Source organism: Oncorhynchus nerka, linkage group LG2 (genome assembly GCF_034236695.1).
Source record: "Oncorhynchus nerka isolate Pitt River linkage group LG2, Oner_Uvic_2.0, whole genome shotgun sequence".
Classification (NCBI taxonomy): domain Eukaryota; kingdom Metazoa; phylum Chordata; class Actinopteri; order Salmoniformes; family Salmonidae; genus Oncorhynchus; species Oncorhynchus nerka.
In genome coordinates, this window is record NC_088397.1 from 49,044,208 (window position 1) to 49,185,445 (window position 141,238).

The 141,238-nt window shown below is 42.6% G+C and overlaps 11 protein-coding genes and 1 pseudogene across 16 annotated transcripts in view; 7 read left to right on the forward strand and 5 right to left on the reverse strand.

The window, feature by feature from the left end:
• Positions 1-15,031, forward strand: part of LOC115136839 (ras association domain-containing protein 5-like) — a 53,390-nt gene extending 38,359 nt beyond the window's left edge. Inside the window, exons 3-6 of one of the 2 annotated variants that reach the window (XM_029672669.2) lie at positions 10,037-10,144; positions 10,348-10,672; positions 12,364-12,479; positions 12,623-15,031. In XM_029672669.2, the coding sequence (XP_029528529.1) occupies positions 10,037-10,144; positions 10,348-10,672; positions 12,364-12,479; positions 12,623-12,766 (693 nt within the window). In that variant the 3' untranslated portion in view covers positions 12,767-15,031. The remainder of the gene's footprint in view (positions 1-10,036; positions 10,145-10,347; positions 10,673-12,363; positions 12,480-12,622) is intronic. The other variant, XM_029672678.2, reaches the window with a different exon arrangement.
• An 11,048-nt stretch (positions 15,032-26,079) lies between these two features.
• LOC115136862 (serine/threonine-protein kinase Sgk2-like) lies at positions 26,080-30,562 on the forward strand. Of its 2 annotated transcripts, none has more exons than XM_029672727.2 (13): positions 26,080-26,335; positions 26,563-26,595; positions 26,780-26,832; positions 27,643-27,700; positions 27,828-27,911; positions 28,058-28,189; positions 28,308-28,402; positions 28,601-28,637; positions 28,736-28,822; positions 28,909-29,004; positions 29,157-29,312; positions 30,023-30,112; positions 30,225-30,562. In XM_029672727.2, the coding sequence occupies exons 2-13, from the start codon at positions 26,578-26,580 to the stop codon at positions 30,381-30,383; spliced, it is 1,065 nt and encodes a 354-aa protein (XP_029528587.1). In that variant the 5' UTR covers positions 26,080-26,335; positions 26,563-26,577; the 3' UTR covers positions 30,384-30,562. The 2 variants fall into 2 exon arrangements, with proteins under 2 accessions (XP_029528587.1, XP_029528577.1); XM_029672717.2 differs by having other exon boundaries at positions 26,081-26,335; positions 28,290-28,402.
• A 13,242-nt stretch (positions 30,563-43,804) lies between these two features.
• Positions 43,805-48,558, forward strand: LOC115145465 (intraflagellar transport 52 homolog (Chlamydomonas)). 2 transcript variants are annotated; one of them, XM_029687001.2, is made up of 14 exons: positions 43,805-43,882; positions 44,148-44,291; positions 44,432-44,519; positions 44,762-44,891; positions 45,006-45,081; positions 45,267-45,338; positions 45,614-45,740; positions 45,862-45,945; positions 46,336-46,404; positions 46,487-46,641; positions 47,383-47,470; positions 47,706-47,814; positions 47,928-48,073; positions 48,187-48,558. In XM_029687001.2, exons 2-14 carry the CDS (start codon positions 44,173-44,175, stop codon positions 48,226-48,228), a joined length of 1,305 nt encoding a protein of 434 aa, XP_029542861.1. In that variant the 5' UTR covers positions 43,805-43,882; positions 44,148-44,172; the 3' UTR covers positions 48,229-48,558. The 2 variants fall into 2 exon arrangements, with proteins under 2 accessions (XP_029542861.1, XP_029542867.1); XM_029687007.2 differs by lacking the exon at positions 43,805-43,882 and having other exon boundaries at positions 43,899-44,291.
• A 2,737-nt stretch (positions 48,559-51,295) lies between these two features.
• Positions 51,296-73,243, forward strand: LOC115145476 (myb-related protein B-like). Of its 2 annotated transcripts, none has more exons than XM_029687013.2 (15): positions 51,296-51,530; positions 52,075-52,171; positions 52,275-52,346; positions 52,515-52,607; positions 59,169-59,389; positions 62,377-62,521; positions 64,222-64,275; positions 64,500-64,724; positions 66,534-66,806; positions 69,842-70,014; positions 70,135-70,234; positions 70,342-70,449; positions 70,571-70,687; positions 70,767-70,898; positions 70,997-73,243. In XM_029687013.2, exons 1-15 carry the CDS (start codon positions 51,511-51,513, stop codon positions 71,123-71,125), a joined length of 1,959 nt encoding a protein of 652 aa, XP_029542873.1. In that variant the 5' UTR covers positions 51,296-51,510; the 3' UTR covers positions 71,126-73,243. The 2 variants fall into 2 exon arrangements, with proteins under 2 accessions (XP_029542873.1, XP_029542880.1); XM_029687020.2 differs by having other exon boundaries at positions 51,297-51,530; positions 64,518-64,724.
• A 106-nt stretch (positions 73,244-73,349) lies between these two features.
• On the forward strand, positions 73,350-83,409 carry rpn2 (ribophorin II). The gene is made up of 16 exons (XM_029672750.2): positions 73,350-73,455; positions 74,522-74,709; positions 74,910-75,005; positions 75,175-75,350; positions 75,592-75,667; positions 75,808-75,942; positions 76,158-76,334; positions 76,673-76,791; positions 76,933-77,038; positions 78,958-79,049; positions 79,238-79,352; positions 79,461-79,742; positions 80,063-80,158; positions 80,507-80,582; positions 80,696-80,825; positions 82,733-83,409. Exons 1-16 carry the CDS (start codon positions 73,443-73,445, stop codon positions 82,746-82,748), a joined length of 1,893 nt encoding a protein of 630 aa, XP_029528610.1. The 5' UTR covers positions 73,350-73,442; the 3' UTR covers positions 82,749-83,409.
• Positions 83,410-83,541: 132 nt separating this feature from the next.
• ghrh (growth hormone releasing hormone) lies at positions 83,542-87,731 on the reverse strand. Of its 2 annotated transcripts, none has more exons than XM_029672766.2 (6): positions 87,042-87,731; positions 86,462-86,552; positions 84,657-84,758; positions 84,422-84,526; positions 83,923-84,051; positions 83,542-83,757 (listed from the first exon to the last, which is right to left on the reverse strand). In XM_029672766.2, exons 2-6 carry the CDS (start codon positions 86,542-86,544, stop codon positions 83,685-83,687), a joined length of 492 nt encoding a protein of 163 aa, XP_029528626.1. In that variant the 5' UTR covers positions 86,545-86,552; positions 87,042-87,731; the 3' UTR covers positions 83,542-83,684. The 2 variants fall into 2 exon arrangements, with proteins under 2 accessions (XP_029528626.1, XP_029528622.1); XM_029672762.2 differs by having other exon boundaries at positions 87,031-87,731.
• A 66-nt stretch (positions 87,732-87,797) lies between these two features.
• cdk5rap1 (CDK5 regulatory subunit associated protein 1) lies at positions 87,798-92,601 on the forward strand. The gene is made up of 13 exons (XM_029672771.2): positions 87,798-88,380; positions 88,470-88,573; positions 88,676-88,710; positions 88,822-88,922; positions 89,044-89,254; positions 89,447-89,567; positions 89,682-89,912; positions 90,403-90,500; positions 90,617-90,672; positions 90,867-90,997; positions 91,228-91,377; positions 91,781-91,921; positions 92,196-92,601. The coding sequence occupies exons 1-13, from the start codon at positions 88,095-88,097 to the stop codon at positions 92,325-92,327; spliced, it is 1,797 nt and encodes a 598-aa protein (XP_029528631.2). The 5' UTR covers positions 87,798-88,094; the 3' UTR covers positions 92,328-92,601.
• On the reverse strand, positions 92,453-99,527 carry LOC115136896 (bactericidal permeability-increasing protein-like). Its single transcript, XM_029672787.2, has 16 exons — positions 99,421-99,527; positions 96,633-96,754; positions 96,424-96,538; positions 96,173-96,304; positions 95,664-95,819; positions 95,451-95,514; positions 95,231-95,291; positions 94,918-95,009; positions 94,643-94,819; positions 94,494-94,553; positions 94,152-94,319; positions 93,993-94,060; positions 93,859-93,901; positions 93,711-93,774; positions 92,842-92,918; positions 92,453-92,700 (listed from the first exon to the last, which is right to left on the reverse strand). The coding sequence occupies exons 1-16, from the start codon at positions 99,510-99,512 to the stop codon at positions 92,659-92,661; spliced, it is 1,533 nt and encodes a 510-aa protein (XP_029528647.1). The 5' UTR covers positions 99,513-99,527; the 3' UTR covers positions 92,453-92,658.
• A 6,194-nt stretch (positions 99,528-105,721) lies between these two features.
• LOC115145499 (transcription factor HES-5-like) lies at positions 105,722-106,415 on the reverse strand. The gene is made up of 2 exons (XM_029687036.2): positions 106,293-106,415; positions 105,722-106,174 (listed from the first exon to the last, which is right to left on the reverse strand). Exons 1-2 carry the CDS (start codon positions 106,413-106,415, stop codon positions 105,743-105,745), a joined length of 555 nt encoding a protein of 184 aa, XP_029542896.1. The 3' UTR covers positions 105,722-105,742.
• Positions 106,416-111,712: 5,297 nt separating this feature from the next.
• On the reverse strand, positions 111,713-112,134 carry LOC115145508 (transcription factor HES-5-like). Its single transcript, XM_029687041.2, has 2 exons — positions 112,012-112,134; positions 111,713-111,889 (listed from the first exon to the last, which is right to left on the reverse strand). Exons 1-2 carry the CDS (start codon positions 112,132-112,134, stop codon positions 111,713-111,715), a joined length of 300 nt encoding a protein of 99 aa, XP_029542901.1.
• Positions 112,135-114,904: 2,770 nt separating this feature from the next.
• LOC115145518 (transcription factor HES-5-like) lies at positions 114,905-116,751 on the reverse strand (annotated as a pseudogene).
• A 5,415-nt stretch (positions 116,752-122,166) lies between these two features.
• Positions 122,167-123,083, forward strand: LOC115145543 (transcription factor HES-5-like). Its single transcript, XM_029687059.2, has 2 exons — positions 122,167-122,400; positions 122,519-123,083. The coding sequence occupies exons 1-2, from the start codon at positions 122,278-122,280 to the stop codon at positions 122,948-122,950; spliced, it is 555 nt and encodes a 184-aa protein (XP_029542919.2). The 5' UTR covers positions 122,167-122,277; the 3' UTR covers positions 122,951-123,083.
• Positions 123,084-141,238: the final 18,155 nt, after the last annotated feature.

Below are 141,238 nucleotides of genomic sequence, written 5' to 3' on the forward strand. Positions count from 1 at the left end.
AATAATATGTACTACATATTTATGCAGAAAACACCCCCACACCACTCTCACACCTCCACTGGGAGATTGTTCTTAAGGCTTTTAACGGGCTACATGACCATCTCTCTCGCTCACACACACACACACACACACAAGGAGGTGTAGGAAGCAAACGTTTGCTGATTAGGACAGAGGGCATAGAGATGCTGTTTTACAAACACACTTACACAGACACACACACACACTTACACAGACACACACAGACACTTACACACAGGCCTTTGTCAGTGTGATCTCAATACCTGCAGTGCCTCTGCTCTCTGGTATGGAAAGAGCACCATCATTAAATAATTCAGCCCCAGCCCTGTGTCTGTCTGTTTGGAGTTTGGGTTGCCAGGGTGAAGACTGTTGTGTGTTGGGGACTTTGGAAGGCCAGAGTGGAGATTGTTCTGCCCCAAAAACAAAGGACCCAGTCTTAAACCACGACCCAAAGTTTTCAATTCCCCATAAACTGTAAGAACGATACCGTGCGGTAGCAACTGTCTCTCAGTACAGGAAAACCACCCTGTCACTCACTAACGTTTGAATATGAAAAACAGACATGCAAATATAGGAAAGCCACAGTTTGCCTGTACTCTCCGACACAATCTACTAGAGCGCGTGTCAGTTTACTCTTGTTGTTGTCTACAATGGCTCCAGCCACAGATCTGAAATCAGCTTAGAATCAGCTCTCCAAACCCTAACCCTGACCATAATGGGAGAAACCCTACCTCCGGGTCTAGGGGCTTTTTCTTCCTACTCCCCAGCCCGACTCCATCAACCTAATGGACATGGCAGTTTCACTGCTGCGGATTCCAGCTTTAATGACCTCTGAACTGGAAGCACTTTGCCTCCCACAGAAGAAACGCAGAAGGAATGGTGCCAATGCAAACCCAGCGAAACATTTACATGCATTTATAAACTCTCTCTCTCTCGAACGCTGTCTCACTCACCCTAGCTGAATGTTAAAGCTGGCTGATCTGGAGCAGTAGGCTCCTCTCTTGACATTAATTCACAAAGAATAGAGGACCTCTAATCTCCTCCCTCCCGTCCTGATGAGCATGTTCGCCAGTGTTATGCGTGTGTGTGTGTGTGTTACTGCTTGGGAGCACTCCCTTGCTCTAAAGGGAGCTTTGATGTCGTGGAAATGAATGAATTAGTAAAATCACCAGTGTTTATAATTAATGTCACAGACATACACGTATACACACACACATGTCTACATGTGCTTGTGTGTGTCTGTCTGTGTCTGCGCACACCGAGCTGTGAAATGGAATCAGTGCTTGGGTTGGATCGTGTGTTTCTTCCATTCGACACTTTGACCCACTAACAGAGCTCAGCTAAGGTGCGCAAGCAGGAGTGTGAGTGCGTATTCGTGTCTGTCTGGCGCTTGCTGATTACAAGAGAAGCGAACGTGATTGGGTGAGATACGACACTGAATGAAAGTATGAAACTAGTAGCACAGGGAAACGCACACACCTGGTCTACTGTCTATGCCGTCTGTGAAATGGGAAACGTGGGTTAGAGCTTCCATTACAGGATCTGTGCCTCTCTTTTCCCCTGCCTCCCTCACTCAGTCACTCCCTTATGTCACCTCCACCGCTCATTATCCTAGCGGCACTCTGCTATCGCAGCTGTCACAGCTCATCTACAGGAGTTAATTTGGCTATCAGAGACTTGGGGAGCTAAGTGTGGTCTCCTCTCCCGTGTGCCTCCTTTACTGGAGCAGTCTGCTCAGGGCTCAATGGTGTTGTAGACCGCCGTTATACCAGCCCGGATCCATTTCAGAGAGATCGTTTCATAGAGTTGTATAGAGTTGTTGTTTCATAGAGTGGGATATGAGTCCTCTACAGGCTCACTCTAGACCGTAATGGCCACAGCAGTGCGTGACACCAGGGGTGTTGTGTCACCTGATCACGTCCAACGACCATGTGCCACGACAGGAAGTGGTAACGGCGACGTGTAGAACTGAAGCATGGCGCCTCAAGTACAAAGACGTACTTTGCTTTTTATTTAAAAAATATATAAATATGTCTGCTCGGCCCACATGCCCACACTCTCTATGTATGTAATGTATACCATAACTATGTATTTATACTGTGATCCTCCCATTATATGGAATGCCCACCGCCTTCACATGTCATGTCTGCTAAAATGTTTTAATTGGTTCTTCAATGATAGACGGAATAGATAAGGTTAACTTTGATTCTACACAAGTAAAGACCAACAAATTCCAACTTATTACATGGAATGTGCACGCGCTCCATGATGAGTAAAATAACATATGTTTCTTGAACATTTAAAGAGATGTTGTCAGCAGATGTGGTTTTCTAGCTAGAGTTTTTAATAGAAATTGAACATTTAAAGAGGAGCTGGGTTGGAGAGGCCTATGCTGCCACCTACTGTAGTAATAGCAGAGGTGTAGGCATCCTGATAAATAAGAATACACCATTTTCCGTTATATGCCAGCAGATGGACCAAGAAGGCCATTTTCTAATGATGAATTGTACCTTACATGGTGAAAATTGCACATTGATTTCATTGTATATTCCACCAGCGACAAATCTGCTGATTTTAGATAGAAATCAAGCTATATTAGATTAAATCCAGACAGGAACTATTATTTTAGCAGGGGACCTAAATTATACATTCGATAAAATTAACAGACATATTAATTTTAAAAAGTCTAATTTAGGGAGCCTCCAAAGAGGCTGAACATGTTCATCTCTACACATATTTTACAGGACACCTGGGGATTTATTCCCAACTACAAAAGACTATTCCTTTTTTTCTCAAAGTAAAAAAACGATTCAAGAATTGACTACATTTTTTTTCTGAAATGCGCTCAACTATTTACTGGATTAAAAAAGTAATGATGTAGTCATATCGGATCATTACACCAATAGAAAATACATATAGCGACAGAATTTATAGAATGAACAGAGCACATGTATTATATACGTAAATGAAAAGTAATTTGGGATACCTTTTTAAGGCATACGTTAGGGGGATGATAATCTCATACTCAGTAAAAATTCAACTTGGTTTTGAAATTAAAATGAAAGAAAAATAAATCACCATCTTAGAAAAAGCGCATAAAAAATCTTGACAAGGGAAAGAAGAAAATAACATTTCGGAACTTAATCAGGAATACTGTCTTTTGCATTTGAGATCCAACAACTACAGGTTAAACTCAAATAAAGCATACTACATAATGGCAAATAAACCTGTTAAATATATTGCAGCTTTCACAAAATGAATACATGCTAAACCAGTTATAATTTTCAAGGCTTTTACTTGTGACATATAGTTAAATGCACTAAAGAGGAAAAATGGGTACATATTGATAATGCGCATACTCATTCCCAGAATCTTTTTAGGTGTCTGTTTTTAAACGATAAAGCTAAGCACATGAACAACTTCATAGTTAAGAATACTATAACAACATGGAAGAAAATGAAACGTATTCTACAAGAACCAATATCTCTTCCTAAAAACAATACTTGGTAGCTTTTCAGAATTCACCAATACATTTGTCCACATTGAAAACTAAAGGCATAGAAATGGTAAATGTCGTAGTTAAAGGAAATGCATTTATTTCCATGACAGAATTTTAAAAATCATTTTGGACTAACCAATAATACAGTATGTAGATAGTTTCAAATACATGCAGCTTTGACATCTTTTGGACATCAGAGCAACCTTGAGGGAAAAGGATGTTCATATTATAGGAAATATATACAAAACCTTGCAGAGAGCATATCCAACTGACAATCTCTTAGAAAAAAATATAAACTATTGGAACCAGGACTTAAAAAGTAGTGATGTTGGTGCAATATGTAGGGAAAGTTTGAGCATAACTAATAATGAAAATGTACACTTAATCCAGTGTAAACTAAATGTATAGAATTTATTATACGAGACAAAATTCTCAAATTCTACAGTACAACAGAGTCGTGTCTTAAGTGTAAAACTAATAAACACTCAATAATCCATGCTTTCTGGGAACGCTGTAAAGTCTGGAAGTTGGGGGAGGAGCTAGAAAGTTGGCTGTCAGAAGTATTACAATGTAAACTTACTTTGTAATCTGTCTGTCTGCATATTTCAAGACATGCATATGGAGGTGCAGTGGGATACCCGATGGGTGGGCTGATTCTCTTCTCAATCAATCATCTTGAAAATATGTATTCTAAAATAAATCAATCCACCTTCATTAACACGATGGTAAAATCAAGTCCGTGGGTTACAGAGAGAAACAAAATGGTTCAGTTTCAGGCTATGTGGTGGAAAGTGATTCGGGCACTGGAGATGGGGGTGTGTGTTAGTGGGTCTGGGCAGGTGTGATGTGGTTGATGTTTGTATGATGTTGTCATTTAGATGTGTATGTTGTCTACTGTTTTAGAAAATGTTTTATTTTAAAAAAAGTAAAAATAAAGACCTAACGTTCTGAGACAAAGTCTGAGATGAGGGTGCAGCTCAGGTCAGGGTTAGGGAATCCGGTATCAGGACGCCCACAGACATCACTTAAAGTTCTGTTTTGGAAAATGTTTATGACACTAAAGTGCTGGAACCTTCTGTAAGCTGGTATCTGAGAGTGAGCCACGGAGTACCCAGGCGAATATGAGTCATCACCATTTACCGTTGAGGGGAATGTTTTTAGTAAATGTTGAATGTTAAGCTGTTGTGTTTGTTGCCTGAATCTGTTTGTAATGTTTCTGGGGCAACACTGCAGCCTCAGATGACACTGGCCGTGTCCGAATACCCATACTAGCGTACTACATATTTAAACTGTATATTATGTACTTATTGCCACATACTATTTAGCATGTACCATTTAGTAAAAGGTATGCAGTATGCCATGGCCGCAACGCAGTGGCTGAGTAGGTGGGGTGGGGACGAGTGCGATGGATTTTTCAAAATTCAACAGACATGCTTCAGATTAACCAGCCTGATAATAGCTCATTTCCAATTCGATTAATCTTCTCTGAATAGGAATGGAGTTTTAGGCTGGTTATAGTCAGACTATTACATTCGACCTATACCCTAGCCCATATAGCCCATCTATCCTAATTAAAAAGGACTGAAGACAGAAACAGGTCATGTGGTTCCATTACAACATATTTATTCATGAAACCAAAGTGCTCTAACATACAGTATCAGTCATAAGTTTGGACACACCTACTCATTCAAGGGTTTTTCTTTATTTTGACTATTTTCTACATTGTAGAATAATAGTGAAGACATCAAAACCATGAAATAGCACATACATGTAGTAACCAAAAAAAGTGTTAAACAAATCCAAATATATTTTGTATTTGAGATTCTTCAAAGAATCCACCCTTTGTCATGATGACAGCTTTGCACACTTTTGATATTCTCTCAACCAGCTTCATGAGGTAGTCCCCTGGAATACATTTCAATTAACAGGTGTGCCATGTTAAAAGTTAATTCGTGGGATTTCTTTACTTCGTAATGCGTTTGAGCCAATCAGTTGTGTTGTGACAAGGTAGGGGAGGTATACAGAAGATAGCCCTTTTCGGTAAAAGACCACGTCCATATTATGTCAGGAACAGCTCAAATAAGCAAAGAGAAACGACAGTCCATCATTACTTTAAGACATGCAGGTCAGTCAATCTGGAAAATGTCAAAAACTTTTAACGTTTTTTCAAGTGCAGTCGCTAAAACCATCAAACACTATGATGAAACTAGCTCTCATGAGGACCGCCACAGGAAAGGAAGACACAGAGTTACCTCTGCTGCAGAAGATAAGTTCATTAGAGTTACCAGCCTCAGATATCGGAAATGAACTGCACCTCAGATTGCAGCCCAAATGAATGCTTCACAAAGTTTGATCCTGTCAAAGTGGGAGCAACATGTGCACTTTCCCTGGCTGTGGGTGTCTGGGAGCCCTGGGTCTGGCTTTGGGTATTCTGGTTTACTTTCCCTGGCTGTGGATGTCTGGGAGCCCTGGGTCTGGCTTTGGGTATTCTGGTTTACTTTCCCTGGCTGTGGGTGTCTGGGAGCCCTGGGTCTGGCTTTGGGTATTCTGGTTTACTTTCCCTGGCTGTGGATGTCTGGGAGCCCTGGGTCTGGCTTTGGGTATTCTGGTTTACTTTCCCTGGCTGTGGGTGTCTGGGAGCCCTGGGTCTGGCTTTGGGTATTGTGGTTTACTTTCCCTGGCTGTGGGTGTCTGGGAGCCCTGGGTCTGGCTTTGGTTATTGTGGTTTACTTTCCCTGGCTGTGGGTGTCTGGGAGCCCTGGGTCTGGCTTTGGGTATTCTGGTTTACTTTCCCTGGCTGTGGATGTCTGGAAGCCCTGGGTCTGGCTTTGGGTATTCTGGTTTACTTTCCCTGGCTGTGGATGTCTGGGAGCCCTGGGTCTGGCTTTGGGTATTCTGGTTTACTTTCCCTGGCTGTGGATGCCTGGGAGCCCTGGGTCTGAGTTGGGGTATTCTGGTTTACTTTCTCTGGCTGTGGATGTCTGGGAGCCCTGGATCTGAGTTGGGGTATTCTGGTTTACTTTCTCTGGCTGTGGATGTCTGGGAGCCCTGGGTCTGAGTTTGGATATTCTGGTTTACTTTCTCTTGGCCTGAGCTCTGTGTGGGTGTGGTCGGCCATGGACCCGGCAGGGGTGAATTGTCCTACTATTCTATTGTCCTCTGACCATACTCTCTCTCACTTCTAGAGGAATGCACAGAGGGGAGGGAGAGAACTATATTTAGCAGTTAGGAAACATCAAGCCACAAACACAGGAATTCCTGAGAGACTTGAGAGTTTTCAAGAACTAAGAACTAGTGAAGGAGGATTTTTCAACTCTGACCCTGGAATCTTGTGTCTCAGCCTCATGGCAAAATGTGTAGAATGGCAGGAAATTAGCTTTAAAACTGCAAAATGTTCTCTCATCTTCATGGCAAAATCAAATAATATTTTTACAATATTTTACAACTGGTGTAGATTTGACCGTGAATTGCTTACTTACGAGCCCTTTACCAACAATGCAGAGTTAAAAAGTAAGAAAAGATTAGCAAATAAGATTTTTTTATTTTTTTTTAAACAATATCGAGGCTATATACAAGGAGTACCGGTACCGAGTCAATTTGGGGAGTTTCCCCCATTCTTCTCTGCAGATCCTCTCTAGCTCTATCAGGTTGGTAGGGAAGCGTTGCTGCACAGCTATTTTCTGGTCTCTCCAGAGATGTTCGATCAGGTTCAAGTCCGGGCTCTGGCTGGGCCACTCAAGGACATTCAGAGACTTGTCCCGAAGCCACTCCTGCATTGTCTTGGCAGTGTGTTTAGGGTCGTTGTCCTGTTGGAAGGTCAACCTTCGCCCCAGTCTGAAGTTCTGAGCGTTCTGGAGCAGGTTTTCATCTAAGATCTGTACTTTTCTCCGTTAATTTTTGGCTCGATCCTGACTCGTCTTACAGTCCCTGCCGTCTGAATACTTTACGAAGGCACGATGCATATGCTTTATAATGATTTTGAATGACACTTCCGGTTTTGTCAGGAAATACCAGGTTACCCGGGAGAAAAGTCATTTATTTTCAGGATAGAACATTTGTAAAATACATAGAAAATATTCAACCCTAGTTTAGATCATGATCGAGCCTTAGTGATGTGGACACCAAGGAACTTGAAGCTCTCGACCCAATCCACTACAGCCCCATCAATGTGAATGGGGGCATGCTCGGTCCTGTTGTCCACGATCAGCTCCTTTGTCTTGCTGACGTTGAGGGAATGGTTGTTGTCCTGGCACTACACTGCCAGGTCTCTGCCCTCCTCCCTGTAGGTTGTCTCATCGTCGTTGGTGATCAGGCATACCACCGTTACGTCGTCTGCAAACATGATGACGGTGTTGGAGTCGTGCGTGGCCACACAGTCATGGGTGAACAGGGAGTACAGGAGGGGACTAAGCACGCACCCTTGAGGGGCCCCCCGTGTTGAGGGTCCCCCGTGTTGAGGGTGTTTTTGTCTACCCTGACCAACTTGTGGCGGCCCGTCAGGAAGTTCAGGATCCAGTTCCAGAGGGAGGTGTTTAATCCCAGGGTCATTGGAATATCTTAGTGAAGAATAGCATGAGATGAGCTATAAAACAGCAGGGGGGGGGGGTTGGGGAAGTGCCCCGGCGTCCCAAATGCCGTAGTGTGACCCTGCCTATGTGTGAGGCAGGTGTGTGTGTTCAAAATGTGTCTCTATGGCATATAGCAACCTAAATGTATATAAAAAATATATACAGTCTGCAGTGGAGTATTTTCCCCATCAGCAGACATTGAGTTGCACATAATACAGTAACGCTGTGCCAATCCTCTATCTTTGATGTTGCAGGAATGTTCATGCTGTTTCAAGGTCTTTAGTTTCGCGGTTGTTTAGAGATGGTCAGTTTGACATTTTATACCAGTTTGCCCAAAGCTCCCTCTGCGTTCTCACATCATTAACTCTTACTGCACTGGAACCTGCCAAGATACACACACACACACACACACACACACACACTAAGCTGTAAACGCACACTAAGCTGTAAACGCACAGCAAACGTAACTCTCCGCCTGAGCAGATTGTTCATGGAGGAGAGAAGTTAATGGGTCTGTCATGAGACAAGAGAGGAGTGAAGAAAGGGAAGACACCATGTCCTGTTCATACTGAACCTACTCCCCATCTCTGCTCAACGCAAGCCAAGATATACTGCACCCTCACCACACACACACACAGACACGCGTATACAAAGTGACTGTACTGAATGAAGCAGAATCTGTCCCCTCACACCCTGAGGACTCCCATACATAAAAGATTCCTGCCCTGCATTCTCTCTCTCTCTCTCTTCCCCTAGCTGTCTATCGCTCACACAACCGTGTCCCAGAAAAAGAGAGTGAAAAGGAGGAGAAAAAAAAGAAAACAGCATCCACATAAGAGGATGCATCTATAAATAACCCAGTCAAACTCTGTGTTGCTAAGGCTTGCTCAGCAACCATGCCTCCCCATGTTCTCTCCTCTTCTCGCCTCCTCTCCCCCGTTCTCATCATCCCTTCGCGCCTCATCATCCCCCATCTCTCCCTCACCCCCATAATGAGCGACCCTCATGATGAGCCCTTCACTCACACTGCATGGTGGGAGGGGGAGTTTTGTGCTTTTTCGTGGCCTTAGCAGGGGGAGAGATTGGAGCTGTCCGAGTGACTGCTTGATGTGTCTGTCAGTGGGGATGAAGAGCGAGAGAACGGGGGGAGAGAAAGAGCAACACAGAGGCATAGTGTCAGTAATTCTCTATGTCTTCTGCTCCATTCAGATTATTTTCTGCCTCCTGTTCAGTCTGTGGGGGCAACTGCAGTGTTGTGTCATGCTGGGGCTTGGGAGGATGGGAGGAGGAGGAAGGGAAAGGGAGACAAGAATGAGGAGTCACGCAACATTCTATAAATGTTAGAGCCCAATGGGCAATGTACAGAAGTGTGGGGGTGTGTGCGTGCGTGCGTGCGTGTGTGTGTGTGTGGACGTGTTTAACTATTCTTGTGGGGACCAAAAGTCCCCATAAGAATAGTAAAAATATAACAATTCGACCAACTGGGGACTTTGTCAGTCCCCACGAGGTCAAATGCTATTTATAGGGGGTTTAGGGTTAAGGTTAGAATTAGGGTTAGAATTATGTTAAGAGTTAGGGTTAGGAGCTAGGGGTTAAGGTTAGGTTTTTGGGTTAGGGTAAGAGTACAATTAGGGTTAGGGAAAATAGGATTTTGAATGGAACTGAATTGTGTGTCCCCACAAGGTTAGCTGTACAAGACTGAGTGTGTGTGCGCGCGCACAGTGCACCCTGGGTTCTTAGGCCTAAGTGTAAACTCCACTGTCCCTGTCTGAAAGACAGCGCGCCCTCTGTTGTTTGGAGTGATAGCAGCAGACTGAAAGAAACATCATATATAGTCCAGGTGTCCTCAGTTCTGAGTCATAATGACTGCTCTGTCTGTGTCAACTTCCCCCTGTACTGCAGTTCCTGTTTCTCACACAGCCTGCTGTCTGTCTCTCTCTCTGTGTTTCAGCAGAAAGAGGTCGAAGAGGAGAGAGGGCCCAAGGCTCTGTCAGAGGAAGAATTACGGGCCAAGATAGAGGACTACAACTCTACAGTCTCAGAGAATGGCATGAAACTGGTGGGTGCTACAACACTTAAATATACACATAGGTACATTCTTAGAAAAAACAGTGTTATCTAGAACCATAAAAGGGTACTCCTACTGGGACAGCCGAAGAACCATGTTGGAACCCTTTTTTCTAAGAGTGTACTAGTGTACTGAGTGGGAATTTACCAATACAGACACACATGAATCTCTCTCTCTTTCTCTCTATCCCCCAGGGTGCTGATGGTTTGTACACTGGCTTCATTAAGGTCCACCTCAGACTAAGTCGACCAGTCACGGTGCTTGCTGTGGAGGGGACGGGATTAGACGGCCAGGCGGAAAGACGGCCAATGACTGTGTCAGAGGGCCAGGAGGGGGCGGGAGCAGGGTTCAGTGAGAAGCGGACGTCGTTCTACCTGCCCAGTGACTGTGTGAAGCAGATCCACATCAGTAGTACTACCACAGTCAGGGAGGTCATACAGGGCCTGCTGAAGAAGTTTATGGTGCAGGATAACCCACGCAAGTTTGCTCTGTACAGACAGACACACCGCGATGGACAAGGTGAGTTACGCACACAGATTACGCGTATACAGTGGGGAGAACAAGTATTTGAAACACTGCCGATTTGGCAGGTTTTCCTACTTACAAAGCATGTAGAGGTCTGTCATTTTTATCATAGGTACACTTCTACTGTGAGAGGATGAATCTAAAACAAAAATCCAGAAAATCACATTGTATGATTTTTAAGTAATTCATTTGCATTTTATTGCTTAACATAAGTATTTGATACATCAGAAAAGCAGAACTTAATATTTGGTACAGAAACCTTTGATCATACGTTTCCTCTAGTTCTTGACCAGGTTTGCACACACTGCAGCAGGGAGTCGTGCTGTCGCTGGGCAATACGGACTTTCAGCTCCCTCCAAAGATTTTCTATTGGGTTCAGGTCTGGAGACTGGCTAGGCCACTCCAGGACCTTGAGATGCTTCTTACGGAGCCACTCCTTAGTTGCCCTGGCTGTGTTTCGGGTCGTTGTCATGCTGGAAGACCCAGCCACGATCCATCTTCAATGCTCTTACTGAGGGAAGGAGGTTGTTGGCCAAGATCTCACGATACATGGCCCCATCCATCCTCCCCTCAATATGGTGCAGTCATGCTGTCACCTTTGCAGAAAGGCATCCCCAAAGAATGATGTTGCCACCTCCATGCTTCACGGTTGGGATGGTGTTCTTGGGGTTGTACTCATCCTTCTTCTTCCTCCAAACACGGCGAGTGGAGTTTTGTCTCATCAGACCACATGACCTTCTCCCATTCCTCCTCTGGATCATCCAGATGGTCATTGGCAAACTTTAGACGGGCCTGGACATGCGCTGGCTTGAGCAGGGGGACCTTGCGTGCGCTGCAGGATTTTAATCCATGACGGCGTAGTGTGTTACTAATGGTTTTCTTTGAGACTGTGGTCCCAGCTCTCTTCAGGTCATTGACAAGGTCCTGCCCTGTAGTTCTGGGCTGATCCCTCACCTTCCTCATGATCATTGATGCCCCACGAGGTGAGATCTTGCATGGAGCCCCAGACCGAGGGTGATTGACCGTCATCTTAAACTTCTTCCATTTTCTAATAATTGCGCCAACAGTTGTTGCCTTCTCACCAAGCTGCTTGCCTATTGTCCTGTAGCCCATCCCAGCCTTGTGCAGGTCCACAATTTTATCCCTGATGTCCTTACACAGCTCTCTGGTCTTGACCATTGTGGAGAGGTTGGAGTCTGTTTGATTGAGTGTGTGGACAGGTGTCTTTTATACAGGTAAGGAGTTCAAACAGGTGCAGTTAATACAGGCAATGAGTGGAGAACAGGAGGGATTCTTAAAGAAAAACTAACAGGTCTGTGAGAGCTGGAATTCTTACTGGTTGGTAGGTGATCAAATACTTTTGTCATGCAATAAAATGCAAATTAATTACTTAAAAATCATACAATGTGATTTTCTGGATTTTTGTTTTAGATACAATGTGCTTTTCTGGATTTTCTCACAGTTGAACTGTACCTTTTGTAAAAATTACAGACCTCTTCATGCTTTGTAAGTAGGAAACACTGCCGATTTTGCAGGTTATCAAATACTTGTTCTCCCCACTGTATACATTCGCATATTTACACTCTGCCACCCGACTGAGAGTAGATTTTGAAGATTTCTGATAATATGCAAACGGCCTGGATGTGGAATCTAATGTGTCTTTCCTTTGTCGTGTGTCTGTGTAGATCTGTTCCAGAAGCTTCCTCTTGTGGAGTGTCCTCTCGCTTTGAGACTGGTGGTGGGTCCAGATCCTGAGCTGCTCAGCTTCGTCCTCAAGGAGAACGAGACTGGAGAGGTGGAGGTAAGACAAACACAGCACAACACACACACACACACACACACACACACATATACTGTGTGTCCTAAAATCATTCATTGCTTCATGAATGCCATCTCTAACATCACTAATACCGCTCTCGCTCCCTTTCGTTCTCTCCATCTCAGTGGCATGCGTTCTCAGTTCCTGAGCTGCAGAACTTCCTGGTGATTCTGGAGAAGGAGGAGGCAGAGCGTGTGCGATTGGTGGAGCAGAGATTCGCAGTCTACCGACAGAGCTTGCAGAAGGCATTACGGGAGGATCAACCCTGACCTCTCACCCTTCATCTCTCACTCTGACCTTTCAACCCTCACCCTCTTTTGACCCAGGGAGAGACGGGAGCCCACTGAGGCTTAGATTACTATTCTCCCCTCAGGACACGGGCAGCCCCTCCCTCACTCCTCACATCCCCTCTGGAGAAGGGAGGTGGGGTTGAGAAAGCACGGAAAGGGGAAAAGGGACTGTTTGAGGGATGAGTGGACAGGATGCTAGAACAAAAGAAGTCTGTGCATCCCTGTGAGTAAAAAGACACTGAACTGAAGGACCGACCGTCTGACTTCGTTGGGGCTCGGATATCTTGGTTTGATCTGACAAACTGACCTGATGGGTCTTCTAGTGTTACATTGAATCTCAGTTTGGTCTGAGAATGTTTTGAAGATTCTACTGCTGCTGCCGCTGCAAGTGTTGCTTACGCATGAGTCTCACCTTGCTCTATCTGCCCCGGTGCCCATGCATAAAGATTTAGGTGTGTGGACCATTTGAAATGTTCCGTTACATGATGTTTATTATATCAACTCTCATGTTGTCCCTGCATGCCTTGTGTCCAGGGCCGAGGGTAGGACAGGGGGGGTTGTCATGGTTGGATTGGGAAGCAGGGTTGGTATGGTGGAGTACATCTGTGTAGGGTTAGGGTGTGGAAAAAGGAACACCAGAATCCATTCTCATCTTCAGACTCCTCTCATATCAGTCCCAGGGATGTACAGCAGTGTTTCTCATGGAACCGCTCTATTAAGCCCAGAAGGCTACAGAATCGTAAGAAGACTTGAACATCTCTGTCCTAACTTCTTTATCCAGCACTGAAATGAACCCTCTATCTCAGGCGGCTAACTTGCACTTAACCCTGCATCTCCCTCTACCAGAGTAACCATGCTAGTGTGGGAGGTCTTGTGCAGACAGACGTGTATTTCATAGGTAGATGTTATTCCCATCTCTTCAGACAGCCATTTGTGTACCCTGACAGCAGTCACACATATATATATATATATATAGCAACATACAATAGGCCTTATATACCCAATAGATATCCACCCTGTTATTCATTAACCCATTCTACGTAAGCATACAGAACGTAAACAATCAGAACAAGTAAGCATTCCTTCACTGCTTGAACCGTCTGCTGGTGTTTTAATCATTTACAAACAGCTCAATGGGATGTTGATGTTCTGATTCTCCGTGAACTGTTCACCCTGTCATCAGTAACCCCCGACCCCTTATCTCCTAATCTGGAAATGGACATTTCGTCTGATGGGAGACGTGCTGTGCTGCTGTGTCTGTGTAGAGCGTATGCAGCTGTAGCTACTGTTGTTAGAGGCCTGTTAGAGCCAGCCACTCTGTGCTGCTGTGACAGGCCCATGAAGCCCTGCCACTGAGCCGACTGTTACAGGACTGAGTGAATGAGAGGAACTGATGCTTAAACACTGACTGGAGGTCAAGGGTCATACCGCGAGGAGGTACTCCTGGTCAGTTCATGTGGTCAGGAAAAACTCCTGTCCGTATTGTTCATTGAGAAACACCATTCTGTTGATCACACCCAAGAGGTAGTGGGATATCTGACTGGAAATAGGACTTATTGTAGAATAAACAAACTGATTCTGGCCACAGGTCTGTAGAGTATCCTAGAGAAGGGGCATGAAATTAGGCATGAAATTAGTGATTATTTTGTAGAAATTGAATTTGATCGTACCAATGATGTTTATCTGAGTGTGACGCATACAGTGCGTTCAGAAAGTATTCGTACCCCTTGACTTATTCCACATTTTGTTGTGTTACAGCCCGAATTCAAAATGGATTCAATATTTTCTCTCATCCATCTACACACAATGTCCCACAATGGCAAAGAGAAAACATGTTTCTAGAAATGTTTGCAAATGTATTGAAAATGAAATGCATAACTATCTCATTTACATAAATATTCACACCCCTGAGTCATACGTTGTAGAAGCAACTTTGGCAGTGACGACAGTCTTTTTGGGTAAGTCTCTAAGAGCTTCGCACACCTGTGGCCTCATTTATCAATCATGCAGATGCACAAATCTGTGTGTAAACCATACATGGAGTCGTTTCCACACAAAGTGTGAGATTTATGAATATGAACGCTTGCTTGAGTGTGCATAAATTTATGCACGACCATGACCATGCTTACGCACAGTGCCAAATGCTGGAATATGGGAACTGCTTGTTGAGTGTAGAATGGGGAAAATATACATTGAAAATGTGTGACATTATTTGAGTAATAATTAAATCATTTTTTAATTTCATTGTATTTCCATTGTGGATTTATGCAACATACCTTGACATGCGATATAATTTGACCGCATCAGTACACGTGTTTCGATAATAATCCATATAAAGTACAGTCGTTTGTTAAACTATTTCGAACATTGTTGAAATGCTATAAAAGCCTGAGCTAATGTGAAATGGAAAGAGTGTTGGCTGATCCTGCTCGGTTTGAAGATTAGGCACACGCTGTATTTTGTAGAGACGGGTGGGACCTTTTCTGCAGAAAGTACAGATTGGCTCATCAGATATCATTGAATTTTGAGAGGATTTAAGACCTACTTTAAAAAGGGTACTTTAAGGGTACCTGGCAACGGGTACTTTTCTGCGTGGGGGGCTTGCCGTTCGGCATCTCACAGCCCTTGATGAGCCAATGTTTTGGATGAAGTCATCAGCAAAACGTAGCTACACATACAAGTTCCATACACCATCGCACAACACATTGAAGTGGAGAGGGCTTTCTTTGCCATGATGCCAACACACGGGTTCCTGAATAGGAACGGAGCAATAGACGGCACTCACATTGCCATCAAATTACCATCCCAAAACGCTTTCAACTATGTGAACAGAAAAGATGTGCAAAAGACGCTGCTGAATGTGGTGGCAAGGTGGCGAGGAGGAACGCACGACTCGTTCATTCTGCAGAACAGCAATGTTGGCCTATACGCCTGCCCGAGGGAGCTGTGGAAGATGGATGGCTTATTGGTTAGTGTTACCTACTTATTTTAAGTATATTTGCCATTGCTAAAGCAACTTGAATTGTCATAATGGCCCTCTTTGTAGCCATGTTTTTTTGTTTTTTTGTTTACTGGTTAAAGCCACAACTGAGCGAGCCAAATAAAATATTTTGGTTGTACTCACTCTGACACTAGCACCTCTTTTTCAGTCTCAGAGATTTTTCTTCTTCTTTGCCTTTTTGGTTAGGCTGTTGTATTTCATGGTATGGGGTTTGTATATTCCCCGCGTGCTCTAACGTGATGCTTTTGAAATGTGGTTTGCATTTGAAAATGCCCCCTAATTAAACATTGTTTAATTATGTTTATTTAGGGGCATTTTGAAACGCAAACCACCAAAGTCGTGCAAGAGCACTGAGGCTGAGAACAATTGGTATTTATAAACGGTTTATCTCCTACCAGTGTGCATGTGATGCTCGTAGGATTGTTTGATGAATCACACCGTTTCTATGCATACACCATTCTAAATTCAGTTTGTAAATAGTATTTTAGTATAGTTTCTTCGCAATATTGATAAATGAGGCCCCTGGATTGTACAATATTTGCCCATTTATTATTATTTTTAATTATTCAATCTCTGTCAACTTGATCATTCATTACTAGACAGCCATTTTCAAGTCTTACCATAGAAAGCAGGTTTTCCTCTCGATTTTTCCTGTGCTCGTAGCTGTATTCCATTTTTTGTATTTTTTTGAAACTCCCTAGTCCAGGGTTTCCCAAACTCAGTCCTCGGGACCCCAAGGGGTGCACATTTTGGTTTTTACCCTTGCACTACACAGCTGATTCAAATAATCAACTAATCATCAAGCCGGAGGACAGAGTTTGGGAAACGCTGCCAGGCCTTGCCGATGACAAGCATACCCATAACATGATGCCGCCACCACCATGCTTGAAAATATGAAGAGTGATACTCAGTGATGTATTGGATTTACCCCAAACATAGCGCTTTGTATTCAGGACAAAAAGTTCATTTCTTTGCCACATTTTTTTAGTGCCTTGCTGCAAACAGGATGCATGCTTTGGAATATTTTTATTCTGTACCGGCTTTCTTCTTTTCACTCTGTCATTTAGGTTAGTATTGTGGAGTAACTACGTTGTTGTTGATCCATCCTCACTTTGATCATATCCCACCATTAAACTCGTAACTGTTTTAACGTCTCCATTGGCCTCATGGTGAAATCCCTGAGCAGTTTCATTCCTCTCCGGCAACTGGGTTAGGAAGGACGCCTATCTTTGTAGTAACTGGGTGTGTATTGATACACCATCCAAAGCCTAATTAACAGCTTCACCATGCTCAAAGGGATATTCAGCAATTGCTTTTTATTTTATATATACCCATCTACCAATAGATGCCCTTCTTTGCGAGGCATTGAAAAACATCCCTGGCCTTTGTGGTTGAATCTATGCTTGACATTCATTACTCGATTGAGGGACCCTACAGATAATTGTATGTGTGTGGTACAGAGATGAGGCAGTTATTCAGAAATCATTTGAACCACTATTGTTGAACACAGTCTATCCAACTTACTGTGCGATTCGTTAAGCACATTTTTACTCTTGCCACAATAAATTGAATACTTATTAACTTAAGACATGTCATCTTTTAATTTTGTATTCATTTCAAAAATGTTCTACAAACAGAATTATACGGTGTTGGTCAGTGACGCAAAATCTAAATGTAATATATTTTAAATTCAGGCTGTAACACAACAAAATGTGGGAAAAGTCAATACTTTCTGAAGGCTCTGGAAGTAAAACATTGGAGGATAAATGATTAACATTGGTTATAATGATTGTTATCATTGGTGTGTGAGTCAAGGGCTGGAGATGATCGTATAAAAAATGATATGAGAGTTAATACCGATGTATTCCAATCAGTCTCTATCATCGCCCAAAAGCACATGCCTTCCTGATGCAGAGAGCCCAAAAGAAATGTCCATCCCATCCCCTTACCTCCTCAACCCCTTATAACCCAACCCTAACCTTCTCAATGTTCAGGCTGTTCCTGCTGGCAGTGCCTTTTGTTCTATGTAGCCTTGTGTGTGTGTGTGTAACTGGGTTCTTTCTATATGTCGTATCTCTTTTCCTTACCAACTATTTCTGTCCTTTATCACCCCCCCTCCTATTCCTGCCCTCACAGGGCATATAGAGAGGCCATGCAAACAGATCTGAGACCAGACTACATGTCTGTGATGGAACCCATAAGAATGTGTGTCTGTCTGTTTGTGTCTGTTACATCTGCGTGTGTGTTATTTATTTTACGTTTCACCCCCTTCAGCATGGCGTTAAGTGTCAGAGGATGTGGACAATCGATGCTTTCCAGCAACCTCTTAGGTTGGTTTATCTGGAGAATTAGATGTGTATATAGTTATCTGTAAACCTGTAAAGAAAATGAAATTAAATTGTTATCCTTTAATGAGTCTCTCATGTCCTTTATGAGCTCATTCTCACTTTGTTTCCTGGTCAGGAAAGTTCTCTGGGTATACCCATTTCTCTGTGCTGCAGTCTTAATGACTTTCTGTACAGTAGCCAGGCCAGCTTCCTCTATGTCAGTGGCTGTTCCGCAATTACCCCGAGTTCAACCAGCTCTTTCTAAAAGGTCTCTAGCTCCTCATTTTGGAGCTTTGTCAAACTCTGAGGAGTTTCCCTTCCATTAGTTATGAGTCCCAAAATGGTTTCATGTGTCTGTGTGTTCCAGAAGTGTGCTCATCCAAGGGTTGAGTGGTAGGAGAGAGCCAGAGTAAACGTCATTCATTATGAATCAGTATAGTTTGTTTTACAAAGTTTAACAAAAACATGGAGAAACAGGTCCCATGGATAGTTATGGTAGCTTCAAATTATATATATATTTTTTTTAACGATTCCTGCTAATAGAAATCAAGTGCACATTAATATTTAGTGGATTTTTGTTTTCCCAACAAACAGTTTTCGATTTTTGATGGTCCAATCTCCGGAAATGAGTTGCGTTCAGCCATTCATTCAGCCGTTCCTATGGGGAACGAATAGGGTTTTTGGGCTGAATGCAAAAATAAGGTCTGAGGTTAACACAGGCTTAGTGGATATTATATGTTTGTTCTATGAGATAATATCACGTGTGCCAAACAAACAGTTAGAATTGTTGATGGCCAGATCTTTTGATGTGCACAAACTGCACATCAGTGTGGTTTGAACATAAATTACAGGCGAGGAAATGTCTGTACGCAATTTAGTGTACGCTCCAGAGCACAAACCACAGAGATAGAGGACTCATCTTAGTATCTGTTCCATTAAAGCGTCTGTGACACCATTAAAGCCATCTCCATTTTAAAGTAGCCTACTCAATTTTCTTCTTCACAATTGGGTGGGACTTCCAACTTCATTGGCTGATCCCTCTTGATGACCCTGTTGGTGCCATGTCCAACCGGGTCATCAGGAGGGATCAGCCAATGAATTTGGAAGTCCCACCCAGTTGACTACATTAAAATGATCGAAGCCCTCAATGGCGCTGCCCGTGCGTTCAATACAACTGGGAACTATGATATAAACGAGGTAAAATCATGACGTCGATGATCTTAAGGTCGGAAAGTCAGAGCTCTCGAAAGTGGCACAAGTTCCTGAATTGGAATTTCGAGTTGAATGACCATTCAAAATGAATTTTCCCAGTTGGAGATCGTTTTTTTTCCGTTGCCAGTTGTCTTGAACCCACTAAAGTCTGAAGTCTGATATTTCTTTGGACACTGTGTTAACAAACCCCCAAACGAGCTTCAATGCCATACAACACTCCTTCCGTGGCCTCCAACTGCTCTTAAATATTAGTAAAACTAAGTGCATGCTCTTCAACCGATTGCTGCCCGCACCCTCCCTCCTGACTAGCATCACTACTCTGGACGGTTCTGACTTAGAATACGTGGACAACTACAAATACCTAGGTGTCTGGTTAGACTGTAAACTCTCCTTCCAGACTCACATTAAGCATTTCCAATCCAAAATTAAGTCTAGAATCGGCTTCCTATTTCGCAACAAATCCTCCTTCACTCATGCTGCCAAACATACCCTCGTAAAACTGACTATCCTACCGATCCTAGACTTCGGCGATGTCATTTACAAAATATCCTCCAACACTCTACTCAGCAAATTGGATGCAGTCTATCACAGTGCCATCTGTTTTGTCACCAAAGCCCCATATACTACCCACCACTGTGACCTGTATGCTATCGTTGACTGGCCCTCACTACATATTCGTCGTCAAACCCACTGGCTCCTGGTCATCTATAAGTCTTTGCTAGGTAAAGTCCCACCTTATCTCAGCTCACTGGTCACCATAGCAACACCCAACTGCAGCACGCGCTCCAGCAGGTATATCTCACTGGTCATCCCCAAAGCCAACACCTCCTTTGGCCGCCTTTCCTTCCAGTTCTCTGCTGCCAATGACTGGAACGAATTGCAAAAATCACTGAAGCTGGAGTCTTATATCTCCCTCTCTAACTTTAAGCATCAGCTGTCAGAGCAGCTTACCGATCACTGTACCTGTACACAGCTAATCTGTAAATAGCACACCCAACTACCTCATCCCCATATTGTTGCTTATCCTCTTGCTCTTTTGCACCCCAGTATCTCTACTTGCACATCATCATCTGCTCATCTATCACTCAAGTGTTAATGCTAAATTGGCCTATTTATTGCCGTACCTCCCTACACTTCTACATTTGCACACACTGTACATAGATTTTCTATTGTGTTATTGACTGAATGTTTGATTGTGTAACTCTGTGTTGTTGTTTTTGTCGCACTGGTTTGCTTAATCTAATGAGGTGCGCAAATGGAGAGCCACGGGGTAGGGAGTGATTTGGGATTTATCCAGACAAAATGACAAGGTGTGTCCTGGGCCTCCATACTTATATAACAACAGTATTACAACTATTGGCCAAAATGCTGCGTCTCTAAGTCGGCAGATTGAGATACATGTTCGTGAGAAAGACATCCAAAGGTTTTTTTGCGGTTACGGGAAACTACTGGAGGTTGATCTGAAGGATGGATACCATTTGAATTCTTATGGCTTGAATCCCGCTAACGGGATCAATATGACAACAGCGAGTGAAAGTGCAGGGTGCCAAATTCAAAACAACACAATTAAAATTCCTCAAACATAGAAGTATTTTACACCATTTTAAAGATAAACTTGTTGTTAATCCCACCACATTGTCCAATTTCAAAAAGGCTTTACGACGAAAGCACACCAAACAATTATGTTAGGTCTGCACCTAGTCACAGAAAAACACAGTCATTTTTTCCAGCCAAAGAGAGGAGTCACAAAAAGCAGAAATAGAGATGAAAATTAATCACTAACTGATGATCTTCATCAGTTGACACTCATAGGACTTCATGTTACACAATACATGTATGTTTTGTTTGATGAAGTTCATATTTCTATACAAATATCTGAGTTTACATTGGCTCGTTATGTTTAGTAGTTTCAAAACATCCAGTGATTTTGCAGAGAGCCACATCAATTTACAGAAATACTCATAATAAACATTGATAAAAGATTCAACTATTATAATTGGAATTATAGATACACTTCTCCTTAATGCAACCGCTGTGTCAGATTTCAAAAAAGCTTTACCGAAAAAGCACACCATGCAATAATCTGAGTACAGCGCTCAGACAACAAATCAAGGCATACAGATATCCGCCATGTTGTGGAGTCAACAGAAGTCAGAAATAACATTATAAATATTCACTTACCTTTGATGATCTTCATCAGAATGCACTCCCAGGAATCACAGTTCAACAATAAAGGTTTGATTTGTTCAATAAAGTCCATCATTTATGTCCAAATACCTCCTTTTTGTTTGCGCGTTTAGCCCAGTAATCCAAATTCATGACACGCAGGCCAGACAAAAAGTCAAAAAGTTCCGTTACAGTCCATAGAAACATGGCAAACGAAGTATTGAATCAATCTTTAGGATATTATTAACAGTCTTCAATAATGTTCCAACTGGAGAATTCCTTTGTCTTTAGAAATGTAATGGAACACAGGTCGCTCTCACGTGAACGCGCGTGGTCAGTTCATGCCACTCTGACAGACCCATTCCCCCCTCCTTCACAGTAGAAGCATCAAACAAGGTTCTAAAGACTGTTGACATCTAGTGGAAGCCTTAGGAAGTGCAATTTGACCCCATAGACACTGTATATTCGATTGGGAAAGTTGAAAAACTACAAACCTCAGATTTTCCACCTCCTAGTTGGATTTTCTCTCAGGTTTTTGCCTGCCATATGAGTTCTGTTATACTCAGACATCATTCAAACAGTTTTAGAAACTTTAGAGTGTTGTCTATCCAAATATATTAATAATATGCATATATTAGCAACTGGGCCTGAGTAACAGGCAGTTTACTCTGGGCACCTTATTCATCCAAGCTACTCAATACTGCCCCCAGCCATAAGAAGTTTTAACTAGCTAACATTAGGACTACTAATGCAGTACAATGGTTAGCTGGTTAGTCAGCTGTTGTTGATTTAGCCAACACAGTAGACCTACTGTCAGCAATAATTGGTCCGTCTTCTCGCTCACGTGCACGATCGAATGTTGAACAGGACATACTTGTGCGGTGAACGACTTGTCATTGAGCACGCTCGTGGCCCGGCGGATGGACCGTGGTGTATACGGTGCTGGCGGAGGTGGACATAGTAAGTGTTCTCTGAGAAGTTGTATGTATAACTACAGCAAAATTACATGATTTACTTATTTTTTTAATCAGGTGTGATGATGGAGATTTCCAGCAGGGGGCAGTAAAGTCATGAACAACACTTAACATTAGCTACCTGTTCCTTGTCATTTGTAAGGGCCACTGAAATAGTACCTCCTCTCTGTAGCCTTATAATTGCAATTTTAATGAAGCACAAGATTGAATGTTAGAATAATGTTTGGATGTATGCAGTGTCTTGTTTGCCAAAATTCTTTTAAGCCATTGCGGATTTTAATTTTTTGGAGCAGTGTAGATTCATTACACCATCTTAACAAAGTCCTTGGATGTTTCAATTTGAAAGAGTCCATTGTGGGCTGAATCTGTTGACCTTTAGGCTAAGATGACTGATGATGACTGGCTATGATGACTGCCTGTCTGTCCCGTTTGGCCTTGGCTTTCACCTTAATGTCTGTGTGACCTTTGACGTATGACCTCTTGGCTGACCTTACCGGAAGCCATGACGACAGCAGCCTTTTGCCAATAGACCAGGGTGATGGTGAGGAATCCCATTTTTAGTTTTTCTGTTAAAAATAAATATCGCCAAAGGTTGAAGCCATGTTGGCGTCTGTGTTAGTTAACTGTTACACAAGAGAGCAGTTTGCATTCAGTTGGAAGTTAAATGGTATCTGTGGACTGGTACATTTCTGCCAGCTACTGTGGTATCAGTTGGTAGTCGTACATATTTTCTCCCCCATTTTAGTGTTGTGATGTATAACTTTTTTGTACAGCAGAATAAGTGTAAGCCTGAGGTCGATGAATAAGAGAAATGGGGAAAGAGCGGGAATGCTGTCCATTCCCTGTAACTGCCATGATGCTCAGATGTACATTGGCTGAATGTATGTGTTACTACCTCTGCCAGGGCAATGTTAGACCACATCACTTATTTGTGCAATCATGTTAAGGGGCTAGTGGCCTGGTCCACACAGGGATAAACGTCCAAGGATCAGTTCTAGTAGCCCCCCTTGAGTTTTCACCCCCAGTGTAGCCTCTGTAGACTCCCCCACTGTGCCATACTGTCTGTTCAGTGTTCTTTTAAAGATAGTAGTGGTTACAGCAGCCGAAGCCGCACTGGCCGGGACAAGTACGGGCCACCTGCACGCACAGAGTACCGCCTGATTGTGAAGAACCTCTCTAGTCGCTGCAGCTGGCAGGACCTAAAGGTGAGCGCTCAAGTCTCCATTTATATTTTATCCGTCCTTCTCTGAAAACTGGGTTCCGAACAACAGCACATGTTACAAGCACACCATTTGTTTTGGTTGACAGGACTTCATGCGCCAAGCTGGTGAGGGGACCTATGCCGACGCCCATAAGCAGTGGACCAATGAGGGGGTGATTGAGTTCCGATCACGCTCGGACATGACGAGGGCCCTGGACAAGCTGTACGGCACTTACATCAATGGGAGGAAGATCTGCCTGGTGGAGGACAAGCCTCGCCGCGGACGCTCCTCTTCTGGCAGCTGCTCTAAGTCTGGACTTACATCACCTCAGAAATGCAGGCATTGGATCCTTACTGCCCTAATGTGGAAGGTGTTGCAGGTTTCATTTGCTATCATTCTAGTACCAAAGCTGGTAATTTATCCAGGCTTACAATGTGTTTGATCTCCCAGGTCTCGTAACAGACGTCGCTCTCGCAGAAGGAGCTGCAGATGTTCTGGCAGCTACTCCAGGTCACTCTCACGGAAATAACACTGACCAAATTGCATCTGCCCTGCCCAAGAACTCCAATACTTCACGTGGCTGGGGTAGTTGCATAGATTAATACATAGTTCATCCCAGAGGGGAAATTTCAATGTAACACAGCAGCATACTGACAAGCACACATACTTTACAAGACAACTACACAAATACAAGACCTAGTTTAAATTCCTGTGTGTTTGTCCTCCACCGGTCACTCTCATGCTGTGAACAGCACTCTTGCACCAGATCCGACCACAAATCCTGTTCTCGATCCGTGAAGAAGTCCCACTCTAAGTCCCAGACCCGTTCCAATTCCCGCTCTAGCACCAGGAAGTCCCGTTCCAAGTCCCGTTCTCGCTCTGGCACGCAAGCCTCACAGCTGCTCGGCGAGCCACAAATCTCGCTCTCGCACAAGCAAGTTTCACTCTAAAGTGAAGTCTGAGCGGGGAACCAGAGGCTATTCCAAGGATGTCTGTCAGCGAGAATTCCCAGAGTCGTTCTCCACCAACCCACAGAGAATGGAGACGGAGAGAGGTCCAAGTCTCCCTTCCCACAAGAAGACCTTCACCAATCCAAGTCCCCCACCAAGCACTCAGCTTCTGGATCCGCCTCACGCTCTAAATCCTGGCCCCGATGGGCTTCCCGTGATTAAATGCACTTGTTTATGTAGGAAGTAGGAAAGATTGTTTAAAAATAAATCACGGCTCGAATGCAGCTACAAGTGTTTCAATTTGTCCCTCTCTGAGCACTTGGCTGTGATTCCAAGTGTTGAGAGCCAGGCTGAAAGATTGTAGATTACTATAGATCGCATAGTATTTTTTTTATTGAACCGTTAGGCAAGTCAATTAAGAACAAATTCTTATTTACAATGACTGCCTACTCCCGGCCAAGCCCGAACCCGGACGACGCTGGGCCAATTGTGCGCTGCCCTATGAGACTCCCAATCACGGCCAGTTGTGATACAGCCTGGAATCGAACCAGGGTCTGTAGTGATGCCTCTAGCACTGAAATGCAGTACCTTAGACCGCTGCGTCACTCCCGAGTTGTTCTCAGTTTCCTTATCTTTCTGAGATTGCTTATGCGTCATGTTAAAGATACTGGTTGATGTTGGTCTTTCAAGAGGAAATAAATTCTTACTTCTAATTTTAAATGTCAACACCGTCTGCGTTGCTTCATTGAATCTCTGGTATTCCATTATCAAATCGTGATTGCTATGGCATTAAAATAATACCTTGCCATCTACCTATCTTGACAAATCTAAAATAGAAGGAAATGAAGACCCAACAATCTTTTCCCATATAAATTGTTCTCCCTATGATTCAGTTACTTTCTCTGAAATGTTTTGATTAATTTAGCTAGTTTATACATTTGGCAGGTTTGTTGGTTTATTTATTGGTTTCTTTCCTATTGGTGTAGTTGATGCTGTCTGTATAGTCTAGACAGTTGTCCTTTGAGCATTTGAGTATTGCCTGACATACAGCATTACTATGGTGTATTGGCTATTTTCAAAGAAGACGTATGGGGAATCATGTCACTGTTTGCTCTGAGATATCTGATTTAGGGGTGGAAATAAGTCTTAAATAAAAAATGTGTTAAACACTCATGTTTATAAACAGTCTTGACATGTTTGGCTTTGACTGTCTTATTTGAAATGGTCACCATAATACGATGTACCTAATTAATTGCAATAAAATGTGTGCGGACACGCAGTGTGTCAAATAATATGTGCAGTTTGGTTTGTTTCAAAAGGAAATATGTTGAGACAACTAAGCTACAGTATTACATTCCTGGGCCCTCTTGGTGAATGCACCTTTGAATTAGTAGTTTGAGCGTATCAAACTACAAACCCATGTGGGTTTGCGTAGTACTTGTTTACAGTGATACAACCTGTTGTGTGCAAACGAGTTTGCGTCAGTGCTCTGGATGTCCAGCATCAATCCATTTCTTACACTTTTACATACCCGAGAATCTTCTCTGAATTTACGCTGTTTTCTCGTAGATTTTTGGACATAAGACTTGGCCAAAGATACATATTTATCTGAGACTTGAAAATAAGCTGTAGGTTATTCTAGATTCTTGCGAGGACAGAATACCAATAGCCTACCTGAGAACACCTGAGGAAAAAAAGTCCTCTACACACAAGAGGGTAAGATCCTTGACCAACTTAATGCTCATGTATTGTTTATTTTACAGTTACATTTTGTAAAAAAAAAATTGTATACTGCTGACTTTTATTGATTTCTAGCAATGAGTGTCTAGGTTTCAAGTCAGTATTTAAAAAAAATGTATAAGTTATTTTGAGCTCACTCATATTTGATGGTACAAATAAATAATCAATTTCTGTTCAAATGCCTTTGACTCCCACGCTGATAGGCACAGAAAAGAGACATGGATAATTGGAGTCAGGTATATTTGAATGTATATTTTCCAATCACTTTTATTTTCACAAAATGACATGGGTGTGTGATGGTTCCTCATTTGTATACCTATTATTTGTCCCCTCTACAATCAATCGAATCAGTGAACATGGCATATTGTTCACTTCAAACCATTTAGCACAATAATATTGTCTCCTCAAATTGCTTCACAGCTTCAATCAGCAAACTCCATTGACGTCAACCTTGGTCACTCACACAATCACCAGTGAGTAACCAGGCTTTATGATAATAAGCAATGTGGATGCACACACTCGGATCACTGTTGCAGTCCACACTTCAGGTCATGATTGTCTAATGCAAATATTTAAATACTGTCTGTAGATGTTGCAAATGGGTAAGAAGTGAACACTAAACACACATAATAATTAGTGATATATATTTTTTATACAAGTTAGTAATTAATTGTTATTTAACCCATTTTGTACCAGGTAAATTGACTGAGAAATCGTTCTCATTTACAGCAACGGGGGGTGAAAGAGCCAATTGGAAACTAAGTTGAGAGGTAAAGCAAGTTCAGGCAGGAACTAGTGTAAAGGAAGCGATTAAGGGCAGGCCGCTGACGCCAGAGGGAATTAGTAAACCCATGTCTCTCTCTAGCTATTTTCTGTAATCCACCACCTGCAGCATATAGCCAACACTCAGTGGATAGTCATTGACAGAGGAAACATCACAACAATGATGTTATTGTTATCAACACCAGCATGCGGTCTGATCGAGAGATGACCCTCCCAGGCTTTATCATGGTTCTCACCTCACAATATATATAGCAGATCCTCTGTTATTGACATGATTTAACTTGTTGACAGAACCCCGAGGATGTGTCACTATTTTGGCAACTACACTGTTATTGGTGATATCTGGGGGTGACATGGAAAGGCTTTCCACAGAACAAAGAGATACCAGCAACGCCTTGCCTATACATTTTAAAATCTAAAGACACACTGTATACTATTGTACAGTTTGCTACTAAAGCCATTTCCCTCTTTCTCCCACACCATTCCCTCTTACGTTTTAGTGCCAAGCCATCAGACTTTGAAATCCTGGCTATAATTGGGAAAGGAACATTTGGGAAGGTATGGTCATCTTTGGCAGTGCTCTCTAAATTGACAAAAAGAAAATGCTGTTGGTGTTTAACCAACAATTTATATACTTTACTTTGTGTTATTACCTTATTATTAATCAATGTTGTTGTGTCCCCAGGTTCTTCTTGCCAAACTGAAATCCGACAACAAGTTCTATGCTGTGAAAGTGCTGCAGAAAAAAATCATACTGAGGAAAAAAGAGGTTCCACGCAGAGTTTCACATAATTCCGAATATAACAGTAGATTTTCTTTTTGAAACATACTAAACATGCCGTCGATAGGAGTCGGTTTAACAATAATGATTCACAATTGCTGTATTTATTTGCCACTGGATTCTTCCATGTGAAGCAAAAGAACATCATGGCAGAGAGGAATGTGCTGCTCAAGAGTATGAAACATCCCTTCCTGGTGGGGCTCCACTACTCGTTCCAGACACCAGAGAAGCTCTACTTTGTCATGGATTACGTCAATGGAGGAGAGGTAATGTACGGAGTAAAGACATAGGCTCTTTAAAAAAAAAATTGTACAAGAGATAAAAAAAAATATTTAATTTCCTTCTACTTTTGATATTCTACTGTAGCTTTTCTATCACCTTCAGAGAGAGCACTGCTTCTCAGAGCCAAGGGCTCGCTTCTACACGGCTGAGTTGGCCAGTGCCATCGGCTACTTACACTCGCACAACATTGTTTACAGGTCAGTTACACCCTCTCAACAATGTTGACAACTAAGTCTCACCCACTTAACAGGATTCACAGGTCATTCACAGTAAACCCACATGTTCTCTGCTGGTTTCCTATGCTCCCTTTATGGAAGGTCATTCTGTCAGCAGTGCCTTTAGGCTGTACAGAAGGTTCTCTGTTTAAAAAAAAAACACAATTTTCTCTGTTGTAGAGACTTGAAGCCTGAAAATGTACTGTTAGACTCTGAGGTAAGTGTATGTATATCATGAATTCACGACTATCGTTATATTAGTTCTCCGTGGGTTGAACAAGGTCACCCTGATGTTTTGATTTGGACCTTCTCCAGGGCCATGTTGTGTTGACTGACTTTGGCTTGTGTAAAGAGGGGATAGACCCGGAGTCCACCACCTCCACTTTCTGTGGAACCCCAGAGGTAAGTTTTGATTTCTATTGTATATCCTACAGTCCCCCCATTTCCCTTAGTCACTGTATCCACTGACACCGCCTTTTGCTCTGTAGTATTTGGCTCCGGAGGTGTTGAAACAGCAGCCCTATGACCACACGGTAGACTGGTGGTGTCTGGGAACTGTACTTTATGAGATGATATATGGGCTGGTGAGCATACCCTCTGAAAGGCCTAGTCACGTGCACTTTGCTGTAATGAATTATGGTTCTGCGTACTATAGTAATGTATTTATCATTCTCCAAACCAAGTTGGCCACACCTCATTGTGGGTATCAACTCATTTTGTCCTCTGTTCCTTCCAGCCCCCCTTCTATAGCCAGGATATGTCTGAGATGTACGACAACATCCTCCACAGGCCCTTGAGTGTGCCAGGGGGGGCCAGCTCTGTGGCGTGTGACCTGCTGATGGGCCTCCTACAGAAAGACCAGCATCGCAGGCTGGGTGCTATCGCAGACTTCGTGAGTGAACTTGTCACAATACGCAGGATGAGGATGTCCTCACCGGACAGTCTACTTTCTCTCTCTTTCCTAGAGTTAACGCACGTGCAGACACATACACACAGACCCACTCTAGAATCACTAGAACCTCATTTATCATCGGATTTACTTAAAGGGATGCTCCAGAGCTTTTGTAGAAGTTCAGCCAGTAGTTTTGAAAGTAGTGCCAACGAGGCAAAACGGGTCCCCGAAACTTGGGCACAATTGTGTACAACATCATCCATTTCATATGATATGTTACATCCTACAAAAACAAATGTTTGTAAGCCCTTAAAATACAGGATTGCATCTTTAACAAAAGGCACATCTCAATAGGTGGTCCAGGTGTCCTCTGATAGTGATACGTGGGTTGACTCATAAACCACAGTCCACGTGCCTGGCAGGCAGTATGAGTTAATAGACGAATAACAAAGAGAGTTTCAAACCTCCCTGCCAATAACAGCTAGTTTTCAGGTTACATATCCTTCCAATTAGGCCCCTCCAACTAGGCCCCTCACTCAGACCACCCCCAGACAGTCCAAGCCAAATTGTTGCTTGAGAAATAGTTTTTTTTGCTAATTGAAAGGAAAACGATGACAGAAAGGTACTTAATTGTTACCCAGAAAATGATATGATATCAAGATAAAAATGGCTGCATTGAGCCTTAAAATCTTTTTGTCTTTCACATGCAGCTCGAAGTTAAAAACCATACTTTTTTCTCGCCGATAAACTGGGATGACCTTTACCATCGGAGAATCAAACCTCCGTACAACCCCAACGTGGTAAGTGTGTAAAACAAATTTGATTTCAGTATTGTTTTTCGTCTAATTTCGATCCATAACATATAACATTTATTCAGTGTTTTCTGCTGTGCTAAACCTTTTGTCCCAACAGAATGGCCCAGCAGACATGCAGCATATTGATCCAGAATTCACCAAAGAGATGGTGTCAGGCTCTGTGGGGGTTACCCCTGAATTCTCCAACTTATCAACCAACAGCCCAAATGCTTTCACTGGCTTCTCCTATGTCTCCAGTGATGACAACTTCCTCTAGGACATTCAGATTCTACATTTGCTGCCACCCAAAAGAACCAAACTTCTCCCGCCCACTTTGTTCAAATGCACCCCTAATGCATTGGCCCTTCGATTACTTTGTAATTGTATTTGTAAAGCTATTATTGTATCTCATGCAGAAATGAACAATGCAAATAAAGACAAAAAAAATGCAAATAGGCTAGGACTTTCAAGGCAATGATAGATAAATCATTCCCTGAAATATATGAATGGGGAGTTAATTGTTAACATGTGGCATCAGTTTGGATGTTATAATAAATATTTGGTTCTGTTATTTGTGGGTTTACCATGCATATCTCAAGAGAATCATTGCAAATCTGTATACTTCAATATGTATATGGTAGCCTCAGAAATAAACATAGATTGAGGTGACCAGATTTTTTAAATGAAAAAACCGGGACATTTTTGTCGCACAAAATATATATATAATACAATTTTTTAAAAGTAATTTAACTACATTTAGGCTAAACTGTTTGGACACTACAGACGACTTTGTGAGAAGACTGATTTTCAGGATGTTTCATGGTCTGACACCGTTCTAGCTCTGCCACCTTTCACCACAGATGCGGAATTGTTACATAGGCCGATGTGGTGGATTGAGATGCATCCAATGAAAAAAAGAAATGAATATCGCTTGCTTAAAACTGGCAGATTTTTATGGGGATTATTTTATTAGGCTATGCTGAACAAAAATATAAACGCAACATGCAACAAATTCTAAGATTTGACAGAGTTTCAGTTCATATAAGCAAATCAGTCAATTGAAAGAAATTCCTTAGGTGAAGGTGCAGGTGAAGAAGCTTGATATGGAGGTCCTGGGCTGGTGTGGTTACACAGGGTCTGTGGTTGTGAGACTGGTTGGATGTACTGCCAAATTCTCTAAAACAACATTGGAGGCGGCTTATGGTAGAGAAATTAACATTAAATTATCTGGCAACGGCTCTGGTGGACATTCTTGCAGTCAGCATGCCAATTGTACGCTCCCTCAAAACTTGAGACATTATTTTGTGTGACAAAACTGCACATTGTAAAGTGGCATTTTATTGTCCACAGCACATTACACCACCTGTGTAATGATCATGGTGTTTAATCAGTTTCTTGATATGCCACACCTGTCCGGTGGATGGATTATCTTGACAAAGGAGAGCTTCTCACTAACAGGGATGGAAACAAATTTGTGCACAACATTTGAAATAAATAAGCTTTTTGTGCATATGAAACATTTCTGGGATTTTTTTGTGTGTGCATGAAACATGGGACCAAAACTTTACATGTTGCATTTATATTTTTGTTGAGTGTAGATCTCTCGGTGAGAGCATATGCCATCTATAGAAAACACTCCCTTGAGTTCCCCTGTTATTTTGGACTTCGGCAGTTTACAGTCAAAAGATCGTGCAGCTGGTCGACTAAATTGTCAGTGTGAGGACGGAGACAACTAGAGGAGAGGAGGCTCTCCAGGCTCCGGATGCTACATCCTCCAGGCTGAGCACCATCCTCTCCATTAGCTCCAATACAGCCATTTCTGCAGTACTAAATCCCTCTGCATCTGACCAGGTTGCAAGGCTGTTTCTGTCACTTTCGGCCACTCTTTTCTCTGAAGAGACCTCCTTCCTGGTGGTGCAGACTCTGCAGTGGGGTTTCTGGGGTAGTGATAATGCTAGTACCCCTGTCACTTCCAGAAGTGCTCATAGTAGCGACAGTCTTCTGGGTCTCATCAATTGAGAAAGTGGTGCTAAAGAAGTTGTCCTGGAACAAGCCTTGGACAAGCCTTTATCAACACGTCCTTCCTGCGGCATGAACCCAACGTTGTAGAGCATTGCCCCAATGGTAGAGGATCGTCTGATTCTGACTGAAGGACTTCCCTGACCTCAGTGATCTCCCTAGAGGGTTCAGAAACTGTACTAGACCCAGCTTCCTCTGCTGACTCTTGCTATAAGATGGCAGTTCAACAAGTAGCCTGTGCTCTTGTTGTGCTCCCTTGTTACTCTGTTTAATCCCTTTGGAGATACTCCTCAGTTTCACTGACATGACACAAAGGAAAATGTTAGAACGACATTTGAATGGTCTACTTCCTTCCTCATTTCCACAGATGTCTGCTGAAGGGGTGATCAAAGGAACTCCATGGCCCTCAACAGCTGCCAACCCATCTTCGCTATGGTGCTTGGCAGATCCCACCATAGCAAGTAATTACGATCTAAGCAGGTTATTTGGAGGGCCCTAGACAGAGCTGCATTGATCTGCTGCACGACCGCTTTTACAATGGCTCTGGCAGAGACACTCTGGAGAAGCTCTTGCTCTAGTTGGCTAGCGGCTGGGTAGATGTCCTGCAGCACTTCAATCACTCTGTCCGGGACATCTGTGTATATCATATCGACTGGCACCTTGACCTCCACCTCATCACATGTATCCATCCTCAGGACCCCTTGGTACTGGAGCTGCTCAAAACACTCCCCTGAGTTGTTACCCGGTGTTTACCATAGATGTAAGGGGCACTAGAGTAAACACAGGAGATGAGATGTCTCACACTCGTCTTACACATTGGACATCATAGCGTTATCATAGTGATACAATAAAGTAATCAAGTAATGACTAGGCACTGGCACTGAGTCAAAGCTTGGCATAAATCCAAGTGAGCACCTAGCTGAGGACAGACCTCGGTTTCCCTGGAAGGAAGCATTCATATAACATTTGATTGCACATTGAGTTTGCGAAGTATTGTCGATGATGAAATTCATCAATACAATGAGTAAAAAAGCAAGAGCTAAAAGCGTTTGATGACAGTCCCATTGGCTTTAAAGACGGACCGACAGGTTATTTGTAAGAAATGCACCGATGGCAACAATAAATGATAGTTACATTTAGGGCTGACCCCATTTAGTCGACTGGTCTACTGTTTGGTCAATAGGCTGTTGGTCGACCAAGATGTTTTTTATCCAAGCAGTTGCAAATACACTACATGACCAAAAGTACGTGGACACCTGCTCGTCGAACATCTCATTCTAAAATTATAGGCATTAATATGGAGTTGGTCCCCCCTTTCCTGCTATAACAGTTTCCACCCTTCTTGGAAGGTTTTCTACTAGATGTTGGAACATTGCTGCGGGGACTTGCTTCCATTCAGATTTAATGAGGTTGGATGATTTTAATGTTGTGCGATTAGGCCTGACTTGCAGTTGGAGTTCTAATTCATCCCAAAGGTGTTCGATGGGGTTGAGGTCAGGGCTCTGTGCAGGCCAGTCACGTTTTTACACGCCAATCTCTACAAACCATTTCTGTATGGACTTCGCTTTGTGCACAAGGTCATTGTCATTCTGAAACAGGAAAGGGCCTTCCCCAAACTGCTGCCACAAAGTTGGAAGCACAGAATCATCTAGAATGTCATTGTATGCTGTAGCGTTAAGATTTCCCTTCACTGGATCTATTGGGCCTAGCCGGAACCATGAAAAACAGCCCCAGACTATTATTCCTCCTCCACCAAAGTTCGTCAGTCGACTTGCCAGATAGTGAAGCGGGATTCATTGCTCCAGGGAACGTGTTTCCACTGCTCCAGATTCCAATGGCGGAGAGCTTTACCACCACTCCAGCCAACGCTTGGCATTGCAAATGGTGTTCTTAGGCTTGTGTGTCGCTGCTCGGCCATGGAAAACCATTTCATGAAGCTCCCGGCAAACAGTTATTGTGTTGACGTTGCTTCCAGAGGCAGTTTGGAACTCGATAGTGAGTGTTGCAACCATTTCATGAAGCTCCCGGCAAACAGTTATTGTGTTGACGTTGCTTCCAGAGGCAGTTTGGAACTCGATAGTGAGTGTTGCGTTTTGTGAGCTTGTGTGGCCTCTAGTGCAGCAATAGCAGGATATACATCGGGTGTAATATTAGCAATTATTGGTACTATGATTGTCTTCGAAATGTGTATTTATTTACTCAAAGCTTGATCATGAAGATTGCCATTTCCCCCTCCACTATAATGGGGGATCCTGTTTTCTGTTTGCTCCCCTGACAATGAGTTGTTCTCCCCTGACATAAATGTACCTGGTGGATTAGGATACTGGTGCTTTCAAAGACAACTGGGAACTCAACTTATGACGTCAGTGATCTTCAGGTCAGTAAGTTCCCGAATTCCTGGGTTGGAATTTCGAGTTGGATGACCATCCAAATTCCCAGTTGTCTTGAACGCACTGAAGTCAGAGACTTCTGAGTTTCAAGTTGATTTGAACACGACATGAGCTGGCTTCCTTTCCTGGCTGATGTTACAGACTGACTGCTGACAGAGAGGAAGTGGTGTGGTTTTATACAAGACCACATGTTGTTCTTAGCCTGATCGAAGAAAAATAAACAGTGGTGTGAAGAAGGTAACGTAGAAACAATAGTGGATCAATATATTATTAATCAGTTTTATTCTTTTCTTGTAGATGGTTCAAATGATGCCATGTATGGGAAGACAAGAACAGGTGTGTTTATTCCTGAGTTCGATGTTAATCTATGCAAGACACTAACACATGACTTATCTGTATATTCAACAGAAATGGCTGCGATAATTGTTGGATTCCAATAGGTAGAGGAGGTACAACCAAGAAGAGTAGTAATATGTTGGGACTCTGCATCAGTTTTGTGTAGTTTACGATCTGGAAAGTCAGAACGTGAGGATTTATGGTTAGAAATAACGATGCTAGACTCCCGAGTGGTGCAGCAGTCTAAGGCACTGCATGAGGCGCCATTACAGACCCGGGTTCGATCCCAGGTTGTGTCACAACCAGCCGTGACCGGGAGTCCCATAGGGAAGCGTACAATTGGCCCAGCGTTGTCCGGGTTAGGGGAGGGTTTGGCCAGGGGCGGGGGCTTTAATGGGCTCATTGCACTCTAGCGACTTCTTGTGGTGGTCCAGGGCGCCTGCAGGCTGACTTCAATCGTCAGTTGAACAGTGTTTCCTCCTCCACATTGGTGCAGCTGGCTTCCGGGTTGAGTGGGCGGGTGTTAAGAACCGTAGTTTGGCGGGTCATGTTTTCAGAGGACACATGACTTGACCTTCGCCTCTCCCGAGCAAGGTTGGGGAGTTGCAGTGATGGGACAAGATCGTAAATGGATCGCAATTGGATAATCGTGAAATTGAGGAGAAAAAGGTGGTAATATACACTGCTCAAAAAAATAAAGGGAACATTAAAATAACACATCCTAGATCTGAATGAATGAAATATTCTTAATACATACCTTTTTCTTTACATAGTTGAATGTGCTGACAACAAAATCACACACAAATTATCAATGGAAATCAAATTTATCAACCCATGGAGGTCTGGATTTGGAGTCACACTCAAATTAAAGTGGAAAACCACACTACAGGCTGATCCAACTTTAATGTAATGTCCTTAAAACAAGTCAAAATGAGGCTCAGTAGTGTGTGTGGCCTCCACGTGCCTGTATGACCTCCCTACAACGCCTGGGCATGCTCCTGATGAGGTGGCGGATGGTCTTCTGAGGGATCTCCTCCCAGACCTGGATTAAAGCATCCGCCAACTCCTGGACAGTCTGTGGTGCAATGTGGCGTTGGTGGATGGAGTGAGACATGATGTCCCAGATGTGCTCAATTGGATTCAGGTCTGGGGAACGGGCGGGCCAGTCCATAGCATCAATGCCTTCCTCTTGCAGGAACTGCTGACACACTCCAGCCACATGAGGTCTAGCATTGTCTTGCATTAGGAGGAACCCAGGGCCAACCGCACCAGCATATTGTCTCACAAGGGGTCTGAGGATCTCATCTCGGTACCTAATGGCAGTCAGGCTACCTCTGGCGAGCAAATGGAGGGCTGTGCGGCCCCCCAAAGAAATGCCACCCCACACCATGACTGACCCACCGCCAAACCGGTCATGCTGGAGGATGTTGCAGGCAGCAGAACGTTCTCCACGGCGTCTCCAGACTCTGTCACGTCTGTCACATGTGCTCAGTGTGAACCTGCTTTCATCTGTGAAGAGCACAGGGCGCCAGTGGCGAATTTGCCACTCTTGGTGTTCTCTGGCAAATGCCAAACGTCCTGCACGGTGTTGGACTGTAAGCACAACCCCCACCTGTGGACGTCGGGCCCTCATACCACCCTCAAGGAGTCTGTTTCTGACCGTTTGAGCAGACACATGCACATTTGTGGCCTGCTGGAGGTCATTTTGCAGGGCTCTGGCAGTGCTCCTCCTACTCCTCCTTGCACAAAGGCGGAGGTAGCGGTCCTGCTGCTGGGTTGTTGCACTCCTACGGCCTCCTCCACGTCTCCTGATGTACTGGCCTGTCTCCTGGTAGCGCCTCCATGCTCTGGACACTACGATGACAGACACAGCAAACCTTCTTGCCACAGCTCGCATTGATGTGCCATCCTGGATGAGCTGCACTACCTGAGCCACTTGTGTGGGTTGTAGACTCCGTCTCATGCTACCACTAGAGTGAAAGCACCGCCAGCATTCAAAAGTGACCAAAACATCAGCCAGGAGAACCACTCCTTTATTGGGGGTGTCTTGCTAATTACCTATAATTTCCACCTGTTGTCTATTCCATTTGCACAACAGCATGTGAAATGTATTGTCAATCAGTGTTGCTTCCTAAGTGGACATTTTGATTTCACAGAAGTGTGATTGACTTGGAGTTACATTGTGTTGTTTAAGTGTTCCCTTTATTTTTTTGAGCAGTGTATATATATTGTAATGACCTGACTAGATCATAAATGAACAATTGTCCAGACAGAGGCTTGAGTTTGCGAATTGACGGTTTATTAAACCAACTTTACACAGGCTACTGTTTGGGCCGTAGCACACGCCAAAAAGATGACAGATAACCCACAAGCCAATCGTGACCTTCTCTTGTGAAGCCCAGACGTAAGAGAGAGAACAAAAGCTGAACCTGGTCTTAACTTCCAATGCTCCACCCCCCTGCCCAACCCCCCTCCACGCCACTCCGCCAACCACCAGGATGCCCGGCATCAGAACATTCCAGGCATTCCCGTGATTGGCAGATAGCAGGTTGATTGACATGTCGGACCCCGCGAACACCGGGTACTGGTCAGTACAACACAACCACCTCCTAGCCTAACACATAACACACAGCTGTCTGTGCGGGTCGCTACACAGCCCCCCCACCACAAAGTCCCTCGTCCCCGAGGAACAAACAAAGTCTCTGAAGCGACCCGGAGGTCTCCTTTGCCTGCGTGGCCGTGATGGTCGCAGAGTGCCCCTCTGGGAACCAGGGGATGAAGGCAGGGATATGGGGGACAAGGAAGCGGGAACGGGTAATACAGTCCGTGGCTCTGGGGAACCACACGGTGACACAGGGGGAGACAGGGGAGTGGGCTGTCTGGAGCCTTTTCTGTGGCACCTGAGGGTGGGTGCCTGGAGAATGTCATTGCCAGAGAGGGGAATTGTGGGGGTTCCTGGGGTTTGGGGAGAAGAGGCCCCTCTGTATGGGGCTAACCTGTCCCGGTGCAGTGCCACCTTTCTCCCCCTGGGAGGAAGCTGCACCCGGTACACAACCTCCCTACCCTCTCCAGGACACTGCAGGGTCCCACCCAGTGACTGTCCAACTTGGGGCATCTGCCTTTTTCCTTAGGGGGCTGTAGACCCAGACCAGCTCCCCAGCCACAAAGTGCCTTCCCCGGGTGTGCACGTCATAGTTCCTTTTCTGCCTCACACCTGCATTCACCAGCTGCTCTCTGGCGAAGGTGTGGGCTGTCTCCAGGCGGTCCTGGAGTCTCCGGGCATACTCCGGCCCCGGAGGAACATGAGGGCTATCCAGGGGCCGACCAAACGCCATCTCCGCAGGGGTGCGGATCTCTCTCCCCAGCATGAGGAGGGCAGGCGTGCAGGAGGTGGAGTCTTGGACGGAGCGGCATGCCATGAGGACCATAGGCAGGTGCTTGTCCCAGTCACGCTGGTGTTTGGAAGAGACGATGGCCAGCTGCTGTCCAAGCGTTTTGTTGAAGCGCTCCACAAGGCCATCACTTTGAGGATGGAGAGGAGTAGTGCGGGTCTTGTGCATACCCAGCCTCTCACACATGGTGGCGAACACACGGGACTCAAAGTTTCTGCCTTGGTCGCTGTGGATGGACTCTGCAGCTCCAAACCTGCTGAACATCCCCGCTGTCAGGGCGTCGACGATGGTCTCTGCCTCCTGGTCAGGCAGAGCATAGGCCTCGGGCCATTTTGTGAAATAGTCCATGGCCGTGAGCACCCAGCGGTTTCCACTGTCTGTGGTGGGGAACGGCCCAACTACATCCACTCCCACCCTCTCCATGGGAGCCCCCACTGGGAACTGTTGGAGCTGAGCACAAGAGCGGCCTGGGGGGCCCCTTCTCGCTGTGCAGTTGTCACAGCGGCGACAAAGTCCTCCACATCCCTCTTGTGCTGCCCCAGTAGAAGCCCTGACGGAGACGGCGCAGTGTTTTTGTGACCCCAAAGTGTCCAGTCCCCACCCCCCCATGAGTACTCTGAGCACAGCCTCCCGCAATGCTTTTGGGACCACCACCTGCCACCTCTCCTCTCCCGTAGCTGACTCCTTCCATGCCCGCTGTAGCACGCCATCAGCCAGCCGCAGTCTCTCAAACTTCGACCACAACCCTTTGGTCGCGAGTGAGAGCGCTGTCACCTCTTCCCATGGTGGCCTCACCTGCGCCTCTACCCACTGTAGCACTGGCTGTAGGTCTGTGTCCCGTCCCTGCTGCTGCCGCCATTCAGCCACGCCGACAGTCTGCAGCTCACAGCAGACAGGCCCGCTCGCCCGACACACTGTGGCACAGACACCCTCCTCTGCCCGCAGCTCTCTCTCCCGTCCCTCTCTCCGTTCACAGTGGCGGCAGCCGTCTGCAGTACAGGGCCGACGGGACATGGCGTCGGCGTTGGAGTGGCGTGCCCCTGCCCTGTGCACCACCGTGAAGTCATACGGCTGAAGCTCCTCCAACCAGCGTGCCACCTGCCCCTCTGGCTCTCTGAAAGACATGAGCCACTGGAGAGCAGAGTGGTCAGTCCTTACAGTAAAGGGCAGACCACCCAGGTAGTACTTGAAGTGTTTGACGGAAGCCACAACAGCCAAGAGCTCCCGCCGGGTGACACAGTAGCGGCGCTCATGTTTGTCAAATGTTTTGCTGAAGTACGCCACCACTCTCTCCCCCTCTGGCCCCACCTGGGCCAGCACCCCACCCATGCCCACATTGCTCGCGTCTGTGTCCAGGATAAAGGGCAAGGTGAGGTCAGGGGGGGTGAGCACGGGGGCCTCGATCAGTGCACGTTTGAGGGTGTTGAACGCCTCCTCACACCACTGTCCAAGTGAAAGCCTTGTCCTTCGGCAGCAGGCGGTTCAGTGGAGCAGCAACGCTTGAGAAGCCCCGTACAAACCTCCTGTAGTACGAGGCCAGGCCCAGGAAGCTCTTCAGCTGACGCTGGTCGGTGGGGGTGGGCCAGTCTCTGACAGCCCCGACCTTGTCCTCCATGGTGCTGATCCCCTCCTTCCCCACTCGGTGGCCCAAGAAGGACACCTCTCTCCTCATGAAGTGGCACTTCTCGGGGTGGAGCTTCAGACCTGCGGCAGCCACCCTCTCCAGCACACGCCGTAGCGCCCCCAGGGCTGACTGGAAGGAGCTGCCATGGGCCAGGATGTCATCGAGGTATAACAGACACTGCTGTCGGGGGATGCCATCCAGCACCCTGTCCATCAAACGCTCAAAAGTAGCTGGAGCGTTGTACAGGCCAAAGCACAGGACCTTGAACTGCCAGTGTCCTCTGTTAGTGGAGAACGCAGTTTTGGCTCTGGCCTCTGGGGAGAGGGTCACCTGCCAGTAGCCACTGCGGAGGTCTAGTGAGGAGAACCAGGAGGACCCCCTAACCAGGTCCAGCGACTCATCGATACGTGGTATGGGGTATGAGTCCTTCCTGGTTACCTCATTCAGCCGCCTGTAGTCCGCACAGAACCTCAGCTTGCCCCCCTTCTTCGGAACCATGACGACTGGCGCCGCCCAGGGGCTGTCTGAGGGCTCAATGAAGTCTGCCCGCTGCATCTCCAACACAGCCTTGTCTGCCGCCTCCTGGCGTGCCAGCGGGATACGGCGGGGACGCATCTTGATGGGTCGAGCATCACCTGTGTCGATCTCATGCTGCACCAGATGAGTCTGACCCACCTCTTCCTCACTCAACGCAAAGCTGTCTCTGAATTCAAACAGCAACTGCCACAACTGTTCCTGCTGCTCGGGGTCAAGACCAACACAGTTCCTCCCCCATATCTCCCTCACTGCAGACAGTGTCCTCTCCTCTCCCATCTGGGGTAGCTGGGCTGGAGGGGTGCGGCCCGGGCTCACAGAGGGCTGTGTCATGGAGGTAGCTGGGGGAATGTAACACACCGCCGTAGGTGACAGGGGGACTGGGGAAAAGTCACACACAGCTGTGGGGGAGGGGGCGCAGCCATGAGTCTCTGCTGCTTTAACTGTTGGAGTAAAGGGTTTGTTGGGTTGAGTGAATGTGACATTAGGGGGGGCCATGGTGACTTCCGTCCCTCCCTGGAAGCTCAGTGTGCCCCTATTTAGGTCTAACTGGCAGCCTGTGCTCCTAAGAAAGTCCAACCCCAGGATACAAGGGTCCTGCATAGCCGCCACCCACACAGGATGACGCACAGTCCTGCCCCCTACTGTCAGAGTCATTATTCCCTTCCCTTTCAAGGGTGCCAGCTCACCTGTGACTGTGCGGAGCTGCACAGTTGTAGGCTCACACTGAGTCCAACCTGGCACAATATCTGGCCTCACCAGGGTTACTGTGGACCCAGTGTCCACCAGGGCGGAGCAGGGCACCCCCTCCACAGTGACAGGGACATGACAAAAGTCCCCAACACAGGTCCGGCCCACCACAACAACAGGCTCCATCCGCTTGCCCTCGTCTGCTTCTGGGGGAAGTGGAGCCTTGCTTCCCCGTCTGTGCCGGTGGGCTCCTCCTGAAGATGATGGTGGTTGGGATAGAAAGCCAGGGGTCCGCACTACCCGGTCTATGCGGACCCGAGCCGTTTCCCTGAGCTCTGGGGGACATGGGGCAATCTCGGCGCAGATGGCCTGGCTGGCCACAACCCCAGCAGACCCTGGGACCAGGGCGTGTGTTTCGTTCCGCCTGTAGCGACACAGCACAAATGAGTTTTGTCATTTCGGCCACCCAAGCAGGCTTTTCCGGCTCCGGGCTGCTCTGCCCCCAGCTCGCACAGAGGGTGTGTCTCCCTGCACCCCCACCAAAGCCCCAGCTGAAGCCCCAGCCCACACCAGCTCCCTCTCCAAAGCCATCTCCAAGGCTGTCTGCAATGACTCAGGATGAGCCAGCTGGGTCTGTATGCGCAGCTCCGTAGGAGAGAGCGCCTGTATGAACTGGTCCCGTGCTAGCTCGCTCTGCACGGAGGGGGGCATGTGAGCATATGCCCGCCGAGAGAGGCTCTCAATGTCATTAGCTAGCACCCGTAGAGGCTCTCCAGGCTGCCTGCGTCTATTACTCAGTTCGGAGCGCAGTAGCCCGGGCTGTACACACTGTCCATAGCGCCTCCTCAGTGCTCCCACTAAAGCACCATAATCATGCCTGTCCTCGGGGCTAATCAATATCAAACAGGCCAGAGCTTCATCCGTGAGGCATAAAGCCAACTGCAGTGCCCTTTCTTCATCCGACCACCCCCTAAAATGAGCTAACAGTTCAAACTGAGCATGAAAAGCTTCCCAATCCGCCTTACCGGAATACTTCGGGGTCTTAACAGATACGGACGCAGCCGGGAACTGGGCGCCGCCATGTTTGTTTACATCCTGAGCCCCAGATTCCTCGTCACGCCGCGTCGACGTCACCACTTCGGCCCGCCCACCAGAATCTGCGCGAAATACAGTCGACGAAGCACTCATGCCCGCTTCATCCGCCATCGCTCTAACGTCCTCCCTCAAGCGGCCTCTGCGCTCCGACGCCCTGGCGATCTCCTCAGACAGAACCCCGACGTCCATTCACACGCACCTCCTTGGCCATAATCGTCCCCTACCTCCACCTTCACTTTCGGATTCCCTCGAAGCATTTTCAATCCCCGTTCTCACCTACGGTAGCTAGCCACATAAGTCAGCTAGCTAGCTGGCTAACTTGTATCAACGTTTTTACTTCTGACACCAATGTAATGACCTGACTAGATCATAAATGAACAATTGTCCAGACAGAGGCTTGAGTTTGCGAATTGACGGTTTATTAAACCAACTTTACACAGGCTACTGTTTGGGCCGTAGCACACGCCAAAAAGATGACAGATAACCCACAAGCCAATCGTGACCTTCTCTTGTGAAGCCCAGACGTAAGAGAGAGAACAAAAGCTGAACCTGGTCTTAACTTCCAATGCTCCACCCCCCTGCCCAACCCCCCTCCACGCCACTCCGCCAACCACCAGGATGCCCGGCATCAGAACATTCCAGGCATTCCTGTGATTGGCAGATAGCAGGTTGATTGACATGTCGGACCCCGCGAACACCGGGTACTGGTCAGTACAACACAACCACCTCCTAGCCTAACACATAACACACAGCTGTCTGTGCGGGTCGCTACAATATATATGATGCTGTTGTTGGGCTTACAAAGAAATGGTATTGAAATTCAGTTCTGTTGGATTCCGGCTCATACAGGAGTTTATGGAAATGATATAGTAGATATAATAGCAAAAAAGCTGTGAAAAATAATATTCTGGATATACAGGTGCAGTTTGGTAGAGGGGAAATTAAAACATTGATTCTGAAAAATGGGTTAGATTGCTGGCAGAGACCCTGGGATGAAAGTAGTAAAGGCAGACATTTTTATAGTACAAGGAAATCTGTACAGGATTTCGGCATGCCATAATGGAAGGAAGTTATGCTAGGGCATACAGGATTGAATAACTCTTTGAAATTGATAGGGAAACATGGTACTGGAAGGTGTAATGGCTGTATGGTAGAGGAAACAGTTGAACACATATTATTTTGTGGAATGTATGATGTTGAACGGGAGAGGTCGTTTGACACGTTCACAGAGTTTGGACGGGATAGGGGAGTGGGTGATATTTTGGGTGGTGGTGATGGGAGTAGCCAGGTTTGTAGGGAATTATTTTATTTGATTAGAAATTCAGGGTTAGTTAAGAGAATATAGTGATGTAGATAGGTCGTGACTGACCTCACACTCCAGGTGGATGTGTATGCACCTGTCAGTTGGTTGCGATTTGCCAATAAAAAGAAGAAGAGAGGCCCAACTCAGTGGAAAGATGCGACACAGCCGGTTAAATAAGACTTTAAATGTGATAGGAAAGCGTGATTATTGCCAGGAAAAAGAGACCGTGGAGCATGTATTGCTACAGTGTGGGCAGTATCCGCGGGGAAGAAAGAACCTGTGTCTGTGATCCCTTCTCTTGTTGCTATGCATGTAGCGCCCATGGTTACTCTTGTGGATCAGTTTTGTACCCACAATGCACCATTTTGAGCCACTGGAAGATGGTTTCTTGAGGTATTTAACTAGCCAGCTAACTTCACTTACGATTATTATCCTTTAAAAAAAAAATAGAAATCCGTTAATATTTTAAGATGCATTAGGGATTTAGCTACGTTGTTCAAATATAGAAAGAAACAGCAAATTATTGTTCCTTCAACACTTTGCTCCCTAGTGACGATTTGTGTAAATTAGCTAGCTAACTTAGCTGCTAGCTAGCTAACGTTGAGTAGATCATCATATAGCTACGCAATGCAATAATGTAACAACGTGTTTGTCACAGGTCTTTAAATAGAAGTTAACATACAATGGAGAAGGAGCAGCGCAGCAGTGTTGTTTTTAACGCATCCAAGAGAGAACTGTTCACTGCCAACAATGGTTACAAGTCCCTGCAGAAGAGACTCAGGGCACAATGGAAGATTCAGAGGTAAGTTAACGTTAGGAAGCTAGTTAGCTGACTATATTGTTTGCTGTAACTACATAAGAACAATGCATTGTAGTCACGTATTTGTCATCATAATAAGGTTACTTACTCATATATGTGGTTTTATGTTTGTTCCTGCACAGCATGAAAGAGGAGCTCTCCTTGGAGAAGTTGAATGGTGTGAAGTTGTGGATTACTGCTGGCCCCAGGGAAAAGTTCACTGCAGCTGAGGTGTGTTGCTGGTCAGTTGTAGGAGGTCAAATGACATGTCTTTGGATGGAGTTTTGGGCAGAGTAATCAGGATATTCAAAGAACAGATTTAAAAGTTTCATATCAAAGTTTGATGTGTCCCTGCATTGCAATTCTGCAGCAACACATTCCACTAATATAGAACATTTTTCTGCCAACCTAAACACTGTATGTTGGTTGCTTTATGTTTTGAGTCAGACATTGATTCGCCCTCTCTTGTTCAGTTGGAGGTCCTGAAGCAGTACCTGGATGGGGGAGGAGATGTCCTTGTGATGCTGGGTGAAGGAGGGGAGATGAAGTATGACACCAATATCAACTTCCTCCTTGAGGAGTTTGGGATAATGGTCAACAATGGTGAGGATCATATGAGAATAGACCTTGTGACTCCGATTGTTGTCATCCAGATATTTCACTGTCAGAGTTTTATTGATGATGAGTGTTTTGTCTTCATTCTCTGTTTTACTGTAGATGCTGTCGTGAGGAATGTTTACTACAAGTATTTCCATCCAAAAGAAGCACTTGTGTCCAATGGTGTTCTGAACAGGTTAGTTGATTAACCATTTAGACATTAGGTGTGTCCCAAAGTAATAGTGCTTTTATCATTGCTTTCTTGTCAATGCCAATTAAGTAAATGTAGCAGAAAAGGATAATGGGGTTGATACTTTCACAAGCTATGAGACACATGCATTGTCGCGCTACTGTACAAGCATCTCGCTTTTAATCCTTTAGAGAGATCAGTCGGGCTGCAGGCAAAGTGGTGACAGGGATCATCGAAGATGAAAGTGTCGGGAACAATGCACAGTAGGTCTTCTCGGTTTTCATGTCATCATTGCCAAGTGTATGTTTGTTTTCATGTTTATAACTGTCAACACTCACCAGACCATAGAAATATTATCCCAATTTCATGTTTAATCATATCATATGCCAAACATAAACAAACAGGCAGATTTGCCAAAAGCGGTTGGCCCTTGTTAAACAAGCAAACCAATGAGTGAAACAGTGATTGCAGTTTGGCTTGTCCAGTGCCCCCCTGGTAAAAAAAATTCTACCTGTATTCTTAATGTGTACTTGAACAGGGCCCTCACATTTGTGTACCCGTATGGAGCGACACTGAGCGTGATGAAGCCTGCTGTGGCTGTTCTCTCCACTGGGTCCGTCTGCTTCCCCCTCAACAGGCCTGTCCTCGCCTTCTATCAGGTCAAGGTGAGGAGCTCCCGTTGACCTCCTGCCAACACAATACAACATGATCATGCGTTGTTTTTCAAAGATACAGTATGTCAGTTATTTACTAGTTGTGTCAATTGTTTTTTTTTTTGTAATTTAGGAGGCAGGCAAACTGGCAGTCATGGGGTCCTGTCACATGTTCAGTGACCAGTACCTGGACAAAGAGGAGAACAGTAAAATAATGGTGAGTGGAGTGTCTGTCTATAAACACTCAGACTTGTCACGTTTGAGAGCCAGTAATGTAGGCTCTTTTACCCTTTTCACACGATCATGCAACTGCAATGTGTTGGTTTAGAGATTTTTGTCCTTTCCAGAATGGTTCCAGCAACTATGATGGGTGCATAAACAGGCCAGGGCAGTACAGCATGGCTGTGCATATCTTTGCTCAGTTGTGTGAAAAGGGTATTCGACGACTTCCTGATGGGAAGCTTGTTAACGTCTTCACAGTAACACAATAATAGTTGTGAGAGTGTGATCCATATAGCACTGCAATGGTAATGGTTGGTGATCCACTATTTGATCCCCTACTGACTCCATTCGGTTGTAATGTGCCCTTTCTCTTTTTGTTATACAGGATGTCGTTTTCCAGTGGCTCATGGGTGATAACATTATTCTGAACCAGATAGATGCAGAGGACCCCGAGGTGAGAAGCCAAGGCATGTTTTAGGATCTGCAGTTTTACCTTCGAGTCCTAGAAGTGACACTTCACGTTCTGTTTGGCTCAGATCACAGATTACACCATGCTGCCAGACACAGGCTGCCTGTCTGAGCGACTGCGAGTATGCTTGCAAGAGGGAGAGGAAAATCCAAGAGACTTTACCTCCCTGTTTGACATGTCTCTACTCAAACTATCAACAAACACGTTGCCCCAAGTCATCAGGTGGGAACACATACGGCTTTATAAACTGGAGACATCAGTTTTCACTACAGTAGGCCATAGTGGAAGTGGGTACAGGCTGTTTTGTCTTCCATGCCTGCATGTTTAAATCATAAATAAAATAAAATTGTATTGGTCGTGTACACATCATTTCCAGATGTTATCACAGGTGCAGCAAAATGCTAATGTTTGTAGCTCCAACTGTGCAGTAATACCTAATAATACACACACATCCCAAAATAAAATAAAGGAATTAAGAAATATCAGAACGAGCAATGTCAGAGTCCGGAATAGAAATGTATATGATGGTGTGTATAGACAGTAGATGAATAGAAAAGGTATGTACAGCAGTAGTTAAATACGATGAGCCTTGACTGGAATACAGTAGATACGTAAGAAGTGGGTGAAACAGTATGTAAACATTATTATAGTAACCAGTGTTCAATTACTATGTACATAGGGCAGTAGTCTTTAAGGTGCAGGGTTGAGTACCGGGTGGTAGCCGGCAAGTAACAGTAACTAAGTTTAGGGTAATGGGCGGAGGACGGCTAGTGGTGACTATTTAACAGTCTGATGTCCTGGAGATAGAAGCTGTTTTTCAGTGTCTCTGCCCCAACTTTGATTCACCTGTACTGTCTCTGCTTTCTAGATGGTAGCGGGGTGAACAGGTCGTGACTCGGGTGGCTGAGGTCCTTGATCTTACGGTATGTTTGTTGACAATGTGTTTGACTTGTCCTCCTGCAGTTCCTACAAGCAGATGAATGTCAAACACGAGCCTCTCCAGCTGATCACACCTCAGTTTGAGACTCCCCTTCCACAGCTGGAGCCTGCTGTAAGTTTCCCCTCAGCAACCCTCACTAGCTCTACACAATCTCCTCTAGCTCAACCATTGTGTGGGTTCTATACACTCAACTGAGAATGGCATGTCCATTAGTGATTGTATTCAAATCAAGCTTATTGACTGGGATTTAGTGATGTGACTATACACACTTGATCATTGTAGAAAATGACCAATTTGCCATCCCTCCAAGATCTGTCTGTTTGGTCCTATGGGTTGCTTTGAGCAGGTCTTCCCGCCTGCCTTCAGGGATCTGCCTCCCCCCATGCTTGACCTCTTTGACCTGGATGAAACCTTCTCTTCTGAGAAGGTGCGTTTGGCACAGCTCTCCAACAAATGTAAGTGTCGAACCGTCATACTACATCCTACTATTTTGTTAGCTGATCTCCGACAATGTCAGTGTTAACCCCAGGTCTTATTTGACTTAATGACATTGTTGTTCTTCCTGCAGGCACAGACGATGATCTAGAGTTCTACGTGAGGAAGTGTGGAGACATCTTGGGGGTGACGGGGAAGTTGGATAAAGATCAGAGGGATGCCAAACACATCCTGGAGCACATCTTTTTCCAGGTCGTGGAGTTCAAGAAGCTCAATCAGGTGAGCCATATGAACATCAGACCCTTTGATATATGCACACAAGGTTAGTTGATCTAGGCAATGATTGACATTAATTTGTAATTTATGTCATTAAAATGATCTCTCCCATACAGGAACATGATCTTGACACAGAGACCAGGTTTTCCCCATTCTGATGAATTGCAACCAATGAGGTTGCAAATTGATGTATTTTTCATGGGCTTGTATATACCTACATTCAATCTAGATGTATCCATATAGTTTTTCCAGTAACTACAAGAATGTAACTCCCTTGCCTTTAAACAGAATGTATATAGTTGATTAGATTAATGTACTAAATCTGACAAGTGAAATTAATATTGTATACGGCTTTCCATATCTGGATGACACATTTTGGCATTTACTGTGTAAAGTGTTCCATCATTTCCTCAATACATGGTTGATTTAATCAATAAAAAAAATGTATTTACTATAATATTGTAAAATATAAATTTTCTTCAGACTGGCATCTTCTTGTGTCCCTTTGTCTGTAAAAGTGAAATTAGAGAACATATCAATATACAAGCCATTAAACAACCACTGGAGTCTTAGTTACCCAGCCATAAAACAAATATATACACTTTTAATTAGGAAATAGCATGCCAAAGTGCGGTCCACTTTCACCAAAATGACTTTTTGCTGGCCAAGACACAGCAGCAGTTACTGAGCCTGAGAACCTTACCTCAATTGTTCAGTATAGCACTGTCACATGACCACTTTGGCTTGTTCAGTCTTAACAGCACTGGCTAGCTACTCGTCCATGTTTTTGGGTCAATTATTGAAGGGTTGCCTAATTATGCAGCTTGTATTTAATCTGATAGTTGATGAGCAACTTCACCAACAAGGCAGCAATGATGGGAGGGGGCAGTGGCGTGTATTCATGGTGCCAAGGGAAGTCAGGCTTCCCCCCAAAAATTCCCCAATAAAAAAATGATGTATCTTTCTTCTCTCTGTGTTTCATAATTTCCTTTCAATTCGCAAGAGGCTGAATGTATCTTACGGGAGAAAGCGAAACAACGCCCCTCTGACTCTACGTGTAGGCCATCTATCTGATGCTGTTTGGTCCAAACGAGTATGACATTGTTACCGCCCGTAGCATTGAATGGAGCATTTGGCCTACCTTGATAAAAGAAAGTGTTAAAAAAGCATACAAATTTGCCAATCAGCGTTGAGCTAAACTTGAACAAGCTCAACTGAATGGTCCTGGCCCACCAAAAAAAAGGAAGCCAGTTTGGATTTTGGCGTCACTCCTCTTTAATTAGCGACACATACCATTGTTTTGCACTATTGGTTAGAGTATTCGGCGCACGTGACAAATAAACTTTGATTTGATTATGTTGAAATTGTGCTGGAATAGTGGCGGCAGTTACTGTTTTCTTTGCGACTTGCGGCAACTCTGTGGTTCTAAATCAATAGTTGTGTGGTGATCCGAAACATCTGGAAACGTTTGACTAAACCTGACAGTTTTCCAGCCGGTTTTGTGATAAAACAATGGTGGTGTTGAATGTATTTTTCCGCTGTGTCTTCTTATTGTCTCGGCCTTTAGGCCTATATATCGCGGTAGCAAGGCAAATGAATCAACAGGTTATAGAGCAAACAACGCAATTATCACAACACAGGTTGTAATGTGGCTTTTTTCTGGCTTCCGGAGTGATTTTACCCACGCACCACCACAGGGGTGAATAATTTGTTAGAAAAGCGCGCATTTCTCTCTTATTGTATGTATGCATAGATATGATCAACAGTGTATTCTGTAGACTATAATTACACAGACACAACATTGTAAGAAGTCACTTTAGAATAAAAATCTTTCTGCCCCTTGACCTATTCATAGGATAGGATCACAATTCTGCGCGCACACCTCTGGTCACGTCACTCAGGGAAAGCTTTGAGAGTCTGCGAGAAAAGAATCGCTCGAGAGAGAGAAATGAATGATGCTGAGGAGACACGCAGCATCGGCTTGAAATGGCAGCGAGTAGTGTGGACGAAATGGAGAGAACGTTGGAGAAGCAACAGCTGTGCTGGAAGGCGACCAATATGGGTGACCGTTCTGATGATATGGAGCGGGAGGATGACTGTCAAGGATCTGAATGGTCTGTAGTGGAAAGACATAGGAAGAAGAGAGATCATGATACTGAAATCAGTGGTGCGTCTAGTGTGGAAAGCAAAAAGAGGGTCAAGGTAGGAAGCAAGAATAATAATGTGTCGGAGTTGAAAGTTGTGATGGTGCTTGATGAGACCATAGGGCCTCATTTACGCCTTATCCGACTGATGTCATAGAGAAAGAGAGGTGAAGTTAAACTAGCCGGGTTAATTGGAAATGGTAGATTGATAATACTTTGTGGTAGCCAGGCTCAGCAAGGGAAAATTCTGCAAATGGAAAAGGTTCACGGGAAGAAGATTAAAAGCCACGTCCCTGGTGCTTATGCTAGATTGAGGGGAGTCAACACTGGGGTCCGATATCTAATACCACAGATGACATTGAAGAAAATGTGAAGGGAGGCAGAGTGATTGAGGCCAAAAGTTTGATCAGTAGGATAGAGGCGCAAAGAAGTGAACGCTTATCAGTGATACTGAGGTTTGAGAATGTTTTGCTGGGAAAAGTACAGATATTGAATCTATGGAATCCTGTTAGAGAATTTGTTCTATATGCACTGTGGTGTTTTAAATGCCCGAAGAATGGGACTTGTAGCTGCTGAATGTAAAGGAAAGAAAAGTTGTGCCAAGTGTGGAGGGGAACATGATTACAGTGAATGTGGAAGCAATGTGAAGGTTAATTTGCTGTAATTGTGGGGGAGAACACAGTGCAGTATTTGGTGGATGCCAGGTGCATAGAGAGGCTTAGAGAAAATGGAACAGTCATGATGTATCATATTTTGAGGCTGTAAGACGATTTGATTTGATACAGCCTGTATTTGAATCAGGGTGTCTGTGGTGACGCTCCAAGCACTGATATGCAGTGCCTTTGACCACTGCGCCACTCAGGAGAGGTGAATTCCAGATTTCTAACGGTGCAGATTTATTTAGGCTCCCCATTGCTGATGGAAAGGCAACAACGTAGAAGTAAGTAGGGATTTATTTGGCTGAGATGATTGTTTTCACGGTAGTACAGAATTAGGCATATCATTATTGATCGTACATTCCAATACAGTAGGTGGCGGCATGCACTTCAAACGTTTGTTTGCGGACCGCCATGATATCAAAGAAGGAGAAGTAAAAAGAAGCGCGCGAGATAGAAACTGGAGCGCGGACTAACGTCAGCGTACCCAGCCCTCCGACAAACAGAGTTTCATGGACTATATACTACAAAAAACACAGATTTGCTCGTGGTATATAGTTTGGGAATCTATGCACGACGTGGTTGACAAAAATATACAATTGTATTTTAGCTAAGGGCTTTGGTGGTAAAACGAAGATAAATGTCCTGGTGGTTGCGCGGGTAAGTAATCTGATTCTAATTTTGTTAAGGTTACAGCAGCTGTTGGACAAATATCAATGTCGACTCCACTTCCTATGTTTTCAATAGGACAGGGGTCAATGCACCGTTTATCATTTCTGAGATTACTGGATGTCCTTGATTATTTTTGCGCGTTTACGTGATTTGAATGCGCTTTTGTAACCCTACCAGGGGTGATGTCAGCTGTTTTGAACGTTAGCTAGCCAAATGTCATGAAACAAATGTATCCAAGGAATTTTCTAAAACATACCGGTTTAATCGGAAAGCTCGAAATGTCGGCCACAAACGTTAGTTAACTGAATCTGGCTGTAATATCTATATATGTAGCTAGTGAATCAAAAATGTATTGTGTGACAATTTAAGTATGCGACCCACCCATGTCAGCTACTTTTCAGGGAATAGAATGCATGCATACTAGATTTGGGGGCTAGTCAGTTTCTGTTAAAGAAAGAATGCTCTAGATAATCTCTGCAATCTCTGCATTGATCTCTACCACACCCAGTTGACTGGTTGCTTGTCTTTTCAGAGTGGATGGGGAGGAGGCTATGTATCAGGACACCGACTCTGATGTGGCTGAACAGAGAGACTGTGGAAAGGTCAAAGTGAAATGGACACAAGAGGAGGTGAGTTAATTTATAGATCAGGGGGACATGGTTGGTTATTTGCAGTAAGTGAGGATGAGTTGGCTACTCTGCTCTTCATAAAATGTCTGTCCTTTATTCTCAGGATGACAATCTGAAAGCATTGGTCCAAAGCCTGGGACCAAATGACTGGAAACACATAGCCAGTTTTTTACTGGTGAGTTATATCGAGAGATTACAGTATATGTTCTGTAATATCCAGTTGACAATGCAAATAATACAACTGAAGCGTTTTAAAATAGAAAAGACTCCAATTTGCTGTCTGAAGGGTTGTGTGGTTTCTATTGCATGAAATCATTAACTGTATGGTAACCCTTCTGCACAGAATCGCTCAGAACACCAGTGCCAGCACCGCTGGTTGAAGGTTCTGGATCCAGATCTGGTTAAAGGGCCCTGGACCAAAGAAGAGGACGAGAAGGTAAGTGGTGTGATGGCGACCATTCTACAATCACAGGGTTCACACAAAGTACTTGAATTTGGCACTCTGAAATTCAAGTACAGGAATACTTTGAAAATCAGACATTTTCTCAAATTAAAATAAGAGAACAGATGTTTATGAAAAATATTAGAAAAATGGATTTGTCTTTATTTTTCAAGCAGACTACCCAGTTTTATTTCCTCATGTGTTTCGTGCTCTAGTTGCCAGGCTAGCTTGATCATTCCACCCACACTGCCACTCAGCCAGGCAGGTACAGAACTGACTGATTAGGCGCCACCAAAGGTCACATCGATAGCTAAAATGTCAGGAAAATGTAGATTCAAACCTGCCTTTTGTGCGTATGGAGAATTTCTGGGATCTTTTATTTCAGCTCATGAAACATGGGACCAAAACTTTACATGTTGTGTTTTATTTATTTAAAAAAATATATATATTTAACCTTTATTTAACCAGGTAGGTCAGTTGAGAACATGTTTTCATTTACAACTGCGACCTGGCCAAGATAAAGCAAAGCAGTACGACACAAATAACAACACAGAGTTACACATGGAAAAAACAAACATACAGTCAATAACACAATAGAAAAAATATATATACAGTGTGTGCGAATGAGGTAAGATTAGGGAGGTAAGGCAATAAATAGGCCATAGTGGCGAAGTAATTACAATTTAGCAATTAACACTGGAGTGATAGATGTGCAGAAGATGAATGTGCAAGTAGAGATACTGGGGTGCAAAGGAGAGAAAAAAACAATATGGGGATGAGGTAGTTGGATGGGCTATTTACAGATGGGTTATGTACAGGTGCAATGATCTGAGAGCTGCTCTGACAGCTAATGCTTAAAATTAGTGAGGGATATGAGTCTCCAGCTTCAGTGATTTTTGAAATTCGCTCCAGTCATTGGCAGCAGAGAACAGGAAGGAAAGACGGGGCAGTCATTTGAGAATTTATATTTTTGTTCATTATGGTTTACCCACTTTTTTTTACCACTACATCACTGGACCCAACCACCCCACATTGTGTAAGGTGCAAAAAATGCGTCCGACTTTGACATTGCAAGCGTGGGTGAATCGGCCCTGAAGAGCCACATGAAGGGACAACGCTGCATCCTGCGCTGGTGCCAGTTCTACATTGTGGCTTTTTCTCTGCAACAAACTCCAGAGCTTTGTTTACCAATCGCCTCATTCACAGGAGAGTCTGGCTGCTGCTTTATCAAGCGGCAGCCATGCTCCTGCTATTCCGGTGTCCGTTTTCCTCACACAGCCCACCCGGCCCTTCTCCCGACCAGCGACACTAAAGATGCCAGTCGGAAGGAAGCTAGTTGCTTTTTGATAGCTATTAAGTAGTAGAAACCCAAATACCCAATAAATACAATACAGTCATTAAGCTGGAATTGTGTAGTAATGCGAATAGGAAATGTGTGTTCACCAGTAGGCCCCAAAACTGTGCTGATCACTACTCAAATTACAACATCATCAGTACTGACTTACTGTTCATGTATGTAGTGAAATTATTGAGTAGATGATGTAATTAGATTATTTTTCATGTGGCTGTAATGATATACTGCCATCAGTTGGCGACAAGAAACAATTGCATTATAGGAACTATTACAACTTGATGGTCCTTGAAAATAAATATTTGTGCTTGAAAAGTACATGAAAGTTCTTGAATTTGACTTGGCACTGTCTGTACGAACCTTGCAATCAGTTCAGATCATAAGATGGCGCTGGAGAACAAGGCAGACGTTATTCCTAACCAATTGTGTTATTTTGTTTGTTTCTTTGTGTTTGTAACTTATTTTGTACATAATGTTGCTGCTACTGTCTCTTATGACCAAAAAGAACTGCTGGACATCAGAACTGCGTTGCTCACCATGTAATTGGTAGAATCCTTTATTTCCTTTAACGAGCCCGACGTGAATGATATACTGCTTTCCCGGGAACAGGCCCAGATCCCCGTCATTTGTGAGAAAAGAAGGCGGAGAAAAAGGGTCCGGAGGGCGGGCTACCTTCTGAGAATTCGTAGGCGATCGAATAAACCTCCACTTCCTTCCATTCTGCTAGCAAACGTGCAATCTTTGGAAAATCAAATCGATGACCTATGCGGAAGATTAAATTACCAACGGGACATTCAAAACTGTAATAGCTTATGCTTCATGGAGTTGTGGCTGAACGACATTATCAACATGCAGCCGTCTGGTTTATACGCTGTATCGGCAGGAAAGAACAGCGGCGTCTGGTAAGACCAGGGGTGACAGACTATGTATTTTTGTAAATAACAGCTAAGGAAGTCTCAAGGTTTTGCTTGCCTGAGGTAGAGTATCTCATGTTAAGCTGTAGAACACACTATCTACCTAGAGAGTTTTCATCTGTAGTTTTCGTAGCTGTTTACAAACCACAGACTGATGCTGGCGCTAAGACTGCACTGAATGAGCTCTATTCCTCCATAAGCAAACAGGAAAACGCTCACCCAGAGGCGGCACTCCTAGTTGCTGGGGACTTTAATGCAGGTAAACTTAAATCCGTTGTACAAAATTTCTATCAGCATGTTAAATGTGCAACCAAAGGGTGAAAAAAAACCTCTGGCCCACCTTTACTCCACACACAGAGACTCATACAAAGCTCTCGCTTGCCCTCCATTTGGCGAATCTGACCATATTTCTATCCTCCTGCTTACAAGCAAAAATTAAAGCAGGAAGCACCAGTGACTCGATCAATAAAAAAAGTGGTCAGGTGAAGCAGATGCTAAGCTTCAGGACTGTTTTGCTAGCACAGACTGGAATATGTTTCTGGATTCCTCCGATAGCATTGAGGAGTACACCACATCAGTCTTTGGATTCATCAGTAAGTGCATCGATGACGTCGTCCCCACAGTGACCCTCTGTACATACCCCAACCAGAAGCCATGGATTACAGGCAACATCCACACTGAGCTAAAGGGTAGAGCTGCCGATTTCAAGGAGCGGGACTCTAACCTGGAAGAAATCCCGCTATGCCCTCCGACAAACCAATACAGGACTAAGATCAAATCGTAACACACCAGCTCTGACGCTCGTCGGATGTGGCAGGGCTTGCAAACCATTACAGACTACAAAGGGAGCAGAGCCGAGAGCTGCCCAGTGACACGAGCCTACCAGACGAGCTCAACTACTTCTATGCTCGTTTCGAGGCAAATGACACTGAAACATGCATGAGAGCACCAGCTGTTCCGGAAGACTGTGCGATCACGCTCTCCACAGCTGATGTGAGAAAGACCTTTAAACAGGTCAACACTCTGAAGGCCGTTGGGCCAGACGGATTACCCGGATGTGTACTACGAGCATGCCCTGACCAACTGGCAAGTGTCTTCACTGACATTTTCAATCTCTCCCTTTCTGAGTCTGTAATACTAACATGTTTAAAACAGACCACCATAGTGCCTGTGCCCAAGAACACTAAGGTAACCTGCCTAAATGACTACCGACCCGTAGTACTCACGTCTGTAGCCATGAAGTGCTTTGAAAGGCTGGTCATGGCTCACATCAACACCATTATCCCAGAAACCCTAGACCTACTCCAATTTGCATACTGCCTTATCAGATCCATAGATGATGCAATCTCTATTGCACTTCACACTGTTCTTTCCCACCTGGACAAAAGGAACACCTATGTGAGAAGGCTATTCACTGACTACAGCTCAGCGTTCAACACCATAGTGCCCTCCAAAGCTCATCAATAAGCTAAGGATCCTGGGACTAAACATTTCCCTCTGCAACTGGATCTTGGACTTCCTGACGGGCTGCCCCCAGGTGGTAAGGGTAGTTAACAAAACATCCTCCATGCTGATCCTCAACACGGGGGCCCCTCAGGGGTGCGTGCTCAGTCCCCTCCTGTACTCCCTGTTCACGCATGACTGCATGACTCCAACACCATCGAGTTTGCCGATGACACAATAGTGGTAGGCCTGATCACCAACAACGACGAGACAGCCTATAGGGAGGAGGTAAGAGACCTGGCCGTGTGGTGCCAGGGCAACAACCTCTCCTTCAATGTGATTAGGACAAAGGAGGTGATTGTGGACTACAGGAGAAGAGGACCGAGCACGCCCTCATTCTCATCGACAGGGCTGTAGTGGAGCAGGTTAAGAGCTTCAAGTTCCTTGGTGTCCACATCACCAACTAACTAACATGGTCCAAGCATACCAAGACAGTTGTGAAGAGGGCACGACAAAACCTATTCCTCCTCAGGAGACTGAAAAGATTTGGCATGGGTCCTCAGATCCTCAGAAGGTTCTACAGCTGCACCATCGAGAGCATTCTGACCAGTTGCATCACTGCCTGGTTTGGCAACTGCGCGGCCTCTAACTTCAAGGCACTACAGAGTAGAGGTCGACCGATTTTATGATTTTTCAACGCCGATAGCGATACAGATTTATTGGAGGACCAAAAAAAGCCGATTCCGAATTAATCAGCTGATTTATTTATATATTTGTAATAAGGACAATTACAACAATACTTAATGAACACTTATTTTAACGTAATATAATAAATAAAATCAATTTAGTGTCAAATAAATAATGAAAGATGTTTAAATAATGCAAAAACACCGTGTTGGGGAAGAAAGTATGTGCCTTGTAAAAAAAGCAAACGTTTAAGTTCCTTGCTCAGAGTATGAGAACATATGAAAGCTGGTGGTTCATTTTAACGTGAGTTTTCAGTATTCCCAGTTAAGAAGTTTTAGGTTGTAGTTATTATAGGAATTATAGGACTATTTCTCTCTACCATTTGTATTTCATATACCTTTGACCATTGGCTGTTCTTATAGGCACAATAGTATTGCCAGCCTAATCTCGGGAGTTGATAGGCTTGAAGTCATATACGGCGCAATGCTTGAAGCACAGCGAAGAGCTGCTGGCAAAGGCAGGAAAGTGCTGTTTGAATGAATTCTTACGAGCCTGCTGCTGCCTACCACCGCTCAGTCAGACTTCTCTATCAATATCAAATCATAGACTTAATTATAATATAATAAACACACAGAAATACGAGACTTAGGTCATTAATATGGTCAAATCCGGAAACTATCATTTAGAAAACAAAACCTTTATTCTTTCAGTGAAATACAGAACCGTTCCGTATTTATATAACGGGTGGCATCCTTAGGTCTAAATGATGCTGTTACATTGCACAACCTTCAATGTTATGTCATAATTATGTAAAATTCTGGCAAATTAATTATGGTCTTTGTTAAAAAGAAATGGTCTTCACACAGTTCGCAACGAGCCAGGCGGCGCAAACTGCTGCATATACCCTGACTCTGCTTGCACAGAACACAAGAGAAGTGACACAATTTCCCTAGTTAAAATAAATTAATGTTAGCAGGCAATATTAACTAAATATGCAGGTAAAAAAATATATATATACTTGTGTATTGATTTTAAGAAAGGCTTTGATGTTTATGGTTAGGTACACATTGGTGCAACGACAGTGCTTTTTTCACGAATGCGCTTGTTAAATCATCACCCGTTTGAGGAAGTAGGCTGTGATTCGATGATAAATTGATTATATGCAACGCAGGACAAGCTAGATAAACTAGTAATATCATCAACCATGTGTAGTTAACTAGTGATTATGTTAAGATTGATTGTTTTTTACAAGATCAGTTTAATGCTAGCTAGAAACTTACATTGGCTCCTTGCTGCACTCACGTAACAGGTGGTCAGCCTGCACACAATCTCCTCGTGGAGTGCATTGTAATCGGCGTCCAAAAATTTAATCGGTCAACCTCTACTACAGAGGGTAGTGCGTACGGCCAAGTACATCACTGGGATCAAGCTTCCTGCCATCCAGGACCTCTATACCAGGCAGTGTCAGGGGAAGGCCCTAAAAATTGTCAAAGACTCCAGCCACCCTAGTCATAGATTGCTCTCTCTGCTACCGCATGGCAAGCGGTACCAGAGCGCCAAGTCTAGGTCCAAGAGGCTTCTAAACAGCTTCTACCCCCAAGCCATAAGACTCCTGAACATCTAGTCAAATGGCACCCAGACTATTTTCATTCATTAGTCTCCCCCCCATTTTACACCGCTGCTACTCTCTGTTGTTATCATCTATGCGTAGTCACTTTAATAACTGTACCTACATGTACATATTACCTCAACAAAACCAGTGCCCCCGCACATTGACTCTGTACCGGTACATCCCTGTATATAGTTTCGCTATTGTTATTTTACTGCTGCTCTTTAATTACTTGTTACTTTTATTTCTTATTCTTATTCATATTTTTTTTAAACCGCATTGTTGGTTATGTGCTCGTAAGTAAGCATTTCACTGTAAGGTCTACCTGTTGTATTCGGCGCGTGTGACTAATACAATTTGAGTTCTACTAGACTTCTTTGTGACAGCAAAGTTGAGTTCCATCAACAGTCGTCCAGTCAGATCTCAGAATCATGTCTGTTGTACAACAAGAGGGAAATATACCTTCCACTGGCTGCTTTGACTCCTGTCTTGTATTGCAGACATGGAGCCACATTTCCAGACAAACTTCAACCCTGCATTCCTCTCCACAGGTGATACAACTAGTGAAAAGGTATGGCAACAAGCAATGGGCCATAGTGGCTAAGCACCTGAAGGGCCGTGTGGGGAAGCAGTGCAGGGAACGCTGGCACAACCATCTCAACCCGGATGTGAAGAAGTCATCCTGGACAAAAGAGGAAGACCTCGTTATCTACAAGGCCCACTGCATGCTGGGAAACCGCTGGGCTGAGATTTCCAAGCTGCTCCCCGGAAGGTAGCTATCTTCACTGGTACTCCAGCGAAGACAATCCCTCTACCATGTCTGTGCTGAAATGTCAGGATCACTCGGAACATATTTTGTGATGAATTTTTTTTGTAGGCTAGTTAACCAGGTAGAACAAGTTCTCATTTACAACTGCGACCTGGCCAAGATAAAGCATAGCAGTGTGAACAGACAGCAACACAGAGTTACACATGGAGTAAACAATAAAAAAGTCAATAACACAGTAGAAAAAAAGAAAAAAAAGGAGTCTATATACAATGTGTGCAAAAGGCATGAGGAGGTAGGCGAATAATTACAATTTTAGCAGATTAACACTGGAGTGATAAATGATCAGATGGTCATGTGCAGGTAGAGATACTGGTGTGGAAAAGAGCAGAAAAGTAAATAAATAAAAACCGAATGGGGATGAGGTAGGTAAATTGGGTGGGCTATTTACAGATGGACTATGTACAGCTGCAGCGATCGGTTAGCTGGTCAGATAGCAGATGTTTAAAGTTGGTGAGGGAGATATTTTTGAAATTCGATTTTTGAAATTCGTTCCAGTCACAGGCAGCAGAGAACTGGAAGGAAAGGCGGCCAAATGAGGTGTTGGCTTTAGGGATGATCAGTGAGATACACCTGCTGGAGCGCGTGCTACGGGTGTGTGTTGCCATCGTGACCAGTGAACTGAGATAAGGTGGAGCTTTACCTAGCATGGACTTGTAGATGACCTGGAGCCAGTGGGTCTGGCGACGAATATGTAGCGAGGGCCAGCCGACTAGGGCATACAGGTCGCAGTGGTGGGTGGTATAAGGTGCTTTAGTAACAAAGTGGATGGCACTGTGATAAACTGCATCCAGTTTGCTGAGTAGAGTATTGGAAGCCATTTTGTAGATGACATCGCCGAAGTCGAGGATCGTTAGGATAGTCAGTTTTACTAGGGTAAGTTTGGCGGCGTGAGTGAAGGAGGCTTTGTTGCGAAATAGAAAGCCGATTCTATATTTGATTTTGGATTGGAGATGTTTGATATGAGTCTGGAAGGATAGTTTACAGTCTAGCCAGACACCTAGGTACTTATAGATGTCCACATATTCTAGGTCGGAACCATCCAGGGTGGTGATGCTAGTTGGGCGTGCGGGTGCAGGCAGCGAACGGTTGAAAAGCATGCATTTGGTTTTACTAGCGTTTAAGAGCAGTTGGAGGCCACGGAAGGAGTGTTGTATGGCGTTGAAGCTCGTTTGGAGGTTAGATAGCACAGTGTCCCAGGAACGGCCAGAAGTATAAAGAATAGTGTCGTCTGCATAGAGGTGTATCAGGGAATCGCCCGCAGCAAGAGCGACATCATTGACATATACAGAGAAAAGAGTCGGCCCGAGAATTGAACCCTGTGGCACCCCCATAGACTGCCAGAGGACTGGACAACATGCCCTCCGATTTGACACAATCTGCAAAGTAGTTGGTGAACCAGGCAAGGCAGTCATTAGAAAAACTGTGGCTACTGAGTCTGCCGATAAGAATATGGTGATTGACAGAGTCGAAAGCCTTGGCCAGGTCGATGAAGACGGCTGCACAGTACTGTCTTTTATCGATGGCGGTTATGATATCGTTTAGTACCTTGAGTGTGGCTGAGGTGCACCCGTGACCGGCTCGGAAACCAGATTGCACAGCGGAGAAGGTACGGTGGGATTCGAGATGGTCAGTGATCTGTTTGTTGACTTGGCTTTCGAAGACCTTCGATAGGCAGGGCAGGATGGATATAGGTCTGTAACAGTTTGGGTCCAGGGTGTCTCCCCCTTTGAAGAGGGGGATGACCACAGCAGCTTTCCAGTCCTTGGGGATCTCAGACAATATGAAAGAGAGGTTGAACAGGCTGGTAATAGGGGTTGCGACAATGGTGGCGGATAGTTTCAGAAATAGAGGGTCCAGATTGTCAAGCCCAGCTGATTTGTATGGGTCCAGGTTTTGCAGCTCTTTCAGAACATCTGCTGTCTGGATTTGGGTAAAGGAGAAGCTTGGGAGGCTTGGGCAAGTAGCTGCGGGGTGGGAGCTGTTGACCGAGGTTGGAGTAGCCAGGAGGAAGGCATGGCCAGCCGTTGAGAAATGCTTGTTGAAGTTTTCGATAATCATGGATTTATCGGTGGTGACCGTGTTACCTAGCCTCAGTGCAGTGGGCAGCTGGGAGGAGGTGCTCTTGTTCTTCATGGACTTTACAGTGTCCCAGAACTTTTTGGAGTTAGAGCTACAGGATGCAAGTTTCTGCTTGAAAAAGCTGGCCTTTGCTTTCCTGGCTGCGTGTATTGGTTCCTGACTTGAACAGTTGCATATTGTGGGCACTATTAGATGCTATTTGAATAGTCGATGCTATTCGATGCTATTGCATTTCGCCACAGAATGTTTTTGTGCTGGTCAAGGGCAGTCAGGTCTGGAGTGAACCAGGGGCTATATCTGTTCATAGTTCTGCATTTTTTGAACGGAGCATGCTTATCGAAGATGGTGAGGAAGTTACTTTTAAAGAATGACCAGGCATCCTCAACTGACGGGATGAGGTCAATATCATTCCAGGATACCCGGGCCATGTTGATTAGAAAGGCCTGCTCACAGAAGTGTTTTAGGGAGCGTTTGACAGTGATTAGGGGTGGTCGTTTGACTGCGGACCCGTAGCGGATACAGACAGCGGAGGTGTATTTGGAGGGCCAGTTGGTCAGGATAAGGTCTATGAGGGTGCCCTTGTTTACAGATTTAGGGTTGTACCTAGTGGGTTCCTTGATGATTTGTGTGAGATTGAGGGCATCTAGCTTAGATTGTAGGATTGCTGGGGTGTTAAGCATATCCCAGTTTAGGTCGCCTAACAGAACAAACTCTGAAGCTAGATGGGGGGGTGATCAATTTGAATGGATTGGTGACATTTAGGAACAGCATTTTGTTCCACATCATTAGTTCACCTTCGTACTCCACATCTTTTCATTACTACAACATTATGTTCAAATGTGCCCTTCCAGGACAGATAATGCTGTGAAGAACCGCTGGAACTCAACCATCAAGCGTAGGGTTGAGATGGGCTTTTTTAGTGGGGTGGATCCTACTCTGAAGCATCATCAGGTGGAAGCCGAGGAGGGCATGGCCCACCACAGTAAAGATCAGCAGGTACAGTTGAAGTCGGAAGTTTACATACACTTAGGTTGGAGTCATTAAAACTTGTTTTTCAACCACTCCACAAATTTCTTGTTAACAAACTATAGTTTTGGCAAGTCGGTTAGAACATCTACTTTGTGCATGACACAAGTAATTTTTACAACAATTGTTTACAGACAGATTATTTCACTTATAATTCACTGTGTTACAATTCCAGTGGGTCAGAAGTTTACGTACACTAAGTTTACTGTGCCTTTAAACAGTTGGAAAATTCCAGAAAAGATGTCATGGCTTTAAAAAGCTTCTGATAGGCTAATTGACATCATTTGAGTCAATTGGAGGTGTACCTGTGAATGTATTTCAAGGCCTACCTTCAAACTCGGTGCCTCTTTGCTTGACATCATGGGAAAATCAAAAGAAATCAGCCGAGACCTCAGAAAAAAGACCTCTACAAGTCTGGTTGATCCTTTGGAGCAATTTCAAAACGCCTGAAGGTACCACGTTCATCTGTACAAACAATAGTACACAAGTATAAACACCATCTGACCACGCAGCCGTCATACCACTCAGGAAGGCGACTCGTTCTGTCTCCTAGAGATGAACGCACTTTGGTGCAAAAAGTGCAAATCAATCCCAGAACAACAGCAAAGGACCTTGTGAAGATGCCGGAGGAAACGGGTACAAAAGTACCGTATCTATATCCACAGTAAAACAAGTACTATATCGACATAACCTGAAAGGCCTCTCAGCAAGGAAGAAGCCACTGCTCCAAAATTGTCATAAAAAGTCAGACTACGGTTTGCATCTGCACATGGGGACAAAGATCGTACTTTTTGGAGAAATGTCCTCTGGTCTGATGAAACAAAAATATAACTATTTGGCCATAATGACCATCGTTATGTTTGGAGGAAAAGGGGGGACGCTCGCAAGTTGAAGAACACCATCCCAACCGTGAAGCACGGGGGTGGCGGCAGCATGTTGTGGGGGTGGTTTGCTGCTGGAGGGTCTGGTGCACTTCACAAAATAGATGGCATCATGAGGGAGGAAAACTATGTGGATATATTGAAGCAATATTTTTCAAGGCATCAGTCAAGAAGTTAAAGCTTGGTCGCAAATGGGTCTTCCAAATGAACAATGACCCCACGCATACTTCCAAAGTTGTGGCAAATGGCTTAAGGACAACAAAGTCAAGGTATTGGAGTGGCCATCACAAAGCCCTGACCTCAATCATATAGAAAATGTGTAGGCAGAACTGAAAAAGCATGTGCGAGCAAAGAGGCCTACAAACCTGACTCAGTTACACCAGCTCTGTCAAGAGGAATGGGCCAAAATTTACCCAACATGTGGGAAGCTTGTGGAAGGCTACCCAAAATGTTTGACACAAGTTAAACAATTTATAGGCAATGCTACCAAATACTAATTGAGTGTATGTAAACTTCTGACTCACTAGGAATGTGATGAAATAAATAATAGCTGAAATAATTAATTCTCACATTCTTAAAATAGTGGTGATCCTAACTGACCTAAAACAGGGACGTTTTTGTACTAGGATTAAATGTCAGGAATTATGAAAAACTGAGTTTAAATACATTTAATCTTCTGACTTAAACTGTAGGTTCCGCTTGACATCAGTTTGACATCTGTGACATCTGTGCACTGTAATCGTTATTTGAATGTTGTGCTGTGAAATATGATTTGTTATGTTTCTACAGATGGACTATGATGGTTCAATGGAGAGGGATTCAGACCAAGACACTACACTGCTGGTAAGAATTCAAACACTGGATGCCGGCTATCTTCTGTGTGGGGGTAAAAGGCAGATAAACTGTAGTATTTTGTGTGACAAATATATAGTGTAGTAGATACAGAGCGTGTTAAAATATCACCAACCTATGCTGTTTTTCAAGGTAAAACACATTGTTCCGGTAGCTGTTAGTGTTCATTCATATTCAGTTCGTCGTTACTTCTCTCTCTCATGATGATTTTCAAGCTTATGTCGCCCGTACAGGAGAATACCATTACATCCACTGTGAGAGGCGAACCAAGGGAAGCAGGCTCCGACAAGACTGTCTCTCCTCAACAGTCAAAGACACCCAAAAGTGAGCCAGACACCCCAGGACGTGAGCTGAATACCAATAGCTGGGTGGTGGACAGCTCAGGCTTCCTCTCTCCCAACGGCTCAAGCTTAAAGGAGGTGATGGATATGGTGGATGGGGTAAGAGTTCTAGATGGGTTGTAATACCTCAGTCTTCTTAGTTTTACGACGTTAATCTTGTACTTTGCATAAATCACCAAAGAAGTCATATTTGTACAGATACAGTGGAGCAAAAAAGTATTTAGTCAGCCACCAATTGTGCAAGTTCTCCCACTTAAAAAGATGAGAGAGGCCTGTAATTTTCATCATAGGTACACTTCAACTATGACAGGCAAAATGAGAAAAAAAAATCCAGAAAATCACATTGTAGGATTTTTTAATGAATTTATTTGCAAATTATGGTGGAAAATAAATATTTGGTCACCTACAAACAAGCAAGATTTCTGGCTCTCACTGGCTCTGGCTCTGGCTCTCACAGAACTTCTTCTTTAAGAGGCTCTTCTGTCCTCCACTCGTTACCTGTATTAATGGCACCTGCTTGAACTTGTTATCAGTATAAAAGACACCTGTCCACAACCTCAAACAGTCACACTCCAAACTCCACTATGGCCAAGACCAAAGAGCTGTCAAAGGACACCAGAAACAAAATTGTAGACCTGCACCAGGCTGGGAAGACTGAATCTGCAATAGGTAAGCAGCTTGGTTTGAAGAAATCAACTGTGGGAGCAATTATTAGGAAATTGAAGACATACAAGACCACTGATAATCACCCTCGATTTGGGGCTCCACGCAAGATCTCACCCCGTGGGGTGAAAATGATCACAAGAACGGTGAGCAAAAATCCCAGAACCACAAGGGGGGACCTAGTGAATGACCTGCAGAGAGCTGGGACCAAAGTAACAAAGCCTACCATCAGTAACACACTATGCCGCCAGGGACTCAAATCCTGCAGTGCCAGATGTGTCCCCCTGCTTAAGCCAGTACATGTCCAGGCCCGTCTGAAGTTTGCCAGAGAGCATTTGGATGATCCAGAAGAAGATTGGGAGAATGTCATATGGTCAGATGAAACCAAAATATAATTTTTTGGTAAAAACTCAACTCGTTGTGTTTGGAGGACAAAGAATGCTGAGTTGCATCCAAAGAACACCATATCTACTGTGAAGCATGGGGGTGGAAACATCATGCTTTGGGGCTGTTTTTCTGCAAAGGGACCAGGACGACTGATCCGTGTAAAGGAAAGAATGAATGGGGCCATGTATCGTGAGATTTTGAATGAAAACCTCCTTCCATCAGCAAGGGCATTGAAGATGAAACGTGGCTGGGTCTTTCAGCATGACAATGATCCCAAACACACCACCCGGGCAACGAAGGAGTGGCTTCGTAAGAAGCATTTCAAGTTCCTGGAGTGGCCTAGCCAGTCTCCAGATCTCAACCCCATAGAAAATCTTTGGAGGGAGTTGAAAGTCTGTGTTGCCCAGCAACAGCCCCAAACCATCACTGCTCTAGAGGAGACCTGCATGGAAGAATGGGCCAAAATACCAGCAACCGTGTGTGAACCTTGTGAAGACTTACAGAAAACATTTGACCTCTGTCATTGCCAACAAAGGGTATATAACAAAGTATTGAGAAACTTTTGTTATTGACCAAATACTTATTTTCCACCATAATTTGCAAATAATTTCATAAAAAATCCTACAATGTGATTTTCTGGATTTTTTGTTCTCATTTTGTCTGTCATAGTTGAAGTGTACCTATGATGAAAATTACAGGCCTTTCATCTTTTTAAATGGGAGAACTTGCACAATTGGTGGCTGACTAAATACTTTTTTGCCCCACTGTATGTAAAACAAGATGTAGAGTATGCCTAGATTTGGGGCAGACCTAGCTTGGGAAATTATATTTCATTAACTGTTTCTTGCCCTCCACCAGGACCTAGATGGATGGTGCAACATGTCTGTCTTTGATCTGCCTGAGGAGAGCCAGAGCCCAGAGCGGACCCAGTTCCGTCTGGAGGGCAGCACCCTGCAGGAGCTGAGCAAGGGCAACCGGGGAGAGCTGATCCCCATCTCCCCTGGAGGAATCACTCCACCCTCCATACTGACCCGCCGCAGCCGCCGTCGCATCGCTCTGTCTCCTGACTCCAACTATTCCAGGACCCCCAAGAGCACCCCGGTCAAGGTCCTGCCCTTCTCTCCCTCACAGGTAATCGCTCGACCACCATGACCTAACACACAGTGAGATGACTCATCAGTGCCTTTTACTTTGTACAGAATTATGTGTGTATGTATATATATTTATCTCACACACACACTACCATTCAAAAGTTTGGGGTCACTTAGAAATGTCCTTGTTTTTGAAAGATAAGCTCATTTTTGTCCATTTAAAATAACATCAGATTGATCAGAAATACAGTGCTAATATTAATGACTATTGTAGCTGGAAACGGCTGATTTAAAAATAAATGTAAATGGAATATCTACATAGACGTATAGAGGCCCATTATCATCAACCATCACTCCTGTGTTCCAATGGTGCGTTGTTAGCTAATCCAAGTTTGTCATTTTAAAAGGCTAATTGGTTTAAAAAACCTTTTGCAATTGTTAGCACAGCTGAAAACTGTTTCTCTGATTTAAAGACGCAATAAAACTGGCCTTTAGACTAGTTGAGTATCTGGGGCATCAGCATTTGTGGGTTCGAAATGGCCGATTTCAAGTTTTCATAACAATTGGAAATGGGTATTAAAAAATATATAATAATAATAATAATAATAATTTAAAAAATGTATTATATATATATTTTTTTTTTACACCTTTATTTAACTAGGCAAGTCAGTTAAGAACATATTCTTATTTTCAATGACGGCCTAGGAACGGTGGGTTAACTCCCTTGTTCAGTGGCAGAACAACAGATTTTGACCTTGTCAGCTCGGGGATTCAATCTTGCAACCTTACAGTTAACTAGTCCAACGCTCTAACCACCTGCTTTACATTGCACTCCACGAGGAGCATGCCTGTTACGCGAATGCAGTAAGAAGCCAAGATAAGTTGCTAGCTAGCATTAAACTTATCTTATAAAAAACAATCAATCAATCATAATCACTAGTTAACTACACATGGTTGATGATATTACTAGTTTATCTAGCATGTACTGCGTTGCATATAATCGATGCGGTGCGCATTCATGAAACAGGACTGTCGTTGCTCCAACGTGTACCTAACTATAAACATCAATGCCTTTCTTAAAATCAATACACAGAAGTATATATTTAGTTAATATTGCCTGTTAACATGAATTTCTTTTAACTAGGAAAATTGTGTCACTTCTCTTGTGTTCTGTGCAAGCAGAGTCAGGGTATATGCAGCAGTTTGGGCCGCCTGGCTCGTTGCTAACTGTGTGAAGACCATTTCTTCCTAACAAAGACAGCCAACTTCGCCAAACGGGGGATGGTTTAACAAAAGCGCATTTGCGAAACAAGCACAATCGTTGCACGACTGTACCTAACCATAAACATCAATGCCTTTCTTAAAATCAATACACAGAAGTATATATTTTTAAACCTGCATATTTAGCTAAAAGAAATCCAGGTTAACAGGCAATATTAACCAGGTGAAATTGTGTCACTTCTCTTGCGTTCATTGCACGCAGAGTCAGGGTATATGCAACAGTTTGGGCCGCCTGGCTCATTGCGTACTAATTTGCCAGAATTTTACTTAATTGACATAACATTGAAGGTTGTGCAATGTAACAGGAATATTTAGACTTATGGATGCCACCTGTTAGATAAAATACGAACGGTTCTGTATTTCACTGAAAGAATAAACGTTTTGTTTTCGAGAGGATAGTTTCCGGATTCGACCATATTAATGACCTAAGGCTCGTATTTCTGTGTGTTATAATTAACTCTATGATTTGATAGGGCAGTCTGACTGAGCGATGGTAGGCACCAGCAGGCTCGTAAGCATTCATTCAAAATGTTTTATTTGGGCTGGTAACTTATCCTCTGCAGCAGAGGTAACTCTGGGTCATTCCTGTGGTGGTCCTCATAAGAGTCATGATGGTTTTTGCAACTGCACTTGAGGAAACTTTGAAAGTTCTTGACATTTTCCACATTGCCTGACCTTCATGTCTTAAAGTAATGATGCACTGTCGTTTCTCTTTGCTTATTTGAGCTGTTCTTGCCGTAATATGGACTTGGTCTTTTACCGAATAGGGCTATCTTCTGTATACCCCCCCTACCTTGTCACAACACAACTGATTGGCTCAACCGCATTAAGGAAAGACATTTCACAAGTTAAGAAGGCACATCTGTTAATTGCAATACATTCCAGGTGACTACCTCATGAAGCTGGGTGAGAGAATGCCAAGAGTGTGCAAAGCTGTCATCAAGGAGGCAAAGTGTGGCTATTTGAAGAATATCAAATACAAAATATATTTTGATTTAAGACTTTTTTGGTTACTACATGATTCCATATGTGTTACTTCATAGTTTTGATGTCTTCACTATTATTCTACAATGTAAAAATAAAGAAAAACCCTTTTGACCGGCTGTATACAGTACCAGTCAAAAGTTAAGACACACCTACTCATTCCAGTGTTTCTCTTTACTTTTTTCTACATTGTAGAATAATAGTGAAGACATCAACACTATGAAATAACACATGGAATCATGTAGTAACCAAATCAAAGTACCCTTTGTCTTGATGACAGCTTTGCACACTCTTGACACTTTTTTTGTTGTTACTACTTGATTTCATGTGCTATTTCATATTTCTGATGTCTTCACTATTATTCGACAATGTAGAACATAGTAAAAATAAAGAAAACCCCCTGAATGAGTAGGTGTCAACTTTTGACTGGTAGTGTACAGTGTATTTTCCCCTAACCCTACCACTCCCCCTAATTGGCGTAAACTAATTTGGCAACAACACTTAGGCTTCTACTTCCAGTTTATACATTCTATACACATTTTACGTACACACTATGTTTTACATTAGTTGTCTTATGTTGCTTTTAGTCCCGTCCTTCTGCTACCCCCAACCCCTCCCATCTATCTCTGAAGACCATCCAGTTTGGATTTCCAATTTGCCATATATTTTTCAACTGTCACCAATGATGTTGCCAAAAACACATTCTATCAATTGTTATATCCCTCACATTAAATGCCATAATTTTTATTTATATGGTATGATTGCAAATGGATGTCGGGGAGATCACATTTACTTTGAATATGTTTCCAGTTCCTCAACATGTGGACCAAACAGGACAACTTTGAACTGGAGAATCCATCCCTCACCTCTACCCCAGTCTGTAGTCAGAAGTCCACGGGTACCACACAACTACACCGCGATAAGACTCCACTCACACAGAAGGAAAACTCTGTGTTTGCGTCCAAGCTGTACTCAAACTCGGTGTATGTAATAAGTCGTTATTGACACACACATTTCTTGTATGTAATACGTGATTATTAGGATGCAATATGATGACTCTCTTGTGGCAAAATAATGTTATTTCATTTTTTATTTTTGTAAAGGTTCATCACACCCAACCATAAGTCAAATATTGACAACACCCCGCGGACTCCAACTCCATTCAAGAATGCCATGGAGAAGTATGGTCCTCTGCAGCCTCTGGTGAGTCCCTCATTCACTACAGATGTCAACGAAAGCAATTGAATTGTCTGTGTCTAGAATTTATTCGATATTACACGGAGAAAGCATGTTCTTTCTTTATGTCTTAGCCTCAGACTCCGAACGAGGAGGACTTGAAAGAAGTCCTCTTGAAAGAGACTGGGATTGAGCTGATCGTGACGGATGAGAGTCCACTTGAGCAAAGACGCAAGCAGGTGGTGAGTGATGAAAGATGGCAGGAGGAAGTTTACACCTAAGAACAACCATTTACTTCAACCAATGCTGCTTTTCAGTTTTATGGAATGGTCTGAATATGTGGTCCATTCCTTTTGGTTCCAGCATCGACCTACAATGAAGAAAGTGCGTAAATCTCTGGCCTTGGATGTCATGGACTGCAAAGAGACGGTCACCTCCAGGCATCAGTCCATTAAGTTTTTGCCCCAACCCTGTCCTAAGGTACATGGACAAAATGGTTATGCTGTAATTGTTTATAGTGTTTTCATTGATTTTGGATTTTGTCTTGTCTTTGTTACAGGCTGAGACGTCTCTCAACTCCTCGTCCTTTTGCATGAAGAGAGAATATAAAGAAGAGAATGTTCTGGATCAGGGCTTCTGTTTAGGACCCAGGGAGAGTTGTGCATATTCCAACCCAGTGCCACCAACCCCAGTGAGTATCATAATATTATGTCTTGTCATATTTTAGAATATGTATTTCCCTTGTTTGTTTGTATCTGAAGTTATTGATATGTGTTGTTGTGTCCTTAGATGTCCCAGGCATGGGAAGCAGTGGTATGTGGACAGACTAAGGACCAACTTATAATGACAGAGAAAGCAAGATGTTACCTCCGCTCACTAAAATCCCACGCTCCCAACCGGGCCCTCATCCTGTCCTGAGCCCTCCCTCACTACCAAGTTCTCATTTATGCCGTGTTCACTTGCTATCAGAGTTGGGGAAATTCCTATTTGTGTCTGGGAAGTTTCACTTAAACAACCCAATGCAGCATACCACCCTGCATCCCACAGCTGGCTTGTATCTGAAGCTAAGCAGGGTTAGTCCTGGTTGGTCCCTGTATGGGAGACCAGATGCTGCTGGAAGTGATGTTGGACGGCCAGTAGGAGGCACCCTTTTCCAATGCCCCAGGGCAGTGCCTGGGGACGTTGCCCTGTGTAGGGTGCCGTCTTTCGACTGGGAAGTTAAACGGGTGTCCTGACTCTGTGGTCACAAAAGATCCCATGGCACTTATCGTAAGAGTAGGGGTGTTAACCCCGGTGTCCTGGCTAAATTCCCAATCTGGCCTTCATACCATCATCCCCAGTTTACAATTGACTCATTCATCCCCCCTCTCCACTGTAACTATTCCCCAGGTCGTTGCTGTAAATGAGAATGTGTTCTCAGTGAATTTACTTGGTAGAATAAGGGTTAATAAAATAGTTGGATTACAAGTGTGAAAATGTTGTTGCAGAGTTGTGACATTTTACCAGTGCCCTTTTACCTTTTCAAACAAAAGATGACATCAGTTTTTGACAACTACAACCTCAACAATATGGAGAATGTAGCTAGTTTGACGATATTGTCAATGCTAAGCAAGCTAGCTGTTTATCAAGATTTGGTTGAAGAATGGTTCTGACCAAAAAGTACATGAAACAAATTCGTATTTCCGTCATCACAACTAAGAAATAGGAAGTTCTGACAAGCACGTGAATGTGGCATAACTCTCTGCTGTGCAGACATTTTCATTGTGTTAAACATGTTTAATGTAACTATTCCAAAGTTTGTGTTGGTATTCTTTCATGGCAAGGTTATATGTTTGTTATAGGTTTCGAAAAAATGTTGATGCCGTGCTATGTTGAGCAAGCTCAACTGAACTGAAGTAGTGGATATTTGTAAATATGGGGGAAAATGTTTATTGTAGGGCAACTTTATCATGTTATTTCAAGTTTTTCCAAATGTAATGTTTGAATCTACACACACCATTTCCTAGTAAGTTTTACCACAGCCCATCAACAATTAGATAATCCACACTTGCATCACGTTTGTCATACTCAAAAGTAATGTAAAGGTCTATCGTCTTCATGTTTTCATTTTGATATCTCAAGTATACATGTCATTTTGCACTGACATTATCAGTATTGCGTTTCGGTTGTAACTCTCATGCATTTGATTACCTGATCAATCAATAATGAATGGAAACAAATTGACACAAGTGAACAGAGACTTGTTGGGGTTGCTGAAATGTTCGTTTCCTATGATCTATTTTTACGTTATGTAGTCTACTAGCCAATCTAAGGTTTATTATAGGCTACTATTTTATTAAGAATAGAATGTGATGTGAATATGAATCATCATACATTCAGGTTGCCCTATTCCCATGTCCAAAGTTGTATAGATTTGATAAGATTATGGTGCTTTGAATTACAGAATGTTTCTGCTGAAAACGGATCATTTTCTGCTTGCAGATAAGATGTATAAGTAAATCTGCTGACCTCTGTAAAAAAAAAAGAAATATATATATATATAATACATTTTATGAACAATTTGTCAAATTGTCTGTGCATTTAAACAATGTGTGATTGAACAAGTAATAAATCTATGATGCCATCTTAGAAATGGCCTTTTATTGACCTAGTAGGTTGGTGAACTATTGATATTCTGATAAGTAATAGATTGGGACATTAGTATTTTGAGAGACTGGTTTGTTTCTTGTTGAGGACCAATGAAAAACGGACACAATGCCCCTTTTTGTTTTCAGGGGCGGACACGGGAGCCCGGTAACTTTTGAAAGGTACTGAAATAAAATGTGAATTTGTATGTAAATGTACAATATTTGCGGATAGTTTATTTTATATTTCAAAACGCAAATTATTCTCGCCCACATTTCAGATGGTCCAACGAACCTCTGGTTCTGATGTCCGAACAAGTTCATTCATTTGCAGGAGTTGGTTGTAACCAATTACACGAATAGGGGTAACAACTGTTAGATTGAGCATGGAATAAAACAAAGCAACTGAGGATATGCGATCTAAACATGTTATTTTATTGCAGTATAGTTGGACACAATACGTCATGTGAAAGGTGTGTGTGTAATAATAATAATACGTACCAAGACTGAAAATGCAATTACCACCCCTTGTCTTTGAAATGGTAGTGTCCAAGGCTTGGATCCCGGAAGCAATTCCGGCTCTTTGGTGACGCTGCATTAGAAGAAAAGAAATGGCCCAACCTCGTAAGTATTTTAGGGTTTTTGTTTGCCCTAAATACCACATAAGTACACTTCGTATTAATGGTTATTATAATTTAGTAATATAATCTAGCGGTGATTTGATATAAACAGAGTTTTCGTAGTCTATAAATAACGCGTGCAGGTATGTAATGAATTTGGAGTGACAGTGGAAGCGAACGTTAATAAGCTAGCTAACACGGTTGTCGTAGCTAGCAAGCGAGATCTTGCTAGACATGTATTTTACAGGTACATCATCATGAAGATCATTGGATTGAATACGAACTAGCGTTGTCTGTAGTATGTCTAGTGAGTTTGAAATTTCTCGCTCACGTTAGCTGGTTAGCTTAAATTAGTTAGGTAAGTTAACTACATTACATTTACATTTAAGTCATTTAGCAGACGCTCTTATCCAGAGCGACTTACAAATTGGTGCGTTCACCTTAAGACATCCAGTGGAACAGCCACTTTACAATAGTGCATCTAAATCTTTTAAGGGGGGTGAGAAGGATTACTTTATCCTATCCTAGGTATTCCTGAAAGAGGTGGGGTTTCAGGTGTCTCCGGAAGGTGGTGATTGACTCCGCTGTCCTGGCGTCGTGAGGGAGTTTGTTCCACCATTGGGGGGCCAGAGCAGCGAACAGTTTTGACTGGGCTGCGCGGGAACTGTACTTCCTCAGTGGTAGGGAGGCGAGCAGGCCAGAGGTGGATGAACGCAGTGCCCTTGTTTGGGTGTAGGGCCTGATCAGAGCCTGGAGGTACTGAGGTGCCGTTCCCCTCACAGCTCCGTAGGCAAGCACCATGGTCTTGTAGCGGATGCGAGCTTCAACTGGAAGCCAGTGGAGAGAGCGGAGGAGCGGGGTGACGTGAGAGAACTTGGGAAGGTTGAACACCAGACGGGCTGCGGCGATAACTAGATAACTAAGCTGGTTCCACTAGTTAAGGAATGGGATGTTATGCATGGGTTTCTGTGTAATGGCTGCATGATTGAGTCTACGAACTACTTCACTTTGACTTCACACGTTTAAAACGGTTGCAATATTTCCTGTAACCATCATGTCTGTGCCCACAGGTTTGTTCAGCTTGGTCCTCCTCACCGTGGCTCTCGGAGCCCAGGCTCTGACCCCATCCCATCACCTTTCCCTGTCAGACGTTGCGAGACTTCAAGCTCTCCTGAGCCAACCCTTCACAGACCTGGCATCAGCATACTACTCAATTGTTGGTCTAAGCAAGCTTGGAGCCTCAGTTGCTGATGAACATGTAAGAAAACGGGATACTAAGTATCAAGTAAATGGGCTTGGCTGGAGGACCCAAAACATGTAGCCTATGACATGTTTGCACTAGTGTTAAGTTTGCACCTTTGCTATTCACGTCCACAATGTTTTCCACTCCAGAAAAAATCCAAGGTAGACACTAGTACAGTTTGTTGCCTCATCAAATCCTTGTTTTTCCTTTTGCAGGATGCCTGTCATTTCTTGAAGGCCCAACTGGACCCCATGAGTGTCGACTCCCTCTTCTTTGCTGCTGAGGCCAGTCAGGCCATCTCAGACTGTGAGGTAGGTACTTGTATATGGTGCTTGATTCTATTTGACCAAAACATGTCATTTGCTCCTCCAGCAAGATGAACCGGCGAACAGCATTTGTGTTTGTGCTTTTGGATGCTCTGCCAGTGAATTCTTCACTAATAGCTTGGTTCTGTTGACTTCTTTATTCATCCTCTTTTAGATCCCGGTGTCCAATGAGACCCGTGACATCCTTCTGGCAGCAGTCAGCGAGGACTCCACAGTCACGCAGATCTTCAGAGCTGTTAGCGCCCTCAGTTCCCTAGGGCTTCCTCTGGCTTCACAGGAAGTCGTCGGTGCCCTGGTCGCCCGTATTGCTAAAGAGGACAACGTCTTGGCGTGAGTAATACCTGCTAGCCTGGCAGGTGGATCAGACTTGCTGCTGGATCATTTATTTGATCTTCTGTGAGATCGGCCTTGTTTAACTGCTAGAAATAAGCTTCTGAACTTAATTGTTACTTTGAATCGTTTCAAACAAACTCTGCTTTTGAACAGAAGATATTCCTATGGACATGGATCTAAAGCCATGACGTGTTTTGTCATTGTATTGTGACTGTTCTTTTCTTGTCTTTCTGTACAGGATCACCACAGCACTCCAGACTGCCACCCGTCTCTCCCAGCAGGCTGACTTTGGAGGAATCCTGGAGGAGATTGAGGTGAGTTTCACAAGTCCACCAGGTGGTGCTGTGCTGCAGGTTTAGTCGGGTAAATTACTTTACAAAGTTACTAATTACTCCCATGCAAACTGGTTTCTTAAGCAGATTTGTTGTATTTGAACCTTTCTCTCCCTCTTAAGGATCTTGCAGCACGATTGGATGACTTGGGTGGAGTGTACCTCCAGTTCGAAGAGGGACTTGAGGCAACTGCCCTGTTTGTGACAGCAGCCTACACACTCTCAGACCATGTGGATACAGAGCCTCCTCTCAAAGAGGTAAACTGCTCTCACAATTTATGTGGGTGGTAGATTGATGCAGGGGAGTTGAAGGAAAGCAGGCTGCATGAGTAGGGCCAGGGATTTTTCCTGAACATGTGTCATGTATTAGACCTCTGTATAATACTTCATAATATAAATCTAGAATAACAACACCACCCTACCTATTTTAAAATAACTGCATGTGGAACTAATGTGAGCTGTTCTCCTCACAGGACCAGGTGATCCAGCTGGTGAACTCTGTGTTCAGTAAGAAGTCCTGGCAATCCCTGTCTGAGGCATTCAGCGTAGCCTGTGCTGCTGCCGCCCTATCCAACAACCGCTTCCAGGTGCCAGTCATCGTCAGCGCCCAGGGGCCTGCCACCGTCTCCCACAACCAGCCAATCCTGCAGGTACACTCCACTATGACCGGTGTTTCTAAATCAGTGACTGACTACACTTCATTTTTTTTAATGTCCATTATTTGGTCGTCATCAATTTGAGACACGTTTGAAGGTTTTCGCATGGGCCCCGGGTGCATGTTTTCTTGTTTTTGCACTAGACAGCTGATTTCAAATAACCAACTCGTCATCAAGCTTTGAATGTGCAGTGCTTGGGCAAAAAAACTCCCAGGGGATGGCGGCCAAATTTGGGAAACCTTGCTCTAGTCAACCACTGAGCAATGGTCTTCTTTCTCACATGATGCTTTTCTTTTCACTGACATCTTTCTGCCTCCTTGTCTTTACCACAGCTTCTGGTGACTGATGTCCTCTCCAATCCTCTTGCCTCAGCCAGTGTGGTGGTGGAATCTGCTCAAGCTGTGGTCTCTAAGAACGTCATACTCACCCAGGCACCTTTCTCCCTCAGGGAGTAAGTTTGTTAGACAGAAAGATTAGAATTTGTCTGGGCACTAATGTTGCTAGTTGTGTTGCTTTTTAATATGGATTATTTGTGTATGTCTGCGTTGCAGTGTTTGTAGTGTGTAATAATTATTTCTACCTGTTTTGACAGTGGCATTTTTGAACTGAACTTCATGACTAGCCAGCCAGCCAGTGGATATTACCAGTTCTCTGTGGCTATCACCGGGGACACCCGATTGGTTGCCAGTCAGGTTGAGGTGAGCTGGCCATCTTTTCAAGAGAAAATGTATTGGGGATAATTTTGTACCCGCTTACAAGCAAGATAAACAATCTTGGATGTCATAAGGTGAATGCACCAATTTGTAAGTCGCTCTGGATAAGAGCGTCTGCTAAATGACTTAAATGTAAATGTTCTATATTATTTGAAAGTTTATGCCAGTTTACATTTTTCCAAAATGGGGGCATGGTTCACTCATCACCAAGTATAAAAGGTACAGTGCATTTGGAAACTATTCAGACCTCTTGACTTTTTCGACATTAAACCCTTGTTTAAAAGAAAAAGTCCCATCATAATGACAAAGCGAAAACAGCTTTTTAGAAATGTTGGTAAATCTATTACAAAGGAAAAAACGGATACCTTATTTACATAAGTATTCAGACACTTTGCTGTGAGACTCGAAATGTCGCTCAGGTGCATCCTGTTTCCATTGATCATCTTTGAGATGTTTCTACCACTTGATTGGAGTCCACCTGTGGTAAATGCAATAGAATGGACTTGATTTAGAACGGCACACACCTGTCTATATAAGGTCTGACCGTTGACAGTGCATGTCAGAGCAAAAACCAAGCCAGGAGGTCGAAGGAATTGTCAGTAGAGCTCCGAGACAGGACTGTGTTGAGGCACAGATCTGGGGAAGGGTACGGAAACATTTCTGTAGCATTGAAGGTTTCCAAGAACACTGGCCTCCATTCTTAAATGGAAGAAGTTTGGAACCACCAAGACTGTTCCTAGAGCTGGCCGCCCGGCCAAACTAAGAAATCGGTGGAGAAGGGCCTTGGTCAGGGAGGTGACCAAGAATCTGATGGTCAGTCGGACAGAGCTTCAGAGTTCTTCTGTGGAGATGGGAGAACCTACCAGAAAGACAACCATCTCTGCAGCATTCCACCAATTATGCCTTTATGGATGAGTGGCTAAACTGAAGCCACTCCTCAGTAAAAGGCACATGACAACCCACTTGAAGTTTTCCTAAAGGACTTTCAGACCATGAGAAACAAGATTCTCTGGTCTATTGAAACCAATATTAAACTCTGTGGCCTGAAAGCCAAGCCTCACATCTGGAGGGAACCTGGCACCATCCCTACAGTGAAGCATGGTGGCAGCATAATGCTTTTGGGATGTTTTTCAGCATCATGGACTGGGAGACTAGTCAGGATTGAGGGAAAGCTGAACAGAGCAAAGTACAGAGATCCATGATGAAAACCTGCTCCAGAGCGATCAGGACTTCAGACTGGGGTGAAGGTTCACCTTCCAACAGGACAACAACCCTAAGCACACAGCGAAGATGACGCAGGAGTGGCTTCGGGACAAGTCTCTGAATGTCCTTGAGTGGCCCAGCCAGAGCCTGCGCTTCAACAAAATACTGAGTAAAGGGTCTGAGTACTTACGTAAATGTAATTGGTGATGGGGGGGAAAACAATTGAATCCATTTTAGATTAAGGCTTACAGCCTTGATTTGGAAAAAGTCAAGTGGTCTGAATTCTTTCCGAATGCGCTGTATATAGTTTTGGATTTGTAATTGTGAGAAGTTACAGTTCTTGTAAGTTAAGTCAGTTGCCTTTCGCTTTTGCCAAAAGGTTAGCAGTTCAATGTGCTCGAAATGGAGGACTATTACTTAGTAGCCGCTTTCATTAGCTTACAAACCTTTATGTTACTTAACCATGTGTCAAAGCAATTAACCTCTAGCATTTACTTTTACTCTCTGACACGCATTCACCATAAATGTGACACTAATCACCCTGAAATTTGCATGTGAATTTCACCATATGAATTTCTCATTTTCCTCCGTCTCTCTCTCTCTCTCTCTCTCTCTCTCTCTCTCTCTCTCTCTCTCTCTCTCTCTCTCTCTCTCTCTCTCTCTCTCTCTCTCTCTCTCTCCTTCTCCCCACATGCCTTCAGCTAAAAGTGAAGGTGTCCACTGAGGTGGCCATCACTAATATGGACCTGTCCGTAGTGGATAAGGACCAGAGCATCGGCACCAAGACATCCAGGTTAGGGAGCCCAATCTCGTATATGAAGCCCTTTTTAATACTGCCTTTGTCAGACCCATAACTAAGACCGAGTTATTTCCTGCAGGTTGTATGGTCAGGAAAAGCTCATGGCCCTACCCATTAGCCACCCTATATATATATATATATATATATATATATAAATAAAATATAATTGTTTTCATTTCCAGGGTGGACTATCCCTTCAAGGCCAAGGGTTCTTTTACTGCAGACAGCCACCAGAACTTTGCCATGACATTCCAATTAGTGGATGTCAACACTGGAGTAGAGCTCACTCCCCATCAGGTAGAGATTTGGCTGTTCCTGTGGGTCTACATTTTTATGTTCATACTCTCATTCTGTCAACATTGTGCTATTATATCTCTTGAGTATTGTTATTGTCTTTCTCTCCAGACCTTTGTGAGGTTGCACAATCATAAAACTGGCCAGGAGGTTGTGTTTGTGGCCGAGCCTGACAGTAAGAACCTTTACAAGTTTGAGCTAGACATAGCCGAGAGGAAGTCTGAGTTTGACTCAATGTCCGGAACATATGCCCTCCACCTAATTGTGGGAGATGCCACCTTGGAGAACCCCATTCTGTGGAACGTGGCTGACGTTGTCTTGAAGTTCCTTGATGAGGAGGCCCCAGCAGCCATCCAATCTAAGACCCTTTACATGCCTAAGCAAGATATCCAGGTAAACAACAAGTCTTGCATATAAACACATTGGTTTGTTTCTCCAGTCTTCTGGTTGCTAGTCATAGCTTGAAATGAGCTATATAGCTAAGCTAACTCTGGTGCAATATCCATGTTGTGCGTGGTCCCTGACAAATAAATAGATGGATAGCTGGGGTGTATTCACTAGGAACAAAACTGGGTGGGAACTACCTGAATTTGTCCAATAAACTTGTTTTCCGTTTGCTACGGTTTTGGGTTAACGATTACGCCAATGTCCATGTTGTGCGTGGTCAGTGAAACAAATAGGTGGACTTGACCTGATGTTTTTGTCGTGTGTAGCACCTGTTCCGGGAGCCAGAGAAGAAGCCACCCACAGTGGTGTCCAACGCCTTCACAGCCCTCGTCCTCTCACCCTTCCTGCTGCTGCTTATTCTGGTGACACTCTTTACTTCTTCAAGTTTGGAATTGTATGAAGGTCCAAAGGTTTATTTTTAGAACATTTTCATATCTGCCTCTTCACTGTGTTTTCTGTTTAGCAAGGCCCTTTAGAATAAAACCTTGATACTTCCTGAACGAGCCTTGGTTTTTGGTTAACACTTGTTTTGATTTGAAATGACAATAGTGATGCTGTATGTCATTTCTGACACCGTTGTGTGGCGACATTGTCCATACTGCGAAAGGCTTGCATCAGTGCATTGTAAATTAATCCGTTTCCAGACCTTTTGTTGTACTGCCGTGTTCCATGAACAATATTCTCTTGTTCTCGCCCCCCTCTCTGTTCAGTGGTTCAAACTCGGGGCCAACATCTCGAACTTCAGCCTCTCCCCCAGCGCTGTCCTCTTCCATGTGGGCCACGCATGTGAGTACGGAGTTCTGAGTCGTGGATTACAATGGAAACTACTGGCATTGTCACTCCACCGATATCTCTTTTTCCTAGTTTATCACCTTTGACTGTTTATTGTGATGTTTCAGGCATGCTGGGACTGATGTATGTCTACTGGACTCACCTCAACATGTTCCAGACCCTCAAGTACCTGGCCATCATCGGCAGTCTCACCTTCCTGGCTGGAAACCGCATGTTGGCCCAGAAAGCAGTCAAGAGGTATGGCTTCTGTTAGCTTTCGCAAAAACACAGACTGACTGTCAGATTTCCTGCCTAGAGAGCTCTTGACCACAGGGAGAAAGTTTGACCTCTTCATATGAGAAGGACTCTGGGGCTTTGGGTCCTCTTGGTGCTTCTCTGAGATTGTGGCTGCCGGACGTTCACTCAAGGCCCTTGAGATCGTGTGTAAGGGCCTACTGTGACGCGTTGCCCCCTCAGTGTGTGTCCCCCAGGGGCCCTTTGCCCAGCCAGGCTAGCAGAAGAGTGGAGCCACCGCTGTAGAGCATATGTCTACTGGGAGCATGAGGGCCTGGCCAGATTGAACTGTGTGGGTGTTTTTTTCCCCCTCACGCCTTCCACATGTAGAGCTCTCCAAAGGCCATCGAGACACAGCGGTAATAAGTGTCACTGGCTGAAGGCTTCAAGCTCTAATTGCCTAGTATTACTGTGGAATTACTGCACCTTACTCCTGTCCTTTCTGACCCAGTCCTTTTTAACCATGAAACTTGACTAGCCTGACTTTCTTTAGCCACCGTCTCCTATAGTGTCCTCCTGTCTCCCTAACTCCTGTCTACTCCTTGCTACATCTCTCTCTTTCAGGATTGCCGCAGAGCAAAGTAGTAGGTTGGCAAAGTATAGGAGCCTGCGGTAAAGGCCTGTTTTCAAATAACAAAGGGCCAGTCTTCCAGGCTGAAGTAAGGGCATCTCTATGGACTGCATCCCAGTGCATCCCCATTGCCCTGTGTAATGCATGGCTGTGTGGTGCAGTGCTCACTCACCAACATCTTGCTCATCCCACCATAAAAATCATCTTTGCTCATTTTTTCCATCCTGTCCATGTCACCAGTTATTAATCTTAATATTGCCTGCAATTGTACATGGTTATTCTAAAGATGCAACGTGTGTGGCGCTTCCTCATTCCCGCATTATCCTATCATCCTCCGTTCATATTCTGTTGCGGCGAAATCCTGTACACTTCATCCTTATGCTGGAAAGAAATGCGTGAAGTTTCTCACATCGGATGTGATTTTAATGTACCCAGGACTTCTCATGCAGGCTTTACATTTTAAGATCTCATTTCAGTTTTAAATTTGTGCCCAATAGAAATGAATTGTAAAATAATATTGTCACTTTTTTTGTAAAAAATGTTTCTAAACACTTCTACGTTAATGTGGATGCTCCCATGATAACGGATAATGAAGCGTGCACAAATATCATACCCCCAAAGACATTACATTAACATGGGAGATTAGCATTTCAGCCTCCAACTTTCTCTCCTCATTATTCACGATTTTCATTCAGGATTATCCGTGATCATGGTACCATCCACAATGTAGATGTGGTGTTAGAAACATCTTTATTTACAGTAAGTGACACCAAAATGGCACTACATTCATTTACTATTCATTTCTATTGGGCACAAAATAATCTGGAACAAAACCAAAACGCATGGAAAATGCATCCAACAAGTTTGTAGAGTTATAAGCTTGATGCAATCATTGCGTTCTAGGATATGGGACTAAATACTGAACTTTACTACTTTATTCAAGTGAAATTGTCCCAATACTTTTAGTCCTCTGAAATTGAGGGGGGGGGGGGGGGGGGGAGAGAAAGAAGACTATGCACAAAAAGTGCTGTAATTTCTAAATGTTTGACCTGATTTTTATGGATGACAATACCATCAAATTAAAGCTGACAGTGTGTACTTTAACCTTCATAGTCATTGTATAATTTAAAATTCAAAGTGCTGGTGTACAGAGCCAAAACAACAGGTCTCTGTCCCAATACGTTTTGAGCTCACTAGATAAAAAAAAATATTTAAAAAATAAAATAAAATGTAAAGGTCTTTGTCTGATAATTAACATGTACAACAAACTGACTTATGTATCTATTTTCTTCTCTGGCAGAATTGCAAGTAAATGATGACCGAAGATTGGAGACTTAAGATGATTAGCTTAGTTTTTGGTTTTCAAGAAGTCATTTTAAGGACACATCAACCATCAGACTGTCATCAAAGACATGTTATTCCATGAATCCAATAGAAAATTTGAAATGCAGTTTGACTTCATTTGAAAGTAAATGTTAACTCTACCGAGACCTTTGATTTGATCGGACAGATGTTTACTGACACAGATGCTCCAGCTGACGTCTGCAACGCTAACCATCCTTGCACTTCAGTTTTGTTTGACCGTTTTGCAAATGCCCTTCTTATATTTGTTTTTATAATGGGCTTGGGGATATACTTTTGTGGTTTCATAATGAAATGTGGATGGATTTTTTTGTTTTTTTTTGTACATTCATGTTTCTCAGTGCCCATCTTACCACTGCTTTGTAAAAATTTGCATCAAGAAGGTAGCCATCAATTTTACAAGGCCTTTTGATAGAAGTTGATTGAGGTGGCTTCACTGACATGGTCATTGTAAGTCTAATTATTTGCTTGTCTCCTCACTGAATTACATGTGGAGGGTGTGAGCTATTCACTCATTACAATAAAGACCCCCCCCCCCCCCCCCCCCCAGAATAAAATGGGCAGTCCTAGAAAATCTGGTGTTTTTGTAATTAAAGAAATGGTGATTAATTTTCAGTATTACTGCTGTTTCTTATTGGTGCAATACACACTAATTCTATCATACTCAAGTACTTGAAATAATAGTGCCTATACAATGCATTTGTTTCAGTTGGTAGAAGGAAGTAAAATGAATGCACTAGACTCATATCAAATCTCTTTGCTTTATTGTGAAAACTGGTTACATATCCTTTAGTACAATTGTTTGCCAGAGTGTATGAACTGAGGGACATTGATTTTCTTGACTCAAAGCTTTGATAGTAAAATAGCTTAATTTTTTTATTTTGACATTTTCAGGTCATTAGGGTTGGAGATAAACACTTCTTGTCTTCACTTTGTCCTCGCTTACATTCACTACATAGAAGTCTGGAAGAGAACATTAAGTAGGAATGTCAGTTCAATCACAACTATGCATTTCCACGAGACACACTTCACAGATTACAATTTGGCAACGTGTATGCTCTGAAGGCTTACAGATAACTTGTCTGCAGTGAGATGATTTCAAAACCATGTACTGGGTGGGAACTGTACCTTGGCATCTTGAAATTGTTTTGCTGTCCTCTGTAACTCTGTTTTCTCTGAACAGATGTCAGGTCCTGTTTGTAGGTGCCCTCGTAAATGTCTGACTGGCATTTCACATTATAGCTCCGGCCTTCTTCTCTGGGTTTGAAAAAAAAGAATAGAATAAGTACAGTATGAATATTTTTAGTGCTTCTATACTTAATTATAAACTGGGTGGTTTGAGCCCTGATTGGCTGACAGCTGTTGTATACCACAGGTATGACAAAGCATTTATTTTTACTGCTCTAATTACGTTGGTAAGCAGTTTATAATCAATCACAAGGCACCTTGGGGTTTGTGATGTATGGCCAAAATACTGCAGCTAAGGACTGTGTCCAGGCACTCCGCGTTGTGTCGTGCAAAGAACAGCCTATAGCCTTGGTATATTGGCTTTATACCACACCTCTGGCCTTATTGCTTAACTATAGTATATCATTACTGACAGATTGCATAAACAGCCACTACTCACTGTAGACGTTTTCCCATGATGCTCTGTAGGAATTTCCTGGCTGAGATTTGACCTAGAACCTTCCTGTAGCTGTTGGTAAAGATAGCATCAGCATGTCTTCCTGATCTGAAAGATGGGAGGGAGCACATGATCATTTCATGGATAGATGTGTAGAATTTGAAAGTTCAGTCATTGCCTTGATACCTTTTTGTTGTATAACAACAAAAGCTATTTCAGATTTTGGGGTGGCACTGACCGCAGTTCGGCTTTTTGCGTCAAGGGAGTGCTGTTTTCTTCCAGCAGTTGCATGGGATGCTCTATAGAGGTCATCAGGATGGACGTGTCCCTCTGACCAAACCTGGGGGGAAAACAAGTCACATAAATATGGTATGATGTGTCCACCCACTGTGCAAAACTGTTTGAATCAAAGTTGTTTCCACATTTCAACCCTCAATCTATGTGATGAAGTTGAATCAACTGATTGAATTTGCAAAAAGTCATCAAGGTAAGGGCATTAGGTGTTTGTTTTTTTTACCCAACTTTTAACCTAAATCCAATTACACGGTGAAATGTTTGGTTGAATTCACATTAGTTGACAGCTCATCCAAATGTAAATCAAAACTAAACGTTGAACTGACGTCTGTGCCCAGTGGGCTTTAGTCACTTAGATTAAGTTCGGAATAACAATTTCATGAGTATAACATCGATAGACCTGCATCATTATACCGAGAGCATTGCCGTTTCTAAAAATACATATTTGGGTGTTTATGGAGGCTTTTTCATGTTTTATCTCTGCAACTGCAGGACAAGCATGAGGAAGTGTATTACCGGTGCGGTAACTTTCGCAAAACCAAGTGAAATCGCAACAACAAAAATGTCTGGGCAGCTCTAATCTTTATAGGGAATTATAAAGATAACATTCAAAATAAACTGTCTAAAAAAAAATGTTATCGTAAACAACAACCATACTTCAAATGCTATTACCTTAATTGTAGTTAGGTCAAGTGATCATTTTCAGTAGATGTGTTTTTCCGGATATGCAGAACAATAGTCTCATACTTTGCCCCCGAATGCTGTGATTAATGTGCTGTGCAAATGTTACACATTTTAGTGACTAATCCAGACATCTTGACCCTTGTTAGCATAACAAAAAGACAGGGCACACTATGACAGGCACACTGACCCCTGATAGATTTAAAGCATCATGTTCAGAGACAGACTGCTGGCTGCAGTTATTCTCTATTTCTTTCTGCTCTCTCTTGGCAGTCCAGTCTTTGTCTGTTACTGACCACACCTCATGTTCATTCCATTGTTAGATCGTCCATCAGTGGTATGAAGCATTACATCATTTTTCTCCCAGCAGCACAGGGTGAAAATTGAATTCTTGGAAAGGGAGCTAGCAGAGACTATTTGTGTATACCTGGCCCCTGGTCAAGGAGACTGGGGGCAGAGTAGGGGGGATAACTGCAGTTCAGGTGTGGATCATTCCACTCAACAAGCTCTGCGTCATTAGCCTGTTTAACAAGAGGGTTAGTAACATATTCTACTGAGGGGGTTTAGTTGCTGTTCCCCAGAGATTGGTATTAGAACACTTACACATTGGAGTGTTGTAAATGTCACTCAAAAGGCAATGCACACCACTACTGACATAGCTACTAGGGGTTTGTGAAAAGCTAATTAATTCAAAATGTAATTTAATCATATGACAAGTGACAGAACTATTTTGGATGCTCTAGCAGTAATCTACTAGAATCATAAATCACTCTTTCGTATTCAAGTTCATTATGGTTAGTGAGCTTTAACAGTTGCAATCATAATAATATTTAATTATTTAAACTCAAGTAGTATCAGCATGCTTTTCTTATATAGCAAACTTAAAATGTTTTATCAGAAACATTTTCGAAATAATAATTATATTGGACAATTGGTCATACAACCCATGTTAGATACAATATTTGTCAAATTAGCATGTTGGTTTATATTTTTGACATTTTAATGCTATTAACATGACTTTAAATGTTTAAACAAAATTGCTATCATGCAGATTGATTGGATTCTTACCTAATAGATGGGTAGAGTGGGGCAACTGATACAGACATCACTAGACAGCAGAAAATGAGCAGTACAGCTCGATCCATCATCATGACTAGTTCTGGAAAACAAGAAGAAATGGGTTAAAATTACATTAGAAAATACGCTGAAGCCAGTTGGCCCCTGATCTGATATCACTGCAGTAGACGTTCAGTTCTCTTGGAGAGGAAGCCTTGCTATATTGTTCTGATGATTACTTTTACAAAGATGAAGTATGGATTTTTCAGTGTAACTAAATTTAAGTAAATATTTGCTATAATGTGAAATGTCTTTATCCACTACATGGGTAACTTTACTCAGGTATTATATATTTTTGTTTGATGTTCCAGCCAATAAATAATTAAAGCACAAACGTGTAGTGATTGCATTTGATACCTAAATATCCATGTATGATTGATGTTAACAATATAAATGTTATATTTATTTTTAAGAAGTGATTGACATATAGTTAAAAAGGTTACAATATCAATGTATGTAATCATATCATCAAATGGTCTTCTTGACACACACTATCAAATCTGAAACATAAAGATAGTTACCTTAAAGTTACCTGGATTAAGTGTGAGTTTATTCTATTGGGTCCTTCTCCCGCAGTCCTTGATGTCAGTTCAGGTCATCATCTCAGAAGAAATGCTGGAACAGCTTTTTGTGGACATCACTCTCTGAATAAACCTTTTAAACCAAACCATCAAAGACACCAATGACATCACCTCTGATGTTAAATTCGCTCTAACCTCTCTGCCTGTCTGTGTGTCCCACTCCCCCCCTCTATCGCTCTCTTTATCTCTCTCTCTCTTCCTTTCACCGTACTGGTTGAGGTATGCTTTAGATTTCTCTCCCTTCTCTTTCATTGGTCATATATCTAATCAAATCTAATCAAATGTATTTATATAGCCCTTCGTACATCAGCTGATATCTCAAAGTGCTGGCTAGGAAAAACTCCCTAGAAAGGCCAAAACCTAGGAAGAAACCTAGAGAGGAACCAGGCTATGAGGGGTGGCCAGCCCTCTTCTGGCTGTGCCAGGTGGAGATTACAACAGAACATGGCCAAGATGATCAAATGTTCATAAATGACCAGCATGGTCAAATAATAGGTCTGGGACAGGTAGCACGTCCGTATAATATCTATATGTTTTATTTGTTTAAATACATCTGGAATATAATGTATATTAATGGAACAGTTTTAATGTAGTTAAGTACAGATTCCTTCAAGGTGCACAACGATGGCACTGTCACAGTGGAACCTTTTGTAAAATAGTTGGTTCAAGACGGACCGCAATATTGTACGTCCTTGAGGACGCGATTGAAAGACTGCAGTTGTTTACACAAGATCACGCTTGCGAATTGCTTTGTGTACCGAATGACAACTTGAGAATTAAAACGACTTCAATAGTGCAAATTTTGTATTCAACCGACAAGTTCATGTGCAGAAAGAAGAATTATGACATACGAAAGCTGCAGTACCTGCTGAGTACAATTCCGGAGGGCTCTTTTTCAGATGTCAAGCCACTAGCTGGCTAACATTAGCTATTTTGAACATTGTTTTCACATTTTCACCCATTGCAAAAAATGTCGCAGTAATTGACGTTATTATTTGACAAATATGAGAAACACCAACCGTTTAAGATCTATTTTTCTTACTTTTGAACAATGGTTACCTAGATGGAGCTTGCAACACAGATTGTGTTGTTCAAAGCCAGTCAGCGTTCATTCAAACGAGAGCAGGGCAGAAAAATTCAAGACTCAAATAGCCACAGGTCCAAGATTTCATGACTTTGTCAAGGGAGCTTCTATCAACAAACAGCAACCTGTTATCACTGATGATTTGATAGACACTGACAAGCATGCCTATCTTCCCGAGGACTCAGAAAGTGGGAATTCTAGGACAGGTTTGTGCACTGCACATTAACATCGCGGATAAAATAAAATAAATCTTCTTCCATTAATTAATGACCGTTGAAATAATGCATTTTTACAGTGTGTTTTGAAACCTATGGCTGTCAGATGAACGTCAACGACACAGAAATTGCCTGGTCAATATTGCAGAAGAAGGGATATCAACGCACAAGTGATGTCGCTGAGGTACACATGACGTTCACTTTTTAGGAGGATTAAAATGTGCATGACCAAATATTTATATTGACAGAAACCTTTGGTTTAAATATACATTTTTATCTCTTTCAGGCTGATGTTGTCCTCCTTGTTACATGCTCCATAAGGTGAAGTTCCAAGTCTTTTTGGGACAGAGGGAGGCATTTTTCCTTAAGTTTTGTTCACTGAACTTTCAACATACTCAAGCAAGCTTTTCCTGCTTTTTCTGCTTCGCACAGAGAAAAAGCCGAACAAACAATCTGGAACAGACTACGGCAACTCACAGCCATGAAGAAAAGACGCTTAAAGACCCGCGTACCCATGAAAATTGGAGTCTTAGGTGAATGACTTACAGTCTGACTTGTGACTATGATACATTTGATGTCTCTGTCTCAACCGACACTCTAGGATCAACACAGCATACGTGCTGGCTCTGATCCCCTGTATGTTTGTGGTCCCAGGTTGCATGGCCGAGAGGCTGAAGTCTGAGCTGCTGGAGCGGGAGAAGCTGTTGGATGTTCTGGCTGGTCCAGATGCATACCGGGACCTTCCTCGCCTCCTGTCTGTGGCCCATGGTGGTCAGCAGGCTAGCAACGTGCTGCTGTCTCTAGAGGAGACATATGCGGATGTCATGCCAGTTCACCACTCCGCCCAGGGTTACAGCGCTTTTGTGTGAGTGTCTCTCTGACTGTCTGTCACATCTTGTACAGCTAGGCAAGTGTTTATTCGTCAGGTTGAATGTACTCTGGTGCAGTTTACCATTTACAATCAGATGAGTTACACAGGACCCTAGAATTACATATAGAATCGAATACAGGAAATTGGCCTTGATCCTGCATCCTCATGTCCCTCTCTGCTTTGTAGGTCCATCATGCGAGGATGTGATAACATGTGCAGCTACTGCATTGTCCCGTTCACTCGAGGTCGAGAAAGGAGTCGACCAGTGTCCTCTATCCTTGAGGAAGTCCATATCCTGTCAGAGCAGGTAGGTGTTTTAAATGTCTCTCAGGTGTGCAGATACTTCTCTTGTTTGTGTCTTAATAGACTGTATGCAGGCTTAAGCTATTTTTAGCATTACTGTGGTTTTGTTCTGTACCAGGGCGTGAAGGAGGTGACCCTGTTGGGTCAGAATGTGAACAGCTACAGGGACACATCAGAGGAACAGTTCTGTAGTTCAGAGCCAGGCCAGCTGAGCCGGGGCTTTAGAACGGTGTACCGAGCCCGGCCCGGGGGCCTGCGCTTTGCTGACCTGCTGGACAGAGTGTCCCTCATAGACCCGGACATGAGAATCAGGTTCACCTCCCCTCATCCCAAGGACTTCCCTGATGAGGTACAAATGGAGTCCAAAAGGCAAACTGATGTTAATAGTATTGGGATTATATTGTTATTCTAATAGTCTAAGATTGTAAAGAATGCACTTTGTTGTTATTCTGTTCACTGCTACACACAGACACTAATCACAAGCAAAAAATGTAAGGTAAACATTTGACCATTGAAGGATATACTTAAGCAATAAGGCACGGGGGTGTGGTATATGGCCAATATACCACGGCTAAGGGCTGATCTTACGCAATGCGGAGTGCCTGCATACAGCCCTTAGCCGTGGTATATTGGCCGTATACCACAAACCCCAGAGGTGCCTTATTGCTATCATAAACTGCTTAACAATTTAATTAGAGCAGTTAAAAATACATGTTTTGTCATACCCGTGGTATATGGTCTGTCAGCCAATGAGCATTCATGGCTCGAACCACCCAGTTTATGAAGTAGATTGTTCTCAGCGTTGACGTGGACATTTTGACACTGGTGTTTGTGTGTAGGTGTTGCAGCTGATAAAAGAGAGGGCGAACATCTGTAAGCAGATCCACCTCCCGGCTCAGAGCGGCAGCAGCACAGTCCTACAGGCCATGCGGAGGGGGTAATACAGCTCCTCTGTTTCAGCTTGTACTCTGCTCTCAAATAGAAATGGAACTAGATCCATGGAAACCGAGTCAAATATGTTTGTCTTAATTGTGTCCATTTTGGAAATTTCAGTTATAGTAGAGAGGCTTACCTGGAGCTTGTGGATAACATCAAGAGAATAATCCCAGGTAGACCACCTCAACTTGTTTATACGTTTCTTTGTGATGAATAGTTGCTGTGAATTCAGGTAACCGCTGCAGACCGGTTTGGCTATGCACATTGGCTGCATGCCAATGGCATCTTGTGTAATGTGCTTTTCAAAGCACCGACTGTCTTATTGCCATTGGGTCAGTGACGGTTCAGTCCTGTGTGTCTGTCTCAGGGGTGAGCCTGAGCAGTGACTTCATCTCTGGGTTCTGTGGGGAGACAGAAGAGGACCACCTGCAGACCCTGTCTCTGATCAGGGAGGTGCACTACAACGTGGGCTTCCTCTTTGCCTACAGTATGCGGAAGGTCCGTTCAACTCAATTAACGTACTGGACATGATTCCACATGTTCTGTCAATACCATTGGTGTAGAGCATGGGTACACAACCGTATTTTTTTTTTCTCAGGGGCCCATAGAGTTTGTGTTACGAAATCCAGGCCCCTCTAAATTAGACAATATTTTCAAGAGTAAATTAAATGTCATTTATTGTGTTAATGCCGTATATCCTGTGAACACTGCTGTGTCCTCTTTCCCAGAAAACCCATGCGTTCCATCGTCTTCAGGACGACGTGCCAGCGGAGGTGAAGCAGCGGCGGCTCGAGGAGCTCATCTGCATGTTCAGGGAGGAGGCCACCAAGGTCAACTCTGCCCTCATCGGCAGAACACAGCTCGTCCTAGTGGAGGGAGTGAGTACCATTTTCTTCTGCTCTTGAAATAAAACACTCTCCTCATATCTTGGGCCCAATGCTTGGCCTTTCCACCTGACCTGATGGAGAGAAACTCCTATCCCTACTCATATGGTTACTATTAGCAATAATGTACATGTTTAAAATCAAATGAATTGAGCCGTGAGCCCCTGCTCCCCACACCTCAGACTTACCCTGCATGGGGAAACTAGCAATTTAGACCGGACCTATTCATATTTACCCGTGGCATGCAAACGTAGTATTATAGCAGGTCGAGCCAACGAGGATTCAAAATTCACCGGGCGATTCATGTAAAACCCACTCTAATTCACATATAGGTAATGGTACTTAATTGTCCCACATCGTTCCAATATCAATTGACCTTGTTTTCACGTCCCCCCAGGAGAGTAAGAGATCAGCTCAGGACCTGTGTGGGAGGAACGATGGGAACGTGAAGGTGATTTTCCCTCGGCAGGAAGTGGCTGGTCAGCCCACTGACACACACACTTCCCCCATCAACCCGGGAGACTATGTCCTGGTCAAGGTACACTTTCATTCTGCCGTAGCTGTTTCATACGACATTTTCTATCACACTGAGTCACAGCAAGACTTCTCTCTTTCAATTATACTGTATGTATGAACACATACTGTATGTATGAAAAGCTTTGCTTTGATGGATGTTTATTTAAATGCTTAGGTCCTTTATAAGGGCTTAAGTAGTTATTTTCAAGAAATAAGCCATTTTAAAGGTAATCGGGCACCATGCTTAGAACTGCGCTGTTCCTGCCCTGTGACTGACTGGCCTGTCTCCCATACAGATAGAATCAGCCAATTCCCAGAGCCTGAGAGGACACGCCCTCAGCCACACCTCTCTCAGTGACTCAGCCACACGTTTACCTGACCACCGCCATGACGGACAACTGGCTTCAGTCGCTAGATACGGCGTCTAGTCCTCTGTACCCTGAAAGTGAGTGTGAAGTGGACGTCTTCTGTGGCACCACGACGCAGATGTAACATCGACAAAGATCCAATCCAGAGACAACTGACTGAAGAAGACTTTTGTCAAGTTAAAATAAACATTTAAAAAAACTTTATTGTGATTTGTTTAATTATACAAATATATTAATTATAAATGGGACAAAAGTGGAATACTGCAATGATTGAAAGATATTTAAGAATGTGGTGTATTGCTATGTGTAATACATTTAGATTTTTAAATGTTAATTGCATGTCTCATTGGTTTGATTTGATTGTTGATTTGCGATGAGATTTACATGGCACTTATCCTGTGAACTGAACGTCTGTCCCAATCAGCATGTAGTCCTGAAGAGAGAAAAGCAACAGTAGTTGCTTATATAGGACACAATAGTTTGTCAAATATAGGACACAAACACACTGTTTATAGTATAGGAGATAGTGTAAATGATAGATGTTGGTAGCACTGAGCTCTTAGATATAATGTACCTTCAGGACCTGCAGCTGAGTGTTGACAAGGTTCATCTTTCCAATAGAGGGAAGGGGAAAACCCTTCTCTAGGCGAGCTATAGGATAAAAACACTGGTTAATCATTGCAGAAACAGTTTGTGTCCTTCCACCAGTACACTCCTCAAAAGGCCCTGAATCTTAATCAAAAAATACTTCAGATAAAAAAAATATGAGAAAAACGTGTTTTCCAACCTCGGGGTTACATTTTTTTAAATGAAGTAACAGGATTGATGACTTCATCTTAAATCATTCATAAATCCCCTGGTGACAGGGGGATTAGAAGCTTGTGTGCCACAGGGAGAGTAATTGAATGCAAGTTTCATAAGAAATAAAAATAAAACATTTCTAGCCTGTCTATGGGTAACGGGGTTGATGCTCGACCCACTCAGTTTTCCACCACAAAACACCAGAAAATGGCTGAAACGTGTATAACCTGCTCACCTGCTTTTACACTATGATTTGACTGTTAGATGTTCAATGTTTCTTTTAACATTTTTAAAAAGGAATATTTTCACCATATTAAAACGAGAGTTCAGGGTTGACCTTAAAATGAGGGACAGACGTAAATTAATCACTAATCACATTAAATAAATAATATTCAGAAATGACTTAGTCGAAGCAACAAAATAACTAGGGTTTTACAATGATGATTAAACTTGGAGAAATTGGGGAATTAAATGGGTTAAAATCTTCCAAGAAGTGATAGATTTATTGAATTCTCCACGTGGTTGATATTAATGAGCACTTTATTTAATATAACAGGCTTTTAAAATTCAATATTGGTGCACAATTTCCACCAAAATATGGAACGACTCAAATATAAATAATCAAGGAAGGAAAGCACTCACCATTGACCTTTGGTATCACAGCCACTTTCAGGACCATCAGGAAGATGTTGTCAAGAGATCGAACCTGTTTGTGTTTAGATTCAGTGTGTTTTAGTGTTTAAAAAGCAAGTTATATTCAAGTTACAAGCTCTGAATATGTCATTCTTACCTGAAACTGTCCCACATAACTCGTTTCCAGAGTCATCTCAATTCTGTGAAAAGCAGACCGCATTCAATTATTTTGGTCAGTTTCTGAAAAATAATTTCTTCCCCTTTTGCACCCGTGTAGACAATCACACTCACTTGTTCAGAGTGACAGCCCCGGCCAACTTCACCCCGGTCACGTACAGTCGAGCACTGACACTACCCTCCTGTAGTGAGAACAGAGAGCTTGTCGAGTCATGTACCACTCTGACAGTCTGACCTACGGCATTCTACCTCCTGATTGAGTGACTGACTGACCATGTTGAGGACGAAGAGGGGAGAGAGGGTGGTGTTGGGCTGGATGGCGTAGGCCGTCACGCTGCCACTGGCCTGGACAGTCACGTTGTTGGGCTCAAAGAAGATGGTGGGCTCTTTCACCGTCTTCACCAGCAGCTTCATCATCATGCTAGGGAAACGCTTGGCTATCTGAGCACAGAAGAACACCTTCACTCTTCTGACCTGAGAAGAACACTCATGGTATCCTTACTTAGATGTTTGAACAAAGGCATGTTTCCGTTTCTAGAGGGACAGTAATGTCATTCTGTACTATTCCGAACATTGTGAGGTAAAATGAAGACAATGGTGGGTTGTGTTTATCACCTCTGGAATGAAGGCCCCAAACGTTCTGGTGTTCAGCCGAATGGGAGAGCTTGGAGGGATCTGTCAGGGGAAAATAGAGAGGAGGACTCTGTATCACTCTGTAGATGAGTCTGGAGCAAATATGTTTGCAGTTGTGAAGGAATCCTCACCATATCATCGGTGATATAGAGGCTAAGTGCTCCAGCATTGTTGTACACGAAGCCTGCAGAGTTGGTGGTGAAGGCTGACATTCCGATGTAGAGCATGTTGTTGACCTGAGGAGGCAGGGAGAAGGGCGTGGGGGAGAACGGAGGCTCCTGGTGCTTCCCAATGTTGTAGAACTCACCCTGCAGAGAGAGAGATAGAGAGGTTTGACCTTTATGCCTCTTGCTTGTTTACACCTTTCAACGGATACAATTGTTGTGAGATAATCGGGAGTTCTCACCTTCAAACTGAAATCAATGGAGGTATTTGAAATGGTGGGTGATGTCACCATGGAATATTCAACTTCAGCATACTTGTCCACTTTGGCTAGAACTTCAAGATGGCAGAATATATATATATTTTTTAAATCAATTTAGTAGCCTATGAATGACACAATAATGAACTAATCGATTCCTTATCATACGTTCTTATGTACAAGTTGTGTTTCAAACTGCTTTGCTTTATCTTGGCCAGGTTGCAGTTGCAAATGAGAACTTGTTCTCAACTAGCCTACCTAGTTAAATAAAGGTGAAATTTAAATTTTTTTAAAATACCATTGATAGTTTTGAGGTGTGGGTTCATGTCAGTAATAGTATCAGCCACTAGGGGACAGATCTGTAACAATGAAACAGCGATTATTATTGCCAAGAGCACAGAAGAAGAATAACCAGTTGTGATTGTTGAAGTGAATTGAGTCAAAGAGGAAGTGAGATCAGTCAGAGAGGAAGAGAGTTATTGGTTGAGTTTGCGGTCTGGCATTACACTGTCTCTCACCTGTTTCTGCAGAGCACTGCGCAGGGCCTTGTCAATGTAGGCACTGAAAAGGTTGTACAGCCAGCTGGGAAACAAGAACCAAAGCACAAGAAATCCACATTGCAATCATTTTATGACACTGTGGTTTGATTAGGCTTCCTTAGTCGGCAACATGCATTCTCACAAAGTTTTTAGTGGACTGGAGTTTCTTGTGCAGCTTTATAGTCTAGTTACCTTGCTCCACCATGGAACTTGATGCTGGCACTGCCCACGTTGGCCACACAGTTGACACTGCTGACCGTTGGCCTGCCAGTCTCATCACTCTTGATTGTAATACTGTCAGTGACGGTGAGTCCATTCACCTCCAGGTCGAAGGAGCCACTGTCTTTTCTAGATTGTTACCAAGAAAATAAGGATTGTGGATCGAGTCCTTTGTTTTGTAGACAGGCCCAAGAGAAAATTGTACAGTGTTGTTCAAACCTTGTCCTGGGGATGTACTGGGTGTTTAGCAGTGGAGGCTGCTGAGGGGAGGACGGCTCATAATAATGGCTGGAATGGAGTCAACGGAGGGATATCGACCATACAGAAACCACGTCTTTGTGTTTGACACCATTCCATGGACTCCATGGACACCATTCCAGTCATTATTATGAGCCGTCCTCCCCTCAGCAGCCTTTACTGGTGTGCAGCCTTTAGTTCCAGCTTGCTTGGGACACTCCAGCTGGTCCCGAGGATGCACTTACATGAAACTGAGGTATCGGATCTTCCAATTCCCATGCAGGCTGATGAAGGCATTAGTAATGCTTAGGCTGATTCCAGTATCTGGCACCAGTGCCAGAGCAGAGTACGGCAGTCCCAGATTCACTATCGTTATTCTGGAGGATTAAATGGAGTATTGTGAACACTGTAACATTTGTCAGCACAGTTGACGATATCAACAAAAATTTCCATGAGATATGCAGATCAATGCAATATATTGGATTTACTCCCTTACCCTGTCAAACTGTACTTGACCTTGCCAATGGGAGCAACTCGCTCTGTCCCAGAGAGGTCTGGGACCTTCATGGTCTTGAGTTTCTGCTGCAGAGATGCCATCCCAATTTGTTTGCCTGTGAACAAGACAGGATAGCAGGGGATTGGGACAGAATGATCACAACACACAAACACACTCATTTAGCTATATTGCCCTTGCTTTACACTTACCATATTCAATGCCCTTCTCTGTGAGTTTGACCTTGACTCCAGGGTTGGTGGCCAGAGCTAAGGGGACGAGAGCCAACAGAGCCAGCCAACAGCATGGAGACATCTTGACTACAGTCACCTGTCTGGAGGACAAACCAACAATAATATATCTATTCTACAAGGCAGGTGAATTGTTTGTCATAATAGAAATTGCAACATTCTTCAGATATTTGGAGACTGCGTGAATCAGAGGAGACTGCGTGAATCAGGCCTTCATGGTCGAATTACTGCAAAGAACCCACTACTAAAGGACAACAATAATAAGAAGAGACTTGCTTGGGCCAACAAACACGAGCAATATACATTAGACTGGTTGAAATCAATCCTTTGGTCTGATGAGTCCAAATTGGAGATTTTTGGTTCTAACCGCCGTCTTTGTGAGATGCAGAGTTGGTGAACGGAGGATCTCTGCATGTGTAGTTCCCACTGTGAAGCATGGAAGAGGAGGAGGTTTGATGGTGCGGGGGTGCTTCGCTGGTGACAATGTCAGTGATTTATTTAGAATTCAAGGCACGCTTAACTAGCATGGCTACCGCAGCGATACGCCATCCCATCTGGTTTGCGCTTAGTGGTACTATCATTTCTTTTTGAACAGGACAATGACCCAACACATCTCCAGGCTGTTTAAGGGTTATTTTACCAAGAAGGAGAGTGATCACAATCACCTGACCTCAACCCAATTGAGATAGTTTGGGATGAGCTGGACTGCAGAGTGAAGGAAAAGCAGCCAAAAGTGCTCAGCATATTTGGGAACTCCTTCAAGGCTGTTGGAAAAGCATTCCAGGTGAAGCTGGTTGAGAGTACCAAGAGTGTGCAAAGCTGTCATCAAGGCAAAGGGTGGCTACTTTGAAGAATCTAAAATCTAAAATATATTTAGATTTGTTTTACACTTTTTTGGTTACTACATGATTCCAGTGGGTGCTGTTGTCGGGAGCTTCATGAAATGGGTTTCCATGGCCGAGCAGCCACACACAGGGGAAAACGCTCAGCTCTGCCTCTGTATGGACAAATACTTCTTGTTTTGTTGCACGCAACTTCCCTGACACCATCAACACTTGGGGAAAGAAAGTCCCATATTTCATATCCTTTTAAAGAGGAGTTGCACAATATTGGGCTTGGCAGTCAGAATGGCAAAAAAAGGAAACTGAACTGGTATCATTATCTGATCATCATAATTTTAACAAACCAACAGATGCTCATGCTTAGTACCCCAGTGATCATCACTTTGGAAGTTATACCCTCTTTCTGTTGACTGGTAACTGATTCTGAATGACAGACAATCAGATAATGTAACCAGCCATGACAGTGGCCTTACAGGTCCTGATTGGAGCCCTGGGGGATGGGGAAGAAACCCAAATGGTACAATCCAGACTTGATTCACTTTAGGGCTCTGAAAGAGCTGAGTGTTTCTGTCAGAGCTGCAGATAAAGACACACGACCCGTGAGGAGTTAGCGTGAGCTGGGCCTATATTGAATTATGCTTTGCCTGAAATGAACAGAGGCAAGGAAAAGAAAGTAGACCGATTTGGCTTGCTAAATCACAGACATGTGACTAGTGCGCTTGAAGGAACTCGGTGTAGAGAGTTGGCTGTTTGTTGAAGGACCTCCCCACTGGTATTCGTTTTTAGATGGCTTTTCAAATTGAGAATGTTGAAGAAATTCTCAAAACCCACATATAGACAGTTGCTCAACTACCCAGAGAAAAAAGAGAGCACTTTTGGAAAAGCTACTTGGAAAATATAGTTTACCAAGCTACCAATGACTTTATGCTGGAAGAAGATAAAGGAAAATGTTTTGAAGCTGTAACTTGCAAAATACAGACATCTAGCATTTTAATACAGAAATACAGCATTTTGCATCATGTGATGCTGCGTTTTGCAGAATGTATCATATGGAGAGGATTTCATTAAAAAAAAAGTGATCTATCTTGAAAACTTGATTGCTGCCAAGCAAAACAGTTTGGGACTATGTCAACAATGGACTAATGAAACAAATATGTACAGATCGTTTTAGGGTGGAATTTCCCTTTAAGCTACGCTCAAGCTACCCACTAGAAAAAGATAGTTTGCTTAACTGAAGTTACTTTGAAAAAAAGTAGTTCACTACATCCAAACTACTTTGTGGAGTATTTTCACATCTAAGTCGGAACTATTATAGAAATCAAAATGCAAAAACATATGTGAATGTGTAATTTAGCCTATTAAACACAATAACAATGTTTCAAGTGACAATTAAGCAGGTCTGATGCCAAAAAAGAATGGACATTATTGCCTACTTCACATATATTTTATTTTTGCAAAAACATATTGTGTAGTTTCAGTAGTAAGCTACAGTACAGCGCTACATGGCAAAAAATAAAAATAATTACTGATGAAAACACTACCTAGATTTGAAGCTACTGCAAAATGTAGTTTTATTACTTGTAGTTCACTATTCCCCAACACTGCTTTTGACAGACTGTATAATTTACCCCACTGTCTGTCACCCACCCTCTAGCCTGTTTACTCAGTGGTGATTGTGGAGTGACCGCTTTCATAAAATATCACCATGGCACTCTACAATAAATTTCCCATAAATACCTGCAAAACACACCAACTTGGGTTCTCTCATACCCTGACACTTCTTTAAACATGAGATCACTTTTAAACTGAGAGAAACAGTCTACATGGTATACAGTACCGTTCATAACTTATATGAGTTAGATTGTATTAGATAAAGGATAATTAGTCATGCACAACTCTGTAGTTACCTTATGCACGAGTAAGAAAGTGGTGTAGAACTTCTGTTGTTGTTGCACCCTGGCTGGCGGCAGGGCAGAATGAAAGGGGAAGAGAGGCACATGGCCTTTAATTCACTTCTCTGAACCAGGAAGAGTTGTTTGAGAAATGCATTTACTGGGACTACCCATTCTGTGGATAATGGAGAGGATGGAGCGAATTTTGTGCAAAGAAGGACAATCTAGTGAATGTTAGCTGTTCCCTTAGTTATGTTAACAGACTAATTCCTACCATTCAGAGAGGGATGTGTTCAGGATATACAGTAAAGAAAGAGTAAACAATGGAATGTTTATGAGTACCAATGAAACTTGGTAACATGGTTTGATGCAAAGCCAACTAATAATTGCAGTAGTAATGTCTTATAGTATACCATTCCGTCATTGACTCTTATCAAGAACATAAGAATTACTGCGGTCTGGCTTTTTAAAGGAAGACTGGTATTTTTGCAATACCCTAAGATTTTGATTATGATCCTGAATAACCATCCAAGCAACCAAAACTGGCTTGTGGAAATGAGATATTTTAGGATGTAAAAATGGCTTATTTTGGTTACAGTAGATGGTAGTCTAACACCATCTGCCCATCATTTCTGAGCCAACCACCTCCGCATCAAGTCCATCTCTGGTGTCCGGAGTACAATTTGTAAAGCAATTTAAACCATTAGGTGTAGGTGCTCTTAATAACACATGATTGCTTTAGCCTAATAGATAATTTAATACATTATTTGTAAATATTGATATTGACTTTCTTGTTACTTCACTAATCTGCCCACCCAGATGCAGACACGTTGAATTGACAGGGGCAGGAAATAGACAGGTCAAGGCAGGCAGGAGTCAGTAAACCAGAGGTGGGGCAACGGTACTGGACGGCAGGTAGGCTCAGGGTCAGGGTAGGCAGAGGTCAACAATCCAGAGGTAGGGAAAAGGTACAGGTTGGCAGGCAGGCTCAGGGGCAGGCAGAGTGATCAGGCAGGCGGGCTCAGAGTCAGGACAGGCAAGGGTCAAAACCAGGAGATCAATAAAAAGAGAGACTGGGAAAAGCAGGAGCTGAGACAAAATGCTAGTTGACTTGACAAACAAGACAAACTGGCAACAGTCAAACAGAGAACACAGTGGATAATGGGGAAGATGGGTGACACCTGGAGGGGGGTGGAGACAATCACAAGGACAGGTGAAACAGATGAGGGTGTGATCAGGATGATCTTGGTGACAATGGTAACAATATGTACGGTATAAGATTATTTCAGATGATCAGGCTTTAATTCAATGTAAATATCATACTAAGCAAACATCAAGATGACTGGAATGATGACTGAAAATACATGTAAAATAGGGATATCAGCAACAAACTAAAAAACAGTCATGCCTCCATAATTATGAATAATTATCGCTCTATAATTCATTTCACATGTCAAAGAAAACAAATGAATGTAAACTCATTATGTATGGATAGAAATGTGTCTGAACTTGTATCTTACTTGCAGGGGGGTAAAGAACATATATCGAAAATACTTTAAAATACTACTTAAGTCGTTTTTTAGGGTATCTGTACTTTACTTTTCTATTCATATTTTTGACAAATTTTACATTTACTCCACTACATTCCTAAAGACAATATGTAGTTTCTACTCCCGTACATTTTCTCTGGCACCCAAAAGTACTCGTAACATTTTGAATGCTCAGGCAGGACATCAATATCGTCCAATTGTCACGACTTCCGCCGAAGTCGGTTCCTCTCCTTGTTCGGGCGGCGGTCGACGTCGCCGGTCTTCTAGCCATCGCCGATACACTTTTCATTTTACATTGGTTTTGTCATTGTTTCCCACACACCTGGTTTTCATTTCCCAATTACTGGTCCTGTATTTAACCCTCTGTTTTCCCCCATGTCTTTTACGTGTGATTATTTATTGTTCAGGTCGGTACGTTTCCGGCTGGTTTTGTCCGGGTGCAGTTTTCACCCGTGTTTTGTGGCGATCGTTATTGTTCGCACATTGGTACTGTTACTTTGTGCTATTTTCTTGAGTAAAGTGCGTTGTTCACTCATCTCTGCTCTCCTGCTCCTGACTTCATGGACCAGCTACACCCACCGCCTGACACCAATTCACGCACTTCTCAATATAACACATTGTCATCCCTATAGCCTCTGATCTGGCGGACTCATTAAACACAAATACTGTGTTTGCAAATTATGTCCGAGTGTGCCTTGTCTGTCCATAATTTAAAAAACAGAAACATCGTTACTTCTGGTTTGCTTAATATAAGGAATTTGATGTATAGAATTTACTCATGACAAGTACGACAATTGAATACTTTTTCCACCACTGCTACCTTGGTCGATTTTGAATGAAGCACCCAGAGGTATGTACAGTAGATTCAGGGTTGTATTCTAATGCTTTCTAGATCATTGTTTTGGATCAGTGTAGGATTTCTTTGCTTTTACATATGGAATATCAGAAATCAGAAATGTAACCATGTTGGAAACTTCTGAGAAGAGGAGAATGAAGTAACAGACAAGAATATTTCATTTGATGATTTGTGTATTTATTCAGACTGACTCACCGAGTCACATCATTGAATACCTTAATTTAAGGTAAATATTTCAAGAGAAATACAGTGATTAAACATCACAACAAGAACTTGAACAAATCTCCAAGATATGATACTCTATCAGAGTATAGGATACACAGTTACGGTCTTTATAAAATGCAATATAAATGTTTTTTTTTTTAAACAAGGTTTTTCAATGCAATATACAAACTATTAATTTAATGTGAGCAACATTTTCTGAAAAACAGATAAAATATTGTTAATCACAGAGTGATGATAGCAGGTATAATACCCAGTTTGGGTAAATTATCCTCACGGAGGAACATTGATGCTGTAGCTCAAGTTGATCAATATCAAATATATAGCTGATACATGCTTCACAGAAGATGCTCAATACAATGTCAATATGACTATATCACTGCACAAATGTAGAGGCAATAGGTTATTGTCTTATATATTTTGAACTTCAAACAGATCAGTCATAGATAATCACAAACAGACTGATTATATAATATCTATTGTGGGTTAAAAGTTCTCATGGAGGAGCATTAGAGTTATTGTTGATCATGAATATAAAAACAAAATCAATATAATCAACATGTTTCACAAAACATTAACGTTATTTCAATTATCGATTTGATCATTTTCTCAGAGAACGTTAACTTGTTCAGTACAACTTTAATTAAACGTCTCACAGCAAGACTTAAAAAACTCCTGCATAAGCAGAAAACAAAGAATATATTTTATTATACTCATTACTGTCCATGAAATTCATCTTAGACCAACATAGTCCATCCATTAGACAGGAAGTGAACAATCACTTGGACACACCTGGAGTAACCCTGATTGACAGGTGCTGAGCAGGAGGAGGAACTCACTAGCTCGTTCTGTTGCTGTCATCTCAGGAAGCAAACTGTCATCTCAAGGATGTCGGCTTTGTCCAGCTTGGAGTCGGGCTGCTGGTTGAGGATCTCTGGAACCAGGAGAGACTTGAGCTGCTCAATGCTGTTGTTGATACGATCTCTGCGTAACTTCTCCACCACTGGCTTTCTTAGCTGCAAGAAGAGACAAGTAGAGGCATTAATAACCTTATTCTGGTGGATGACATTATTGAAGCAGATGAACAATAAATCAAATGTAATTAATTGAATTGAATTTGAATCTTAAGTTTACCTTGTTTGTCAGAGTCAGGTGCTCCTTAGAGTAGATCATAGTTGAAGTGATTGTAGGTACCATGGCTGGATCTCTGTGCTGTAGAGGTCTGTGTAGAGAGAATCTGATCTCTACTGGCTTCATCTCTCCTATATATTGTCCCAAATCTGCATATGAATGTGTGGGTATTGGGCTTGTTGGAGTTTCTCACAGTCTGTAGCCAATGGGAGAGCTTGGGAGGACAGTGAGGAGTGTGGAGCTGCCACATGCTCAGTGATCTTATTGCTGGGGGACAATGGTCACGTCTCAGGGGAACAGGTGGAGGGGTGGGAGTGATGTAGAGTGACTGACAGAGCGCTGTGTGAATCTGGGAAAGTGGTGACCCCCTAGATCTGCTGCCTGATGTTGGCATCAATGACACTAACAGAGCACACGCTCATCATTACAATTTACAGGTGTGAGACTGACACTGATTCTCTAAAGAAAAGAACAGTGTTATTAATCTCCACCTGTAAGAACATTGTTGAATGTAATATTCTGTATCCAAGCTTCATCACTGACTTAGAAACATTTTATTCTCTCCATGGATATGACTTCTGAAATGAATTAATGAATGACTCTACAATATGGTTTTACTTCGCACATACCGGTAGTTACATTTAACAATATGATGATGTGTGACAATGTTTCACAATTTCTGTTTAAATTCATACATATTTATATTTTCAGTCAGTCAGAATGTTTGGGAATATATAATATTTTAGTCAACATGAACAGGTGAGTGGATAGATACCAGGATAATGTATACCGTGGTTTTCAGTATTTTAGGGGTCATCAGTATCAATAGCAAGGATGCTCATAACTCAGTATTAGTAGTTATAAGGTCAAGCATTCTGGAGGTCAAACGTAGCAGATGTGTCCTCTGTCTTGAGGCCACTGGTCAGTGTGAGTAGAGAGCTGATCTGAGTTTCCCACACTGAGTCCTGTGTGCTGTGATCAATGCATTACAAAAGCTGCTCAGTGGACCATTAGTGACGGCTATTGACTCTGTGTTGTACTAAAGACAGAGGCTGACGTCACAGACCTTCTGGATTCTGGAGGGAAAGATCAGCACTGGCAAGATTATACTAACAGGACATACTTTTATAAATAAATATTCATCCTATCACGGCTTAGAACACATGATATTGAGTACTCTGTTAAAAATGATTGTCTGTGATTTGTTTCATTATAAATCGATGAAGGGTTCACTTTTGTATGACTAATTGGAATTGAGAGCTGTTCCCTGTTTATCACACAAACAACTGAACTATGTAAACGTACTGAATACAATTCTGTCCATCATCAAGAAAGAGAAAGCCTATCATAACTTTACAGAAAAACTATGACGGTAAAATAATAATGTTTGACTCGAAATGTCTCTTAACTTTGATATTACTCTGTAGATTTTGAATGAAGCACCTAGAGATAAAAATGAATATATTGATTCAATTGAGTGTTGCATTCCAATGCAGTCAATATCATTCTGCATAGTCTTGGGTCATCATTGTTATTGCACTTGAATCAGCCACTTATTCTATGTAGAGTTTCATAAATCAGTAATTTAATAATGTAATGTTGTTGGAGGATTGTCTTTGTCAAGAAAAGAATGAAGCAACAGACACAAATATTTCATTTGATGATTTGTGTATTTATTCAGACTGACTCACTGAGTCACATCATTGAATACCTTAATTTAAGGTAAATATTTCAACAGAAATAAAGTGATTAAACATCACAACAAGAGCTTGAACAAATCTCCAAGATATGATGCTCTATCAGAGTACAGGATACAAAGTTACCGTCTCTATAAAATACAACATCATTGTGTAATATAAACAAGGGTTTTTCAATTAGACATTTCTTTCTCCCATTTGCAATAAACACATTATTCAAATAACATGATCGATAATTTCACAAATGAAGTTCGATCTTTAAACAAATGAAATATTGTTTATCACAGAGTGATGATAAAAGGTATAATACCCAGTTTGGGTAAATAATCCTCACGGAGGAACATTGATGCTGTAGCTCAAGTTGATCAATATCAAATATATAACTGATACATGCCTCACAGAAGATGCTCAATACAATGTCAATATGACTATATCACTACACAAATGTAGTGGTTAAAAATTACTCAAATTTTTAGACCATAAAAACAGATTATTCAAATACAATCACACACAGATTGATGATATAGCATCCATTTTGGGTTAAAAGTTCTCATAGAGAACCATTAGTTATTGTTGATCATGAATATAAACACATGATCAATATAATCTACATGTTTCACAAAACATAAAGGTTATGATAATTCAATTAACACTACAAAAATGTAGTTTTCAAAGATCAGATTGTTTTCTAGGAAAACGTTTTTAACTTCAGTACAACTGAAATGAAAAGTCTCAATCACAGCAAGACTTTTAAAAACTCCTGCATAAGCAGAAAACAAAGAAGATATTTTCTTATACTCATTACTGTCCATGAAATTAATCTTAGACCAACATGGTCCATCCATTGTGTTTGTCTGAGTGGAGCTCCAATCTGTAGGTCTCTACCAGGGCCTCCAGGGGGCGATGTTGACTGGACTCTTGTTTTTGCTGATGCTGTGCTGGGCTGGGGAGCTCAGCTGAGGACCGTCAATCTCCCTCCTGTTCTTATCAGAGGATGGTTGCAGGCTCTGGGAGGGGCTCAGCAGTCTTCTCTGGGACTGTGTCTTCAGCTCATCATTAGACAGGAAGTGAACATTCACTTGGACACACTTGGAGTAACCCCGATTGACAGGTGCTGAGCAGGAGGAGGAACTCACCAGCTCGTTCTGTTGCTGTCGTCTCAGGAAGCAAACTGTCATCTCCAGGATGTTGGCTTTGTCCAGCTTGGAGTCCGACTGCTGGTTGAGGATCTCTGGAACCAGAAGAGACTTGAGCTGCTCAATGCTGTTGTTGATACGATCTCTGCGTAACTTCTCCACCACTGGTTTTCTTAGCTGCAAGAAGAGACAAGTAGAGGCATTTATAACCTTATTCTGGTGGATGACATTATTGAAGCAGATTAACAATCAATCAAATGTAATTCATTTCCTTGAATTTGAATCTTAAGTTTACCTTGTTTGTCAGAGTCAGGTGCTCCTTAGAGTAGATCATAGTTGAAATGATTGTAGGTACCATGGCTGGATCTCTGTGCTGTAGAGGTCTGTGTAGAGAGAATCTGATCTCTACTGGCTTCATCTCTCCTATATATTGTCCCAAATCTGCATATGAATGTGTGGGTCTTGGGCTTGTTGGAGTTTCTCACAGTCTGTAGCCAATGGGAGGACAGTGAGGAGTGTGGAGCTGCCACATGCTCAGTGTTCTTATTGCTGGTGGACAATGGTCACGTCTCAGGGGAACAGGTGGAGGGGTGGGGGTCATGGAGAGTGATTGACAGAGCGCTGTGTGAATCTGGGAAAGTGGTGACCCCTAGACCTGCTGCCTGATGTTGGCATCAATGACACTAACAGAGCACACACTTATCATTACAACTTTCACGTGTGAGACTGACAGTCATCCTTCACATTAAAACAGATGCTGCTGCCCCTGTCCATTTGATTGTTGTTGTTGAATACCATTGTTTTTGTTACAGTGCAGGTTCAGTCACAGTTAAACACTTGAAGATGGGTTTGACCTCTGATTGCGCAGTTATGAATGTGCTATGGTCTGTTCCAGTTTCATCTCAAGGTATGGGTGCTCATCAAACATTTGGATCACAGTTCACAGGCTATCCTTTGTCAAGTTCCTCTTACAAATGTGTGTTAAATAACAGACCCCCCCCCAATCATTGCACTCAAACTATTTAAGATAAATGATAAGACCATTTAAGTGGCTTCTAATTGATAGTGATTGAACTGATCGATTATTGGTTTTCTCCACAGTGGGTTGGTGGCCCCTTCATTCGGGAGAAATTGCTCGTGGTAATGACTGGAGCTGGAATATGATGAATTTGTTACCATTCCATAACACGTGGTTTCCAGGTGTTTGTGATGCCATTCCGTTCTCCCCTCAGCAGCCTCGTGGTTTTCTCATTAGAGAGACCAAGTCTTGTAGCAGCACACGTTCACTATTTCTTTATTTTGAGAGTGAAGGCAATTAAGCCTCACTTTGGGAGTCCAGAGGTAGCAGATGTGTCCTCTGTCTTGAGGCCACTGGTCAGTGTGAGTAGAGAGCTGATCTGAGTTTCCCACACTGAGTCCTGTGTGCTGTGATCAATGCATTACAAAAGCTGCTCAGTGGACCATTAGTGACGGCTATTGACTCTGTGTTGAACTATAGTCAGAGGCTGACATCACAGACCTTCTGGATTCTGGAGGGAAACACCCTAACACTGGCTTTAATCTTAAAATTGTGCTGCAAAACATATACTGTATATGTGTACACTTAGAATGTATTTTTATTTCAGAAGCCGGAAAAGGGGACGCAGATCGGGGATCCTTCTGAGAATCTGGAGGCGAGCGCGTAAACTCCCAATGCCTTCTGATCTTCTTGCTAACGTGCAATCGTTAGAAAATGACATTGATGACCTAGTATTAAGATTATCCTAACAACGGGACATTAAAAACTGCAACATCCAATGTTTCACCAAGATGTGGCTGAACGAAGAAACTGACAATATAAAGCTGGCGGGATTTTCCATGCACCGGCAGAACAGAGACGCTACCTTTGGTAAGATGAGGGGTTGGGGTGTGTCTTTTTGTCAATAACAACTGGTTTAAGAAGTCTCGAGGTATTGCTCTCCTGAGGTAGAGTACCTTATGATAAGCTGTCGACATCTACCAAGAGAGTTCTCATCTGTATTATTCGTAGCCGTCTATTTACCACCACAAAGCGAATCTGGACCGCGCTCAACCAACCGCGCTCAACCAACTCTATAAGGCCATAAGAAAAGAAGAAAATGCTCATCCAGAAGCGGCGCTCCTAGTGGCCGGGGACTTTAATGCAGGCAAACTTAAATCAGTTTTACCACATTTTTGTGCCAAGCTTCCTGCCATCCAGGACGGGAAGGGGTACCGGAGCACTAAGTCAGGACCAAAAGGCTCCTCAACAGCTTCTACCAACCAAGCCATTAGACAGCTGAACATTTCATGTAAATCGCCACCGGACAATTTACATTGACCCCCCCCCCCCCCTATGTTACCTATGCATAGTCACTTCACCCCAACCTACATGTACAGGTTAACTCATCTAGCCTGTACCCCTGCACACTGACTCAGTACCGGTGCCCCCTGTATTTAGCCTCGTTATTGTTATTCTTATTGTGTTACTTTTTATTACTACTTTTTATTTTAGCCTACTTGGTAAATATTTTCTTCTTGAACTGCACTGTTGGTTAAGGGCTTGTAAGTAAGCAATTCATGGCAAAGTCTACACTTGTTGTATTCGGCGCATGTGGCAAATAAAGTTTGATTTGATTGCTGGTGGGACTGATGATGATGAGAATCAACTGTGACTCTGCTCTCCAGAGCTTTCTCACACTCTGCCCATTGAGAGAACTTCCACTAAACAATAGAAGTGTGCCTTGATAAATGCCAATTCATCTCTACACAAGCAGTTCCCATCAAGCCCTTGGGAGTAAAAATAGAATCCCTTAAATATTTATCTTAAGAAACAGACTCACTCTTACAGTGAATCAAGTCAATCTGTAAGTGTGTTTCTGTATACAAACAAATGGCATGTTTAAACCATGCCCCACATACAAACAGAATAAAAACGGGATTAATTGCAATAATCCTGGAGAAAATGTAAGTACTGCTCGATTGGGCTCCAAAAAAGCAAATCAAAATATGATATCTTGAACCTCTTGGGAAAATGTATATATTTGATCAGATTTCTTCCTGCAAGACACACAATGCAGGACATTTATGGGATCATTCGAGACAGATTAATTGATTTCCCCATAGAAACCTAGTCCCCCACTCTAACCTCTGACAGTCCAGGGTCGAGGTCCCAGTCTATTGTGCTGAAGGGGCCCTGTGAGTGAATTCTCCTCGGTTTCCCACATTCTCTCCATTCACTGCTTTGAATAGAGGAACAATAGAAGTGTGTCTTATAACACATCACATTATGCAGCACGCAGCCCTAAACGTTTAGAGCGCTAAAATGTCAGCAGCAGTTTTGGTCTAACACCTTGAATTCCTGATATGTCATGTACATATTCAAAATCGTGGAACGCAAATGCTATCGCAATACATTCTGATATATTTGAAATACATTTCTGTAAAACAGGTGTTTCAGTAAAAACAACACAGCCATGTCTCTGGGAACTCACATGACCAATTATCTCGTTCACGCCTCATTACATTTAAGTGATATCATAGGTCAAATAAACAGCCTAAATAATTAGTCAGCAATTTCTGACTACATCAAACCAAATCATGTGAATGAATAAAGTATGGCTAGAAATGAATTTTATTTTACTCTGTAGGTTTTCAGAGAAGCACGAAGAGGAATATGATATACCTGTATAGTGTCATTTTTTCTTGGCTCAAAGTAGGCTCTTTCTGATTTAGCCCCATATACTGTAGTCTATCTAGTAGCTACAGTTCAAGTCGGAAGTTTACATATATCTTAGCCAAATACATTCAAACTTAGATTTTCACAGTTCCTGACATTTAATCCTACTAAAAATTATTCTATGGGATTGAGGTCAGGGCCTTGTGATGGCCATTCCAATACCTTGACTTTGTTGTCCTTAAGCCATTTTGCCACAACTTTGGAAGTATGCTTGGGGTCATTGTTCATTTGGAAGACCCTTTTGCAACCAGGCTTTAACTTCCTGACTGATGTCTTGAGATGTTGCTTCAATATGTCCACGTAATTTTCCTTCTGCATGATGCCATTTATTTTGTGAAAAGCACCAGTCCCTCCTGCAGCAAAGCACCCCCACAACATGATGCTGCCACCCCCGTGCTTCACGGTTGGGATACTGTTCTTCGGCTTGCAAGACTCCCCTATTTTCCTCCAAACATAACGATGGTCATTCTGACCAAACAGTTCTATATTTGTTTAATCAGACCAGAGGACATTTCTCCAAAAAGTACAATCTTTGTCCCCATGTGCAGTTGTAAACCGTATTCTGTCTTTTTTATGGTGGTTTTGGAGCAGTGGCTTCTTCCTTGCTGAGCGGTCTTTCAGGTTAAGTCGATATAGGACTCGTTTTACTGTGGATTTAGATACTTTTGTACCCGTTTCCTCCAGCATCTTCACAAGGTCCTTTGATGTTGTTCTGGGATTGATTTGCACTTTTCGCACCAACGTACTTTCATCTCCAGGAGACAGAACGCGTCTCCTTCCTGAGTGGTATGAAGGCTGCGTGGTCCCATGTCGTTTATACTTGCATACAATTGTTTGTACAGATAAACGTGATACCTTCAGGCATTTGGAAATTGCTCCCAAGGATGAACCAGACTTGTGGAGGTCTACAATTGTTTTTCTGAGGTCTTGGCTGATTTCTTTAGATTTTCCCATGATGTCAAGCAAAGAGGCACTGAGTTTGAAGGTAGGCCTTGAAATACATCCACAGGTACGCCTCCAAATGATTCAAATGATGCCAATTATGACATCATTTTTCTGGAATTTTCCAAGCTGTTTAAAGGCACAGTCAACTTAGTGTATGTAAACTTATGACCCACTGGAATTGTGATACAGTGAATTATAAATGAAATAATCTGAATGTAAACAATTGCTGGAAAAATGACTTGTCTCATGCACAAAGTAGATGCCCTAATCGACTTGCCAAAACTATAGTTTGTTAGCAAGAAATTTGTGGAGTGGTTGAAAAACAAGTTTTAATGACTCCAACCTAAGTGTATGTAAACTTCCCACTTCAACTGTATATGTGGAATATCATGTCAGTAACGTAACTCTATTGGAAGCTTATTTCAGTGGAGAAAAGAGTGAAGTAAAAGACGAGAATGTTTCACTTGAAGATTTGTGTATTTACTCAGACTGACTGAACGAGTCACACCACCAAAACATTGAATACCTTAATTTAAGGTAAATATTTCAAGAGAAATAAAGTGATTAAACATCACAGCAAGAACTTGAACAAATATCCAATACATGATACTCTATCAGAGTATTGCATACAAAGTTACTGTCTTTATAAAAGACAACAGAATTGTTTAAAATAAACAAGGGTTTTTCAATTAGACATTTCTTTCTCCCATTTGCAATAAAATTAATATTCAAATAACATGATAGATAATTTCACAAATAAAGGTTGATATTACAACAAATCTAATATTGTTAATCACAGAGTGATGATAGCAGGTATATTACTCAGTTTGGGTAAATAATCCTCACGGAGGAACATTGATGCTGTAGCTCAAGTTGATCAATATCAAATATATAACTGATACATGCTTCACAGAAGATGCTCAATACAAAATCAATATGACTATATCACTACACAAATGTAGAGGCAATAGGTTATTGTCTTATATATTTTGACCTTTAAACAGATCGGTAATAGATAATCACAAACAGACTGATTATATCAAATCTATTGTGGGATAAAAGAAGCAAACTGTCATCTCCAGGATGTCGGCTTTGTCCAGCTTGGAGTCGGGCTGCTGGTTGAGGATCTCTGGAACCAGGAGAGACTTGAGCTGTTCAATGCTGTTGTTGATACGATCTCTGCGTAACTTCTCCACCACTGGCTTTCTTAGCTGCAAGAAGAGACTAGGAGAGGCATTAATAACCGTATTCTGGTGTATGACATTATTGAAGCAGATTAACAATCAATCGATACAATTTAATAAATGTTGTTTAATTTGAATCTTCAATTTACCTTGTTTGTCAGAGTCAGGTGCTCCTTAGAGTAGATCATAGTTGAAGTGATTGTAGGTAACATGGCTGGATCTCTGTGCTGTAGAGGTCTGTGTAGAGAGAATCTGATCTCTACTGGCTTCATCTCTCCTATATATTGTCCCAAATCTGCATATGAATGTGTGGGTCTTGGGGTTGTTGGAGTTTCTCACAGTCTGTAGTCAATGGGAGAGCTTGGGAGGACAGTGAGGAGTGTGGAGCTGCCACATGCTCAGTGTTCTTATTGCTGGGGGACAATGGTCACGTCTCAGGGGAACAGGTGGAGGGGTGGGAGTGATGTAGAGTGACTGACAGAGCGCTGTGTGAATCTGGGAAAGTGGTGACCCCTAGACCTGCTGCCTGATGTTGGCATCAATGACACTAACAGAGCACACACTTATCATTACAACTTTCACGTGTGAGACTGACAGTCATCCTTCACATTAAAACAGATGCTGCTGCCCCTGTCCATTTGATTGTTGTTGTTGAATACCATTGTTTTTGTTACAGTGCAGGTTCAGTCACAGTTAAACACTTGAAGATGGGTTTGACCTCTGATTGCACACTTACACGTGAGACTGACACAGATTCTCTAATTTAACGAACAGTGTTGTTCATCTCCACCTAAAAGGACATTGTTGAATGTAATATTCTGTATCCAAGCTTCATCACTGACTTAGAAACATTTGATTCTCTCCATGGATATGACTTCTGAAGTTAATTAACGACTCTACAATATGGTTTTACTTCGCACATACCGGTAGTTACATTTAACAATATGATGATGTGTGACAATGTTTCACAATTTTAATTCCTGGTTATTTTATGCATGTTTGTATTTTCAGTCAGTCAGAATGTTTGGGAATATATAAGATTTTAGTCAACATTAACAGGTGAGTGGATAGATACCAGGATAATGTATACCTTGGTTTTCAGTATTTTAAGGGTCATCAGTATCAATAGCAAGGGTTCTCTTAACTCAGTATTAGTAGTTATAAGGTCAAGCATTCTGGAGTCCAGAGGTAGCAGATGTGTCCTCTGTCTTGAGGCCACTGGTCAGTGTGAGTAGAGAGCTGATCTGAGTTTCCCACACTGAGTCCTGTGTGCTGTGATCAATGCATTACAAAAGCTGCTCAGTGGACCATTAGTGACGGCTATTGACTCTGTGTTGTACTAAAGACAGAGGCTGACGTCACAGACCTTCTGGATTCTGGAGGGAAAGATCAGCACTGGCGAGATTATACTAACAGGACATACTTTTATGAATACATGTTCATCCGGTCACGGCTTAGAACACATGATATTGAGTACTCTGCTGAAAATGATTGTCTGTGATTTGTTTCATTATAAATTGACAAAGGGTTCACTTTTGTATGACTAATTGGATTTGAAAGCTGTTCACTTTTTATCACACAAACAACTGAACTGTATGAATGCACGGAATAAAACTGTCCATCAACAAGATAGAGAAAGCCTATCATAACTTGGGTAAATATATCAGAATTTGCTTTATTGAATCATTATTGTATTTCACTCCTAAGAAAGAGTAAGAAATAACCCAATATACCCCTTCCCACCCATTCTATCCACTGAACAATAGAAGTGTGCCAATTCACCATAGAGAATCACAGGTGCTGGTGGGACTGATGAGGACACTAAACTGTGACTCTGCTCTCCAGAGCTTTCCCACACTTTTCCCATTGAGAGAGCTTCCACCAAACAATACAACTGTGCCTTGTTAAATGCTAATTCATCTCTACACAAGCAGTTCCTATCAATCCCTTCGGGGGTGAAGCTCAATACACATATATGTATCCTAAGCAACAGATAAAGATTCACTGTTGCAGAGAGTCAATTCTCTGTTTATACAAAGAAATATAATGTTTTCAACCATGCCCACATAGAAACAGAATAAAAACATAATTAACTGCATTCATTTTGTCAAAAAGCACTTTCAAAATGGAAAAAAAATGATATCTTGATAACTGTTTTTTTAAAACATATGTTTTAGCATATTTCTAAATTCAAGACCCAAATAGTAAACATTAAATGTGGGATTATCAGAAATATATCCATTGATTCCCATAGAGACACAGTCCCCCACTCTAACCTCTGACAGTCCAGGGTCGAGGTCCCAGTCTATTGTCCTGAAGGGGCCCTGTGAGTGAATTCTCCTCGGTTTCCCACATTCTCTCCATTCACTGCTTTCAATGGAGGATCAATAGAAGTGTGTCTTATTACACATCACATTAGCTATTGAGTTTGAGGGGCACAGCTGCTCTAAACATTTAAAGCATTAAGATGACAGTACTAGTTTTTGCCCAACACCTGGAATCACTGATATATTATGACTAAACTAAAATAATTGATCACTTTCTGAAACACTGAAAATACATTTATTTAAAACAGGTGCATCAATAAAAAACATATGAGTCATGTCTCCTAAGGAAGTCAGAATGATGATCACTTACATCTCTATAGTTCATTACACCTTTACTACAACAATATATGATATGACTGTTGTGTTTTATATAAAAACAATGACTGTAAAATAATAATGTTTGACTAGAAATGTCTCTTAACTTTGATATTACTCTGTAGACTTTGAATGAAGCACCTAGAGATAAAAATGAATATATTGATTCAATTGAGTGTTGCATTCCAATGCAGTCAATATCATTCTGCATAGTCTTGGGTCATCATTCTTATTGCATTTGAATCAGCCACTTAATCTATGTGGAGTTTCATAAATCAGTAATTTAACCATTTAATGATGTTGGAGGATTGTCTTGGTCAAGAAAAGAATGAAGCAACAGACAAAAATATTTCATTTGATGATTTGTGTATTTATTCAGACTGACTCACTGAGTCACATCATTGAATACCTTAATTTAAGGTAAATATTTCAACAGAAATAAAGCGATTAAACATCACAACAAGAACTTGAACAAATCTCCAAGATATGATACTCTATCAGAGTATAGGATACAAAGTTACTTTCTTTATGAAAGACAAATTAATTGTTCAAAATAATTGTGTTTTTCAATTAGACATTATTTTAATCACATTTGCAATAAAATTATTATTCAAATAACATGATTGATAATTTCACAAATGAAGTTCGATCTTTAAACAAATCAAATATTGTTTATCACAGAGTGATGATAAAAGGTATAATACCCAGTTTGGGTAAATTATCCTCACGGAGGAACATTGATGCTGTAGCTCAAGTTGATCAATATCAAATATATAACTGATACATGCTTCACAGAAGATGCTCAATACAATGTCAATATGACTATATCACTACACAAATGTAGTGGTTAAAAATTACTCTTAATTTTTAGACCATAAAAACAGACGATTCAAATACAATCACACACAGATTGAAGATATTGCATCCATTTTGGGTTAAAAGTTCTCATAGAGAACCATTAGTTATTGTTGATCATGAATATAAACACATGATCAATATAAGCAACATGTTTCACAAAACATAAAGGTTATGATGATTTCAATTAACACTACAAAAATGTAGTTTTCATCGATCAGATTGTTTTCTTGGAAAAACGTTTTGACTTCAGTTCAACTGAAATTAAATGTCTCAATCACAACAAGACTTTTAAAAACTCCTGCATAAGCAGAAAACAACAAACATATTTTATTATACTCATTAATGTCCATGAAATTAATCTTAGACCAACATGGTCCATCCATTGTGTTTGTCTGAGTGGAGCTCCAATCTGTAGGTCTCTACCAGGGCCTCCAGGGGGCGATGTTGACTGGACTCTTGTTTTTGCTGATGCTGTGCTGGGCTGGGGAGCTCAGCTGAGGACGTCAATCTTCCTCTTGTTCTCATCAGATGATGGCTGCAGGCTCTGGAAGTGGCTCAGCAGTCTTCTCTGGGACTGTGACTTCTGCTCACATTTAGAAAGGAAGTGAACAATCTCTTGGACACACCTGGAGTAACCCTGATTGACAGGTGCTGAGCAGGAGGAGGAGCTCACTGGCTGGTTCTGTTGCTGTCGTCTCAGGAAGCAAACTGTCATCTCTAGGATGTCGGCTTTGTCCAGCTTGGAGTCGGGCTGCTGGTTGAGGATCTCTGGAACCAGGAGAGACTTGAGCTGTTCAATGCTGTTGTTGATACGATCTCTGCGTAATTTCTCCACCACTGGCTTTCTTATCTGCAAGAAGAGATGAGTCATCAAAACCTTGTTCTGCAATATGGCATTACTGAAGCAAATAAACAATTAATCAATACAATTGAATAAATGTCACTGAATTTGAATCTTCAATTTACCTTGTTTGTCAGAGTCAGGTGCTCCTCAGAGTAGATCATAGTTGAAGTGAGTGTAGGTACCATAGCTGGATCTCTGTGCTGTAGAGGTCTGTGTAGAGAGAATCTGATCTCTACTGGCTTCATCTCTCCTATATATTGTCCCAAATCTGCATATGAATGTGTGGGTCTTGGGCTTGTTGGAGTTTCTCACAGTCTGTAGCCAATGGGAGAGCTTGGGAGGACAGTGAGGAGTGTGGAGCTGCCACATGCTCAGTGTTCTTATTGCTGGAGGACAATGGTCACGTCTCAGGGGACTAGGTGGAGGGGTGGGGGTGATGGAGAGTGACTGACAAAGCGCTGTGTGAATCTGGGAAAGTGGTGACCCCAAGATCTGCTGCCTGATGTTGGGATCAATGACACTGACAGAGCACACGCTCATCATCACAATTTACACTTGTGGGACTGACACAGATTCTCTACATGAGAAAGTTGTAACACCTAATCCCTTCTGATGGTTGTATTGCAAAATAAAGTGTCAAATTTGACAGTAAAATATTTTAATATAGATTTTTAATATAGATTTCTAGCTATAATCAACAGAGACTTTAAGAACATTGTCACCTTTGAAACCTAATATTGTATAGTTATAAGTTAACTGTCATTTACCCTTGTTCTGTATATATACATGTAACTGCCAAAATAAAGGAAACACCAACACAAAGTGTTTAAACAGTATGTTGGGCCACCACGAGCCATAACAGCTTCAATGCACCGTGACATAGATTCTACAAGTGTCTGGAACTCTATTGGAGCGACGCAGCACAATTCTTCCACAATAAATTCCATCATTTGGTATTTTGTTGATGGTGGTGGAAACGCTGTCTCAATCGCCGCTCCAGAATCTCCCGTAAGTGTTCAATTGGGTTGAGATCTGGTGACTGAGAAGCCCATGGCATTTGGTTTACATCGTTTTTATGCTCATCCAACCATTCAGTGACCACTCGTGCCCTGTGGATGGGGGCATTGCCGTCCTATTTGGCCATAGTCATGGTAGCCAAAACAATGGCCTGCCCAGCATTTCTATACATGACCCTAAGCATGATGGGATGTTAATTGCCTAATTCATTCAGTTAACACACCTGTGTGGAAGCACCTGCTTTCAATATACTTTGCATCCCTCATTTACTCAAGTGTTTCCATTATCTTGGCAGTTACCTGTATGTTGCATTGCGATTCTGCTCTTGCGTCTGTGTATTTGAAGATTTGGCAGACTACTGCCAGAGTAGAGTTCAAACGTAGCAGATGTGTCCTCTGTCTTGAGGCCACTGGTCAGTGTGAGTAGAGAGCTGATCTGAGTTTCCCACACTGAGTCCTGTGTGCTGTGATCAATGCATTACAAAAGCTGCTCAGTGGACCATTAGTGACGGCTATTGGCTCTGTGTTGTACTAAAGACAGAGGCTGACATCACGGGCCATCTGGATTCTGGAGGGAAACTACCACTGGCTCCTTCCGTACTGTTGCATATATTGATTTCATTTTATTCAGATATTAAAATGTTTCAGACTACATTACTGAATATCTTTTTTCATCTTTTTTTATGGACAATTTTATTGTTATTTGTTGTTATATTGATGTAAAGAATGAAGCTGCCAAAGACCTTAAACTGTGACTCCGCTCTCCAGAGCTTTCCCACACTTTGTCCATTGATGGAAATATCTTTAAACAATAGAAGTGTGCCTTGTTAAATGCTAATTCTTCTCTTCATACAACCAATTCCCCAAAGGTGCCTGGTGAGAAACTTGGTAGTTAAATATGACTCCATTTCAGTATGACTCAACTGCAAGTGTGCTTAGGCACAAGAGTGAAACAACAGCCATGTGACAGTCATGATCAATTATCACCTAATTACTGATGCTTTTTTAAATCAGGAAACCAATTAGTGCAATGTTGTGATTTATCAGAAGTTGAGCATGTTACTGACTTGACCTTTGCCCCGACAACATCTGTTTAATCTGATACACATCTTAAAAGAATAGTTGTATTGCAGTAAGTCAGGATATAACGGATATAATCGTTCTAGCCCTGTAACGTCATTGGTGCTTGAACACATTCCGCTAACAATACAGCAAACGGTTTTCTGTGGTTTTCTGAGCTGTTCAAGGTGTACAACGTTCTAAGTACAGCATTGTGTGTTTATTCCTGCGCTATCTTAGTAAGTTATTCACTTATGTTATGTCAGTTTTTTTTTAACACACCGGGCCTGGACTGTACACGTATTCACTTCCTGGTTTGATGCTTTCTTGTGCTATAAAATGTACCAAATGTTGGCTTGTTGACTGTCCAAGTTCACAAGCTACTGTAGAGGTATGAATGGCCCTTTAGTATAATATACTTTCCCGTTTTTCTGTCACTTCATGTCAGGAGCATAAAACGGAGAGAAGAAATCATCCCTACATGAGATATAACATACAGTATGTACCTAATGCCGTCATCCCTCTGGGGTTTGCCAATGGAGAGATGTGTTTTGAAGACAACATGAAAAGACACGTGAAATATATGCTGAAAATATTTATTTAGTCTTTGAATTAAACATGTTAGGTACATTTAAAAACACTTTAGGCACATTTGTGTATTAGGCACATTTATATGTGTGTGAAGCCATTCATTAGTAGTTGAAAACAAAATAAACAGTACATTTTAAAATAACAATCATAACATTTCCTCTTAGTGTAAAGGCTAGCACGGTTCAAATTCGACATAGACTCACATACCCTAAGAAAGTGGGATGAACCAATGGTCACATTGTCCATACTTCTACATTGTAACAAGAGTGCCCAGCACTCGCTAACTCAATCTCTGAGGACAAGTGTTTACAATCAGAGTAACCCGCTCTGCTTTCTTCCAGGTAGCAGAGATCACCAAACACATCCAAGGTTGACTTTCTCATAGAAAGGATAGAGCAGTACGACTGCTAATAACAATGCATGCAAATGCATTTCTAAATCATTTCGACAGAATTGAAATATACACAAACTAACCTTCACAAAATCACTGTAATTTTAGACAAAACCTATTTTGGACTTATTATTCATTTAACTATGTCTCTCTGTCAGTTGCGATCCAGTGTCGGCCAATCAGTTGCAGTCTATAGCAGCGCCTCAAGCGAATACATTAAGCCAACGCCACAGTAAATGTCAGCAGGGTCCTTGACCTCTGAACTGGAACCTCCACGTCCATGCATCTCTCCCCTCATTGTTCAAAGCAGAGTGGTACAATGTCCTCCTCTGGAGTGGGGAAGAGACGCAGTATGTCCCTGGAATATTTGGAATAGCCCGTGGGTGACAGCAAAGCCTTCTTCGGAGTGAAAAAGGACACCGTTTTCTCCAGAATAGGAGAAATGGGAGATGTAGGGATCCCGTTCTGGAGGTGTTCTCCAATGACTATCTTCAGTTTCTCCACACCACTGCTGCACTTCCTCTCCAGCAGAGAGAGTTTACACCTGAAAAACAACACAAGACAATCATGAACACCTCTTCTCGCTCACAGAGTTTGTATTCGTTTATTACTCTTTACGACCTGAAGCATTTCAATGTAATTCGTCATGAGTTTACCTAATGTGCTGATCTTTCACGTTAGTGCTGTTCTGAAGCGCAATGTCCAAGTAGGCGGGCATTTTCAGATGTTTGGCTTTGAGTTTGCGGCTCGTCAATAAAGTGGAGATGTTGTTCTTGGTAGGTCTTGATGGTGGTCTAGAGTTTGTGTTCTGGTAGCTCCTCTGTTCTGCTCTGTTGCGGCTGGTCTTGGGTCAGCTGATGCTTAGAGAGTCTTCATTAGGGAGCTCTGCATCTCCATGTCGTATTTATGTGCCTCCTTCTGCGCTGTCTCACGCTCTGCAGCCAATCAGAGTGCTCCGATGGTGGGACAATGGTCAGTGGGAATAATAGCTGATTCCTCACAGGACAGGTGGGATGTTTTTTTTTATTATGCCATATGCCAAAGAGGTCGGCCACATTAGTCCCTGGGAACGTGTCTATGCCCATGAGTACACAGACAAATCATGTTCCCATGTCAAGTTGTGATGCAAATCAACAAAATGCAAATATGACACGTATGCTCGGATCACAAGTCTTTCTGCTCCTAGCCAACTATCATTGCAGTAGATTACAATAATATATGTGTGTACTATATCTCCGATATGGCCTTCTTACAGTAAGTTGGTCATGTCAAGAATCTAATAGATAACCTAGGCAATCTTATTTGTTGATATTAATTGGGAAATCTTTGTCGCTGACGGTTGAGATACATAATCAACTTTCCTGGTATCCATAATATGGGGTCAATTTGTAAACTTAATCTTCAGAGTACATAGTACACAAACATAGAATTTTAAGAGTTTCTTTGGCAAAGATCTTGTCAAAATATTGTGCAATTCCTTAAAGTGTTTCCAAATGGAGTTATATGGGATCCAGATAATTTGGCTGTAGGCAATGGTGGAAAAAGTACCCAATTGTCATACATGAGCAAAAGTAAAGATACCTTAATAGAAAATGACTCAAGTAAAAGTGAAAGTCATCCAGTAAAATACTACTTGTGTAAAAGTCTAAAAGTATTTGATTTGAAATATATTTAAGTATCAAAAGTAAATGCAATTCAAAATATATACTTACGTATCAAAAGTAAAAGTAAAAGTATCAATCATTTAAAAAATGTACAGATAGTCAGGGGCACACTCCAAAACTCAGACATAATTTACAAAGGAAGCATTTGTGTTTAGTGAGTCTGCCAGATCAGAGGCACACTCCAAAACTCAGACATAATTTACAAAGGAAGCATTTGTGTTTAGAAAGGAAGCATTTAGAAAGGAAGCATCTGGCAGCATTTGAGTCTGCCAGATCAGAGGCAGTAGGGATGACCAGGGATGTTCTCCTGATGGATGTCCTGTTAAGCATTCAAAATGTAACGAGTAGTTTTGGTGTCAGGGAAAATGTATAGAGTAAAAAGTACATTATTTTCTTTAGGAATGTAGTGAAGTAAAAGTAAAAGTTGTCAAAAATATAAATAGTATATAAGTACAGATAACACCCCAAAACTACTTAAGTAGTACTTGAAAGTATTTTTACTTAAGTATTTACAGCACTGTAGGTACTAGATTGCCTTATAAACCAATCCCCTCCCTTGCTTGCTGTGCAAGGGCACAGCCAGTGGGGCTTTGTGAGAGCAGACACGCTTCTATTGTGTGTCAGGGCTCAGCAGACGGCATGCAGAAGTGTGGGAAGCCGTGTGTCCCTTTGGCTCCCAGCTCCAGGAAAAGGAGGGCGTGTGACTGGGGCAAGCTCAGCGTTGTGCAGGGAGCCAGCTGTGCTGTGGAGCTCAGAGGAGGGAAGTTTGCTGCCTGGGGCTTCTATGAAACCTGAGCCTGTAGACAGACAGAAGATCATCATCGCCTCAGAGTTGCTGCACTTAGATGCAGTCACATTAGCTCTGAGGTAATCTGCTAGAGACAGATAGGTGTGAAATGACTCCAATCTGATTGATACTATTTCTCAAAAACTGTCAGCAAAAACTTTAAGAAAAATTAAATACAATTTCAGTAGCCAACAAGCATTTTATATAATGTGCTGTATTCCGAAAACATTTTAGAGACTTGTCAGTCTCACACGTGTAAGTTGTAATAATGAGGAGTGTGCTCTGTCAGTGTCATTGATCCCAACAACAGGCTGCAGATCTAGGGGTCACCACTTTCCCAGATTCATACAGCGCTCTGTCAGTCACTCTCCATCACCCCCACCCCTCCACCTGTTCCCCTGAGACGTGACCATTGTCCACCAGCAATAAGAACACTGAGCATGTGGCAGCTCCACACTCCTCACTGTCCTCCCAAGCTCTCCCATTGGCTACAGACTGTGAGAAACTCCAACAAGCCCAAGACCCACATATTCATATGCAGATTGGGACAATATATAGGAGAGATGAAGCCAGTAGAGATCAGATTCTCTCTACACAGACCTCTACAGCACAGAGATCCAGCCATGGTACCTACAATCACTTCAACTATGATCTACACGAAGGAGCACCTGACTCTGACAAACAAGGTAAACTTAAGATTCAAATTCAATGAAATTAATTACATTTGATTTATTGTTCATCTGCTTCAATAATGTCATCCACCAGAATAAGGTTATTAATGCCTCTCCTTGTCTCTTCTTGCAGCTAAGAAAGCCAGTGGTGGAGAAGTTACGCAGAGATCGTATCAACAACAGCATTGAGCAGCTCAAGTCTCTCCTGGTTCCAGAGATCCTCAACCAGCAGTCCGACTCTAAGCTGGACAAAGCCGACATCCTGGAGATGACAGTTTGCTTCCTGAGACGACAGCAACAGAACCAGCCAGTGAGCTCCTCCTCCTGCTCAGCACCTGTCAATCAGGGTTACTCCAGGTGTGTCCAAGAGATTGTTCACTTCCTTTCTAAAGATGAGCAGAAGTCACAGTCCCAGAGAAGACTGCTGAGACACTTCCAGAGCCTGCAGCCATCCTCTGATAAGAACAGGAGGGAGATTGACGGTCCTCAGCTGAGCTCCCCAGCCCAGCACAGCATCAGCAAAAACAAGAGTCCAGTAAACATCGCCCCCTGGAGGCCCTGGTAGAGACCTACAGATAGGAGCTCCACTCAGACAAACACAACGGATTGACCATGTTGGTCTAAGATTAATTTCATGGACAGTAATGAGTATAATAAAATATATTCCTCATCTTCTGCTTATGCAGGAGTTTTTTTAAGTCTTGCTGTGAGACGTTTAATTAAAGTTGTACTGAACAAGTTAACGTTCTCTGAGAAAATGATCAAATTGATAATTTAAATAACGTTAAATGTTTTGTGAAACGTGTTGATTATATTAATCTTGTTTTTATATTAATGATCAGCAATAACTTTAATGCTCCTCCATGAGAACTTTTAACCCACAATAGATATTATATAATCAGTCTGTTTGTGATTATCTATGACTGATCTGTTTGAAGTTCAAAATATATAAGACAATAACCTATTGCCTCTACATTTGTGTAGTGATATAGTCATATTGATTTTGTATTGAGCATCTTCTGTGAAGCATGTATCAGTTATATATTTGATATTGATCAACTTGAGCTACAGCATCAATGTTCCTCCGTGAGGATTATTTACCCAAACTGGGTATTATACCTGCTATCATCACTCTGTGATTAACAATATTTGTTTTTGTTTAAAGATCGAACTTCATTTGTGAAATGATCAATCATGTTATTTGAATAATAATTTTATTGCAAATGTGATTTAAAAAAAATTCTAATTGAAAAACATGATTATTTTGAACAATTATTTTGTCTTTCATAAAGAAAGTAACTTTGCATCCTATACTCTGATAGAGTATCATATCTTGGAGATTTGTTCAAGCTCTTGTTGTGATGTTTAATCACTGTATTTCTCTTGAAATATTTACCTTAAATTAAGGTATTCAATGATGTGACTCAGTGAGTCAGTCTGAATAAATACACAAATCATCAAATTAAATATTTTTGTCTGTTGCTTCATTCTTTTCTTGACAATGACAATCCTCCAACATCATTACATTATTAAATGACTGATTTATGAAACTCCACATAGATTAAGTGGCTGATTCAAATGCAATAAGAATGATGACCCAAGACTATGCAGAATGATATTGACTGCATTGGAATGCAACACTCAATTGAATCAATATATTCATTTTTATCTCTAGGTGCTTCATTCAAAATCTACAGAGTAATATCAAAGTTAAGAGACATTTCTAGTCAAACATGATTATTTTACAGTACTTGTTTTTATATAAAACACAACAGTCATATATCTTGTTGTAGTAAAGGTGTAATGAACTATAGAGATGTAAGTGATCATCATTCTGACTTCCTTAGGAGACATGACTCATATGTTTTTTATTGATGCACCTGTTTTAAATAAATGTATTTTCAGTGTTTCAGAAAGTGATCAATTATTTTAGTTTAGTCATAATATATCAGTGATTCCAGGTGTTGGGCAAAAACTCGTACTGGCATCTTAATGCTTTAAATGTTTAGAGCAGCTGTGCCCCTCAAACTCAATAGCTAATGTGATGTGTAATAAGACACACTTCTATTGTTCCTCCATTGAAAGCAGTGAATGGAGAGAATGTGGGAAACCGAGGAGAATTCACTCACAGGGCCCCTTCAGGACAATAGACTGGGACCTCGACCCTGGACTGTCAGAGGTTAGAGTGGGGGACTGTGTCTCTATGGGAATCAATGGATATATTTCTGATAATCCCACATTTAATGTTTACTATTTGGGTCTTGAATTTAGAAATCTGCTAAAACATACTGTATGTTTCAAAAAAAAGATCAAGATATCATTTTTTTGCATTTTGAAAGCACTTTTAGGCAGTACTTGCCCCTTCTTCAAGATGAATGCAATTAATGATGTTTTCATGCTGTTTGTATGTGGGGCATGGTTGAAAACATGATATTTCTTTGTGTAAACATACAATTACAGCTTGAATTGATGATCTGTTGCTTAAGATAAATATTTGTGTAATGAGCTTCACCCCCAAAGGGATTGATAGGAACTGTGTGTGTAGAGATAAATTTGCATTTAACAAGGCACAGTTGTGTTGTTTGGTGGAAGCTCTCTCAATGGGAAAAGTGTGGGAAAGCTCTGGAGAGCAGAGTCACAGTTTAGTGTCCTCATCAGTCCCACCAGCACCTGTGATTCTCTATGGTGAATAGGCACACTTCAATTGTTCAGTGGATAGAATGGGTGGGAAGGGGTATATTGGGTTATTTCTTACTTTTTCTTAGGAGGGAAATACAATAATTATCCAATAAAGCAAATTCTGAATTATTTACCCACGTTATGATAGGCTTTTTCTATCATGGTGATGGACTTGGTTTTATTCAGTAAATATATTTAGTTCAGTGATTTGTATGATAAACAATGAACAGCTTTCAATTCAAATTAGGCATACAAAAGTTAACCCTTTGTCGATTTATAATGAAACAAATCACAGACAATCATTTTCAACAGAGTACTCAAAATCATGTGTTTTATACCATTAAAGGATGAATATTTATTTATAAAGGTATGTCCTGTTAGTATAATCTCGCCAGTGCTGATCTTTCCCTCCAGAATCCAGAAGGTCTGTGACGTCAGCCTCTGTCTTTAGTACAACACAGAGTCAATAGCCGTCACTAATGGTCCACTGAGCAGCTTTTGTAATGCATTGATCACAGCACACAGGACTCAGTGTGGGAAACTCAGATCAGCTCTCTACTCACACTGACCAGTGGCCTCAAGACAGAGGACACATCTGCTACGTTTGACCTCCAGAATGCTTGACCTTATAACTACTAATACTGAGTTAAGAGCATCCTTGCTATTGATACTGATGACCCCTAAAATACTGAAAACCAAGGTATACATTATCCTGGTATCTATCCACTCACCTGTTAATGTTGACTAAAATATTATGTATTCCCAAACATTCTGACGCACTGAAAATATAAATATGTATGAATTTAAACAGGAATTAAAATTGGGAAACATTGTCACACATCATCATATTGTTAAATGTAACTACCGGTATGTGCGAAGTAAAACCATATTGTAGAGTCATTCATTAATTCAGAAGTCATATCCATGGAGAGAATAAAATGTTTCTAAGTCAGTGATGAAGCTTGGATACAGAATATTTCATTCAACAATGTCCTTACAGGTGGAGATTAATAACACTGTTCTTTTATTTAGAGAATCTGTGTCAGTCTCACACCTGTAAGTTGTAATGTTGAACGTGTGCTCTGTTAGTGTCATTGATGCCAACATCAGGCAGCAGATCTAGGGGTCACCACTTTCCCAGATTCACACAGCGCTCTGTCAGTCACTCTCCATCACCCCCACCCCTCCACCTGTTCCCCTGAGACGTGACCATTGTCCCCCAGCAATAAGAACACTGAGCATGTGGCAGCTCCACACTCCTCACTGTCCTCCCAAGCTCTCCCATTGGCTACAGACTGTGAGAAACTCCAACAAGCCAAAGACCCACACATTCATATGCAGATCTGGGACAATATATAGGAGAGATGAAGCCAGTAGAGATCAGATTCTCTCTACACAGACCTCTACAGCACAGAGATCCAGCCATGGTACCTACAATCACTTCAGCTATGATCTACTCTAAGGAGCACCTGACTCTGACAAACAAGGTAAATTGAAGATTCAAATTCAATGACATTTATTCAATTGTATTGATTGATTGATTTTTTCTTTCAATAATGTCACACACCAGAATTTAGGTAATTAATCACTCCTTTTCTCTTCTTGCAGCTAAGAAAGCCATTGGAGAAGTTATACAGAGATAGTATCAACAACAACATTTAGCAATTCAAGTCTTTTCTGGTTCCGGAGATCCTCAATCAGCAGTCCGACTCCAAGATGGACAATTTACATTTACATTTACATTTACATTTAAGTCATTTAGCAGACGCTCTTATCCAGAGCGACTTACAAATTGGTGCGTTCACCTTAAGACATCCAGTGGAACAGCCACTTTACAATAGTGCATCTAAATCTTTTAAGGGGGGTGAGAAGGATTACTTTATCCTATCCTAGGTATTCCTGAAAGAGGTGGGGTTTCAGGTGTCTCCGGAAGGTGGTGATTGACTCCGCTGTCCTGGCGTCGTGAGGGAGTTTGTTCCACCATTGGGGGGCCAGAGCAGCGAACAGTTTTGACTGGGCTGCGCGGGAACTGTACTTCCTCAGTGGTAGGGAGGCGAGCAGGCCAGAGGTGGATGAACGCAGTGCCCTTGTTTGGGTGTAGGGCCTGATCAGAGCCTGGAGGTACTGAGGTGCCGTTCCCCTCACAGCTCCGTAGGCAAGCACCATGGTCTTGTAGCGGATGCGAGCTTCAACTGGAAGCCAGTGGAGAGAGCGGAGGAGCGGGGTGACGTGAGAGAACTTGGGAAGGTTGAACACCAGACGGGCTGCGGCGTTCTGGATGAGTTGTAGGGGTTTAATGGCACAGGCAGGGAGCCCAGCCAACAGCGAGTTGCAGTAATCCAGACGGGAGATGACAAGTGCCTGGATTAGGACCTGCGCTGCTTCCTGTGTGAGGCAGGGTCGTACTCTGCGGATGTTGTAGAGCATGAACCTACAAGAACGGGCCACCGCCTTGATGTTAGTTGAGAACGACAGGGTGTTGTCCAGGATCACGCCAAGGTTCTTAGCGCTCTGGGAGGAGGACACAATGGAGTTGTCAACCGTGATGGCGAGATCATGGAACGGGCAGTCCGAAGAGCAGCTCCGTCTTGCCGAGGTTCAGCTTGAGGTGGTGATCCGTCATCCACACTGATATGTCTGCCAGACATGCAGAGATGCGATTCGCCACCTGGTCATCAGAAGGGGGAAAGGAGAAGATTAATTGTGTGTCGTCTGCATAGCAATGATAGGAGAGACCATGTGAGGTTATGACAGAGCCAAGTGACTTGGTGTATAGCGAGAATAGGAGAGGGCCTAGAACAGAGCCCTGGGGGACGCCAGTGGTGAGAGCGCGTGGTGAGGAGACAGATTCTCGCCACGCCACCTGGTAGGAGCGACCTGTCAGGTAGGACGCAATCCAAGCGTGGGCCGCGCCGGAGATGCCCAACTCGGAGAGGGTGGAGAGGAGGATCTGATGGTTCACAGTATCGAAGGCAGCCGATAGGTCTAGAAGGATGAGAGCAGAGGAGAGAGAGTTAGCTTTAGCAGTGCGGAGGGCCTCCGTGATACAGAGAAGAGCAGTCTCAGTTGAATGACTAGTCTTGAAACCTGACTGATTTGGATCAAGAAGGTCATTCTGAGAGAGATAGCGGGAGAGCTGGCCAAGGACGGCACGTTCAAGAGTTTTGGAGAGAAAAGAAAGAAGGGATACTGGTCTGTAGTTGTTGACATCGGAGGGATCGAGTGTAGGTTTTTTCAGAAGGGGTGCAACTCTCGCTCTCTTGAAGACAGAAGGGACGTAGCCAGCGGTCAGGGATGAGTTGATGAGCGAGGTGAGGTAAGGGAGAAGGTCTCCGGAAATGGTCTGGAGAAGAGAGGAGGGAATAGGGTCAAGCGGGCAGGTTGTTGGGCGGCCGGCCGTCACAAGACGCGAGATTTCATCTGGAGAGAGAGGGGAGAAAGAAGTCAGAGCACAGGGTAGGGCAGTGTGAGCAGAACCAGCGGTGTCGTTTGACTTAGCAAACGAGGATCGGATGTCGTCGACCTTCTTTTCAAAATGGTTGACGAAGTCATCTTCAAATTTCAACGTCCTGGAGATTACAGTTTGCTCTTTGAGATAACAGCAACAGGACCAGCCAATCAGGAGGATTTCCTCCTCCTGCTCAGCACCTGTCAATCAGGGTTACTCCAAGTGTGTCCAAGAGATTGTTCACTTCCTGTCTAAAGATGAGGTGAAGACACAGTCCCAGAGAAGCCTGCTGAGCCACTTCCAGAGCCTGCAGCCATCCTCTGATAAGAACAGGAGGGAGAGTGACCTGCCTCATCCTCCCAGCCCAGCATCTGCAAATATTAGAGTCCTGTCAACATCGCCCTCTGGAGGCCTTGTTTGAGACCTACAGACTGGAGCTCCACTCAGACTACCACATTGTCATCTATTTTTAATGTGGGGATAATAAGAATTCCCATTTTGCTGTTGCAGGATGTTTAAAAAGTCTTGCTGTGATTGACAATTTTACTTCAGTTGTGCTGAAGTTGAAGCATTTTCCTGAGAAAATGATCTGATCTACAAAAGCTACATTTTTGTAGTGTTAAAATGTAAATCATAATAATTTATGTTTCATGAAAAATGTGTTTATGTTGATCATGTGTTCATTCATGGTCAACATCAGCTGCAATGGTTCTCTTAGAGGACTTCCAACCCAAATGGGTGTTATATCATCAATATATTTTTGATTTCTTTGATTGATCTGTTTTGAAGTTCAAACTCTATAAGATACAAACGTTATTGCCTCTACATTTGTGTAGTGATATAGTCATATTGACATTGTATTGAGCATCTTCTGTGAAGCATGTATCAGTTATATATTTGACATTGATGAACTTGAGCTACGGCGCCAACGTCCCTCCATGAGGATGACTTAACAAAATCACTCTGTGACGAGCAGTATTTGATCTGTTTTAAGATCGGTCTTTACATGTGAAAATGTTGCTTACATTACCCGAACAACACATTTTTCTCATTCTAAAACGATTGTTTATTCTTCGAGCCTGTTAGACTTTACATACACTCGTATCCAGAGCAATTTACTTTAGTGACTACATATATTTTCATACGGTGCCCCCATGGGGATTGAACCCATTATGACTGGAGTTTCAAGCACCATGCTCTACCAAGAGAGCTAAGCCAAACTAGTGGAGTACCAGTATCTCTTGGAAATGTATCAAAGTTGCAGTTGTGACGTTCACTCACTTTATTTGCGCCTTGAGGTGTTCTCTACAAAGTGATTCATCGAGTCAATTTGAATAAATTGAAAATATATCAAATGAATTATTTTGCTTTTCCCTATCATTGCTATGCTAACATTTCGGCTCAACATGTCAAGTACTTAAAATGTTACATTTTGGTCTAAGATGAATGTATTAAGCAGTAATTAAGACGGCGTGAAGATATATTCTTCATCAGAATGTGCAGGGGATTTGTGATGTTCTTTAAAGTACTATCTCATAATGTGTAGGCCTACCTGAAATATAACTACACTGTACCATCACAATTACCACATATGTTGTGGTAACATAATATGTGATGTTAGTGAAAGTGAATGCCACTTGAGACATTGTTTTTAAACATTCAAATGAAGCCATGGTAGTACATCTCCATTTACACTGGTGTGGGCACAACAAAAAAACGTTTATCTCAAGAACTAGTGCCATTTAAAGAACAAATTGTTTCGTAACTGATCTTGAGCAATGAGATAAAACCAAAACACGGCTGCTACTTGTTGTTGGACGTGGGCAGAAAACAATCATTTTGTGAGTTAAAAGTAACCAAAATTATTAGCACAAGGCACGATGTTGAAACAATATGTACCAGACCTATACATGCACATTTGGAAGTCAGAGTTTCCTGTAAATAAGATATAAGAATAGAAGAAAATAAAATCAAGAGCAATAAGCTTAATTTGATGATTTACTCAAATTTACATCAGGATTCAATGAATGATCTTAATTTAAGGTAAATATTTCAAGACGAATAAAGTGATTAAACATCACGACAAAAACATATTACTGCACTGTCGGAGCTAGAAGCACAAGCATTTCACTACACCCACAATAACATCTGCCAAACACGTGTATGTGACCAATAAAATGTGATTTGATTTGATATCACTACACAAATGTACTGGTAAAAAAAACGTCTCAGAAATGTTGTCGGTTAGATTCATTATATAATACCTATTTTAGGTTAAAAGTCCTCAAGGAGGATCGTTAAAACGTATTGTTGATTATGAATCAACACATGATCAACATAATCAACACGTTTCCCAAGATTACGACTTTAATTATAGCGCTACAAAAATGTCGTTTTCATAGATCAAATTATTTTCTTAGAAACGTATCGTCTCCATCTTTTGTTTTTGCAGGAGGTTTTCAAAGTCTTGCTGTGACTGAGACTATTCATTTCAGTTGTGCTGAAGATATCTTCCTGTTCTCATTGCTGTCCTTAACATTTCTGTCAGACCAACATGGCCCGTTGTGTTTGTCTGAGTGGGGCTCCTGTCTGTAGGTCTCTACCAGGGCCTCTAGAGGGCGCTATTGACTGGACTCCTCTCTATGCTGATGCTCTGCTGGGCTGTTTCCATAGTTCTGAAAAAAGGCTTTATGAAGTGAGATGGATATTTTGGTCATAAGCTTTCTGGGATAATGAGTAATCATGAAAGCAACCAAAACTGGCTTGTGGATTGTGGATATTTCCAGGAAGGAAATATTTATTGCCATCGATTAAAGGTTATGAAATGTCTAATTATCATTTTTTTAATTGCAATGCTAAAAATCACCAGTAGACAGCAGTGTTACAACATCTGTCCGTAATTTCTGAGCCAACCTCCAAATCAAGTCCATCTCTAGTGTCCGCAGAACAATTTGTAAAACAATTAAACCATTAAGTGTAGGTGCTCTTAATCACACACGATTGCTTTAGCCTAATAGATAATAGAATACATTATTTGTAAATATTGATATTGACTCTCTTGCTACCTCACTAATGTGTCCACCAGGTACATCAGCACATTTAAGGGCTGATGGTCTTGGTGACAATGGTAATAATATGTCTGTCAGGGGTGCATCTTTGGTTTTAGAAGTGGGGGGGATCAGAAATACAGTGTAGACGTTGTTCATGTTGTAAATGACTATTGTAGCTGGAAACGGCTGATTTTTAATGGAATATATACATAGGCGTACAGAGGCCCATTATCAGCAACGATTACTCCTCTGTTCCAATGGCATGTTGTGTTAGCTAATCCAAGTTACAACGCTGTGTACTACTCCCTTCACAGAACAGTGCAAACTGGCTTTAACCAGAATAGAAAGAGGAGTGGGAGGCCCCGGTGCACAACTGAGCAAGAGGACAAGTACATTAGAGTGTCTAGTTTGAGAAACAGGTGCCTCACAAGTCCTTAACTGGCAGATTCATTAAATAGTACCCACAAAACACCAGTCTCAAGGTCAACAGTGAAGAGGCGACTCCGGGATGCTGGCCTTCTAGGCAGAGTTCCTCTGTCCAGTGTCTGTGTTCTTTTACCCATCTTAATCTTTTATTTTTATTGGCCAGTCTGAGATATGGCTTTTTCTTTGCAACTCTGCCGAGGAAGGCCAGCATCCCAAAAAAATGCTTTCATTGCAGTGTCTCACAATGACAGATTTATATTTAAGTAAATAGTAACAAATGCAAATTGAACCAGGGGAAACCAAGGGCACTGCTCTCATAGGAAACAGGATGCTTTCAAACGGTTTGGCAGTCCTGTAATGGTGCAGATGGCCTCAAATACCCGTGGTCAGACTGGCCGTGCCAGATCACAAACCGATCTGGCACAACCAGGCTACGTCCTCACATAGACGTTCCCTCATCTCTCTCAGAGTGCAAACTGGGCACTGGGCAGTGCATCAGCGACAGGACAGGAGGAGTGCAGTGAATATCAAGCAGAAAGAACTGGGCTGATAGTGATTACTGACCAGAGCCCCAGAGTGACTGAGAGAGCTAGAAGAGGCTCCCCGCTCACTCTCACTCTTAGACTCTGTCACAATGTGCCACTATGTTTGCTCCCAGTTCACACAATACAATCCCACCAGTGTCATTACAGCCTCACTGCTGGAGACATAGTCCACTGATGGAAAGAGTAGGCCTAAACTAGTGCTCCATCCAAACTCCACTGGGTCCACAGGGAACTTCCTGAATGGAGTTGCCAAGTGTCTGGGGGTAAAACGGTGGTTTCAAAGACACATTGGAGAAATAGGGACATTGTGTAATCCCCCCCCCCCCGATATTTTCATACTTTGTGTCTGGCGATTGTCAGCTGAAGGATACTTAAGAATATAATGTTCTCTAAATGATGTTAACGTTATTCATTTGTATCATGATCTTTGCAAGAGAGATTTTGCTAATCTAACAAGTGCAGCAGTAAGTCCATACAGACCTTAGATCAATTCTTCAGTGTGTGGCATTAAAAAGGAGAGACGTGCCTGAGAGAAGGCATGTCTGTCTGCGCACCCTTCTCCATGCAGATGGCTGAGGGACCCACCACCGGGAACAGATCCACGGCTACATCCACTACAGTCAAGGGTGACACTCATTTAGACATTCCTGTTTCCCTGCACTTGCAAATATGAACAGGCCCAAGAGGTTTACTGACTGTGCGACTTGACTAGGAAGAACTGCCGTCACTGGTTCTTCCTGCCCTGGTCACGAAGTTAAGAAATAATCCCCCTGTCTCCTAGGATATCCAGGCCCCGGGGTGTGGAGTTGAAGAGGAGGAGCTGGTCTGTAGTTCTCCCTCTCTGGACTATCTGGGAGGAGAGGCATCATCAGTTGGACCACTGTGGTGAGTGCATGAAGTGCAACTGTCACATAGTCCTGAAACAAAGCCAGTGACTTAATTGCACACATTCCTATGAAGCAATGTTGGATGTCTGAGATAGTTCTCAGGGAACAACACATATGAATGTACACGATATGCTGGAATCTGTAGAACTCTCGCCCACCCCTGGCAGACCACCCCTGGCAGACCACCCCTGGCAGACCACCCCTTTGATACCAGTGTGGAAAAGAAGCCACCTATCCCAAGCATCGTCTCCACCCTTGTGGATACCGTTCAGAAAATAGCTGCTATGATTAAAATGATGGGATTCTACAAATCGTCAGTAATGATTCATGGTTAAACTGATATCGTTCCAAATTACTGCAGTGAGTAGTGCAAATTATTGATCCTCCATGGCTGGAGAGGAATGCATAGGCCTCAGTGTTTTGGATATTTAAAAAAATGTTAATCCATATATATATATATATTATTCCTTATCTCTGTATCTGAAAACATCAAAGCTCTTTAAATTCTGTTTCAATAAAAGGGGACTGTGAGTTCTGTAGCCCCAATGCCCTTAATGTCTTATGAGTTTGATGTTCAATAGCACAGCTATTAGGGGCTATTTGAGACATTGTCCCGAACCTGCTGTCCCTCCCTCCCCTGTTCTTAATGACCACGTACTCTTATAATCTCCATCCAGCACAGACAGAAGAGGACTGGCCACCCCTCAGAGCCTGGAACCTCTAGGTTCCTTCCTAGGTTCCAGCCTTTCTAGGGAGTTTTTCCAAGCCACTGTGCTTCTACATCTGCATTGCTTGCTCTCTGGCGTTTTGGGTTCGGTTTTTGTTTAAGCACTTTGTGATAACTGCTGATGTAAAAAGGGCTTTATGAATACATGCTTATACACCTGCATTGCTTGCTGTTTGGGGTTTTAGGCTGGGTTTCTGTACAGCACTTTGAGATATCAGCTGATGTACGAAGGGCTATATAAATATATTTGATTTGATTTGATTGATTGATTGATTGTAGGAATATCATTGCCTTCTTCTGGGAATGGCATCCATTAAGTAGTTCTCTCTAGGTTTCACAATGAAGAGGGGACGCTTCCCACACAGTGGAAAAAGGTTGTGAAAATGGTGTCTTATTACCTGAATAAAGAGGTAAACCATACAAGACTTATGTGTAAACAAGGTGCATGATATAGTGAGAGGGTGTTCCCCTGCACTAGTTGTAATTGGTTACAACTAAGGTATTTGCCACATGTACCTCTGCAAGGAAGGTATGACTCGCTAGCACAAATAACTTCAGACATAGCTCACCCTTACACTATACAATGCAGGTTTATTGAGCGTTAACAAAAGTGAGATACAATGGTGGTCACCTGTAAGGATTCTAATCAAATCGCTATGACCAAATCCTTTTGATATTCTTTTAGATTCTACGAACGAACACCAACAACGCTGCAGTAGGTATTCCATTTACAGACCACATGTGACAGCAGACTTAGGAGGCGAAGGAGGAGAAAGTGGGCATATTAAGAACCCAAGCAGTCTAGGCGTTGTTGTTGTTGTTGTTGTGGGTCAGATGTGAGTCACTGTCTCCCTCCTGCTGGGGCTCACTTCCTGTGCAGCTGTGAGGAGGCCGTGAGGCCACCACTGGTTCTGCCACGTGACAACAGAACAGCATCCAGGGCTGGACGGACACACATGCCTGGTGGAGCTTGACAGGGTGTGTCCCCTCTGACGCTGCTCCCCTAGTCTCTTCCTCCATTCGTCTCTCTCTCTCTGTTGAACGGGTAGCAATTAGCCTGGGTACAAGGTTACTACTCCACTGCTGGGCACCTTGGGGCTGACATGCTCTGACTGACGGAGAGCTGTCTGTTCTGTTGGCTTAGTCATACGCCTAGGGGTGGATCTTGGAATTGTAATGTTGACCGAGCGAAGCTTGTAAACTACTGTACATTTCCCTTTCCTCTTTGTCAGTTGTCATGGGTGGGGCCTTAGTGTTGTCATGACGTTGGCCTCTTTGAGTATAACAACCCCATCCCCCTCTCTCTGCTTCAACCCTTTCCTTCTTCAACTAGGCTGCTGTGGTCAGAGGTCGTAAATTCCTGAGAAGACCTCATGGACACACAGTTATAGAGAGTCGTTTTTCATGGAGGCAAAGGAAATCCTTCCACCTCACAGAACTTGAGGTACGAACAAATTTCATGTTCCTGAGAAAGTGTAAAAGATCGGTGAAGAATCGAGCTACAAACTGGTCCGTTTGTCACATCTTGGGAAGCTCATGGGAGACGGTGTGGCCACATTACCATAACACTGTTTATACAGTATAATAGCCCCAGATATAAGGTTTACATCTAATTGTTGTATAAGATGAATGAGTGAGTATGATACTGTTTACACAATTTTACAATGTGATTTTGGACTGTTTAATGAAGGAAAACTCATAAAGGGAATTGGATTTGAACTAAATCAGAGGACCACCCCTGAGCCCAGTTAGGGTCAGACATCCTGGGACCGCCCTTTTCTGCAATTCCGAATAAAATCCAACTTTGAGAAATTATCACTAGACCATGTTTTTCTCCATTAGGAGGGGGGCAAAGGTTGCAGACCATTGCTCAATCGTTTAACCATACCACGTGGTTAAACACTTAGACTATCGATACCGACAGAATGAGGACAAGTCTTTGATATTAATTACTAGTCTGCAGCTAGGAACTCGGTATCATTGAACGTGAAGAACGATAACCGCCGAAACATCCATTCTATAACGAATGTCACTTTGAACTATCCCCTCTAACCGAGACAGAGAGAGAGAGGGAGAAAGATGGACAATTCAACGAAAGACACAAACTTTTCACCAGCGATCAAGATGATACACTGAGCGTAAATAAATATATTGATTGCAATTGTTCCCGAATGAGTGAGCGTTCATGTGTAAAGGATTAGCATTTTAATTGTTATAATTATCACTCTGTAGTGACTTCTTGGTCGACCCCCCATTTCCCCTTTGTCTAACAAGCCGCCATGCCGGTTCAGTCCACTAGGGCACATTCTCCTATCATTTCATGTAACCACATTTATTTACCATGTTTGTTGTTTGTTTATGCATTTCTGTGAATTACTTAGTTTGTAATAAATAAATGATTTAAGACAATTGATGTATGGACGACTCATAGTGAAGACTGGGTTCGTGCAGAATTTACCACGTTTGGAATGAGACTAACGTGAGGTAAAATAAATCATTAATCAGAAGACTATTGATAAGATATGAAAATATCTGAAAGGTTATATTAGCAAATTATAACTTTGCAATCTAAATACTTTCCTTGGTGCCCCGACTTCCTAGTTAATTACATTTACATGATTATTCAGTTTAATCGATTATTCAGTTTAATCGCATAATACTAATAATACTAATTACATGGTAGGCAACAACATTTCCACCCCGCTGATCCTCAACACTGGGGCCCCACAAGGGTGCGTTCTGAGCCCTCTCCTGTACTCCCTGTTCACCCACGACTGCGTGGCCACGTACGCCTCCAACTCAATCATCAAGTTTGCGGACGACACAACAGTGGTAGGCTTGATTACCAACAACGACGAGACGGCCTACAGGGAGGAGGTGAGGGCCCTCGGAGTGTGGTGTCAGGAAAATAACCTCACACTCAACATCAACAAAACTAAGGAGATGATTGTGGACTTCAGGAAACAGCAGAGGGAACACCCCCCTATCCACATCGATGGAACAGTAGTGGAGAGGGTAGTAAGTTTTAAGTTCCTCGGCGTACACATCACAGACAAACTGAATTGGTCCACCCACACAGACAGCATCGTGAAGAAGGCGCAGCAGCGCCTCTTCAACCTCAGGAGGCTGAAGAAATTTGGCTTGTCACCTAAAGCACTCACAAACTTCTACAGATGCACAATCGAGAGCATCCTGTCGGGCTGTATCACCGCTTGGTACGGCAACTGCTCCGCCTACAACCGAGGCTCTCCAGAGGGTAGTGAGGTCTGCACAACGCATCACCGGGGGCAAACTACCTGCCCTCCAGGACACCTACACCACCCGATGTCACAGGAAGGCCATAAAGATCATCAAGGACAACAACCACCCGAGCCACTGCCTGTTCACCCCGCTATCATCCAGAAGGCGAGGTCAGTACAGGTGCATCAAAGCTGGGACCGAGAGACTGAAAAACAGCTTCTATCTCAAGGCCATCAGACTGTTAAACAGCCACCACTAACATTGAGTGGCTGCTGCCAACACACTGACTCAACTCCAGCCACTTTAATAATGGGAATTGATGGGAAATGATGTAAAATATATCACTAGCCACTTTAAATAATGCTACCTAATATAATGTTACATACCCTACATTATTCATCTCATATGTATATGTATATACTGTACTCTATATCATCTACTGCATCTTTATGTAATACATGTATCACTAGCCACTTTAACTATGCCACTTTGTTTACATACTCATCTCATATGTATATACTGCACTCAATACCATCTACTGTATCTTGCCTATTCCGCTCTGTACCATCACTCATTCATATATCTTTATGTCCATATTCTTTATCCCCTTACACTTGTGTCTATAAGGTACTAGTTTTGGAATTGTTAGCTAGATTACTTGTTGGTTATTACTGCATTGTCGGAACTAGAAGCACAAGCATTTCGCTACACTCGCATTAACATCTGCTAACCATGTGTATGTGACAAATAAAACTTGATTTGATTTTTGATTTGATTTGATTTAATTAAAAACGAAGTCTTCAATTTAATGATAGTAAAGACACGACAGTGTTTCCTTCCTAGGTCACATGTACAGGAAACACTCCCGGCTGTAGTCATTGAGGATATCATCAAGATGCCATGGAACAAATGAAGAAATGGAAATACTCCTGCCCAGGCCTACAGATATGAGTGGGAGAGGAGAGCACAGGGATCAGACAGTAAAGAGACAGGATACTGGAGGTCTCCTTTAAGTATCTTCAAAACACTATAAATCATTTGGCAAAACTTCCCTTATCGTTTAACACCAAGGCTTTGACACAGTGGAAGGAAAATGGTTCTGCGTATGATTGGCCTTACATCAGCAGATGAAATGTCCTAACCACAATTTGGTTTCAGCAGCTCCGTGGCCTGCAGTGCACCCACCTGCCTGCCAATCAGTTCTTTGCTCAGAGCAACATGCAGGCAGCCTTCAGGGTGTCATATCTCACTGTGGGTTTGACTGTAGCTCCATCCTCTCTGCTCCATCCTGGGGTCTAGGGGATGGAGGGCTGGGTGCTGGAGGCTGAGGCATGGGCTGTGCTTTGGTCCTGCTGAGACCTTGCAGCACCAGGAAGAGGGAGAGTTGTGATTCTTGACTTATAGTGCTGCTCAGAGGATTGGTGTAATGGTGTTCACAGGTGAGGTTAGGATTATTAGTGTTACTGGAGATGCCTACTCCATTAAGACGGGTGATTGCCAGTGGTTTACTGTTCTTGCAAATCCTTGTATTGATATGTAGCCAATGACTGAGTGGCATTGGTCAGGGGTGTCATGCACCCATTATTTTAGAGGGGGCACAAAGTATTTGATGATGGAGGGGGTGGTCCAGAGGGGCCCCCTCTGGAATTCTGAGAATTTCTCATTTTTCAAACACCTGAACCAGCTTTTTCTTGCAATCTAGAGGCATAATCATTATGTCTAATTCTATGTAAAAATATATATGTCTAGGTTATCTAAGCATACCTCTTCACCTGTTCAATTATCATTTTGATTAATGATGCACATTGATTATTTAAGAAGTGTTATGCATTAGGAGTTTAGTACAACTGCAGCACTGGTATATAATATCATCACCTACGAATTAAAGCAATTGAATTATTTTCTAAAGTCTAGCAACCTTGCCAGAATGCCAGCTAAGCTAGTTAGACAAGCTACTCTACCTTGATTGATGCCTGAAATGGCTTGGTAACTAGTTATGAGGTTGGGAGATTGGGAACCTCTCTAGCTGGCTAGCTAAAGCCAACTTCATACAATTGCTAGGTGGCTAGTATTACAGAGAAACAACAACAAAAAATGTGTTACATTTTTTCATAAAGAAGGAATCAATCGGCTCCATAACTTCAAATTCATTTACAAACATATCTCCTGTGAGTCCTGCCCATCACCAGCAGCTAAAATCAAATCAAATGCTGTGTGAGGACATTACAAGAGATAGGTTCCCAAAACACAAAATCTGTCCAGTTGTGCTGATTACAGTGGAGGCTGCCGAGGGGAGGACGGCTCATAATAATGTCTGGAACGGAGCTAACGGAATGACATGACGTGTTTGATGTATTTGATACCATTCCACTAATTCCGCTCCAGCTATGACCACAAGCCTGTCCTCCCCAATTAAGTTGCCAACCAACCCCCTGTGGTGCTGAATTCATGCAATGTTTCTATCAGGGTCAGGGTATATAAAACATTTCCCTTAATTAAGTTGCAAGAATGAACACACACATGTTCATGTAATCTTGATTCTCAAAATAAGTTCTCAAAATACTATATTTAGGTTTTACCCAGCATTCCCTCAAATGTTTTTCGAATGTTAGTCCCTATGTTTATAGAATAAGATCATTTGAAGAGTCCATGGAGGTTTTTTATCATCTGTTAGTGCTGTTTTTAACTGTTGAGGAATGTTGTTGTAAGACAGTTCATGTCGATGCAAGCAGGGATCATCCCTGGTACCTAAGGAGTTTATCCCCTGGATTTATCCCACTGCACCACAGGGATGTGACTCAGATGAATACAACGCTGTTCATATGTTTAGTCTGACTTCCAGGTTGCCGTCTATGTCTTTGCAGAGATAGGATAACTCAATCTTGAGAAAGATGTATCCTTTATTTACGTCCTATTCAGATTGTACAGGGCAGTCACGCATTTTTTGGGGGGCGCTTTGTCCCGCAAACCAAACAATCATGTTCTGCATTTTTAGCAACAAATTCAAACACCACCCTCAAATTAAAAAAAAAAAAAGGTAGATTTGTCCTTTATTTCAGTCGGACATTCACACCTGTCTCTTGCAGCCACGTTGAGTTTATGAAAAGATCAGTTGCGATTTTAGCATGTAAATCTTGGTGGGGCAAAAAAAAAATGATAAGAAAAGTGGGATGCATGCCAGCAAAGCCACAATACAGCGGAACACTAAACCATACATGAATTGCACTATAATGGTGACAAACGGTGCCCACAAACTGACGGGGGCCTACATAAAGCTGTCCCAACAGCAGAGTCCCAACATCTTACCACTGCTCCACCTGGCCATCAGCAGAGCTTTGTCTTGCAGCGAAACAGTTCATTCAGCCTCATTTACTGCCTTTAAAAAACATAGCTGATATGGCTGACTTGCTTAAGTTCCAACTGTAACGTTGTGTTTTTTGCAATGTAATATCCTGCTCGTATTTTCTTTATAAACAATGGCTTGACATATTCCAATAAAGTTTAGAAACTTTCATTAAGGTTTGGCTATTACATTCAAAAAAGTATGTTATTTAGCAGACATTCTTATCTATAGTGACTGACATGTGCAATCAGGGTTAAGTTCCTTGCTTAAGGGCACATCAACAGATTTTTCAGCTAGTCAGCTCTGGGATTCAAACCAGTGACTTTTCAGTTTCTGGCCCAACACACTTAACCGCTATGGCTACCAACCTGCCTTGTACTACTTACTTACCTGGCTTATACTGCAGGACTATGGTATGACGGAAATACGCACAGGCGCTCCCAATGACTCCGACAGTTGAACTTGAGGTGTGGAAGAATGTTCTAGGCCTGCCAGAGTTACTCCTATA

Excerpts from the sequence above, each read along its gene's own strand:
- LOC115136862 (XM_029672717.2), top strand. Across the intron at positions 29,005-29,156 it reads ATGAGATGATATATGGGCTG|CCCCCCTTCTATAGCCAGGA; the intron begins GTGAGCATACCC and ends TGTTCCTTCCAG. Across the intron at positions 29,313-30,022 it reads TGGGTGCTATCGCAGACTTC|CTCGAAGTTAAAAACCATAC; the intron begins GTGAGTGAACTT and ends TTTCACATGCAG.
- LOC115145465 (XM_029687001.2), top strand. The coding sequence starts at position 44,173 with ATGGAGAAGGAGCAGCGCAGCAGTGTTGTTTTTAACGCATCCAAGAGA. Across the intron at positions 45,082-45,266 it reads TCCAATGGTGTTCTGAACAG|AGAGATCAGTCGGGCTGCAG; the intron begins GTTAGTTGATTA and ends TTAATCCTTTAG. Across the intron at positions 45,741-45,861 it reads TCGCCTTCTATCAGGTCAAG|GAGGCAGGCAAACTGGCAGT; the intron begins GTGAGGAGCTCC and ends TTTGTAATTTAG.
- LOC115145476 (XM_029687013.2), top strand. The coding sequence starts at position 51,511 with ATGTCCTGGTGGTTGCGCGG. Across the intron at positions 70,450-70,570 it reads AGCAAAGACGCAAGCAGGTG|CATCGACCTACAATGAAGAA; the intron begins GTGAGTGATGAA and ends TTTTGGTTCCAG. Across the intron at positions 70,899-70,996 it reads ACCCAGTGCCACCAACCCCA|ATGTCCCAGGCATGGGAAGC; the intron begins GTGAGTATCATA and ends TTGTGTCCTTAG.
- rpn2 (XM_029672750.2), top strand. Across the intron at positions 77,039-78,957 it reads TGGTTGCCAGTCAGGTTGAG|CTAAAAGTGAAGGTGTCCAC; the intron begins GTGAGCTGGCCA and ends ACATGCCTTCAG. Across the intron at positions 80,159-80,506 it reads TCCTGCTGCTGCTTATTCTG|TGGTTCAAACTCGGGGCCAA; the intron begins GTGACACTCTTT and ends CTCTCTGTTCAG.
- ghrh (XM_029672766.2), bottom strand. The coding sequence starts at position 86,544 with ATGATGATGGATCGAGCTGTACTGCTCATTTTCTGCTGTCTAGTGATG. Across the intron at positions 84,052-84,421 it reads ATCATGGGAAAACGTCTACA|AGAAGAAGGCCGGAGCTATA; the intron begins GTGAGTAGTGGC and ends TTTCAAACCCAG. Across the intron at positions 83,758-83,922 it reads AACAATTTCAAGATGCCAAG|ACTTCTATGTAGTGAATGTA; the intron begins GTACAGTTCCCA and ends GTTCTCTTCCAG.
- cdk5rap1 (XM_029672771.2), top strand. The coding sequence starts at position 88,095 with ATGAGAAACACCAACCGTTTAAGATCTATTTTTCTTACTTTTGAACAA. Across the intron at positions 89,255-89,446 it reads CAGGGTTACAGCGCTTTTGT|GTCCATCATGCGAGGATGTG; the intron begins GTGAGTGTCTCT and ends TCTGCTTTGTAG. Across the intron at positions 90,501-90,616 it reads CTACAGGCCATGCGGAGGGG|TTATAGTAGAGAGGCTTACC; the intron begins GTAATACAGCTC and ends TGGAAATTTCAG.
- LOC115136896 (XM_029672787.2), bottom strand. The coding sequence starts at position 99,512 with ATGTGCCTCTCTTCCCCTTTCATTCTGCCCTGCCGCCAGCCAGGGTGC. Across the intron at positions 94,061-94,151 it reads CCCTCTTCGTCCTCAACATG|GAGGGTAGTGTCAGTGCTCG; the intron begins GTCAGTCAGTCA and ends TTCTCACTACAG. Across the intron at positions 93,775-93,858 it reads GTTATGTGGGACAGTTTCAG|GTTCGATCTCTTGACAACAT; the intron begins GTAAGAATGACA and ends AAACACAAACAG.
- LOC115145499 (XM_029687036.2), bottom strand. The coding sequence starts at position 106,415 with ATGAAGCCAGTAGAGATCAGATTCTCTCTACACAGACCTCTACAGCAC. Across the intron at positions 106,175-106,292 it reads ACCTGACTCTGACAAACAAG|CTAAGAAAACCAGTGGTGGA; the intron begins GTAAACTTAAGA and ends CTCTTCTTGCAG.
- LOC115145508 (XM_029687041.2), bottom strand. The coding sequence starts at position 112,134 with ATGAAGCCAGTAGAGATCAGATTCTCTCTACACAGACCTCTACAGCAC. Across the intron at positions 111,890-112,011 it reads ACCTGACTCTGACAAACAAG|CTAAGAAAGCCAGTGGTGGA; the intron begins GTAAATTGAAGA and ends CTCTTCTTGCAG.
- LOC115145543 (XM_029687059.2), top strand. The coding sequence starts at position 122,278 with ATGAAGCCAGTAGAGATCAGATTCTCTCTACACAGACCTCTACAGCAC. Across the intron at positions 122,401-122,518 it reads ACCTGACTCTGACAAACAAG|CTAAGAAAGCCAGTGGTGGA; the intron begins GTAAACTTAAGA and ends CTCTTCTTGCAG.